Raw genomic sequence first — 141334 nt, 5'->3', positions numbered from 1 at the left:
GTGATCTTTGGACCAACAGCCTTAGCATCGGCTGGAAACTTGTTCAAAATGCAAAATCTTCAGCTCCATCTCAGGACTATTGAATCAGAAACTGGGAGCAGGGCCCAACTGTTGGGGTTTAACAAACCTTCCGGTTGATTCCAATGCACACTGAAGTTTGAGAACCTCTGCTAGTTTAAATCATGACAAAGGATCAGCTGGATCAGATCCTTGCCCTTTTCTTCTTATTGGAAAAGGCGATTTGGCCTAGATGGTGCTATTGTGACAGACCAGTTATTGCACCCATCTCAGTTTGGCTCAACAGCACCAACTAAACCCCATAACTGCACCTTTATTTTCCTTTCCTGGAAATGATTTTCTTCATCCCTAGATGCTTCATTCTTCTCTAAGAGTCTCTAAAGATGGAAACAGCCCTTCTCTCTGGGATGAATCCCGCTGTCATCTCACTGGTACCTCTGATTTTTTTTCTCTTGTGCCTTAAGAATCCTGCCTGCTTTTGGACTTCCTACAGATCCAGGCCTTGGTCTTAAGTTTTTTTTTTTTTTTCAAATTCTTTCTAGGAAAACCACTGGACCTTGAAAATGTCTTTGACAAACCACAGATGTTCATATTCAAAATTGAAAATACATAGTAACATCCTTTAATAATATACATCTCACCCTGGAGAACTCATTTGGGCTGTTAACCCTGTATTTCTTCCAACGTTAGTCTTAATAAGAATACCTCTTGTTTTTGAGTGTTTGTGTCTAAGGAATCATTTTGAACATTTATCATGGATTCTATTATTGAATCCTTACCACAGTCCCATGAAATCCAGGTAACGTCACGATCCCCAGTGTACAGAGGAAGAAACTGAGGTCTAGAAGGGGTGCCCTGGGGCACATGGCCTGACAAGCACAACATTCTGCTCCTCTTTTTTTTCCAGCTACGTTTTTATTGACTGAGGTCAACCTTGATAGGTTGCATTCAGCTATTCCCCAGAATGCCCAGCCTCTAGCCGAAATATCAGGGAGCAGTGAACTGACCCAAAAAAACAGAGTTGAAGATCTATAATGAAGAACAACAACAACATCAGACAGAAAGTCAGGGATCTGGGTTTAACTTCTGGTTCTCCACCAACAGGACGCTGACGTTCCCCAAGTGTCCGCTTTCTCAGACTGTCAACTATGTCGGTGACGCCCACTTCTCAGGGTTGTTATGAGGGTCCTAAGTGAGCCTGCCCAGCTGCGGGCCTCATGGTGCTATTTCCAGGGGATGCGAAGTTAATCATGCATCATTAATATGAACGAGGAGCAGCCTCGGCTCTGGAACCAGATTCCCTTCATTCGTGCTGCAGAGGCATGCGGCAGTTTCTCTGGCTGTGCCTTCTGCAGGGGGTGGTATGAGTGGGCAATCCAGGTAAGTGAGGGGATGGGAACCACCCAGCCAGCTTGTCTCAAGGCTCCCAGCTGCCCACCCTCTGCCTCCAGAGCGCTTTGCTTCGGGCACCGTCTGTTTATACTTGTCCTATGAAATAGCTGGCAAACAACAGGCTTCTTATGTACATTTTGGTACTAGGGGCTAGAACCAGATGGGGGTCTCTGATTGGAATGTTGCAGCACTCGGAAGGGCGCAGGCTACGCCTGCCTGGAAACATTCTCTTGACTGCTCAGACCTCTCTGGTTAGGGGTGGGAGTGGTGCATGGTGGAAACACAGAGAAACATCTAACAGAGAGGCTCTGACTGGGAAATAGGACTGTAGCCATGTGGGCTGGGGCGGGGGAGGGTTGGGAGTGCTGTGAACGCCCACTCAGCCCCCCAAGCCCCCTCTGATTCAATGCTGCAGCTCCTATAGAGCAGAGAGGCGAGGCGGGGGCCAGGCCCTGGAGTTTCAGCCGCACCTCCGTGAACAGGCTGCAACTGCAGGCTACAACTGCCCGCCAGTGCAGGCCTGTGAGATCTGGGTCCTGGAGGAATAGCTGGCGGTGAGTGGAAAGTGACATGAAACAGGAAGCTGGGAGGGAAGGATCCCAGGGGACCACCTTCCTCTAGCAAGCTGTTTGTAGCCGTGGTCGCCCTGCGTCTGCCTGCCTCCTGAATCCGCCACAGTATGCTCCCAACTCAACAAGATTCCAAAGGTCTTCCATTTATTCCAGCACACCTAGTATTTCTTGAGTGCGGGCTGTGTGTGTGTGTATACAAGAGAAAGAGGCAGAGCATCAGGGGTTTGTGTGTTGCAGAGGCCGGGAGGCTGGGAGGGGGGCTTCCCATCCCCCTGGGGCCCCTCCTCTCTCGTCCGTGTAGCCAAAGGACACATTGACTGTGGGGTCCTCCCGTTTGGCCAGCCTAATTACATGCCTCTTTATGAAAGGAAATAGTTTCCCGGCCGAGCTGGGAAACCCAAGTCCCCGGTGCCCCCTCGTCGCGGGTATCATGGGAAGGACAAGAAAGGAGGCAGCTGCTCACAGTCCCCCCTGCCTTCCCCGGCCTCGCCCGCGGCGCCCGACCCGGCCTGGAGACGCGGCGCGCCTCCTCCTCCACGCGGACGCCTCGGAACCCACCTCAGGGCCGGGCTGAGCGACGCGGATGCTGGGAGGAAGCCTGGCGAAGGACGCGAGGAGGTGGGGGACACGGGCTGGGAGTCCGCAGAGACCCTGAGGAAGCGGAGTTGTTTCCGCACAGCCCTTCAGCGGCTGCCCGGGTGGGAGGGCGGTGTGGCTGTCCCGCGCCCGCTGCGCGCAGCTGCCGGGGACGAGCCGCCGCGGGGCTGCAGCCGGGGTCGGACGGGCGGTCAGCGAAGGCCCGGGACGGGGCTGCAGGAGCCTCCTCTCTCCCAGGGCCTCCGCCTCCGCCGCCCAGCCAGTCCCCGGGGGCTGGGCTCAGAAGATCGCGCTCGTGGGATCCTAGGTGAGGACGTGGAGAGGCGGGTGTGGGAGCAGGGAGCAGCTGTGCTGAGCTTCCCGGGAGCGGGCGCGCCTGCGGCGGAGGCCGGGACGCGAGGGTTCGGGCTCCTCTCCTCTGTCCTCTGTCGGTGAGACAGACGGACGGACGCAGAGACACGCAGAGAGAAGGGGGCCCACGGTCCACAGTCGCTGCGAGGCCCGCGGCGCGGGGAGGGAGCCGGCTCTGGAGCCCGGGAGAGGCTGACCCCGACCCCGACCTCGGGCTGCCTACCCCAAATTCCAGCGCCTCTGTCTCCCAATTCTTTGTTTTAAAAAATGCCAAAGCTGGGGAGGCTGGGAATGGGGAATCATGCAGAGGAGTGAGGGTTAGGCTGCACTTGCGGCCTTTTGATGCTGGTTCAGCGATCTCTTTCCTGAGGAAAATCTGCCCACTTGTTTATTACGCCTCTGTCTCAGTCGCTCAGTCGCGTCCGACTCTCTGCGACCCCATGGACTGCAGCACGCCAGGCCGCCCTGTCCCTCGCCAACTCCCGGAGTTTGCTCAGACTCACGTCCATCGAGTCTGTGATGCTATCCAGCCATCCTGTCCTCTGTCGTCCCCGTCTCCATTATTATACCTCAACTGCAGTCAGTGCAGAGCTGGATAAAGAAGCAGAGGACTGGGGACTGTGAACCCCTTGAAGGCAGATCTCTCTGTCTCATATTTGAAATCTTTATGGAGATCATTGCAAATTCACACACAAAAAGCTACTAACAATAATACAGAGACATTCCTTGTACACTTTGCCCATTTTTTCCCCAAAGGTAACATTTGCAAAGCTATAGTATAGTATCACAACCAGGATATTGACCCTGATACAATCTACAAATCTTATTCAGCTTTTCCATTTTACGTGTGCCTGTGTGAGTGTTTAGTTTTATGCAGTTTTATCACCTGTGTATGTCTGAGCTGTCACAATCCAGGTTCTGAAGTTACGACAGGGAACAAGGATCCCTTGTGTTGCCCTTTTATAACCATCCCTGCCCACCGTTCCTGGCAGGCACTAATCTGTGAATCATTTCTAAGGTTTTATTTCAAAAATACTATATAAAAGAAATCACACCACATGTGTCTTTTGGGGACTGGTTTTTCTCTCTGCATAATTCCCTGAAGGTCCATCCAAGGTGTTGTGTGCATCAGTAATTCATCCTTTTCTTCCTTTTTATTCATGAGTAGTAATTTGTGGTATGTTGGTACCAGAGTTTATTTAACCATTCACCTTTTGAAGGACATATGGGTTGTTTCCAGTTTGGGGCTATTACAAATAAGGCTGCTATGGATGTTCAGTTTATGTGAATGTCAAGTGATTTTCTATCCAATGACCACATTGCATGGGCACACAGTGGGTCCTCAGTCAGTACTCCTTGGAGACTGAAGACAATTGACTTTGACACTTCCATCCAAGAGGGAGCAAGGGAGGATGGGAGGATTACAGTAATGAGGGCGTTACCCTCAACAAGGAACCAAAAATCAACGCGCCATCTGAAGAAAGGACTGATCAAAAGACACAGTCATCAGCATTAAGCAGTGGGGACACTGAGGGCAAGATTCTATATAGAGACAAAAGGTGAGGGTCAACACACCACCCAGAGTAATGGAAGCTAAAGCAAAAGTAAACAAGTGGGACCTAATCAAACTTAAAGGCTTTTGCAGAGCAAAGAAAACTATAAACAAAGTGAAAAGACTACCCTCAGGATGGAAGAAAATAATAGGAAATGAAACAACTGACAAAGAATTAATCTCCAAAATATACAAGCAACTCATGCAGCTCAATACCAGAAAAACAAACAACCCAAAGTGGGCAGAAGATCTAAACAGACACTTCTCCAAAGAAAGCATACAGACGGCTAATAAGCACATGAAAAGATGCTCAACATTGCTCCTTATTAGAGAAAGGCAAATCAAAATTACAATAAGGTATCACTTCACACTGGTCAGGATGGCCATCATCAAAAAAATCTAAAAACAATAAATGCTGCAGAGGGTATGGAGAAAAGGGAACCCTCTTTTACCACTGGTGGGAATGTAAATTGATACAGCCACTGTGGAAGATGATATGGAGATTGCTTTAAAAACGAGGAATAAACCCACCATATGACCCAGCAATCCCACTACTGGGCATATACTCTGAGGAAATCATGATTGAAAAAGACACGTATACCTACCCCAGTGTTCACTGCAGCGCTATTTACAACAGCTAGGACATGGAAGCAACCTAGATGTCCATCAGCAGATGAATGGATAAAGAAGCTGTGGTACACATATGCAATAGACTATTACTCAGCCATAAAAAGGAACGTGTATGAGTCAGTTCTAATGAGGTGGATGAACCTACAGCCTGTTATACAGAATGAAGTAAGTCAGAGAAAGACAAATATCATATAGTAACACATAAATCACATAGATATGAAATCCAGAAAGATGATACTGACGAACCCATTTACAGGGAAGCAGTGGAGACACAGAAGAGCCTGCTGGCTTTAGTCCATGAGGTCGAAAAGAGTTGGGCATGACTGACTAACACTTTCTTTCTTCAACAGAGACACAGGACAGATTTGGGGATACAGTGGGGGAAGGAGAGGGTGGTTTGATTTGAGAGAACAGCATTGAAACATACTTTACTGTATGTAAAATAGATAGCTGGTGGGAATTTGCTGTATGACACGAGGAACCCAAAGCCAGTGCTCTGTGACGGGAGAGTGGAGACGGAGGCGGAGTCCCCCTCGGGTGTGCCCAGTCAGAAGGAGCCCTTCCCACCCATTCAGGGCCCCCGGGGGGTTCAGCAGTCAGCAACTGTCCAGTTCTGGTCCAGGTGTCTTTGCACCCATCACCACGTTTTTCACTGGGATTATTGATTCGTCTCCCTGCCAAGCTCAGGCCTCCCAAAGTGAGCTTGAAAAATATCAAGTAGATGATGTCACTCCTCTGCTTGACTCCTTCCGGTGTCCTGCTGCCACGGTAGAGTGAAGTCCACACTCACACTCACCAGCCCAACCCCATCTCTGCCTTCCCCTCTTGCCCTGGCTCTCTGCCCATTCCTGGCCCTCACCTGCCTCAGAGGCTGGTCCTGCCTCGGGGTCTTTGCCTTTGCTCTTCCTCTTTCCTAGTCTTTTCCTCCCAGATCTTCCTGGGAAGGGCTCCTCCTTAATTTCCCAGATCCAGCTCAGTGTCTCCTCAGAGGGTGCCCTCTTCCTTGACCTCCCCGCCATCTCCTCCCTGAAGGCGCCCTAACCCAGCATCTTCTTTTACCTTCTTCATAGCCACGTGCAGGTTCCTCCGGAATGTACACCCCAAGATGTGGAGACTTAGAGTATGTCCCCAGCACCTAGAAGGGCTTAACCAGTGTTTTCTTGGGTGGACAGATGAATCCCCTCAGGTTGCATTCGGGCAGAGAGCGGCCCACAATATGGGCAGAATGCTGGCTGCTGAGACTAGAAAACCAAGTGTAAGTCTGCAACTGCACTTCGCCGTATATTACCTGCGTTGCTCCAGACAAGTTGCTTTACCTCTTTGCATTTAATTTTCCTCATCTGTAACACAGAAGTGCTACCACATGGCTTCATAAGATTGTGGGAAGGATGAGAGAATTATATGAAAGCACAAAATAAGATAAGCACTGGTTTAAAAATAAATCCGCATGGTTATCCAAAGACAGTAAAACAGAGCTTAGGTGCTGTTACCCGCTAACTTCACTTCTTTTACCAACTTTGTCATTTTTATTTAAGGAGGCTGACACACAGGGCAGCTCTGATGGAGAGCTAAACAGAAAGCTAGCGCCTGCAGGTCGGATCCAGGCACTGCCAGTTTCTGTCTGGACCATGAATGAAGGGTTTTTGCATTTTTACATCGTTGAAAAAAAAAAAGACTATTTTCTGACACAAAAATACTGTATGAAAAACTCAAATTTCAGGGTCCATTAATAAAGCTTATCAGAACCCAGCCTCGTCCACTCGGTTACCCACTGCCTGTGGCTGCTTTCATGCCATGAGGGCAAAATGTGACAGAGGCCACCCTAAAATATTTTCTATTTGACCCTTTACAGAAGATGCATGCAGACCCCTAGCTGATTTTCAAAAGTGAAAGGCTGGTGTGAGAGGCCTCCTGGCGACAAGGAGGTCAGCGAGGCCCCGGGGACTGCTCTTCCCTCGGGGCGCCCTGCTGCACTCAGCCCGGCCACGGAGGTGGCACCAGCACCCCCCACCCCAAGTGCAGAGAGATACCGAGGGGGCTGCACACCTGTAAGCCTTGGGGGCAGAGTCCCCAGAACGAAGCCCCCAGAGTCCCTCGCCCTGTTGCCGCTCCTCCGACCTCCCTTTGCTTTCTTTCTAGAAGGTGGTGATGGGGATGTTAAGGGGCTTAACTTCTGGGGTCAGCTTTCAAAGACAAAGGCAGTCTACCCGGTGGAGGAGCCCTAGTCACCCTCTGTCCTCCCAGAAGCTCTTCTGGACTGGGGGTCCCCAAAGACCAGCCTGCTCAGATAGAGTCTTCTTAGGAAAACACAGGAGCGCTAGCTGCTTGGAGGATGTGGGAAGTCTGCTCTTAATGACAGGCCTGTCTCTCTGGGGAACTTATAATCACCTCGGGAGGCTCCCCCTTCGTGGCAGGGACTCAGGGCTGACAGAGCCAGGAGATGCCAGAGGCTGCTGTGTGGCCTCCGGGGCGGGTGGTGGAGGGGAGCACAGAACAAACCCAGAGGTGGGGGGTGAATAGGGAACCAAGGTGCGGGGGCTGCCTCCTAGGGGCGGGGTGGGGGGCTGTGCGGAGGGCGTGGGGGGGTCGGGCTGCCTCCTAGGGGCAGGGTGGGAGGGCACCACCCCGAAGACCCCTTCCCTCTTCTCATCCCTTCTAGTCTCTGGGGATCAGGAGGGCCGGGCGGAGACCGCACCATTGCCCTGCTCACCCCGAGAAAGAAGAGGCTTTTCCTGGAAACTAAAGCCTTCCCCCGAGAGCAGGGCATGGACCTATGTCTGGGCTCCAGTCTCGGCATCCACAGCCTGTGCTCCTGTGGTCACCCCCCTCAGAAGGAGACAGGGGACCAGGGCTCAGGTCAGGCCCCAGCACTCACGGCCCTGCGGCCCTGGGAGGTCCCTTTCTACTCCTCCAAGTTGGCATTTCTGTCCTGTGCTTGCCTGCCAAGGTCTTCATGCGAACCGAGTGACACGGCGCACGTGAACCGGCTTAGAAAACCATGGAGCCCGGGAGGAGCGTTCTCAGGAGCGAGCTGTGGTCGTGGCGCCCACACCGCCTGCCAGACGCCGGGAGCCTGCCGTTACAGCAGCGGCCAGAAGGGCCCCGCGTGGCTGACCGCCTCGGAAAGCCTAGCCATCAGCCACCCTGCGCGGCTGGAGGGGCTGGAGGCCTTGAGAGGAGGGCTCGCTCCCCAGCGGGCAGGCTCCCGGGCGCTATCACGGGCACACATCACATCGGGCCTCCGCCTGCGGTCTGATCTGGGCATCGCCCCGGCGGCCCGGCCTTCCGCTGGCGCCCGGCAGTTAGATGGAGATCGCGGCCTGCTTCCTTCCGCCAGGGCTGGCACAACAGCTTCTCCTGGTCCTCTGCTCTCTCGGGCTGCTCACCCGCTCAGGGCTGGCAGGGTGGTGGTTGAAAATGTGTGGATTTCAGGAGGCGCCCGCCTCTCTCCCCCTTTATTCTGAAAAGGTGTTCGTAAAATTCTAGAACCTTCACTGCCCCCACCCCCGCCCCACGTGGTCGCGCGGAGCTCAGCACCAAGGCTGTGAGCCTTGGGTTCAAGGCCAGTTCTGCCCCTCTGCGGCCACGTCACCCCCGGTGAGCCACCTCTCGGGGCTGGGTCCCCGGTCCCCTGCAAACCACAGACACCTTCCTGTCCACTGCTCCAAGTGTGAGGAGCACAGGGGAGATGTCAGTGTGAGTGCTTTGAAAACTGTGCCGTTTACCTGCAAGGACCCCGACTGTCAGACTGAGGAGGACTGGCAGGGCTACGAGACAGGCCGCAGTCCTGAGTCTGGGCTAGAAGGCAGGGAAGACGGAACAGGGCAGGGACTATTTAGGGCTCTGTGTCAAGCACAGCAGGAAGCCCTCTCTGACTCTCACACAACCCTGGGGATGGGTACCATCCTCCCCGTTTGCAGGGGACCACCTAGCCTCAGCAGAGTTAAGTCACTTTTTGCCCCAAGTTCACTTCTAGGGAGGCCAGCAAGCCCATGTTAGTCTAACTCCAGCGTCTGTGATCTGTGGACCCCTCCAAGGCTCTAGACAGTCTATTCTGGGTGTGGGCATAAGATTAGATAAAATGGGGGTAGGAGGAGAAGAGGGCACTGGAGAGCAGCAGGGAGAGGCCCGAAGGCGTCCCAGTGCTGCGAGTGCCCGGCCTGCCATGGGTGCAGGGGCTGCAGCCAGCCCATAAAGAGCCTTCGCGCAAATTAGGCAAAGGTAGGTGTGACCACCAGCCTTGCCTAGTTGCGCTTACAAAGTGAATAACAGCTACAACTGCACGCGGCAGCCCTGGGAGGCACTCTGCAATTAATTAAAGAGAAGAAAAACCAAACAAATTCCAGGATAGAGATTTTGTGGCTTGTGCCCGCTCCATTTCCTGGCCTGGGAGCCCAGCCAAGGGGCCCCTCCCATGACTTCCTCCTGGCCCCCAGGAGCTGCAGAGTCTGGGGGCTGGCGCCCCAGCCCAGACCCCTGAGCCAGGGGTATCTGCGCCTGTCTTCCCTGCAGGCCTACAGACGGATTGTGCAAAAGTGGTACCACACCTGAGGCAAGAGGCTCGCTCACAATCTAGTTATTAATTACTCTCTCGCTTATTATCTTGAGCATTGCATCAGGAGCAGGACCGTGAGAATGGCTTTATAGGCATTTACATTAGTATCAGTTCCCCCTCCCCGCAGACACACACACAGGTCTGGGTACAGCAGTAAGTCCTGCCAAAAGTCAGTCCAACTCCACCCTGTCGCTCATCACTCCTGGCACATTCAGGTCAGCCCTTCCAGAATGGCCAAAGCTGCCCACCCAGGCAGGCTCCCCAGTGCAGACCCTGAAGGTGGGGCCTGTTGCAGGGAACCTCCCCTCCATCCTTGGGCTGCTGCACTGCCCTGAACTCCGGAACGCTTCGAGAAAGGAGATTCGAGATTCCACACCTTACCTCAGGCGCCCAGGGCAGTCCCTCCTCCAGTCAGACTCCCATCCCTCTTGCTGCATCTCTAGTGTTGTCTCTCTTGTTTGGCACCTCCTTGTCTCTGGTTGAGTAAAGGGTGTGAGAGAACTTACTGGTTGGGATAGCTGTCTCCTCTTTTAGACCTGCCTTGCAGTGGAGAAGTCAGCCCCAGGGGATAATGGGAAGGAGACTTCGAGGTCTCTTCCCTCATGCCCTCCTGCCCCTCGATTGACCCCTCCTCCCCCCCTCTCTGGAGAGTGTAGAGGCACAGCTGGCAACTAAACCCCTCGGAGTGCCTCGGCCTCCTGATCCGGGCTCCTTCCACCTGCTGCTGCTGCGGCTGCTTCTGCAGGAACAAGATGAGTGAGCGAGCTCTGAGCTCTGCCTTCTGCTGCCGGGCAGGGCAACCAGGGCTTGAGTGACCCAGATGAGAGGCCTCGGGCCCGCCCCCGACCGACTTCAGCTCCGCCTCCCCGGGCAGGTGCTTTACCTCAGTTTTCCCATCTGTAAAAGGAAGTGGCGCCTGCCTCAGTTCAGTTCAGTTCAGTCGCTCAGTCGTGTCCGACTCTCCGCGACCCCATGAATCACAGCACGCCAGGCCTCCCTATCCACCACCAACTCCCTGAGTTCACTCAAACTCATGTCCACAGAGTCGGTGATACCATCCAGCCATCTCATTCTCGGTCGTCCCCTTCTCCTCCCGCCCCCAACCTTTCCCAGCATCAGAGTCTTTTCCAGTGAGTCAACTCGTCGCATGAGGTGGCCAAAGTATTGCAGTTTCAGCTTTAGCATCAGTCCTTCCAATGAACACCCAGGATCGATCTCCTTTAGAATGGACTGGTTGGATCTCCTTGCAGTCCAAGGGACTCTCAAGAGTCTTCTCCAACACCACAGTTCAAAAGCATCAATTCTTCGGCAATCAGCTTTCTTCACAGGCCAACTCTCACATCCATACATGACCACGGGAAAGACCATAGCCTTGACTAGACCGACCTTTGTTGGCAAAGTAATGTCTCTGCTTTTTAATATGCTATCTAGGTTGGTCATAACTTTCCTTCCAAGGAGTAAGCGTCTTTTAATTTCATGGCTGCAATCAGCATCTGCAGTGATTTTGGAGCCCCAAAAAATAAAGTCTGACACTGTTTCCACTGTTTCCCCATCTATTTCCCATGAAGTGATGGGACCAGATGCCATGATCTTTGTTTTCTGAATGTTGAGCTTCAAGCCAACCTTTTCACTCTCCTCTTTCACTTTCATCAAGAGGCTTTTGAGTTCCTCTTCACTTTCTGCCATAAGGGTAGTGTCATCTGCATATCTGAGATTATTGATATTTCTCCCAGCAATCTTGATTCCAGCTTGTGCTTCTTCCAGCCCAGCATTCCTCATGATGTACTCTGCATATAAGTTAAATAAGCAAGGTGACAGTATACAGCCTTTTCCTATTTGGAACCAGTCTGTTGTTCCATGTCCAGTTCTGACTGTTGCTTCCTGACCTGCATACAGGTTTCTCAAGAGGCAGGTCAGGTGGTCTGGGATTCCCATCTCTTTAAGAATTTTCCACAGTTTCTTGTGATCCACACAGTCAAAGGCTTTGGCATAGTCAATGAAGCAGAAATAGATGTTTTTCTGGAACTCTCTTGGTTTCTCCATGATCCAGCGGATGTTGGCAATTTGATCTCTGGTTCCTGTGTCTTTTCTAAAACCTGCTTGAACATCTGGGAGTTCACGGTTCACATATTGCTGAAGCCTGGCTTGGAGAATTTTGAGCATGACTTTACTAGCGTGTGAGATGAGTGCAGTTGTGCGGTAGTTTGAGCCTTCTTTGGCATTGCCTTTCTTTGGGATTGGAATGAAGACTGACCTCTTCCAGTCCTGTGGCCACTGCTGAGTTTTCCAAATCTGCTGGCATATTGAGTGCAGCACTTTCACAGCATCATCTTTCAAGATTTGAAATAGTTCAACTGGAATTCCATCACCACCACTAGCTTTGTTCGTAGTGATGCTCTCTAAGGCCCACTTGACCTCACATTCCAAGATGTCTGGCTCTAGGTCAGTGATCACGTTATCGTGACTATCTTGGTCATGAAGATCTTTTTTGTACAGTTCTTCTGTGTATTCTTGCCACCTCTTCTTAATATCTTCGGCGCCTGCCTACCTTAGAGGTATTTGTGAGAATCAAACCTGCTGATCTTGGTGAAAATGTTTGTAAGTCGTTAAGTATAGCACAGAAACGAGTAATTATCTCTAACCATCACCAGTGCGCTGGCCTCAAAACCCCACTCAGAACTTCTCCGCTTCCCTGGAGTTATACCACTGAACTTGGACCATGTTTGACCTCTGGAATGTGGTTCTAGCCTCGACATTTCTGCACTTGCTGATGTGTTGCTGAATCATGTTTTCTCACCACTTTTAGTTCACATAGAAGACTGTAACCTCCACGAGGGCAGAAAGACACCTGGTATGTCCTTCCCCATCTCCTAAATCACATTGAGAAACCTGTACATAAGGCAGAGTGAACAAACACGTGTTGAGATTCTCCTCTAAATGCAGTATTTATGCTGTAGCCTTGCATTCTTCCCAGCAAGCTTTCTGCATAAACACTCTGGGATTAAATGACTTGCTTGCAGGCATAAAGTGACTATGCTCTAGCACTGAGCCTGATTGGTAATTGTTGTTTAATAAATGTTTGCTGAAGGAGAAGTGAATGCCTGGATGCACAGTAGATGGTGCTGGGTCTGCCTGATTCCAGGGCCCACGCATTTTCCACTGGAGCAGCTTCTCACTGACTAGCTGGTGAAAGAGCTCCGAGGGCCATGGCGCGGGCAGGTCTGTAGCCTCTGGCTGTCACTCCCCATTCTCCACCACCTTCCCTGCAGTTAGCCCCTCAGGCGGTCTGAGCTCCAGAGAGTTTTTCACTGTGACAGAATCACCTCCTTGCTCCAGGCATTTTAGAACCCAGCCCAGTTAACTAAGTGTCTTCCCCACTAGAGACTTCTAGGGAAGTGGCTGAGTTCACTTCTGGAACCCTTAGGGGGAAGGAGACAGCATTACCTTTTCTGCCTTTGCTTCACTGCCCTGAACGAGTCCTATCAAGCTTTCCACCCCCAGCTCCAACCCTTCCTGATACTTAGCTTTCTACAACCAAGCCATCGCAGCTCCAGTTCTAGGCTCCTTGACTGGGAGAATTCTGCTGATGCCCTGAAAATCTAAGAGGATACAGGACTCAGTTCTGGCCTTTAAGAGCAACGTGGGATGGGTTTCACTGTCTCTCAGAGCTGGAAGAGACTATGGTGTTCATCCAGGCTCACCCTCACCTGGTGCTTCTGTAGTAAAGTTGCTCAGTTGTGTCCGACTCTTTGTGACCCCGTGGACTATAGCTTACCAGTCTCCTCTGTCCATGGGACTCTCCAGGCAAGAATACTGGAGTGGGTTAACATTTCCTTCTCCAGGGGATCTTCCCAACCCAGGGATCAAACCCGGATCTCCCGCATTGCAGGTGGATTCTTTACTGTCTGAGCCATCAAGGTAAGTTCAGTTGAGTTCAGTTGCTCAGTCATGTCCGAATGTTTGTGACCCCATGAACCGCAGCACGCCAGGCCTCCCTGTCCATCACCAACTCCCGGAGTCCACCCAAACCCCGTGTCCACTGAGTCAGTGATGCCATCTAACCATTTCATCCTCTGTCGTTCCCTTCTCCTCCTGCCCTCAATCTTTCCCAGCATCAGGGTCTTTTCTAATGAGTCAGCTGTTCACATCAGGTGGCCAAAGTACTGGAGTTTCAGCTTCAACATCAGTCCTTCCAATGAACACCCAGGACTGACCTCCTTTAGGATGGACTGGTTGGATCTCCCTGCAGTCCAAGGGACTCTCAAGAGTCTTCTCCAGCACCACAGTTCAAAAGCATCAATTCTTCAGCGATCAGCTTTCTTCACAGTCCAACTCTCACATCCATCCATGACCACTGGAAAAACCATAGCCTTGACTAGACGGACCTTGGTTGGCAAAGTAATGTCTCTGCTTTTTAATATGCTGTCTAGGTTGGTCATAACTTTCCTTCCAAAGAGTAAGCATCTTTTAATTTCATGGCTGCAATCACCATCTGCAGTGATTTTGGAGCTCAGAAAAATGAAGTCTGACACTCTTTCCCCATCTCTTTGCTATGAAGTGATGGGACCGGATGCCATGATCTTAGTTTTCTGAAAGTTGAGCTTCAAGCCAACTTTTTCATTCTCCTCTTTCACTTTCATCAAGAGGCTCTTTAGTTCCTCTTCACTTTCTGCCATAAGGGTGCTTTCATCTGCATATTTTATTTTATATTGATATTTCTCCTGGCAATCTTGATTCCAGCTTGTGCTTCCTCCAGCCCAGCATTTCTCATGATGTACTCTGCATATAAGTTAAATAAGCAGGGTGCCAATATACAGCCTTGACGTACTCCTTTTCCTATTTGGAACCAGTCTGTTGTTCCATGTCCAGTTCTAACTGTTGCTTCCTGACCTGCATACAGGTTTCTCAAGAGGCAGGTCAGGTGTCTGGTATTCCCATCTCTTTCAGAATTTTCCACAGTCAAAGGCTTTGGCATAGTCAATAAAGCAGAAATAGATGTTTTTCTGGAACTCTCTTGTTTTTTCCATGATCCAATGGATGTTGGCAATTTGATTTCTGGTTCCTCTGCCTTTTCTAAAAGCAGCTTGAACATCTGGAAGTTCACGGTTCACGTATTGCTGAAGCCTGGCTTGGAGAATTTTAAGCATTACTTTACTAGTGTGTGAGATGAGTGCAATTGTGCAGTAGTTTGAGCATCCTTTGGCATTGCCTTTCTTTGGGATTGGAATGAAAACTGACTTTTTCCAGTCCTGTGGCCACTGCTGAGTTTTCCAAATTTGCTGACATACTGAGTACAATACTTTCACAGCATCAAGCATCATCTTTCAGGATTTGAAATAGTTCAACTGGAATTCCATCATTTCCAATAGCTTTGTTCGTAGTGATGCTTCCTAAGGCCCACTTGACTTCACATTCCAAGATGTCTGGCTCTAGGTGAGTGATCACACTATCATGATTATCTGGGTCATGAAGATCTTTTTTGTACAGTTCTTTTGTGTATTCTTGCCACCTCTTCTTAATATCTTCTGCTTCTGTTAGATCCATACCATTTCTGTCCTTTATTGAGCCTATCTTTGCATGAAATATTTCCTTGGTATCTCTAATTTTCTTGAAGAGATCTCTAGTCTTTCTTATTCTATTGGTTTCCTCTATTTCTTTTCATTGATCGCTGAGGAAGGCTTTCTTATCTCTCCTTGCTATTCTTTGGAACTCTGAATTCAAATGGGTATATCTTTCCTTTTCTCCTTTGCTTCTGGTTTCTCTTGTTTTCACAGCTATTTGTAAGGCCTCTCAGACAGCCATTTTGCTTTTTTGCATTTCTTTTTCTTGGGGATGGTCTTGATTATTCCTATCTCCTGTACAATGTCATGAACCTCCGTCCATAGTTCATCAGACACTCTGTCTATCAGATCTAGTCCCTTAAATCTATTTCTAACTTCCACTGTATAGTCGTAAGGGATTTGATTTAGGTCATACCTGAATGGTCCAGTGGTTTTCCCTACTTTCTTCAATTTAAGTCTGAATTTGGCAATAAGGAGTTCATGATCTGACACAGCTCCTGGTCTTGTTTCTGCTGACTGTATAGAGCTTCTCCATCTTTGGCTGCAAAGAATATAATCAATCTGATTTCGGTGTTGACCATATGGTGATGTCCATGTGTAGAGTCTTCTCTTGTGTTGTTGGAAGAGGGTGTTTGCTATGACCAGTGCATTCTCTTGGCAGAACTCTATTAGCTTTTGCCCTGCTTCATTCTATACTCCAAGGCCAAATTTGCCTGTTACTCCAGGTGTTTCTTGACTTCCTACTTTTGCATTTCAGTCCCCTATAATGAAAAGGACATCTTTTTCGGGTGTTAGTTCTAGAAGGTCTTTCAACTTCAGCTTCTTCAGTGTTGCTGGGAAATTCTTAGACTTGGATTACTGTGATATTGAATGTTTGCCTTGGAAACGAACAGAGATTATTCTATCGTTTTTGAGATTGCATCCAAGTACTGCATTTCGGACTCTTTTGTTGACCATGATGGCTACTCCATTTCTTCTAAGGGAATCCTGCCCACAGTAGTAGATATAATGGTCATCTGAGTTAAATTCACCCATTCCAGTCCATCTTAGTTCGCTGATTCCTAAAATGTTGATGTTCACTCTTGCCATCTCCTGTTTGACCACTTCCAATTTGTCTTGATTCATGGACCTAACATTCCAGGTTCCTATGCAATATTGCTCTTTAGAGCATCGGACCTTGCTTCTATCACCAGTCCCATCCACAACTGGGTGTTGTTTTTGCTTTGGTTCCATCCCTTCATTCTTTCTGGAGTTATTTCTCCACTGATCTCCTGTAGCATATTGGGCACTTACCAACCTGGGGAGTTCATCTTTCAGTGTCCTATCTTTTTGACTTTTCATACTGTTCATGGGGTTCTCAAGGCAAGAATCCTCAAGTGGTTTGCCATTCCCTTCTCCAGTGGGCCACATTCTGTCAGAACTCTCCACCATGACCTGTCCATCTTGGGTGGCCCCACACGGCATGGCTTAGTTTCATTGAGTTAGACAAGGCTGTGGTCCGTGTGATCAGATTGGCTAGTTGTCTGTGACTGTGGTTTCAGTCTGTCTGTCCTCTGATGCCCTCTTTCATTGCCTACCGTCTTACTTGGGTTTCTCTTACCTTGGATGTGGGGTATCTCTTCAGGGCTGCTCCAGCAAAGCACTCTATCTTACCAAGGTAAAGAGCCCTGCAAATGTTCCCACCATACTGAATCTGCTCAAAGCCACTTGGGTCCTGCCCCTTCGTGAACTCACCTATGGTCTGGCTCCCCAAGACTCTCCTCTGGTCTAGGCTGGCCCTCTGAAGCCGTTCTCTTCTGACACTGACCTTGCCTGCAGAAAAGCCGACATGTTTTCATGGAAGAATGGGCTCAGCATTTGTCTACCTATGATCCCTGTTCAGCCGGATCTCTCTGATTTGAAGGCAATTTTGGTGTCTGCCCTGATTCCCCGGGTGCCTGGGTGGGGCTGGGAGGAGGACTCAGGAGGAAGTTTAACTCCAGAGGAAAGTTCTCTTTGTAGAAGAGTTTGTGTTTCTTCATAGTCAGAGGGAAGTTTCCTGAAGAAAGTACCCTTGAAGATATTGGTGTTGTTTCAGACATTTCCCTGTATGGGTTACCACTCAGACTGGACTGTCCCCAGCTGCACAGTGGGGGACTGCATTTGCCGGTGATTTTAAAGCTCCCCCTTCTAGCAATGACCCTGAGGGCCACCTCAGGACCTAGAAGTCACGGTCGTTCCCAAGCTTGAGGTTTGAGAGGGAAGAGGCGGCTGTCCAGTTCTTCTCTCAGCGCGTTCTGTTTCCTCCCCTCTGTGCCCACGGAGTGTTTGTGACGGTGGAAATACAGCCCAACTGTGGGGGTAGACCCCCCCTTTCAAACTGCTCCATCCTATTTCTTCACCCGAACCACTCTAAACCTCCAGTTAAGGAGGCCCTGGGGCTGGTTTCCCTGCTCTGGCCCCTGATCTCCCAGTCCCTAACCTCTGAGCAGAAATGGGGTGCAAGAGTCCCCACTGGGGAGCAGCCCATGGATGATGGCTCATTCCTCTTTTATTCTTTTCCTTAAAAAAATAATATTTATTGATTCCTTTCCATTTACAAAAGCAATTTACAATCCACTACAGAAAGGTTTCCCTGGTCTCCTGCCACGCTATCAAAATCACCCATCCCATTTCCTGAAGCCCAGATGTCACATTTCGGCTGCTGCTGCTGCTGCTGCTGCTGCTAAGTCACTTCAGTCGTGTCCGACTCTGTGCGACCCCACAGACGGAAGCCCACCAGGCTCCCCCGTCCCTGGGATTAGGTCCGCTTAAAGTCATTGCTCTTCTGTGGATATTCACCTGCTTTTTAAAACTTTTTATTTTGTAATCCTTTTTGATTTACAGAAAAGTTGCAGAAGTAATACAGATTTCCCATATACCCTTCAGCAAGTTTTCCCTGATGTTTTTGTTTAGTCGCTAGTTGTGTCTGATTCTTTATGACGCCATGGACTATAGCCTGCCAGTCTTCCCTGTCTATGGATTCCCCAGGCATGAACACTGGAGTGGGTTGCCATTTCCTTCTCCAGGCGAGCTTCCTGATTTAGGGATCCAACCCGGGTCTTCTGCATTGGCAGAAGAATCCACCTGGATTCTTTACTGCTGAGCCACCAAGGAAGCTCTGATGTTAACATCAGAGTATAATAAACAAAACTGAGAAATTAACACTGGTGGAGTACTATTCAGTAATCTGTACACTTTTTTCAGATTCCACCAGTTTTTTTTTTTTTTACTAATGTTCCTTTTCTGTCCCAAATCCAATCCAGGATATCGGATTGCAGTATGTGGGAGCATTGATCTTCATTGTGGGATCCTTAGTTGCAGCTTGTGAACTCTTAATTGTGGCATGTGGGATCCAGTTCCCCAGCCACGGATTGAACCTGGGCCCCCTGCATTGGGAGCTTGGAGCCACTGGATCACCAGGGAAGTCCCAGTATAAACTTAATTTTTAACAATGTACACCCTACTGTGCATACTATTTTGTACCCAGCTATTTTTATCAGTAATATATCATAAGCATTTTCCTATTCAATTAAATTCTTCTGTTATTATCATTTTTAATGGCAGCATAATGTTCCATTATGTATGACTGTGAGAGTTGGACCATTAAGAAGGCTGAGTGATGAAGAATTGATGCTTCTGAATTATGGTGCTGGAGAGGACTCTTGAGAGTCCCCTGGACTGCAAGGAGATCAAACCAGTCAATCCTAAAGGAAATGAACCCTGAATATTCATTGGAGGGACTGATACTGAAGCTCCAACACTTTGGCCACTTGATTCGAAGAGCCGACTCATTGGAAAAGACCCTGATGCTGGGAAAGATTGAAGGCAAAAGGAGAATAGTCTGGCAGAGGATGAGACAGTTAAATAGCATCACAGACTCAGTGGACATGAATCTGAGCAAACTCTGGGAGATAGTTTGCTCTGGACAGGGAAGTCTGGTGTGCTGCAGTCCTTGGGGTTGCAAAGAGTTGGACACAGTTGAGCGGTTGAACAACAACAATGTTCCATTATGTGGCTTTGCTGTAATTTACCTGCCAACAGCCTACTAGTCTACATTCAAGTTGTTTCTAATTTTTCACTATCATGAAGGATGAGGAGATGAACATCTTGTACATACTTCTGATACACATCAGTTCAGTTCAGCCTCTCAGTCGTGTCTGATTCTGTGACCCCATGGACTGCAGCACGCCAGGCCTCCCTGTCCATCACCAGCTCCAGAGCTTGCTCAAACTCATGTCCATTGAGTCAGTGATGCTACCCAACCGTCTCATCCTCTGTCGTCCCCTTCTCCTCCCACCTTCAATCTTTCCCAGCATCAGGGTCTTTTCCAGTGAGTCAGTTCTTCGCATCAGGTGGCCAAAGTATTGGAGTTTCAGCTTCAGCATCAGTCCTTCCAATGAATATTCTGGATTGAATTCCTTTAGAATGGACTGGTTGGATCTCCTTGGGATACATATCTGTAGTTATTTTGCCACAAGAGAAATTCTAGAAATCGAATTCTTATGTTCAGAATTCTTGTGTTCCATCCCTCCCCCTTCAAATTCCACAGTGAAGATTTGGGCCAGTTGGTGGCCTTTATGCTTAAAGAGACTGCTGACCCATCACCGCAAGGCAAACAGGGAAAGAAGCAACGAGCCCTCTCCACCAGGACCACAGCCTTTGGGTGGTGGAGATGGGAGAGCAGGTGGAAACATCAAGGGAACTCTAGGTTCTTCATGGCTTCTCAGTCTTCGTTTTTCAGGCTAACCAGCCCCAGCTGGGTATCTTATCTCTGCAGAAAAAGGAAGACACTTCTCTGAGCCCAAGGATAATGGGACAGGGTTGTGGGTGGGGGATGGAGCAGAAGTTGCTAATGCATTTTTGCCAGCATCTTTGGTTTCTCCAATATCCAGCCAGACTATTAGCAGTTCCCCAAGGAATGCCTTGCTCCTCACGTCATCCCCCATTTCCTACAAATGGGAAGTGGCTAGGGCGTAGGGTATGTGTGTGTGTGTGTGTGGGGTGGAGGAGGGGGAGCAGAAGGGGAAGGGACATGGTGGTTTTTCCACAGCTGACTTAGTGGGGCTCTGAAACCCAGAGAAACTGTTCCTAATCCAGAACGACCCAGCATCATGGGGAAAGTGTGGATGTTAGGACTTTCATTTAGGCTTGGAAGTTACTGGCCAGGACTGCCTCTGCCTCGTTTCTGGGGCTCAGAAACTGTGTATGTGAGTGTGGGTGTGTAGTAGTACCAGCAGTAATTGGACTGAGTGATTGCCTCAGTTCATCTGAAAATGGTACCCATGTCTTGCATCATCATGAGGATTGGATGAGTTTATACATGAAATGCATTTAGAAAGGTGACTGGCACAGTCAGTAAAAGTTAACTATTATTATATGAGGCTGCTGCTGCTGCTAAGTAACTTCAGTCGTGTCCAACTCTGTGCAACCCCATAGACGGCAGCCCACCAGGCTCCCCTGTCCCTGGGATTCTCCAGGCAAGAACACTGGAGTGGGTTGCCATTTCCTTCTCTAATGCATGAAAGTGAAAAGTGAAAGTGAAGTCACTTAGTCGTGTCTGGCTCTTAGAGACCCCATGGACTGCAGCCCACCAGGCTCCTCCATCCATGGGATTTTCCAAGCAAGAGTACTGGAGTGGGGTGCCATTGCCTTCTCCTACACCAGCAGAAAAAGGGGAGGGAGCATCTTGCCAGCAGAGGGTCCTCCAGTCCCCTGTGCTGGGTGGGGCCTAGACAGTCCGCCCACCTGGCTTGGTAAAGAAGGGTCACCAGCAGTGCAGAGGGGTGAGCCAGCACTCATCCAGGTGGCCAGACCCTCTGGCGGGGCCCAGGATCTCACAGGACACTGTCAGCTCACTCTCCTGAGCCCTCCTCCTCCTTCCTCCTGTCACGGGCTCTCCTAGTTAGTGGGGAGGGTGGGCGCCTGCTCCCTCTTGCACCCCCAGTCCTCCTCCCCCTAGCCTGGAAAATACCACCATCCACGCTCTCCTGGCTCAGTAATTTTCCAGCTGACCTGGCATTCCTCCTGACTGCTGCCCTCTTTTCTGGGGCAAGAGGGACGCCAGCTCAGGGACCCAGGACTCCACCCCATCCTCTCTGCAGGCCACAAATGGGTGTGCCAAAGGCTTTGGAAAGCGACTGCAGCCCTGAAGGGTCACCTGCTAGGAGGCTGGGGGAGGGGTGAGTGTGCCCAGAGAGGCAACTTACTCAGTGATGCAGAAAAGAGAGTAGACTCTTGTTTTTCTCTCTCTCCTGTACCCGCTCTCCTCCCCACCATCACCAGGGCTCCGCTGCTCCTCTCTCCCTTTGCCCTCAATCGGAGGTTCCCTTAGAGACTCTCTGGCCAACTCCTTCTCACCCAGCCTCAGAGTATGGAAGGGACTTGCTCCCACATCATGCCTGGTGGACGTCAGGGCCAGCCTTGGAGCCCTGTGCCCTGGCGCTGGGTCCATGGCTACAGTCAACTAGGTCCTCCGCTTCAAAAGCATCTTCCCCCTGACTTTGTAGTGTTCAGATCAGCAATGTACATAAATCGGAGCGCTCTCCACTCCATGGAGGAAGAAAGACACAACTGGGCCCCCTACCCCAAGGGCAGCCTGGGCCCCCAGTTCTCTCCTACTTGCACAGTTCCCTCTTGTTAAAGGCATCCTGGAAACAGCATCTTCTGGGACCTTGCTCCACAGCTGATAAAGGGAACATTTTACTGTCAACATATCCTATCCCCTCCCCCCCTTTCCCCAAACACACCCTAAACGCAGAAAAAAAAATCTGAAATCTTTTAACTTCAGGAAGAGGGACTGAGCGCGCCATCAGGAAGCTCTTTCTGCTTCCGAGAACGGCAAACAGTGGGAAGAGTAAGTCGGGGAGAATGCGACATCTCCTGCAGGGGCTGGCCCTGGGTGAGCAGGGTGCGGCTCGGCCCGGGGGACCAGGGGCTGGCCGGCGTAGCTCGCGCGGGTCCCGGTGCAGACCGGCCGCGGGGAGCGGAGGCGCCCCGAGAAGCCCGGCAGGTACTACCTAAATGTTTCGGTGGCGGGGGCGAGGGGGCGGCGCACTGCCCGAGGTAATGATAGCCTGGGAGCCACGCGGGGGCCGCCCGCCGCGCTCGCGGCTGCAGAGAGCTCGGGGACCTCCCGCTTTCCTCCCTGGGTACCGGCCCCACCCCGCCCCTCCCCGCAGCCCCCCACCCTCGGCCCGCCTCGCCCCGCCCCCTCCGGGCCGCCCCAGCGCGCATGCTCTCTCCCCCCGCCGAGTAACCTGGAGATTTAAAAGCCGCCGGCCGGCGCGCTGGGGGCGGCGGGGGGACGAGCCCGCGCGCGGCGGCCCCGGGTGACAGGCGCCCGCCTCGGCCAGGTAGGCGCGCGCCCCGCGGGAAGGCTCCCGGCGCGGGGAGGGCGCGGCGCGGCCGGGCTCCGCGGCGGCGCGTGTGTCGCGCCCTCGGGGAGGGGGCGGCGCGGTGGCCGTCCCGCGCCCGCGCGCTGGCCCCGCGAGTCCCGGGGGGGGTGTGACGGGCTGCAGGCTCCCGGGGCGCGCCCCTCGCCCTGCCGCGGGCCGGCTGCGGGGGCCCCCGCGGAGCCGCGCTTTCTCTTGCGCGGGGGCGGGCCAGGCTGGAGGCGCCGGGCCCCCCGCGTCCCGGGCCGGCCCGGCGGCGGGGCGGGCTGAGCGAGGCCCCTCTCCGGAGCCCCGGGTCTGGCCGACTGCGGGCGCACCGGCCGCTCGCTCCGGCGGCCTCCTCCCGCGTCAGAGTTTTCTTTGGAAAGTTGCGTTTATTTTCTTCCCTGGTCTCGGCTTCACCGGAAAGGGTCAGGGTGAGTCACCGGGGCGCGCGCAGTCCTAGACCTGGGAGCCGAGGAAGGGGCCGACGGCCGGAACGCCGCGGGGTCCTCGGGCGCGGGCGGCTCGCCTCGGGGCAGTGAGGGGTTATGAGGGAGGGAAAGGGGGCTGAGCCCTTTCGCACGTCAGTCTTGGGGCTTGGCTGCGGGCAGAGAGCTGGGCTGCAGTGTGCGCGCCGTCCTGAGCCTCTGTTATCCGCCAGAAGAGGAGGAAAAAGAAAGGGCGTCCTTACTTTCGCCTCCCGGGCTCAGACGTGCTGAAAATCCTGAGATCAGCCAACAGGTGTGCTGAGGTGGTCCCCGGGCACCCGCCACAGCGTCGCAGGGCTCTGGGCCAGGCCTACCGGGGAAGGCCCCAGGGGACTGCCTGGTCCCGTGGGTGAGGACCAGCCCTGCCCCTGGTCCCCTGTGGTCCCTGGCGCTGCATCACTGTGCGTTGGCCTTGCCCTTGACCCCTGAATCGGTGTCTGCCTTCCTGACTGGTACTCTTGACCTGCTCCGCTTCCCGCCCGCCGCCCCCAGGGCCACACCTCCCTGTCTTTTTTCCCCAGGGGCCAGACTCGAGGGTACGGAAGGGTTTGGCCCGGTGGGTACCTGGTGCAGACTTGTTCTTCAGCTGTAACACAGACCCCATCCCGGAGAAGCTGCCGTCTGCAGCTGGCCGCAGTCCGTGGATCAGGGCCTCGAGTGACCCTTGCTGGGCTCCCGAAAGCGTTGCTCGGGGGCTTGGTGAGGCCCTGGGGGTCTTCTGACTGCCTTTCCGGGCGCACTTCGGAGTGGGGCAGCCTTGGTGTTGGACGCCCCTGCGCGGAGGCCCCGCCGCAGGCGGGCGTGTGGGGGTGGGGAGGGCAGCGCCAGGAAGTGTAGGCTGCTGATTGCCCCCAGCCTTCCCTATAGAGCAACTTCTTCCAGTGTGAGATTGCAAAGTTATTTGAGATCACAGCCAACAAATGCGGGTCTCATCCTCCCATTCCTCCCTTATCTCCTCTCACCAGGCTTGTCCGAAACCAGGACTCTGTTCTAAAAGTGCTCAAAAAAATGGAACTTGAATCCACAGGATGAATCTGAAGGTAAAAATACAGTTGTGAGTACAGCTGTGGACGTTCAGGCCCCGATTTAGTGCAGGCGTGTTGGGGGTGGGAATTTTCCTGTCTGCTCATAAAGTGTGCCCCTCCTGGCTCTGCGGTGTCCTGCAGGAGGATGAGGAGCTGCACAGTGATCCTCCGTGGCCACTGAGATACCTCCAGGCCGCTGGGTGCTGGAGGGATGGCGTGGACACCTCTCTCTCAGCCTGGGCAGGGCTCTGGAGAGAAAAGGAGAGAGGCCGGCTAGTCTTGAGGACTCTGAAAGGCAGATTAAGCTCTCATCAGGACTCCTGGAGCCTGAAACATAGTATCATGGATAACAAGCCAGACTGTCAGGTGTTTATATCCTCTCTGCTCCACGGGCTAGGGAATGAAGGACAAGTTATGTAACATCTTTTAAGTCTCAGTATCCCTAGCTACAAAATGGGGATGACAGTAATAATGAAAATTCCTACTCTGTAGCTTTGTTATTTATTAAATAATAATGGAGCAAATATAAATATATGTACACATCAGTTCAGTCGCTCAGTCGTGTCCGACTCTGTGACCCCATGAACCGCAGCACGCCAGGCCTCCCTGTCCATCACCAACTCCTATATCTAGAATGTAGAAAGCACTGCAGCTTTATTAAACCATGCATACAGAGCACTGGACTGCGTGCCTGATAGGTAACAAGTGCCAGTTCCAGGTAACTGGTGTTAACTACATCCACTGTATGTACACGTGTGCCCACCCTGGGCCTCTGTTCCTGGGTTCTGCTGTAGACTTTGTTTCTTCGGGATCAAGGCCTTCTGGACTCTGGGGAGTCCGTATGACTAGTTAGGAGACGGGGCTCTAGCACTCAGCTGCCTGGGTTTGAGTTCTTTTTCCTTTCATTTACTTGTTTAGCTGTCCCGGGTCTTGGGTGCGGCATGCAGGATCTTTAGCTGTGGCATGTGGACTCTAGTGCCCTGACCAGGGACCAAACCTGGGCCTCCTGCACTGGGAGTGCAGAGCGTTAGCCTCTGGACCACGAGGGAAGTCCCAGCCTCCTTTACTTTGGCACGAATTACTTCACCTTTCTGTGCCTCAGTTTCCTCCTCTGTAAGATGAGGATAACAGTACCTGCCTCACAGTATGTGAGGATTAAACGAGCTGATGAGCTCAAGCTCTGAGCACAGTCGCTGCAAGGAAGGTCAGCTGCTATTGTTTGATAGCAATGGAGGCAGTCCTTGTGGTTCACGCTCAGGAACCAAAGTTTCTTAGCAAGGGAATTATATCGTATACAACTGTATGTAAGCTGTAAATGACACACTCGCAGTTGAACTTGCCCTGTGCAAAGAACACAGCAGGACTTGGCGTCCTGGTCTCTTCCCTGTGCATGGCTTGTTGTTCGATCAGTCCAGAAACCCCTGCCCTGCCTATTTCCTCAAATTGGAAGAAACTGCCGTGAAATGATGAAGGTACAGTGCCTGAAAGGTTAAATGCCTCCTATGCAGAGAAGACTCTTTTTGTTCTGGTTTTTAGAGAAACTCTGTGAGAGGAGGGCGTGTTCTGAAGATGCAGTTCTGCTCTGTCCTCCGGCCCCAGCCCTTGGAACCCTTTGCTTTCTGGTGTCAGGAAGAAAAACCCAGCCTGGCTTTCTGTGTGTTAACAGTCCGTGGCCCTGTTTGCTGGATAGCAAGGGTGGAGGCGGGACCAGTTGGTACCAGGCCCAGTGTCTTGAACGCTGATGCCACTTGACTCCCAGCAGCAGAGCCGGAGCGTGGAGCTTTGTCCAGTGTATTAGGTGTCCCCGCCTGGGGGCAGGGGCTGGTGACAGAGCCATCACGGGATGGTCCTGATGGCTGACCAGAACTTCCTCTGTAAGCCCTTTTTGTGCTCCATGGTCTGTGTTTCCTCCCCCACGGGAAGAAGTCCACATTTTGCCAATGACCCTGAACGACTTGTGGGCCTTCTTGCTCTGATGTTGGAGACAAGCCTACCTCACCTGTTGGCCTTGGTTTCTGTGTCTTTAATAAATGGAGATGATCGTATCCACCTTACAAGATTACAGTAAGGGTTAAATGAGATCACGCTATTTAGCAAAGAGCCTGCACAGACCAGGTGCTTGGTACGTTTGTTCTTTTCACCTTGTTTGTTAATTCTTGTTTCTAGGAAACTGGGATGACCCAGCCGGAATGGAGTTTGGGGGCCAGCCTCTGGTCTCATAGCCTGCGGTCCCTCGGTCATCAGATTCAGGCTAGATGAATGTCTAGGCAGAGAGGGTACCCCCGGCAGCAGCCAGCCAGAGCCAGCCCCTCTCCCCAGGGCTCTCAGTTATGCCCCCGCCTCTCTCAGCTCAAGCATACCTGAGTTAGCAAATAGTGTTCAAGCTGGGAGTGCCTGACCCATCCCTGGGAGTGTGGCAATCTAGATTCCTGCTCCTGGCTCCTGTGGCTTAGAGCTGAGCACCTTCAGTGTACCTGGACACGCTGGTCGGATCCCATCAGACAGGAATCCTGAATCAGCCTCACCTGTAAGGCCCTTGGTTGAGCACCTCCCTTGGCAGGGCCTGAGCAGGGACTATGCTCCTTGGTTTCTAGGAGCTGAAGGGCTTGTGGGGTGGGAGACAGGGAAGGACTACAAGCCAGAGACCAGGGGTACCAAATCCATCACTCAGTGTCCAGTGAGTGTCGTCAGGGTTTGGGAGAAAGGGTTCCTTGGCAGCTTGAGATTCAGGTAGCCCTGGGGGATGTGGGGACTTTTGCTGGATAAGATTTAGGTGAAAGGGAGGGGAGGGCCAGGGGAGGTAACTGGAACATGATGACTGCTTTGAAAATAAAAACAGGCCCAGTGCTGATGAATATCCCATGTCCCATGATTTGGGGTCTGGTATTCTTCCCGCCACACCTGACTGGGAAGGGGCTAAAAGGAGAGACGGGTGCATATAGCAATCCCAGGCTCCCGCAGCAGTGTTTTGTGGACATTACCCTTTGTGCATAGTTCCTGCCTGCTGACTTTTGCAGCTCACCCTCCTCCAGGAGCCCTGGAGAGCACGGAGGGTGCACGCCTGCCCCACCTCACGGTGCTCTGCCTGCACCGTGGCCCTTCCAAAGGGCTGCGGGGGGTTGTTTCCCAATCCCCAGCCCCTTCACAGTGGGGCTTGCACACAGGGGGAGCTCAGAGGTGATGGCTGGGCAGCCTTCAGTCTCACTGACATTTTTCTGGGGGAGGTGAGGGTGTAATGCATGGAGGCACACTGTCTTCAAGGGTGGGCAAACTCCGCCTCTTTAGCAGCAACAGAAAAAAACGCCTCTTTCTTGGAGCCCCTCACACCCTGCTCACCGCTAAGGGGTCTGTTTTGAAGAACACATCCCTAGGGCTGAGTCCAGCCCAGAGCCCCCTCTGGTAAATGGGGCTGGTCACAGACCCTAGGATCAGTTCCATTCAGTTCAGTCGCGTCCGACTCTTTGCGACCTCATGGACCGCAGTGCGCCAGGCCTCCCTGTCCATCACTAACTCCCGGAGTCCACCCAAACCCATGTCTGTCGAGTCGGTGATGCCATCCAACCATCTCATCCTCTGTCGTCCCCTTCTCCTCCTGCCCTCAATCTTTCCCAGCATCAGGGTCTTTTCCAATGAGTCAGCTCTCCACATCAGGTGGCCAAAGTATTGGAGTTTCAGCTTCAACATCAGGGCTGAAAGGGCCTCAGAGACCATTGAATTTGAGATCCGAGGGGTGGGACCAGCACCGTGGTCTAACTACCGGGCCCAGGGCTCTCTGCTCCTTAGTAGGTCTGCCCAGACCTCCGTGCCCAGGTTTCTTTTCTGTATCTGTCACCTTATGAGGGAGGTCAAGCTCCGGGGGGGTGAGGGTGGGGGGACAAGGATGTGTATGGCTGGGGAGAGCTGCCTGGTCTTGTTGGCTGGCAAAGTGCAAGTTCACTGAGAGAGGCTGTCAGGTTTCCCTTTGCAGGGGCTGTAGGGAGCATGGGGAGGGGACTCCCCAGCGGCCTGAATGTGCCGCGCTCCCCCTTCTCCTGTGTCCCCCGCCACCCTGGGCCGAGGGGTTCTTTGTGTACCACTACCCCCGCCTTGTAGGGAAGTGTTCATTGTGGCCCAAGTAGAGAAAGAATTTCGCTACTCTGCCAGGAACAGAGTCTAGCTCTGGGAGGGAGTAGGGGAGAGGTCAGTTCTGCCCCCAGATGGGTTGGTTACTTGGATCAGTTTCAGGCAACCACTGACCCCTGGCGCTCTATTGTTCTCAAGCGATATGTAGGCAGGTAAAGGATGGGATAAGTGTAGCTGGGGAACCCTTTTCCACCTGGTTCCCCTTGGCTCTCGGTAGAGGGCTAGGACTCCCCCGCCAGTGCCATGCGGCGTTGTCAGTGGGCACCTGTCCATGGTAAGCACCCCACCTGGGGCCAGGGGGCAGGTGTGAGATCATATAGCTGTACAGTTGTAAAGAACTTCAGACAGCATCTAGACTAGCACTCATTTTACAGTGCGGAAACAGTCCCAGAGAGGTATTTCAGGACACACAGCTGTAGAAGTTGCTGAAACTGAACTACTGTCCAGGCTCCTAGTTCAGAGCACTTTCTAGAATTCAGGAACGGTTTGAACTTTCCATTCAACCGTTTTTTACCTGTGCAGCCTTGGGAGTGTGTTTCTCTGAAACTCCCCTTTCATCCTTGTGAAATAGGAATGTTAAATACTTTGTGGGATTGTGCAAATGGTATGAACCGAAGATACATCGGGTACACACAGACAACCTCCTGGACAGTTAGCAAGTGTCGGCCACTGTGATTATTTTCCGTGGCTGGGAACCACCCTGTCCCCTAAACTGGAAATGTTTACCCCAGCCTCCATTTCCCTTCGCAGCCTCTAGTACCAGGCGTGTCTGCCCAGTGACCTCTCCTCACCTGCTGGGGCCAGCACCTGGGGAGGCATTTACATTCTTGGCATTCTTCTTGCCTTTGGGGGCCCCTGCAGGAGCCACGTGGGTGAGAGGGGTGGAAGCCGAGAGGAGATGCAGAGTTGGTCCCCTTGCGACCTCTGCTGCTCCTGTTGGGAACGAGAGACCCCCTCCCATGTTTCTCCACGAGGAAGCCCAGTGCTGCAGGAACTTGCCTGTCCTTGCTCTTACACAGTGCTTTGATGTTGGTGGTATTCATCTAAGTTTCCTCACCTGTCAAATGGGTACACTCATTGTAACTGTCTCATCAAGCCAGTTGGAAGACTCAAACACTTGGAAGGGTCCCTGGCGTGTAGTAGACCTCAGTGTTAGCTGCTGTTGGTCATTGCAGATGAGGAAACTGAGGCTCAGGGAGGGCAGTGAACAAGGCCCCGTAGTTACAGTGAGGTGTGCAGTTGGCAGGCGAACCCAGGTCAGGCTGACTGTCAAACCTTGGCCACCCTGGAGAACCCACTGGATCTGGGGATGTCTGGGTTCAGAGAGCTGCCGGTTGACTGACTTCCTGTGGAGGACGCTGGGTCAAGGTGGTCCTGAGGGACCTTGTGTCGCCCGCAGTTTGCAGGAGGGGCTTCTGATCCGGAGGCCCGGGTGCCTGGCGTTAGGTGTGTGTCCCCATGGGGTTGCCAGGTGACTCTGGGAGGCGCGCTCGGCCTAGGCCCAGGTGACGGTGGGCCTGCCCCGCCTCCCAGTGGCCGCGTCGGCGGGGGAGGTGGGCGGGCTCTGGGCCCCGGGTCCCTTCCCCTCCCTCCGCCCGCCTCCCCCCGGCTCTTGTGTGTCTCAGAACCCGGGCTGGGGCTCTCAGACAGGCAACAAAAGCGGCTTCCCTCCGCAGCGCTGCCACCTGTTGGGTTTTCACACGTCGGGGGGAGTGGGGGCGGGAGCCGCTGCCCTTTTCCCAGTGTCTGCGGCCGCCACCCCCCCACCCCCGCCCGGGGACTGGGGGTCTCTCTGCCGCCCAGCGTGGCGGGGCTCAGGGGCTGGGAGGGGCGGGGGCCGCAGCAGCTGAAGGGGCAGGGGCCGGGGCGGCAGCCGAGGGGGAGTTTGACGGATTACTCTGCGGCCGAGAGGTCTCTCCCTAATCCCCCTTTGTGTCCCGGCCCGCAGCCCCGCGCTTGCTCTGACAAGCTGCTAAGCAGAAGGCTTCCCGTCCGAGCGAAGAAAAGGCGGCGCAGCAGGGCGGACGCTAAATCCCCGGCCCTGGGCCCGGGGGAGGCCGGGGCTGGGCTGCCGGCCGGTGGGGGAGGGCCTTCTCTCTGCCGCGGCCGCAGCCCCGGGCCTCAGCGGCTGCATTCCGAGTGGGGCTCCCGCACGTCCTGGGGAGCCTGGGGGGTCGTGGGCCTCGGCTTCTTATGCAGATCGCTGTTGCCGGTGGTCGGGTGGGGGTGGGGGTGGGGGAGCACACCCTTGCTTCTTTGGTAACACACTTGAGCCCGGAGGATGCAGGCAGAACTCGGGCTGGAAGGCGTGGGAGCTGCGTGGGGCCTCAGGCCGCGTCCCCTTCTCCCTCGCTGCCCATACAGGAGGAATTCCCACAGCCCAGCGCCCAGGCAGGGAGGTCTGTCATGGTGGAGAGCCCACCACCTCTCAAGCATGTTCATCTCCCGTCTCCTGTCTGGTCAGCACAGGATTTCTGGGGTGTCCTAAGGCTCCTGTGGAGAGCTCATTTTGGGGTGCAGGGGGCTGGGTGTTACAAGCCCCCTGGGACTGAGGAAAGGGGCTGGGTGACCCCCTTGAAGAGGTTTTGGTGAGCTTGCATAGCTATTCTCTGCCCCTGACCCTAGAGGATCTGAGTGACCACAACGTGGGGTGTGGCTCTGGGGTCCAGTCTGGTGTGGAGGAAACCGGGGTCCCCCGTCCTGTGTGGTCTCGGGCCTCTACCTGTGGGATCCTCCGCACCTGCAGCCCCGGCCTGGGCTGGGGGCTGTTGAGGAGCTTGGCCCGGAGTGACCCCACCCCCTTCTGCTGCTGAGTCTAACCCTAACCCTACCCCCTGCCAGTTTCCTTCTCTGTGGGGAGGGACTCCCTGGCCTCGTGAGAAAGACGGAGGTCAGTGTGAGCCTGCAGGGGCGCGGGGCGCGGGGCTCCGGGGTCAGGCCGGGGCTGGGGCCCTTTGATGCCCTCACGGTGTGGCGCGCGGCCTGTATAAAGAAGCCACAGAGCTGCTGCTGGCTCAGCCGCCCCCAGCCCACTCGCTCCCTCGCCTCAGTCGTCCCCAGGGGCTGCCTGCTACCCCAGCCCCACCTTGCCGGAGGGGTGGCTTGAGCCCCTTTGAACAGCCTCAAAGGCCTCTTTATGCGTCCCTCACACTCCCTTCCTGGAGGGACCTTTCCCCCCAGCCTCCTCCAGCCCTCTGAGTTTTGGAGAGAAAGTTCAGGCACTTCCCGTACTCCCTGCTGAGGCCTAACCTGAGAGGGGCGAGGGGGACAGGGGTGGGGCCTCCAGCCCAGGAGCTTCTGCTGTCTGCTCAGCACCCCTGGCTGAGCCCTTAGGAGCCGCCTTCTGGGGGTCGGGCTGGAGTCTCCTTGGGGTGTCTGGGCGTGGGGGCAGCACTTAGGTCCTGCCCGTCCCTTCCACCTCCCACCCCAGGCTGCTGTCAGTGAGTTATTCTCTAGTTAAACATTTCCCAGGCCCCTTCTCTGCTAGAGTGGGTGCTGGAAAGCTGCAGTGGCGCCTATAGCCCGCTCTGGGGGTGTTGCACCTGGAGTTTCTGGGTATCTGGAACTGGGCAGGTAAAATGCAGATTCACCCTCCGTCTCTCAGGGCTTGAGCTCTGCTCCCCGAGACGGGAGGGAAGATGGCTGGGGCAGAGCTCCCTAAAGCTTTCCAGAAGTCTTGGGGTTCCTTCAGCTTCCTTGCTGTCCCATCCGTCATTCAGGATCCAGAAAGAGGGGGGAAAATAGTTGGACCTCGAGAGGGACTTGTTCTCCTAGAGGTCTTCCGTTCCTGTCCACAGGGTCAGCCCCCTTTCCCTCGTCTTCCCGCCCCCTCCCCACCAGGTGAGCCCCTCTGGTTGGGCCTCCCTGTGCCAAGGGCTCCAGGAGCTGTGGGGAGGAGGATCTGAGTCAGAAGCCTCTCTGAGTCTGGAGGGTAGAGGCCTGGAGTGGACCCTGCTGCCCTGCCTGTGTCCCTGAGGACGCAGGGGGCTCCGAAATCTGGGGGACCCAGCGGGAGTTGTCACTTTCAAGCTTTAGGGAGAGGTGTTCCCTGGGATGCAGATGGGAGTGGGGGGCAGGAAGGTGGTGACAGACCGCTTCCTGGTCCCCCGCCTGTCCGAGCTTGGGCCCTGGGCTCCTCTGTGTCTAGAAGGCCCCGGAAGGACCACTGGTGACTAGAGTTGGTGCTGTGGGAGTCTTCCTCTAGTTTCCTCCTCCTGAGAGCTCAGGTGGGGGTGAAACAGGGGAAGCGGGGCACTGGGGAACAATAAGGAGAAGAAAGGGGGGCTTTGGAAGGGAGGGTGTTCTCATGGGCTGGACATCTCTCGGGCAGTTCCGGGCTGGGGAGAGTCCGGGGTGGCAGGAGTGCCCGAGGGAGGGAGGCCAGGCTCAGCACCCTGAGAGCAGGGCCCAGCTCCTCCCCAGGAATCCCTCAGCTGGCCCAGGCCCTGATCCTGGGTACAGCGCCTCCGGAGGGTGGAGAGAGGAGCCAGGCATGGGAAGGATTTCGTCCTCCTCAGTCCTGGCTGTGGGGAGCTGGACCGAAGGAGGGAGGGAGGTGGCAGGGGAGGGTGCTTGATGGCTGCTGGAGAGCTGAGATTTATTCTAAACAACCGGGGCAAGCCAGGGTTTGGGAATGGGTGCCGGATGTGGGTGAGGCTGGGTCTGATAAAGTCTCTGTTTGCTCAGGGAGGACCTGGTCCCTTAAAGCCCAGGGCAGGGGAATCCCCAGGGTGGGGAATGGAAGGGGCTGGAAGCCTTTAGACCCAGAACCCTTCCCTTCAGGTCAGACAGCACTGCCCCTGGTCTCCGTGGCCCCCTGCTTTCCTCCTGGGGTTGCCATGGCAGTGCAGGGACTGGGGAGAACTCGAGTGGAACTCACACCCCCAGCTAAGGGTGTTATCTGGTCCCCCCACCCATTCTTGTGACCACGTGGGTCCGCGTTTTACGTTTCTCCCATGCCACCCCTGTAGCAGTCCGTGCCTTTTTCCAGAGTGGGTGGTCTGGGTCTGAGTGGTTGGAGGAGGAGGCTGCTGGTTGTCCAGCCTTGTGTGGAGTCCCTTTCTTCCTGGGCTACAAGTTGCACAACCCCAGCAGGCAGTTACGGGATGGACACTTCTCAGCCAGGTTGACCACGTCTAATTTCTTTGTGGTGCAGCGCAGACAGCACCTGCAGCATGCTTTGTAACGCACAGGCCCTGTGGGGCTTCGTGATGTTAGAAAAGGAAGCAGAAGCACCAAGTTATGAGACGTTGAGATCGGAGGCGGGCACGGACGAGGGCTGAGGGTGCTCCCGGAAGGCTCTTGGGTGGGAACGGGGGCTGGAGCCAGGCTCTCGGCCGTGAACCTTGCGCAGCAGTGGTGCTTTTCAGCAGCGTTTGTGGCATTGAGTCAGTGAGACTGGGAAAGGCACTCCAGGCACGAGTGGCGTGAGGCTCTGTCCACTCACCTACCCACCACGGGATGATGACAGCTTAGGGGACTAGGGCCCCCTCTCTGCCTTCTCTGCGCAGCTGACTTGGTTTTCCCTCTTCTGTGGTCACTTGTAAACAGAGTGGACTGCAGGGGGTGCCGTGGTCAGGAAGCAAGACCTAGAGGCCCACTGCCCTAGGGGTTGGGACCCAGGGTGGGTGCTTCCCTGCTGGGATCTCTGCGCAGAAGGCCCAATGGGAAGGGCTGCAGGGGTTTCTGGGCCAAGAGGGGAACCACCCCGGGGTCACTGGCGTCATCACAGTGGCCTCCAGGTGGTGAGGCTGGGACCTGGGACCAGCCCCCCTGTCCCCTGATGGTTGAGCAGCTCACGTGGGAGTGCTTCTTCCCCGTGGCCACTGAGCATGGAGAGAAACTCAAGAGGGGTTTTCAGGCCGAGGTTCTTCCAGGGGCGTGCTTTTCAAATGGTTTCAATGACAGGCTCAAACCCAACCCGAGAAACCACAGTCGTTTCTCTTCCCCTTGCCCTCCTCCTTGGGTTGGTAGTTAGGTGCAGCTTGGCTTGTGGCCAGGCAATGTGAAATAGGAAGTGTGACTCCTAACAAAGGGGAATTGAACAGCCCAGCTTTGGGAAGTGGAGAGAGAAAAACAAACCAGGCCTCGCAGAGGGTCTCCAGGGGCACCTTGATAACAGTGCCTGGGGACCTGGGAATTCAGCTGGTTAGACTTTTTTTCCCCCCCTCCCTTCTATACTAGGAAACAAGGGCAGTTGCAAAGATATTTCAAAACAGAGAATTACTAACATCTAGTAGCTTCTGGAGTGTACTGAGGTTTAAAAATCATATTTACCTTATTAATTAGGTCAACCTTAGGCTAATAGGAACATGCACTTCCTGCCTGTGCGGTAAGGGGTGGCTCCTGGGTGGCAGGGCCATGCCATCAGCCCAGGAGTGAACCAGATTCAGAGTTCAGAGTGAGTCCTAGAGCTTGGGTTCCCAGAATTTAATGTTCTGTGTGTGTGACTGTCCCTGCCCTTTTAGGATCTGAGTGTTGACATCTGTCCCCGCCGAAGCCCCCCACAATGACAGGCGGTTAGCATGGCTGAGAAGCCAGACCTGCGCAGAGGGCCTGCAGGAGTGGGTTTCTGGCTGAGTCCTTGGCGGTCGGTGGCAGCCAGGAGGAGAGGCCTCGGCGTCCACAGCGAGATAGAGACGGAACCGTTCTGGAGTGCATGAGGGAGCCAGAGCCCCACCCGCCGATCCAGCATGGTCCAGAGGCTGTGGGCAGGTCGCCTGCTACGGCATCGGAAGGCCCAGCTCCTGCTGGTCAACCTGCTGACCTTCGGCCTGGAGGTGTGCCTGGCGGCGGGCATCACCTACGTGCCACCCCTGCTGCTGGAAGTGGGAGTGGAGGAGAAGTTCATGACCATGGTGCTGGGTGAGTCACTGCGTCCTCGTCCCCTCCTGCTCCAGAGACAGGCCTCCCGGGGAAGGAAGGCACCAGTGCCTATGCCCAGAAGGTCCCTGCTGCCCCTGAGCCAGGGGGTCAGTGCTGCTGAGCAGAGGGCTGACCCTGGGCCGAGGTACTCCAAGAGAAAGAAGAGGACTGGGCCATTCCCTGGTTACCTCTGTATCCCAGGCCCCTACACATGTACAGCCCCCTGGAGATGCAGAGAAACTGCCCTTTGCAGTTCAAACCTGTGGCCTCATCCAACTCCTGCAGTAATGCTTTGAGGTTACCCATTTCACAGGGAAGATAGTGGAGGCTAGCAAGAGGTTAGGTGACTTAGCTCAGCTGTACTGCTCACTTAGCTACAGATAAGTTGGGTTGGGGTCACCCCCTACCCCAAGCAAGGGCTCTTTCTGGCCCCCAGGGCAGGGGCTGGGCTCCTGACTGGAGACAAACTCTACGAAAGCCACAGAAGGCCAACGGTCACCACCGTTTAGTGGTGACCAAGCAAACGGTCACTTCCTTCACTCCCAGGAAGAGGGGTCTGTCGGGATGGCAGGGTTGGGGTCAGCCTGCCCGGTGAAACCCTGCCTCCCGCCCTCCCTGGCTCCAGGCCTGTGCAACTTATCACTGACTGGCTGCTTCGTGCCTCAGTTTCCCCGTCTTAACATGGGGCGCTAGTGATCCCAGTCGTGAGCAGTGCGTCGGGGGTCGGGTGAAGTGGTCAGCTCGGCCCCTGCATGCGATGTCGTTGCCGCGTCCCTCCTTCTCGAGGAGGTCGGTCCCCGTCCCCGCCCCTCTGAGCCCCGGCCTTCTCGCCCCCCGCCCTTCCTGCAGGCATCGGTCCGGTGCTGGGTCTGGTTTCAGTCCCACTGCTTGGCTCGGCCAGTGACCACTGGCGCGGGCGCTACGGCCGCCGGAGGCCCTTCATCTGGGCCCTGTCCCTGGGTGTCCTGCTGAGCCTCTTCCTCATCCCACGGGCCAGCCGGCTGGCGGGACTGCTGTGCCCGGACACCAGGCCGCTGGAGCTGGCGCTGCTGATCCTGGGCGTGGGACTGCTGGCCTTCTGCGGCCAGCTGTGCTTCACGCCCCTGGAGGCCCTGCTCTCCGACCTCTTCTGGGACCCGGACCACTGTCGCCAGGCCTTCTCCGTCTATGCCTTCATGATCGGCCTCGGGGGCTGCCTGGGCTACCTCCTGCCTGCCATCGACTGGGACGCCAGCGCCCTGGCACCCTACCTGGGCACCCAGGAGGAGTGCCTCTTTGGCCTGCTCGCTCTCATCTTCCTCACCTGCGTGGCAGCCACGGTGTTTGTGGCCGAGGAGGCGGCCCTGGGCCCCGCCGAGCCTGCAGAAGGGCTCTCCGCCCCCTCGGTGCCGCCCTGCTGCCCGTGCCATGCCCGCCTGGCCCTGCGGAGCCTGGGCGCCCTCTGTCCTCGGCTGCGCCGGCTCTGCTGCCGCATGCCCCGCGCCCTGCGCCGGCTCTTCGTGGCAGAGCTGTGCAGCTGGATGGCGTTCATGACGTTCACATTATTTTACACGGACTTCGTGGGCGAGGGGCTGTACCAGGGCGTGCCCGGGGCTGAGCCAGGCACGGAGGCCCGCAGACACTATGATGAAGGTAAGGCCTGGCTGTCCCAGGGGGCTGCTGTGGGAGCTGCCCTCCTATGGATGTTCCTGCATGGGGAGATGCCCACAGCCTGAGTGTCTGGGCCCTGATTTCCCCATTTGGAAAACGGGCCAGCATGCAGGCTGCGTGTGCAGTTGCTCAGAGAGAAGAGCGGCAGGTTGGCTGCAACCTCAGTGGAGCCTTGGGCTATTTGTAGAGTTTTGATCAGTCATTGCTCCAACCTGGTGGAAGGAGAGGCTGAGCTTATTTCAGGTCCGGAGGCCAGGCCGAGGTCTGCCTGGCCCCATGTTCTGTGTGCCCTCTGCTCTGCCGCTGCCATGGCCAGCCCCTTCCAGCTCAGGCATCCCAAACTCTTCCTTTGGAGCCCCCGGCGGGGCTGTCTCGGCCCCCTCCTGGAAGCTGAGTGCTCCAAGTCCTCAGAACGGCTTCCTTGGCCCTTGGCCAGTGCCTGTGATCACTTTCCCTAACTTAGATTCCCACTGCTCGGGATAGGTGCGGGGTGCTGGGCACGGGTCTGGCAATAGTGGGTCTTGGGCTCAGGGACCAGTGCTCCTGGTTCCGAGTGCCCTGCGCCCCTGTGCTGAGCCCCCTCCCAGCCCTGTCTCATGGCCCCTCACCCTTCACCCCCAGGGGTCCGGATGGGCAGCCTGGGGCTGTTCCTGCAGTGTGCCATCTCCCTGCTCTTCTCCCTGGTCATGGACCGGCTGGTGCAGCGGTTCGGCACCCGGGCAGTCTACCTGGCCAGTGTGATGGCCTTCCCCGTGGCGGCCGGCGCCACGTGCCTGTCGCGCAGCGTGGCGGTGGTGACTGCCTCGGCCGCCCTCACCGGCGTCACCTTCTCCGCCCTGCAGATCCTGCCCTACACACTTGCCTCCCTCTACCACCGCGAGAAGCAGGTACTGGGGTCAGGGGTGGGGTGGCGAGCGGTCCAGAGCCGGGGTCTGGCCAGAGAAGCTAGAGGAGGGATTCTTTGACGGGAGAGGAAGCCTGCTGTGGTCCCAGGGCCAGAGCCCTGGGCTGCGGAAGGAAGGTGTAGATTAGATTCTGGGAATGACTTCCTGATGTCAGGATTATAAAGCCCCTAAAGTGGATGATTGCAGGAAATGTGAAATCCTCTGGAAATCCTGAAGAAGCAGGCTAGCCGAAGTCCTCAGTCTGGGTTACAGTGTTCTGTGCAGAAGCAGGGGGCTGGATCAGATGACCTCTGGGGCACCTAGCTTCCGCAGCCTGTGAATGGGAAAGGCCTGGCGTGGGCCTTGTCCAGGGAGGGACCTGGTGACTGACCTTGCTCTGGTCTCAGACGGGGAAGGCTCTCGACTCCTCCCTCCCGTCTTTCAGTTTATCTTCCTTTTCTTTCTCTGTTCTCTCTTTGCCTGCCTCCCTCCTCTGCCTCGTCCCCTTTCCCCACCCCAACGGCGGATCGCAGCCTGAAACCCCTGCCACCGTTAGCCTGGGCAGTGTGCAAGTTAGGGGGCCTCCTCCCTGCTTAGTCCCCCTCTAAGCAGCCGCTCCTGGCGCCTCGCAGGCAGGGCAGGGGCAGGCCGTGCTTGTCCTCGAGGTGACCCAGGCCTCCACTAGCTTCACTGAGCTGCACCCCTGTTGCAGAGTTCTGTCCGAGGGTGTCTCAAGGAAAAAGAGGCTCAGCCTGCCTTCACAGGGCTTCCAGACTGTAGGGGAGACGCATTCTGCCCCCTGTAGGACACGAGTGAGGAGACAGCTAGCTGGGGTGTGTGTTAACCCAGGCGGTAGCTGCAGCGGTGGGCACTGGGTGGGGACCTGACTCCCGCAGCCCCTGTGGGCGCCCATCCTCCAGTCTCTGCTGCGCTGACTGGGGGCTCAGGCTGGCGTCCGGGGGCCAGGCTTCGACGCGCGCCAGGGAATGTGCTAGGGCTGGCCTTCCCCTCGACTGGGGAGCACATCTGTCCCCAGGGCAGGGCAGCCGGCAGGGGCGGGTCCCGGGCACGGTTGGCCCCCTAATGCCTGCCTGCCTCCTCTGCTTCCTGGCCGCACACGAGCCTTGGCTCAAGCTCTGCCGCTGGCTCCCAGCTCTGATGCAGCTGACCCTGAGAACGCGCTGTTCCAGGCACGCATGGGCCTCAGGATGGAGGTCGGACGGGCCTTGTCCTCAGATGGGAGGCTCTGGGGCATCGCAGGCAGGGCAGGAGCAGGCCGTGCTTGTCCTCGACAGATGGTGAGATGGACAGGACAGCTCCCACAGGAGCACAGCCTGGCTCTGGGAGCCGGGATGGGTGTTTCTCGCTTCTGCAGGCTGAGTCTGAGGACCCTGCCTGCCCCAGGCTGGGGCCACAGACCTCACAGTAGGGCAGCAGCTGCAGCCTGGGCCTGGGTCCCGCGGCGGGCGCATCTCTGTGTGGAGGTTGACGGGTTTCCAGTGGCAGGTGGCAGGGGCCAGGATGAGGGGGCTGGGAGAGTGTGAGTGGTTCGGGGCGGCCAGGGTCCTCACCTGTGTTCCTCCGCTCCGCCATGTCTCTCTGCCCGCCTGTCTTCCTTCTGCTGTCTTTCCTTTTATCTTGGGGCTCTGTTCTCCGAACTGGCAGTACTGAGTTCGTCTGTCATGCTGATTTGAAGAGAGGCTGGAGGAGACCTCGACATGTGGTTTCAGGGGTCCCCTTCTGGGCCGCCGACCCTGACTCCCGAGGAGACTCCTCACCGGAGACACAGACCACGCAGGGGTCTGCCCAGTTTTCTGCCCTGCTCCCGATTTTCATTGAGACCCTTTGCTGACTTCCTCTCGGCCCTGAGATGAAGGCCAGGGCCAGTTCTCACGGCTGGGGGACCCCGTTTCTGGGTGCTGACCTGTCCTGGTGTGTCCCCCTCCCTCCCCCCAGGTGTTCCTGCCCAAGTACCGAGGAGACGATGGAGGCGGTGCCAGCGAGGAGGGCGTGATGACCAACTTCTCGCCGGGCCCCAAGGCTGCATCCCCCTTCCCCCACGGACATGGGGGCCCTAGCAGCCTGCTGGCAGCCCCGCCCGCTCTCTGCGGGGCCTCTGCCTGCGAAGGCTCTGTGCGCGCCACGGTGGCTGAGCCGCCAGAGGCCAGGGTGGTCCCGGGCCGCGGCATCTGCCTGGACCTGGCCATCCTGGACAGCGCCTTCCTGCTGTCTCAGGTGGCCCCGTCTCTCTTTATGGGCTTCATTGTTCAGCTCAGCCAGTCCGTCACTGCCTACATGGTCTCGGCAGCAGGCCTGGGTCTGGTTGCCATTTACTTTGTCACGCAGGTAGTATTTGACAAGAGTGACTTGGCCAAATACTCTGTGTAGGGTGCTCGCCAGGCACGGAGGGCGGAGGACCTGCCTCCCTGGTCCGGCTCTCCCTGCTCAGCCTTCGGGGGCCGGGGCTGGCCTTGCCCTTTGTGCTGCTGCCAAAGTGGTTGGCATGGCTCTCCGCTGCCTCCTGGTGGCAGCGAGGTGCTTCTCCCTCTCACCTCTTTCCCTCCCAGCCCTCAGCCAGTCTTTGGAGTCGGCTGGCTTGGTAGCTCTTCAGAAGGCTTCAGTCTGGACTTCTTCAAGGGGAGAAGGGCAGGGCTTTTAAGTGAGTCCATGCACTGGAATGCAGGACTCTGCCCGGGGATCACCCAGGCTCAGGGTGGACAGCAAGTGTCCTGGTCAAGATATACCCTGTGAAGGGATTGGGGTAAATTCCAAATTTGAGTAAATGCAGCCACCTGTTCTAGCACCAAGGGCCTTTATCCTGTAGGTTCTCCCATCGTCCCTCCTGCATGGGAGTTTCTACTGTGAGACTCTGCAGGATTTGCAAGTATGAAAAGGACTTAGGGACACAATCCTGCGTGGTGAAGGCAAGCTGCCCCGCCCTCTGGCACCCCCTTTCTGCTATTCCCCCTCCCCTACATCTTATTAGGACTTTGCCCGTTGGCCCCTGTGGTGCCATCGCAGGGACCCTGGTCTTTAAATATTTAACTTATTTATTTAAGTAGAAGGGGAATCAAGGTGTTTGGGAGTTGGGGAGGATGAGATCCTCGGCGACGAGGTCCCCTGAGATGGTTGGTTATTGGGCTGAGGTTTGCCAGAATCTCCTTCTCCTGGAGGGATTGGTCTGGCCCCCAAACTGCCTAACCCTGAGCTTACAAGCTCCACTTACCCCAGCTGATACCCCAACTCCTGGTACCTGAGGTGGGGAGGGCCAGGGAATGTGAAAGGTGGGGCTCCAGGTCTCAGCAGCCTCCCTAGCGCCCCCCCACCCCGTGACCCTGCCAGCCCCCAAACCCCCCGCCCCTGCGAGGACTGGGCTGCCCAAGCCCACCTTTCCCCGCCTGTCCACAGCCCCCTCCTTGGGGCTGTTTTGGGACCAGAAGCACAGAGTGTGGGTCCTTGAGCCTCTATCTGTCTCAGCCCCCAGGGCATATCTGTGCTTAAGGACTCTAGCGCAGAAACTCAGGAGCACCCCCTGCCTGGACTAAGGAGGTCTTATCTCTCTGGGGGTTTAAGTGCCGTTTGTAATAATGTCACGTCTTATTTATTTAGCGGAGTAAATATTTTATGCTGTATGTGAGCAATCAGAGTATAATGTTTATGATGATGAAATTAAAGCCTTCTTCTATGTTTCATTGGTCTTTGGGTCTTTTCTGATGGGGAAAGACCAGCCCCTGTCAGGGCCCGGTTTGGGCAGCGGCAGGTCCCAGCACCACCAGCAGGTGGAGCCATAGACCAACACTCGTCTGTCTTGTGCCTGTTGGGTTGTGCCTGTTGGGTTGCCTGTTGGGTTGTGCTGGGGAGACCCTCTGGGGGCTAAAGGGAGTAAGGCACAGGGAGGGGGCGCATTTTCCTTATCACAGGGCTCACAGTGTGGCCAAAAAGACAGAGCAAGCTCCCGTTATCAGCCTCAGCAAGAGGATGCACTTGGCAAACTTAATGGTCTTTGACAGCTTCTTTGCTTTCTGGCATTACCAGATGTCCTGGCTCACCTTGTGTGTTTCTCGCCATAGATCTGAAATGAGCTGTTTTCTCTAAGGGCATCTGATTGATTTTTGTGGAAAAAGGTTTTTTTTCCACAGTGACCATAATATTGGCATTGGGAGTGCTTATTATTAGGTTGATCACTGGTATTAGGCCTTTTCTGTGGACAAAACTAGGAATAAAAATGTTTAATGTCAATCCATGGTGAGTTTCTATTGATACTGCCTTTTTAAATTCAGGATTAGAGACTACATGTGTTTATATATATATATATATATATATATACATATATATTTTACTTCTCTAATTTCTACCACCCTGAGACAGAGCTCAAGGCCTGGCCTAGCATGTATGTATGTGTGTGAGAGAAGCAAAAAGAGCCACCGGTCAGCCATTAACGTCAGCCTTTCTGTGCCACCAGAAATTAGAAGCTGGCCCAGAGGCATGTTCACTGTTTTTCCTGGTCCAAAGGAAATGAACTTTCTGGCTAGCCGCATACACGTCATTTACCTCTGTGGTTAGACTTATTCCTGAGTGATGTACTCTTCTGATGCACTTGTAAATAAGATTGTTGTCTTGGGCTTCCCTTGTGGCTCAGTGGTAAAGAATCTGCCTGCCAGTGCAGGAGACGCAGGTTTGATGCCTGTGGGAAGGGAAGGAAGATCCCACACTCAGAGCGCAGCTGGGCCCGTGCACCACAACTGCTGAGCCTTTGCTCTCACAGCCAAGGAAGCGCACCTGCTGAAGCCTGGAGCCGAGGTAAGGCCCTCTGAGGTTAAGAGAACAACCTCTCTGATATACTGTCACTTATTTATTCATTGGCTGTGCTGGCTCTCGGTTGCTGAGCAGGCTTCTTCTCTAGCTGCAGTGAGCGGGGGCCACTCTCCAGTGGTGGCCTGCAGGCAAAAGATTGTTTTCTTAATTTCAGAGGACCTTACTAGCACAGATGTTCAGTACTGGAGACCCGCCAGGCCAGATCACAGGCTGTGAAGCCTTGTGTTGGTAGTTCTTTAGTTTTTAAACATTTTACTTTATATTGGATTATAGTTGATTCACAACGGCAGTTCCTCAGCTTTAAACCACATTCCTCACAGAAATGCCAGCTCACTAAGAAGTACAGAAAGAGGAGAAAGAAGAATGAAGAAAGGTGACTCTGGAAAGGAGAAGGAAACTTCAAGTAGCCCCAAAGATACCACAGATAGGAGTTACTCCGTCCTTTCCGTGTGGGTCTCGGAGGCGTAAAGGACACAACTTGGCCAGTGTCCTGTAAGAGCGTTAAATTTGGACGGAAAGGAATAAGAGGTATGAATGAGACGTACATAGATGTATCAGGCAGGATGCACGTAGAAAATTTCAGAATGCGAAGCAAAGACGTTAACAGAGTTTAGAGAAAGGAAACTTGTTGTGGAAAGAGGAGACTCAGGCTATCCGCACCTCCCCACCCTCTTCCCCCGGCGCCTGCCATCCCCCGGAGCGAGATGGAGCCCCGCGTGCTGGCTTGTGGACTGATCCGAAGAATTGGAGGGGGGCTGGACTAGTGTTGGATGGGCACTGCCCCATCCTTTGTACCTTCATGGTTCTGTCATTCCGGCCTGGGGTGCTTCTCCCTGCAGAAACGGGAGTGGGAGGAGCAGGGGTAGGGAACATCCCTTCAGTGGGCAGCTTGGTTCTCATGCTGCTGCTTATGCAGCCCGGGGAAAGAGCCCTTGGTTTCCAGGATCAGATTCGATTACAGCAGCCTGGCAGCTTTGTCACCGTTGGCTGGAGGGTTGTACAGAGTTGGAACTCGCTGATACCCAACACTGTCACGAGATCTCCACACACGAGGAGGTAGCGTGGGGTGCCCTGGCAACCCCGTCCCTTGACTTCAGTCTGCCCTTGACTAACATCTGACCTTTGACAAGTCATTCCACTGTGTGTACGGTGAGGGTTAGCCGGCCGTCTCTGCAGACACAGCTCTGGACTCCTGCCCTTCGTGGCTCCGTGCCACGCTCTGCTCCCCAGGCCCAGTCACCCTTCTCTCCTTCTCGTCACACACTGTCTGTCTGGTTTCCCGTGTGCTGGGCCTGACGTGCACCCTGGGGCAATGAAGAGACAGTCACTGAACTCAGATGGAGCCGGGAGGGGGCACCCTGGAGGGCCTCCTGCCCCTTAGGATGGTTTGGCCTCCTGGGAAGCGAGGTGAGGGTCCATCCGTGAAAAGCCGCCGGGACCCCTCGCAGGCGGCCGTGACTTCTCCCAGTGACCTGAAGAGAGCAGAGCACTGGGAGGACCCCAGGATCCTTCTTCGCAGGGACAGCCCCGAGGCCTGCTGAGACGAGGTGACTTGTCCCAGCACACTGACGCGGGGCTGTTTCTGTGCTACTCAGTGGAAGTGAGGGGTGCAGAGGAAGACTCTCCGTCATCTTTGCAGCTTGTATTATTCCAATATAAAATGTTCCTTTCTTCTCAACGTGGAGGACTTTTGATCCATCTCACCACCTTCTAAAGGCACCCAAAAATCGATGAATCAACCATTACTATTCACTGATAGGTGTAAGGTACCATTGTACATATAACTAAGTGGGATATATCAAAGGTGGTCTTTGCTCTCTGTGAGTTCTGAGGTTTCTCCATGGAAAAATAAAACTTTTTCAAATGAAGTTATTTCTAATAGTGCAAGGCAGTTTGACACATGCCAACAATACATAGGAGTACAAGGGGGATGGGGGAGAGACCACTGCCAGGAGGGTGCTTTTTAAATAGGGCCAGAGATTCAGTTCAATTCAGTTCAGTCGCTCATTCGTGTCCGACTCTTTGTCACCCCATGAACCACAGCACATCAGGCCTCCTTGTCCATCACCAACTCCCAGAGTTTACCCAAACCCATGTCCATTGAGTCGGTGATGCCATCCAACCATCTCATCCTCTGTCGGCCCCTTCTCCTCCACCTTCAATCTTTCCCAGCATCAGGGTCTTTTCCAATGAGTCAGTTCGTCCACATCAGGTGGCCAAAGTATTGGAGTTTCAGCTTCAACATCAGTCCTTCCAATGAACACCCAGGACTGATCTCCTTTAGGATGGACTGGTTGGATCTCCTTGCAGTCCAAGGAACTCTCAAGAGTCTTCTCCAACACCACAGTCCAAAAGCATCAATTCTTTGGTGATCAGCTTTCTTCAGAGTCCAACTATCACATCCATCCATGACCACTGTAAAAACCATAGCCTTGACTAGATGGACCTTTGTTGGCAAAGTAATGTCTCTGCTTTTTAATATGCTGTCTAGGTAGGTCATAATTTTCCTCCCAAGGAGTAAGCGTCTTTTAATTTCATGGCTGCAGTCACCATCTGCAGTGATTTTGGAGCCCCCCCAAAATAAAGTCTGCCACTGTTTCCACTGTTTCTCCATCTATTTGCCATGAAGTGATGGGACTGGATACCATGACCCTAGTTTTCTGAATGTTGAACTTTAAGCCAACTTTTTCACTCTCCTCTTTCACTTTCATCAAAAGGTTCTTTAGTCCTTCTTTGCTTTCTGTCATAAAGGTGGTCATCTCACACACTAGTAAAGTAATGCTCAAAATTCTCCAAGCCAGGCTTCAACAATACATGAACCGTGAACTTCCAGATGTTCAAGCTGGTTTTAGAAAAGGCAGAGGAACCAGAGATCAAATTGGCAACATCCACTGGGTCATGGAAAAAGCAAGAGAGTTCCAGAAAAACATCTACTTCTGCTTTGACTATGCTAAAGCCTTTGACTGTGTGGATGACAACAAACTGGAAAATTCTTAAAGAGATGGGAATACCAGACCACCTCACCTGCATCCTGAGAAATCTGCATGCAGGTCAGGAAGCAACAGTTAGAACTGGACATGGAACAACAGACTGGTTCCAAATAGGAAAAGGAGTACGTCAAGGCTGTATATTGTCACCCTGATTATTTAACTTATATGCAGAGTACATCATGAGGAACGCTGGGCTGGATGAAGTGCAAGCTGGGATCAAGATTGCCGGGAGAAATGTCAATAACCTCAGATATGCAGAGGACAAAGATTATTGCCTTCTAAAAAAAAGTTCAGGGGTTTTTGACTTAATGAACACTTTAGAAATACATGAACACTTCAATCAATTATATATACATTTTCTCAGTCTTCTTGTATTGGTCATAAACATCCGTCACCGTGACTGCCTCACTGCTAACCTCACTGCCCCTGTCGTGTCGTCCCTCTCCTGGACTACTTCATTAACCTTAGTCATCTCCCTTTCTCCAGGCTAATCTCCACTTACCCCGACTGCTTGGACTGCAAGCAGTTATAGGCAAGTTAGGTCCATGCTTGCACTGCAGCCTGAGCTAGCTTCACACGCGGCTCCATCCGCCTCTTTATCCCCCTCCTCTCCACCTCCTCATTCTCCCAGCCCCTCAAACACCACTCCAGCCACAGTGGGTTTCTCCCCACTGCTCAACCAAACTTGGCTTGTGTGAGCCTCAGGACTTTTGCCCTTGCTGCACTCTCTTCATGGGAAACCCTCTGCTTCTCTGCCGATAGCAGCTGTAGTTACTCTCCAACCTTCAACTTCAACCTCTCCTGCTCTGGTTCCCTGAAGTTAATCACTTCCTTTTCTGTCTCCCCATAACACACTGCCAACGTGCTATTCATGTATGTTAGACAAAAACTTGGCTTAACCCACAGAATGGGGGGAAATAATGGAACGACTGACAAGGGATTAATCTTCAAAATAGATTAATATGAACAGCCCATACAGCTCAATAACAAAAAACAACCCAATCAAAAAATGGCTGGAAGACCCAAATAGATATTTCTCCAAAGAAGACATACATTGGCCTCCAAAGAAGGCCAAAAAGTACATCAAAAGATGCTCAATATTATTAACTATTAGAGAAATGCAAATCAAAACTACAATGAGGTATCACCTCAAACTGGTCAGAATTGCCATCATCAAAAAATCCACAAACAATAAATGCTGGAGAGGCTGTGGAGAAAGGGGAACTTTTCTATCCTGTTGGTGGGAACGTAAATTGGTACAAACACTATGGAGAACAGTATGAAGATTCCTTAAGAAATCCAAAAACAGAGCTACCATATAGTCCAGCAGTCCCACTCCTGAGCGTTTACCTGGGGAAAACCATAATTTGGAAAGACACATGCCCTCCAATGTTCACTGCAGCATTATTTACAATAGCTAGTGCATGGAAGCAACGTAAATATCCATTGACAGAGGAATGGCTAAAGAAGACGTGCTACACATATACAATGGAATATCACTCAGTGATAAAAAAAGAACAGAATAACACCGTTTGCGGCAGCATGGATGGACCTAGAAATGATCATGCTGAGTGAAGTAAGTCAGGAGGAGAAAGGACAAATATTGTATGATGTTGCTTATAAGTGGAATCTAAAAATGGTACACAGGAACCTATTTACAAAGTAGAAATAGAGTCACAGACGTATAAATCAGTCTTTCGATCACCAAGGGGAAAGGGAGGGAGGGGTAAACTGGGAGACTGGGATTGACATAGACACACTGCTATGGATAAAACAGGTAACTAGTAAGGACCTACTGTGTAGCACAGGGAACTCTACTCAGCACTCTGTAATGACCTACAGGGAAAGAGAACCTAAAAACAGTGGATGTATGTATAACCTTGCTGTAGCGCAGAAGCTAGCACACCATTGCAAAGCAATTATATTCTAATAAAACAAAACTTGGTATATTCATCTATGAACTCTTTCCAGAAACACTTTTTAAGTAGCTACCGTGTACCAGGACTGTGGCAGGGTGAAAAGACAGGAGCCCTCTTGGACGTCCCTGCCCTCTTGGAGGTCCCCAACCAGTGAGGACTTTGGAGACACACAGAAGCAGTTCAAAACGTGTGACGGTGCTGTGACGAGGGGCCCAGGGCTAGGGGAGTACACACGGGGGCCCCTGTCCGGTCTGGGATGAGCTCTGGTGGGGGCGAGGCGGAGAGGGCGCCCCAGAAGTGATGGTAAACGCGATGGGGAGCCCAAGCAGGCACTTGCAGTCAGTTCCCCTACCAGGTTCTCCCAGAGCAAAACCTGCATCTCAGTCATTGTTACGTTGCTCATATCCAGGTGCAACCCACTCCAGTGTTCTTGCCTGGAGAATCCCAGGGATGGCGGAGCCTGGTGGGCTGCCGTCTATGGGGTCGCACAGAGTCGGACACGACTGAAGCGACTTAGCAGCAGCAGCAGCAGCTACACACAGTAGGGGCTCACTAAGTTTGCTTGCTTCATTAAATGACTCGTTGAGCAAACAAAATGAATGGGCAAATAAAAACCATCTTATTTTGAAGCAAACAGACAACCTCAGCTTAACACCCCAGCTTCTAATATCAGGTGGTTGAGCTGAGGATGAAGGCCATGTTTTGCCTTTGCATTTCATATAGTTTATTGTGGTACTTTTTTCTTTTTTTTGACCTTTAGGTTTGGTTTAGTAATACTGTGTGAGTGGTTTCATGTGTTTTTTTTGGAAAGAGTTTGTGGCTTTTGTTTCAGTATGCTATAGAAGTAAGTATTTAATGTCTATGAACTTTATGAATAGATAATATTTTCTTTAAAATACTTGTAAATTTTTCTTAATGTAAAAAAAAAAGGAAAAATTACAGTTGTGAAGTGGGAATGGAAAGAGATGGAGGGGTGATGGGCAGGACAGTAGGGGGAAGATAGACTTGGATGACCTTGCCTTTATATCCAGAAGTTCAAAGCAATTTCCCATCCAATGTCTCTCTTTTTCAAAACCAGGGCCAGGCCTTTTGAGTGACCATCATCTACTTCTATGAGTGTGATGGTTAATTTTATGTGTCAACTTGACTGGGCTCAAAGGTGCCCAACTATTTGGTTAAACATTATGATGAATCTATCTGTGAAGATGTCTGGGGATGAGGGTAACATTTAAATTGGTAGATGGAGTGAAGTCAAAATGGGTGGGCCTTGCCCAATATTGAAGGCCTGCATAGAACAAAAAGGCTGACCTTCCTCTGAGTTAAACAGAGTTTCTTCTTCCCGACTGCCCTCAAATTGGAACATCAAATTTTTCCTGCCTTTGGACTCAAACTGAAACATTGGTGGTTCCCGGGACTTAAGCCTGATGGTCTTCAGATTGGAGATACACCACTATTCTCTGGATTCTCAGGCTTTTGGACTTGGACTGGAACTGTACCACAGGCTTTCTGGGTCTCCAGCTTGCCAACTCACCCTGCAGATCTTGGGGCTTGTCAGTCTTCACAATTTTGTAAGCCAGTTTTTCATAATGAATCTTCCTCTTTACATAAATCCTATTGGTTCTGTTTCTTTGGAGAACTGTGACTAATAGAATGAGGTTTTAGTCAAGGCTATGGTTTTTCCCGTGGTCATGTATGGATGTGAGAGTTGGACTATGAAGAAAGCTGATCACCGAAGAATTGATGCTTTTGAACTGTGGTGCTGGAGAAGACTCTTGAGAGTCCCTTGGACTGCAAGGAGATCCAACCAGTCCATTCTAAAGGAGATCAATCCTGGGTGTTCATTGGAAGGACTGATGCTAAAGCTGAAGCTCCAATACTTTGGCCACCTCATGCGAAGAGTTGACTCTCTGGAAAAGACTCTGATGCTGGGAGGGACTGGGGGCGGGAGGAGACGGGGACGACAGAGAATGAGATGGCTGGATGGCCTCACCGACTCGATGGAGGTGAGTCTGAGTGAACTCCGGGAGTTGGTGATGGACAGGGAGGCCTGGCGTGCTGTGATTCATGGGGTCGCAAAGAGTCGGACACGACTGAGCGACTGAACTGAACTGAACTTACTAACACCAGGTAAATAATCAGCTTGCAGATGCCAGAGCTGGGGATTAAACCCAGTTGATGGATGATGAAATTGCAGCCCAAGAAGGAAGGGTCTTTACCTGGCACTCTACCTACTGTATTCACTACATAGCGGATGCTTGAAATCGCCTTAACTGGAAACCATATTTGCAAAGGATACTTAAAATGCAAATATCCCTAGGAAAATAATATACTGATATGGATTCATAAGAGAATATAAATGACTTGGTGGAATGTTTTCTGAAGAGCAATTTTTGGTGGGGGAAGGCAAGTGTACAGGGTAAAATAGTAGACACCGTTCTTACCCTCTTTGAGTCCTTGATGGATGAGAGTTTCAGAGATGGACAGAAGCAAGCCGTGCACGATGGGCACTTTTGGATTTTGAAAGGAGGAGGCATTTGGGACAGTGGGAAGTGGGTACAGAAGGGGCAGTGCAGGCGCCCCAACCTCACCTCCTTCATCCTCAAGCACTGCCCCAGACCACGGTCATTTGTGTTGTGCTGGGAAGTTGAGACTTCACACATCCCGGGACATGAATGGCTGGAGCTGGCCAATCCTTAATTTCAGTAAGCTTGCAGGAAATTTCTGAAAATACAGACTTCTAGCAGTAACGCTTGCGTCTTTTTAGAAATAAAATTTGTGTGCGTGTGTCTGCCTTCCTGGCTACACTGGGATGTGTCATGGGTAGCGTGGGTGGCGGGTTATGTTGGGATGTGTTGTGGACAGAGTGGGCAGAGGCTGTTTCGAGCCATGAGGTAACCAGAAGCCTATTTTCAAACCTTTTGTGTAACTTTTCTGCTTTTTGCTTGTATGAAGCTTCTGATTGAGTGTTCTGTTTAGGGCAACAGCTTGAAGGAGGAAACTGTGTTATACCCATCTGGCCAGTATCATATTTGTCCTTCCTATTTAGAACGGGGGCAGCAGGCAAGATGGTGAAGATACTTGAAATCCCACCACACGATGGAGGTGAAAGGAGACAGGGATGTGTTTAGTTTGGAGAAGAGACTCCTCAGGAGACTTGAGAGCAGTCTTCAGCTATTTAAAGAGCTGTTCTGTGTTCTCCCGAGGGCAGGGCCTGCCTGGAGCAAGGTCACAGGAACACAGATTTTGACAGTCAAGAGTACACAGGCTGTTTCAGAAGGTATGGCGTCCTCCGCACTGGAGGCACTGGACACGTGCTTGGTGCAGGGTAAGCATTAAGCGCTGACTGGCCTATGCTCTTTTTAAATTTATTCATCTGTTTGGCTTCATCGGGTCTCAGCCACGGTGCGTGGGCTTCTCCCTAGGTGCGGCACGTGGACCTAGATGCCCTGCGGCATGTGGGATCTTAGTTTCCTGACCAGGGATTGAACCCGTGTCCCCTGAGTCGGAAGGCAAATTCTCAACCACTGGACCACCAGGGAAGTCCCTCTGTCATCTTTAATGTAGATCTATTTTTGATGCAGATTCTGAGATTCTCTGGTATGAGGCTACAGACTGGTCAACGGTCATGGCTAGAGGAGTCTGAAGAGATTTAAGTATGACCATTCATCCAACCAAACACGATGGTGTGTTGTGTATGAAGCACTGTTTGGCATGAGAAACTAAAGTCCCCTTCCCAAAGGCACAGATGCCTTTAATACAAAGTAGAATGTTGTGGGTCTTCCCTGGTGGTCCAGTGGTTAAGAATCTGCCTGCCAATGCAGGGCACAGGAGTTTGATCCCTGGTCCGGGAAGATCCCATATGCCATGGAGCAGCTAAGCCTGTGCTCCACAAGTGCGGAAGCCTGCACTCCAGAGCTTGTGCTCTACAGCAAGGGAAGCCACCGCTCCTCAGTGAGGAGCCTGAGCACCACTCCTGGAGAGCAGCCCCTGCTCACCACAGCCAGAGAAAGCGTGTGCCCCGCCACGAGGACCCAGCGCAGCCAAAGGTCAGTAAGGAAAACTTGTAAAGTTTAAAAACATACTTTTAAAAGGTGGACTCTTGTGCAGGCTGTAGCTTCTTCTGTTAGATACAGTGCCTGGTCACTCAGGCAGAGTTAGGCTAGAAGCCAGGAGGTTGTTTTAAGATAGCTAAGGAGAATGGGTCAGTAAGAAACAGCAAGAGGGGACCAGCGGGGGAAGGTGCTGGGGGTGAGGGGTCCCACGCTGTTCAGAAGGGGCGCTCTTGCCTGCAGCCTGTTGTGCCTTTGGCATATCAGGTTACCATGTGCTACGGTCTGAATGTTGCTGTCTTCCCTAGATCTGTGTATTGGATTCCTAACCCCAAAGATGGTAGTATTAGGAGGTGGGGCCTTTGGGGTGTGTTTCAGTCACGAGGGTGGAGTGCTCCTATAAAAGAAAGTCCACAGAGCTCTCTTGCTACTTCCACCCTGTGAGGACAGAGAGAGGTGTTGGTTCTGGCCCAGAACATGATCATGCTGGTGCTTTGATTATGGGCTTCCCAGCCTTCAGAATGGTTTCTGTTTGAAAGCTGAGTGGTCTGTGGCATTTTGTTATAGCAGCCTGAATGGTCTAAGACATGATGAAACATTTGACTCATTCTGCTCACTCCCCCTGCCCACACACCATGCTCACCAGTTAGCAGGACGCTCATGATTTGGCCTTTCACGTTAATTTCTCTTTAGGACACACCGCAGTGCTCTAATCACTGCTTGTCCCTTTATTACCCTTGACTGAGGTTCCTTACGGCCCTCTCTCTTTGCACAGGACCTGGCACTTGGCAGGAACTCATGAAATGTTTATTAAGTCATGAAGGCTGGAGGGAACTATCACATTTAATTGTGGTGGAAGTGGGCAGTGGGCAGGAGAAGAGATGTAACATCTGAGAGCTGGGCTTTCCTGGAAGTGAGAGTTCCTCATTCAGCACTTGCTGAGTCCCTATTATACTAGATACTAAGCTAGGAGACACTGGGTGTGCGGAGGTGACGGATACAGTACTTTTTCAAAGAATTCCATAAGATAGAGGAGACATCCCAGGCTGAGGGAACTACACACACAAAGTCTTGGGAGTGCCTGGAGCCCCCATAGGGGCTCCACTATGTACGGCTGGAGATTAGCCTGAAAAAGGGCTAGACTGAGAAGGGTCACTAATCGATATGCTGTAGGATGATATGGCCTTTAAACCTTACTCTTCACAGGCCTCTTGGGCCAGAGTTTGGACTTTATCCTGAAAGCAGCAGAAAAATCAATCACAGGACACTAAAATGGATGAGTGACAAAATCAAATGTTGGTTTTAGCCATTTTCCTTGCGGTAATGTGGAGGATGGGCTGAAATGCCTGGATACTGGGAGGGAAAGTAGAAGGCTACTGCAGTAGTCCTAGCAAGAGATGGTAAGAGCCTTTGGGATATGTGTGAGGAGGGAACAGATGTGAGATATTCCAGAGATCAGGTACCACAGACCACGGTGACCAGCTGCAGAGGCAGAGGAAGGAGGAATCGTTAGGGATGATTCTGAAATGTCTGTGGAATGCTTTCGACTGACGTTGGGAAGGAGGACTTGGGGAAGGCGTGGCAGGGTGTATGTTCTGAGATGGAGGGGGTCATGAGGACAGTCAGGTGAAAATACTCTGTAAGAAATTGGAAACACGGATCCAGAGTTCAGGGCAGAAGCACGGATCAGAGATAAAAGTTCGAGGTCATTAGCGCTGGGGTGGTGAACAAAGCCATAGAGAGAATAAGGACTCTTGCGGGGAGTATGCTGAGCCCAAAAATAGAACTCTGAGGCAAGGATAGAACCCATTCTTCAGAGCTGGTGGAAGACAAGCCCCCAAAGAGAGAAAAACTGGCCAGAGAGGTAGGAGAATCATGGAAGACAAGAGAGAACTGTGTTTCAGGGAAGGTGCCAGGAAGGGACATCTAAGTTTGCTTTGGAGATCAGGGTATGTTTGCCTAAGGGGGTAATGTCTGAATTAGTCTTAAGGACGGAGAACAGGATAAGGACTGGAAAGGGGAGGTTGGATCTGGCCATTAGGATGACTGTAGGAGGAGCCTGGTAGGCTGCAGTCCATGGGGTCGCTAAGGGTCGGATGCGACTGAGCGACTTCACTTTCACTTTTCACTTTCACACATTGGAGAAGGAAATGGCAACCCACTCCAGCGTTCTTGCCTGGAGAGTCCCAGGGATGGGGAAGCCTGGTGGGCTTCCGTCTATGGGATCGCACAGAGTCAGACACAACTGGAGTGACTTAGCAGCAACCTTCTCTAGGGCAGAGTCAGTGGTGGGGCCAGTAAACACACTGAGTGGATTAAAGATTGAGTATAAGGTGAGAAAGCGTAGGTGGCAAATATAAACTTTATTGTTTGAAGCTCAGTACTAAAGGGCTTCCCTGATAACTCAGTTGGTAAAGAATCCACCTGCACTGCAGGAGACCCTGGTTCTATTCCTGGGTTGGGAAGATCCCCTGGAGAAGCAAAAGGCTACCCACTCCAGTATTCTGGCCTAGAGAATTCCATGGACTGTACAGTCCATGGGGTCGCAAAGAGTCAGACATACTGAGCGATTTTCACTAAAGGGAAGGAAAAAGAGGAAAAGGTAAGCTGAGAGTTGGGGTTTCCTAAGGATGGGTGACTTGTACCCCAGCACACCTCTCTGCGTCATGCATGTCTGCGCTGTTCATCTTGATGATCTAGTCATTCTGTGAGTATTGAATAGCTCCCAGGATAGGGACCATTCTGGGTGCTGGACTGCAACGGGAGACAAGACCTCTCAAGGACCTCATCCAAAGGTTACAGAGACAAATAAGAAATTTCAGGGGCTTCCCTGATAGCTCAGTGGTAAAGAATCCGCCTGCCAATACAGGAGACATGGGTTCGATCCCTGAACTGTGAAGATCGCACATGCCAAGGAACAACCAAGCCCATGTGCCACAACTACTGAGCCTGTGCTCTAGAGCCTGGGACCTGAAATTACTGAGCCCACATGCTGCAACTACTGAAGCCTGTGCACCCTAGAGCCTGTGATCCGAAACGAGAGAAGCCATTGCAATGGGAAGCCTGAGCACCACAACTAGAGCGTCGCCCCCGCTTACCACAACCAGAGACAAAGGCCCACGCAGCCACAAAAATCCAGCACAGCCAAAAATAGATAAAATTATTTTAAGCAAAAAGAAATTTCAGGTCAGTGCCACAGACAGGGTTAGTACTGGATACGATGGGAGATACTGGAGGTCACAGACCCAGCCTGGAGGCTTGGGAGGACTCCCTGGTGTAGGTGACATCTGAGCTGAGGCCTAAAGTAGAAGACAAGCAGTGGGGCAGGGCAGGGGAAAAGGCATTCCAAGCAGAATGTCTTTCCTGCACATCCCCTCCCCAGCTTTCTCTAAACCCTAGACACCCTGGACGTCCACGGAGAACATGAGGAACCTCCTGTCCGTGGTACCCTCACCTACCAGAACTTGTTTTTGCCCCAATTTAGCATGCCTTCCTATGTCATAGTGATTTTTGCCCCTCATCTCTTAGAAACCTCTAAAGAGAAGAGACTTGTCTTAGCCATCTGTCTGTCTCCTGCCACATCTAGAGCAGTTCTCATGGCTAATGCTTAAAAAAATTGTTTTATATGACATCATCTCAGGGCCAAGGACCACTGTCATGGCTAATGCATTTTCAAGGGGGCCACTGGCAGGCTTAGTAAATAGAGGTATAAAGGGAAAAGAAACATAGTCCGGAAGAAAAACAAGGCTTCGAGAAAAGGCTGGGGTGGGAGGTGGGGAGGAAGCAAAGAAGCAAAGAGAAAATGAGCATAGAGTGGGGAGGGGTACAATTCCAAAGAAAATCTAACCCGAACTCCGTACTCCACACAACCTTGCCTTTGGCTTCTTTTCTGTCACGGGCGGGACTCCTTGTTCTCCCTCTTCTTCAGGGTTTTCCTGTTGAAATCTAATTTCTAGACATATTTGATCGGTTATATGCAACACAGCTGCATTTTTTCAGGAATGAGGAGAAGCTGAGGGAGAGAGAGGTGGGGAAAAAGCCCTCCAGACCCGGTAATTTTCCCGTTTCACAGGGCTGAGCCCAAACAGAATTCAAATTTCCTTCCTTTGAGAGAGGGAAGCTGCTGGCCATGTCACACTTCTGAACTGGGCACACAACTCACAAGCTACGTTCTCTAGCACAGCAAAACTAATTTTGTTGTGCAGCTGGATAAATAAAGGAAGGAAGAAAAAAGCAGGCATTACACATTTTTGAATTAGCACCAAGTCTTTCAAACTCCACCTCTTTCAGGAAATGTTCCTTAATGTGGTGGGAGGTGGTAATTTCATTCCTTCTCCCAATCCTGCCTCACCACAAGAAACCCTGTTTAGAGCTGCACTTACTCCTTCATTTGTCAGGCTGACTTTGCTTTGCCCAGTATCTCTGGATCCTTCAGTGAACTCTCTGTCTATGCCAGTGGATCAAAAGAAAAAAATGTGGAAGAACTCTAAAGCCACCAAGGAGGTTGTACGTGGTGATAGTCTCTGAGGGTGTCAGTATCACTGGTCCAAGACTGAAAGTTCCCAGAAAAAAGAACAAAGCCTCTTTGAGTTTCTCCTACAGTAAACAGGTGAGTATTATGCTGAATAATAGTATTAGTGGTTTCTGAATTAATTGTAATTGAAAAAGAAAAATTTTCCAGCCAGTTATCATAATATATGCAAGAGAGGAAACAAAACTTCTAGTTTAAAATGAAGAGCAATACAATCCTACAAGGAGTTGGACAAGCCACCCAGAATCTTGTATGTTACACATGAGGTAGACTTCACGAACTTTTTTGTCAATTGAGCTATTTCTTTTCTAAGGAGCAGTTAGGAATCAAGTTCCCTCCTCTTCTCTAGAACACACTTCATATCAATTTTCATAAGCCTAGGAAAAAGTACATTTATCAAAGACCAATAAAATTACTTTAGATTAAAAATATAGTGGAGGAAGAAAGAAGTAGCCTGGGTGTAGATTCTAAAGAGGAAAACTATATGAAGTTATTCCTGAGGTGTATCTATGATGAGTCATTAAATATATGAGATAGTTGTTATGCCCCAGGCACATAACTGCAGTAACTCATGTCTCATCATGTCCTCTCTGAGAAAAACCATGTTCTGTGTGAAGTTTACAGCTTGGGCTGAAAGACGTTGCCATGAGCTTTCCTCATAGTCTAGAAGCCACAAGTACCTTGTCCAAGGAGCTTTTCATGGATTTCTCTCTGGACCTTGAATATTCTCTGATTATAAGTCTTATTATTGGAGAGGAAGCACTTCCCTGGTGGCTCAGTTGGTAAAGAATGTGCCCGCAATGCGGGAGACCTGCGTTCGATCCCTGGGTTAGGAAGATCCCCTGGAGAAGGGAAAGGCTACCCACGCCAGTATTCTGGCCTAGAGAATTCCATGGAGTGTGTAGTCCATGGGATCGTAAAGAACTGGACACGACTGGGTGACTTTCACTTGCTTACTTACTTACTTGGAGAGAAAACATCTTTGTCAAGAATAATAGTCTTGGTGAAAAGACATTTATATCATTTCATTGATTGCCTTCCGTGAATTTTAGGTCCTTGATAGGTAGTGGGCTTAGCCAATGCTGCCAAATTTGATAGACAGCTAGCATGTATTTTATTTTCAAAGATAACTTTTCCTCTAAGATTTCAGTCTTCACAAATGCAGTAACTATAGGATCACTTAATAGGAGTTCAGGCATTGTTTGATCAGCCATCTTTTTCTTTTCACTCTGTGTGCCACACACTAGAAGTGAAAGGTGTGACTTTAATTTTTAAAATGTTGAAAGTGAGGCCCAGAAAAGATGAGAATGTTATTTCCTTAGGATTTCCGCAAGAGGATTTCCTCAGGAGGATCAAGCCTTGGCTAGAAGCCAGAGACCCCTGATTTTTCTTCTTTCGTATCAGACATGGAGTAATTTGCCTCAGATCCGTCCCTGCCTTGGGTTGTTGGTGCTCCTTTTGATTGAAGGTTATCTCTTCCTTATTTTGTGTGCTGTAACACATTGCCTGGAAGATGCGCAGGTCAACTGGCTGTCTCCATGTTTGCTCAGTGAGTCAGGGTCCATGAAGTATCTCTTCAGGAAAAAGGGATACATTCATCCCTCATGATCTGTGGAGGGCTGGTTCCAGGAACCCTGAGGATACCAAAATCTGAGGATGCTCAAGTCCCATATATGAAGTATTTGAATATAAAGTACATCCTCCCGTATACTTTGAATTATCTCTAGATTACTTATAATACTAATACAATGTAAATGCCATGTAAATAGTTGTGTGCAGCAAATTAAAGTTTTGCTTTTTGGAACCTTCTGGAATTTTTTTTCCCAGAGGGTTAGTTGAATTCATGAATGTGGAACCCCTGGACACAGAGGGCTGCCTGAGCTAACTTAGGGTAACGATGAGGTAGTGAAATAGAAGAGAGGGATAGGAAGTTGCCTTAAGAAGAAATGATCATAACCTACTGTTTCTTAGAAATGTAACTACATTAGGGGAACTGGAGTGGCAGGTCTGGGATAATTGTAAAAGTTAAAACACACACTCTAGCACATGTCAGGCAGAAACACATGTTTAAACACTACATAAAATCTGCAAATTATATGTGAGATAGCCCTGAGTAGTTAAGAATGAAAATCCATCTATCTCTTGGAAAAATGACAAACAAGATAACAAAAAAGCACCGTCTTTTTGGTTGACCAACATAACCACCATGGAGTTTTCAAAAACAGAACCATCTGTTGTGAAAGGAACCATGGAGAGAGATTATGTATTTATAGACTCCTGCATGGGAAAAACAGGCATATTAATAAACTTTTTAAAAAATTCATTACTCTGAAATCCATTTTTCTTCTAGTTTCTCTGCTGTCAGCATATACTGTATTGAAACAAACAAAATATCCAGTCAATTTAAAAGCAGACAGACTTGCTATGACTAATTTAAGAACTCCCAAAGTAGGCTCTTTTCCAAAAATACACAGCAACTGACGATAATGGCAGCTCAGTCTGCAGGGTTATGATACAACTAAGCCCCTGAGGCTGAATGTGCTCGTTCGTTTGGGCATAGCAGGGTCCTCTGTAAAGAAGCTTCTACAGCCCTTAACTGTTCTTGGTATGGGGTTTTAAAATGAAATCTTCCCATACACTAATGTTTCCAATGGGTGTACCTTAAATAGTCTACCTTAATAATTCTTATTTTTCCCTCTTGGTTTCTAAAATGGAAGTTGTTGTAAGGAAAACACTTGTAGGGCCCAGGAGCACTAGTGCTTTTCAGGTGTTGCATGCTCCTTTTAAAACACATTTCTTAGTGGCCTCCTTAGTACAGTAGGCAGTATGTCAGTCTCACAAAACACATATTTTTAAAAATTTTTTATTGAAGCTTAGTTGGATTATCAGATCAGATCAGTCGCTCAGTCGTGTCCGACTCTCTGCGACCCCATGAATCACAGCACGCCAGGCCTCCCTGTCCATCACCAACTCCCGGAGTACACTCAAACTCATGTCCACAGAGTCGGTGATGCCATCCAGCCATCTCATTCTCCGTCGTCCCCTTCTCCTCCCACGATTATAGTGTGTTAATTACTGCTGTGCAGCAAAGTGACTCAGTTACACATATGTTTCCATTCTTTTTCATATTCTTTTCCATTATGGTTTGTCATAGGATATTGAATATCTGCTCTACAGTAGAACCTTGTTGTTTATCCATCCATATACACCAGTTTGCATCTCCCAGTCCCAAACACCCACCCCCAACCCTCTCCCACCTCCTCCCACCCCTTGGCAACCACCATTCTATTCTCTGAGTCCCTGATTTTGTTTGTTTCATAGATAGTTTCATTTGTAGAATACATTTCTTTACCAGCTATGCTAAGAGGGAAGCCCTGCAGAACACATTTCTTTATGAAAATATATGGTAAAATTACTTTTAAAAGCTAATATCTTTAGGTAATGGTGCTTTTCCATGAATACTTTTGTGCATTATAATCACTCTATTATGGTGGAGGAGATTGGAAATCAAAGTAAGTGATGATTCTCTTCCAAAAGGCTTCAAAGGGATAGTAGGATCACATTTCTTCCTTCCTTCCTTCCTTTTAAATCCATTTTATAATTTTTCTAGGAACTTTTTCAACTAAGTTTTCATATATATCTTCAAAAATTTTATTCATATTATTTTTGATAGCATTTTAAAATTAATTTTTATTGGAGTATACTTGATATACAATGTTGTTAGTGCTGTACAGTGAAGTATATCAGTTACACACATATTCACTCTTTTTAAGGGTTTCCCTGATAGCTCCGTTGGTAAAGAATCCGCCCACAATGCAGGAGACCCTGGTTTGATCCTGTGGGTTGGGAAGATCCTCTGGAGAAGGGAAAGGCTACCCACTCCAGTATTCTGGTCTGGAGAATTCCATGGACTGTATAAGTCCATGGGGTCACAAAGAGTCAGACACGACTCAGCGACTTTCACTTCACTGTTTTTTTAACCTTCTCCCATGTAGGTCAATCCAGAGTATTAGTGTTCCCCGAGATGATCACATTTCACTGAGTTCAATTAATTTTACCATGAGGAATTCCCTGGCAGTCCAGTAGTTAGGACTCCTGGTTTCACTGCCATGGCCAGTGTTCAATCCCTGGTTGGGGAGCTAAGATCCTGCAAGCTTCTCTGTACCGCCACAGAGAAATCAACTATGGAGACGAGGAGGCAAAAATAAATGACATCAGGACTTCCCTGGTGGTCCAGGGGCTGAAACTCTGCACTCCCAGTGCAGGAGGCCAGGATGCATCTTGGTCAGGGCACTAGATCCCACAGCCTGCAACTAAAGATTCTGTGTGCTAAGACCTGGCACAGCCTGATACATGCATTTTTAAAAAATGGCATCATCATTTATTCACATTTTATCTTCTCAGCAGTGCTGCACATGATCTTCATCTTATATGAGGGGACTGAAGTTCAGAGGGGTGAAGGGACTCAAAGCTAGTAACTGGAACCTGGACTGGCCTGTTGTTGGTTTCCTGTTAAGTGGGATACACAGTATATTTCTTGGAGGTTTTGTTCAGCAGTCTCTATATACCTTCCGCCTCTATACTGTTCAAGTAGTTTCTAGTACCAAGTGTGACCTGGTTCCTTAAGAATTGCACTTAACGAGCACGTATGGGCTAGACACTCTGCGAGGTGATTATGCTTGGGTTCTCTCCATTTTACATATGATGAAATTGTTTGGGGAGGTAAAGTTCTTAAAGACTGGCGAGCTCGTGAGAGGCAGAGCCACGGCTGGATTCCAGGTCTCTGACTCCAACGCCAGAGCGAGCTCTCCCCACTTGGCCGGTGTTTCCCTTTGTCAGCCCCGGGGCCAAACAGCCACAAGGCTGACTGAACGTGGATCAGCTGTTCACAGCGCCCTGGGGGCTGGCACTTCCCCGAGACAGCTGTGGCGGTCCCGTCCTCTCCGTCCAGCCTGCCAAGAAGGCAGGACGGGCGGCCTGGAGGGAGAAGGCCCTCACACTCAAGCTTCGCGACGACACACGCGGCCCCCTGGAAGCCACTCGGTGAGCGCCACCCCTTCGGGCGGGGCAGACACCGAGGCCCTCCGAAGTTCTGACCCAAGCGGCAGCTCTGGCCTGCGGGCTCGGACCGCGCGCCTCAGGGAGCAGAAACCGCAAGCGACCCGGCGGAGAGAGCACCGCGGGGCAGCCCGGCGCGCGGCTCCCCTCACCCGCGCGGCTCCCCTCACCCGCGCGCCTCATCCGGCACCCCGCGGCCGCGGCAGCGCCCCTCGGCGGCCGGCCGCGCCCTTCCCGCCCCCGGAAGTGACGCGGAGCGGCGGCGGCGTCCGGGAGGGGCCCCCGACGCAGCCGGGGGGGCTCGGGAGAGGCGGCGGCCGCGGAGCGAGCGGCAGGCTCCGCCGCGCGAGGACCGCCCAGAGCGCGCGCGCCCGGCGGGAAGCGGCCCTGACGACCCGCGCCGCCGCCGCGTGCGGGGGCGGGCAGGGCGGGGCGCGACGAGCCGCGGCGGCGGCGGCGGCGGGGGATGCGGACGGCGGCCGGCGCGCGGCGGGCTCGGCTCGGCCGCCGGCGCCTCCTCCGGCTGCGCCGCCAGGGTCGCAGCGGCTGCCGCGCCGTCCTCGAGTTCCCGGCGTGAGGACACGAGCGTCTTGTTGCCGGCGGAGACCCGGAGGGAGCCCCGCGCGCGCCTCGGTGAGCGTCCGCGGCCGGGCGCGGGGCGGGGGGCTGCCGCGGCGCGGGGCCCCGCCGGCTCTGTCGGCCCGGCGCGCGGGCGGCGCGGACTGGCCCGCCCCGCTCCCTGCGCCCCTCGCTTGGCCCCGCGAGGCCCCGGCGCCAGAGGTGGCAGGCTCTGTTTATTCGTTTCTTCTTCGCCGGGGTGGGGGCGGCGGGCCCGAGGGGCGCGTCTCTGGCCGGCTGTGCTGACAGGAAGTCGGAAAGTGAAAGCGCAGCGAGTCGGCGCTCTCCGGGGCCCGGACTTTGATCTCCCCGGGGGCGCGCGGTCTTCCGCGTTTCCTCCTCTCTCCTCGCCCGCACCCCCTCCGGCGTCGACTTTCAGTTCTTTTTCTACTTCTCTCCAGCCAGCCCTCTCCCCTCGTTGCTTTCCGGTTGGTACACAGCTGCCGCGCGGCGTCTTTCCTGGGAAGACCAGTTGGAAACATCTTTTGGGGCTGAAAGTTAACTGACCTGGGCAGGCAGCGAGGGACCCTGTTGACCGAGGTAGTCGAGCCTCATTGGCTCCCCGCCCCGCCCAGGCTGTTGGTATTCGAAGTTCAGGGCGATTAGAGAAGAAGGCTGCAGTTTCATCCCTCATCAGAACGGCTCACCCGTCTCTGGTTGGTGAATACGATCCTTCTTCCTCTCCTTTTTCCATCTTCCACTCAGCGTCCCACTGCGCGGACAACTTGGTGCTTCAGTGTTTAAGACTGTCAGTGGTATTTTCTTTAAAACGTGATTCAGTTTTTCCCCTCAGTAACCCTCCCCTCTTTGGTTTTATTTAAACGTTAAAACTGCCCAAGTGGAATCCATTTAGGGAAATGTTTTAAAGTTTTATTGTAATAGTACACTTTTAGTATTCTGTTGGTATAGAATACTGTATAGTTAGATACACCAGGTTACTTTTTGACAGCTATGAAGATTTTAACTCACAATTCGCCTTAATACGTTTTATAATTTATTTCTGTTTTACTTAAGCAGCACTCTGAATGTGGAGGCATATTTTTTGGGTCTTAGCTACTGTTTCTGAAAAATAGTTGGGCCATGGGTCACCACAGCAACTGGGCTATGTGTATGATAAACATGTTCAGGGTGGAAAAGGTTTCCTTCAGTAGAGACTTCCTTTCCCTAATGAGTAACTTCCAATACACTCCTTTCCTTTTAGCACAGGGATCAATCTACTGTCTTTAAAGTCTGAGTGAGTTAGTGTTAGTCGCTCAGTCCTCTCAGACTCTTTGCGACCCCATGGATTGTGGCCCACCAAGCTCCTCTGCCCATGGAATTCTCCAGGCAAGAACACTGGAGTGGGTTGCCATTTCCTTCTCCATTTTAAGTGTTAGAATCAATTCTGTTTTCCATATTTAACCCCTCAAAAATCAGATTCCTTCATTTGGATCAGTTAAGTATTTCTCTCCCTCATTATACTACTTCTAAAAAATTCTTTAAAACTGAAATTTTTGGGAAAAACTGTAGTTGTGGAAACATTTCATGAAAAGGTTTTCAAGAAAAAAGATTTGGATTTCTTTTTATAAGAATAAAAGTATTAAATATTTGTGTCTCTTTATTTCACCTTCGTAATTTTAAGTAACTTCTGACTTTTTTACTTTAATTCTCTTTTACGGCTGAAGAAATCGTTGAATTTCATATCAATGGCACACTTTTAGGAACTCAAATGAAGAGGTTCAGCTTATGTGCCCAGTGGTTCACCACCTTTTCAATCAAAGAATAAACATATCAAAGTTGAGTGAGTAAAATATTCCTTTAAAGTACCTGCTGAGGATGTCCATTTTACGTCTTCATTAGTTTTTCCTAATAGAAAAAAATTTTTTTCCAGTACTACAGTCCAAAACCACAGTGCCCATTTTCTTTCACAATAATTTTCTATCGTAGACACACTGTAAAGTACTACAGAAGCGTCAGCGTGTTCCCCACAGTCAGGTTCTGCCATGCAGTATCCAACAGCTCCACCAGGATTTGGCTCAGTCCACAGTTGAGTTCAGTTCAGTTGCTCAGTCATGTCTGACTCTTTGCAGAACCCCTGGACTGCAGCACGCCAGGCTTCCCTGTCCATCACCAACTCCTGGAACTTACTCAAGCTCAGTCCACACTCTCCCCTAATAACCAAAGGGAGAGGTGGAAATTAAACCTGCACCACCTTGGGAACACTTCCCATTTGCTCAGGATGACTCTTGTGTGCTTGTTGCGGAAATATTCACGGTTATTTCTGTCATTTTGTACGTATTGCTTAGACATTATAAACCTGTAGGGCTCAAGCATTATCTGCAAGATAGGCATAAAACTCTAGGATTTGGTTTGGGGAATTTTTCCAAAAGTAAATGAAATTATAGGCACCGAATTTGTAATAGTCTTGATATTCCAGTTCTCTACTTGTCTGTCCCTTCCCTCTTTTTTCCCTCCTTCTAGCTTTGACATCACCATCAGCGTCTGTCTCACATACTGCTGTAAGCATTCTTAACGTGAAGATGGTGTCTGGAAATGTGAAGACTTGAGTTCCTCTGTTAAGCGAAATGTACTACAGAATAGTTGTAACAGATTTAGACTAACAAATAATTGTTTAAGTAGGGAACATACATAGTTTAAAAGTAACTTACCGTGACAGTCATCATTAGAAGAAAAGCCTCTCTGGTAAATTAAGAGAAATGACAAGGGACCCCTCCCCCCCAAGTATACTTGATGGATGTAGTATAAAACCACTATTTTAACCCAGCTTAAGTGAGGGTCTGGAAAGCTGTTTTCTAGTGAACATGGTTATTTAGCATTAAAGTAGCACTTCACATTTGTACATTATTGTCAGTTATTATCTAACAATGTAATACTTCTTTACAATCCTAGGTCATGTGAACGCTCTTATCCATCTAGGAAAGTGATTTCCCTCGGGGACAGAGTACATGACTGTGATGAAAGAGGCTTGGATTCATGGCCTCAGTTTCTCTGTTAACTCTCTAACTTTGGGAGGCATCTCTCTTTTTCTGTTCTTAATTATTTTCTCATCTCTACTTTTGGACGACAGTATCTCTGTATAACCAGCTTCAAATTTATGACAGAATAATAGGAGGACATTTTGAATGTCTCAGAAAAATTACTGAGATATTTTCCAATATAGTTCCTCATCTCTGGCCTTTTTGGAAGCAGACATAGTTGACTTAAGGATCTCGTCGTTTGTGAGTTGTACATTGTTAGAGTTAGGTTTCTCAGGCCTAACTTTTGTGTTGTTTGGAGTGTTTGTTTTTAACGTTTTTATTGAGATATATTTCACATACAGTAAAATTCACCTGCAGTGTACAGTTCAGTGGTTTTAGTATATTCCCAGAGTTGTATCGCCACTACCATAATCTAAATTTAGAATGTTTTCATCACCCCATTAACAATCACTCCCCTTTTCTTTTCCACACCCATCCCCCATTCCCAGCCCTAAGCAACCACCAGTCTGCTTTTTCTGCCTATTCAGATTAATGGCTGGCTTCTCTGGCTTGGCCTAATGTTTTCAGGATTCATCCACTGAACTAGCCCATATCAGTACTTCATTCCTTTTTCTGGCTAATATTCCACTCTGTGGTTATATGGAGGGTTCCCTGATAGCTCAGTTGGTAAAGAGTTTGCCTGCAATACAGGAGACCCTGGTTCAATTCCTCGGTTGGGAAGATCTGCTGGAGAAGGGACAGGCTACCCACTGAAGCATTCTTGGGCTTCTCTTGTGGCTCAGCTGGTAAAGAATCCGCCTGCAATGTGGGAGACCTGGGTTCGATCCCTGGGTTGGGAAGATCCCCTGGAGAAGGGAAAGGCTACATTTTGCTTGTCTGCTCATCAGTTAATGGACATCTGGGTAGTTTATACTTTTTTGGACATTATGAATACCACTCTGAACGTTTCTGTGTGGACATATATTTTCATTTCTCTTGGACATATACCTAGGAGTGTAATTACTGGGTCAGGCATCACCGACTCTGTGGACATGAGTTTGAGTGAACTCCGGGAGTTGGTGATGGACAGGGAGGCCTGGCGTGCTGTGATTCATGGGGTTGCGGAGAGTCAGACACAACTGAGCGACTGAACTGAACTGATGCTAACTCTATTTGGGGAACTGCTGCATCTGTTTTCCAAAGTGGCTGTACCAGTTTACATTTCCATTGGCAGTGTATGAGGGTTTCACTTTTCTCCACATTTTAGCCGATACTTATCATCTGTCTTTTTTGTTTGGCTGTGCTGGGTCTTCCTTGCTGTGCTCGGGCTCTCTCTAGCTGTGGTGGGTGGGCTTCTCATTGCGGTGGCTTCTCTTGTGGGGCATGGGCTCAGTGTTGTGGCACACAACTAGTTACTCTGAGGCATGTAGAGTCTTCTGGGTCAAACCCACGTGCCCTGCATTGGCAGGCAGATTCCTAACCACCAGTGAGGTTCATCATCTGCCTTTTTGGTTATAGCCATCCTAGTAGGTGTGAAGCAGTATATTATGTGGTTTTGATCTTTATTCCCCTAATAACTAATCACATTGAGCATCTTTCCATGTGCTTATTGGCTACCTGTATTACTTTTTGGAGAAATGTCTTTTCAAATCCTTTATTTTCAATTTTTTTAAATTGTAAGAATCTTTATATTTTTTTGATGAAGGAGCCTTATTATTTGAAAATGCTTTCTTCCATTCCAAGGATTGTCTTCTCATTTGATGGTATTGTTTGCAGCACAAAAGTTTTAATTTTTGCTGTCGTCCAATTTATCTGTTTTTCTAGTATTTTAACAGAATTGATTTGATTTAATTTCTGTTCTGATCCAGTGAGATCTAATTCATAGACTGAAAACAGGAAGGTTTTGTGTATCTGTGTGTATGTGTATGTGTAAAGTTCCCTTAGAAACAAGATGTTTTAAACTTTTTGTGTGGAAAATAACTTTGAGAGAACATTTCCGTGCTGCTCCATTGCCTGAACCAGTGGTTATTAACTGAGATGATACTGTCCCCCAGAACGTTTGACAATGTATGTAGACATTTTGATTGCCAAATTGGGCAGGACGTGTTAGTGGCATCTGGTGGGTAGAGGCCAGGGACGTTGTTAAACTGCAATGCCAAAACAGCCTCCAAGAACAAAAGAGTTATCTGGCCCAAAATATCAATAGTGCTGAATTTAAGAAATACTGGCCTAAACAGAAAGATCTTAAAACTTGAGATATTGAAAGGTTTTTCAGTTCCAATCTTGATAATCAAATAAAGGTTGCTAATCAAATAAAAGGAGGATCTGTGCAGGTGGACTTCCTGTGGGCAGAATGGTGACAGAACTTGTAAATTAGGGAACATTTTGCTGAGTTTTCAGTGCTGTCAACTTATATGAAAATTACATTTATTGGAAACTATTCCCCCTATCTCTGGGCCACCCTGAGACTCACAGAACATCCTGGCATATAAATCAACTGGGCTAGTATAGATAGATGCTGAATTGGTGGTCACCTCAGAGAGTATGACAATGAGTTTTTTTTTTAATATTTATTTATTAGCTGCACCAGGTTTTAGCTGTGACATGCAGATTCTTAGTTGGGGCATATGTGACCTAGTTCTCTGACCACAGATCCAGCCCAGCCCCCCTGCATTGGGAGTACAGAGTCTTAGCCCTGGGACCCCCAGGAAGTCTGACAGTGAGTTTTTAAGATAAAATTTAATAACAGTGATACTGCACTGGTTGGCATTCATCAGTCTGCTCCTGTAATTTATGAAACTAGCTTTACCTCATAGCAAGACTTTTCTTAAGCACCGTGGCATGCTTAGGAGTTTGGGTCTGTATTCAGATTGCCTGGGTTTAAATCTCAGCTCCACCATTTACTTGTGTGACCTTAGACAAGTTACTTTGTAATGAACCGGTTTTTTCACATATAACATGAGGCTGCAGTAGTATCTGTCTTACAGGATTCCTGTGGGGATGAAATGAACAGTTAATAGTCTGATACATTTAAAGTGCTTAAAACAGTGTGTAACATACAGCGTTGCCTCTTGCAGCTCATTGCTATGGACAGTGCTATCACCCTGTGGCAGTTCCTCCTTCAGCTCCTAAAGGAGCCTCAGAATGATCACATGATCTGCTGGACCTCTAATAATGGGGAGTTCAAGCTTTTGCAGGCGGAAGAGGTGGCTCGTCTCTGGGGCATTCGAAAGAACAAGCCTAATATGAATTATGACAAACTCAGCCGAGCCCTCAGATACTACTATGTGAAGGTAATACACATCCACCTCAAAACAAAAATTGTTCCTTCTCTTCTGTTGAGGTTAGACATACTAATGTCATGGTGTGTTTATTTATTAAAATAACTTTTTAATTGAGGTGTAATTGACATAATTATACTGCTTATATTGGGCTTCCTTGGTGGCTCAGACGGTAAAGCGTCTGCCTGTAATGCGGGAGACCCGGGTTCGATCCCTGGGTCGGGAAGATCCCCTGGAGAAGGAAATGGCACCCCACTCCAGTGCTTTTGCTGGGAAAATCCCATGGACAGAGGAGCCTGGTAGGCGACAGTCCATGGGGTCGCAAAGAGTCGGACATGACTGAGCAACTTCACTTCACTTCACATACTGCTTTTGCATGTACAGCATAATGATGCAATATTTGTATGCATTGTGAAGTGATCACTGTTTTGATTTTAACTCAATTTATTTTATAGCTTTAGCAGCTTGGAATTAGAATAAAAGATGTAAATGTTCTGAGTGTATTTCTGCAAATTCATATTCAGTACCGGACTCCCATGCACATATTTTATTTCTAATTGCAATTGTCTTTAAAGAAAAAATGATTATAGAGTTGGAATAAGGAAAAGGAAACTTGAGATTCTTCAGCATAGATAAATACTCTTGTTTATATCATAATTTACTTTAAAAATTATCTCATACTGTTTTTTAGATGTACTTAATTTTTACTGTTTAGTTTAACCCAGAACACAAATTAATACCTTAAAGAATAACTGTTAATACCTAGATTTGATTTCTTAGTTAAAATTTTTTTGTTTAATTTCTAATTATTTTGAATATATTCTTGGGCACGGAAGTAAAATAAAATGCTCAAATGAAGAGAATTAGGGTGAGAAGCTGGGATCTTAATTTCTTTCACCTTTGAGTGTTGATATTATCAGCCTTCCTGTGTGGAGAGATGAGGTAAGAAATAGCTCGAGTTTCTGAAGGAAGTAGGAACCTTAGAAGTAATGTTCTAAATTCCTTTTGCTTCCTGAGGATGTGAGTGTTTTTGTACCTTTGGAGTTAAGCAGTTAAAATCTTTCAGCTTTTATGCAACGTATTAGTTCAGTTGTTAATAAGACATTTAAATGTTTTTAACTTGTACTGCATAATGGTCGAACTGTGTTTGGTATGGCTGGATAAATTTAGGTGATTTTGAAGTTTTTAAGTAAACTACCTATCAAATAGAGAAGCCCATTCAGTCAGCTTTCTCATGATCTTTGGGGAGGGGTGGGGTAAAGTTTTAACAAATGCTTAAGAAAAGTTTAAGAAAGTCTGAGTGCTCATTTTATTTATCTACAGAATATCATTAAAAAAGTGAATGGTCAGAAGTTTGTGTACAAGTTTGTCTCGTACCCAGAGATTTTGAACATGGACCCAATGACAGTGGGCAGGGTTGAGGGGGAATGTGAAGCTTTAAGCCTCAGTGAGCTCAGCAGCAGCAGTTCCAGAGATGTGGAGAATGGCGGGAAAGAGAAGCCACCACAGCCTGGTGCCAAGACCTCGAGCCGCAATGACTACATACACTCCGGCTTATATTCTTCTTTCACTCTCAACTCTTTGAACTCCTCCAATAGGAAGCTTTTCAAATCTATAAAGGTTGAGAATCCAGCTGAGAAATTGGCGGAGAAAACGTCTCCTCAGGAGCCAACTCCATCTGTTATCAAATTTGTAACAACACCTTCTAAAAAGCCACCAGTTGAACCTCCTGCTGCCTCCATTTCAGCCGGCCCGGGTATTTCTCCATCTTCAGAAGAAACTATGCAAGCATTGGAGACTTTGGCTTCCCCTCGACTTCCTTCCCTGGAAGCACCAACTTCTGCATCAGGAGTGACTGCCCCTTTTACCACCTCCCCTCCTGTTTCATCCGTGTCCCCTCTGCGGGAGCCTCCTAGAACTCCTTCACCACCGCTGAGTTCCAACCCAGACATGGACACGGACATGGAATCAGTGGCTTCTCAGCCAATGCCGCTTCCGGAGAACTTGTCCCTGGAGCCTAAAGACCAGGATTCAGTTTTGCTAGAAAAGGACAAAACAAATAATTCATCGAGGTCCAAGAAACCCAAAGGGTTAGAGCTGGCACCGACCCTTGTGATCACGGGCAGTGATCCAAGCCCACTGGGAATATTAAGCCCATCTCTCCCTACAGCTTCTCTTACGCCAGCGCTTTTTTCACAGGTAACATTCTCTTTCCTTTTAGTGCCACCATTTATTTTGTTTTTTCTCACCTTTTAAAACAAATCCAGAATTTATAACCTCAGTTCTCATTCTGTTACGTAGTAGGTTTGCTTTAGAGAGGTTATATGTGACCCTGTGAAAGTAGCCTGATCTCTCCACTTTCTCCTAAAGAAAATAAGTATATTCTCTCTCTCTTTCTCTTTGGTGGAGGCGGGGTGGTCTTATAAAACAACAGTGACAGTCTCACGTTAGAAAACGACCGATCCTGCGGGCCTTAATAAACATGGTGTGTTGTTCAATAACAAGTTTACTGTTCGCTAACATTAGCTATTTCTTAACTTTTTTGTCTCATAGAACATTTAAACACATTACTCCCAGACCTACTCATTATTAAGGGGAAAGCATGTTTGTGACTCAGTTACCCATTATTTTTGTATACTTGAATTCAGATTGGTTTTGTTTTTCTATTTGACAAAGATTGTAGGAAAAATAGTTTAGAAAATACTTTGACCTTTTTCTTTTCTGGGTTGTAAAAGTAATTTCTGACTGTTTCCTCAGGATAAGATTTCAGACCTGGAGGTATTTGGAATGGAGACTAGGACAATATTTGGGTTCAGGGCTAATTGTGTATTATTACAAGGATAAAACATAATCCTGATAAGCCATTTAGTTATATTTTTGGCTTGTATATTGCAGACGCCCATCTTACTGACTCCCAGCCCCTTGCTCTCCAGTATCCACTTTTGGAGTACTCTCAGCCCCGTTGCTCCCCTGAGTCCAGCCAGACTACAAGGTGCTAACACACTTTTTCAGGTAAATTGCATAGAAGCTTGTCTTTTGTAACTGGGGTGTGGTAAATGAACAGAGAGGTAAAAAGGCAGTATCCACTCTAAAGTTAATCATTGTAAAACTTCTATTTAAAAAGTGTTCCTTAGATTTAGTTTTGAATTTCTAAGTGTTAGTTTTCTGGCCCGCAGACAACTCAGATAAATATTCACAGCAGAGTTTCCTTTTCATTGTTTACTATTCCATACATTTGAATTAGACTAAGAATTGTTTAACACTGTAGTAGCTTTTGAGCGCATCAAAAATGATTTTTAAAATCATTTTAAATGCTGGAAATCCTCTTTTCTTAAAAAATGTGTGTGTGTGTATGTATATTTAGGGCATTTTCTGCATGTAGATTTCCCCTTTTAACTGAGGATTTTTTTTTAAATAGAAAAAACTCTTGAGAATAGTATTATCAAATACTCCCATTTTCCTGTCACTCAGAATTGATATTCATCAGCATTTTAAATATACATGTATATATTTTAAAAATGAGTATTGCATTACCTCTTAACGAAGATCTTATTAGGAAAGATCTCATAGCTGTAAACCATTATTTTGCCTAAACTATCTAGACTTTATAACTTGTCAGCTTTCTTATATTGATTCATTCACTTATTCCAGGGTGACTCCATGGGAGATTTTCTTAGATGTTGTAATTTAAATTTTCATTTGTTCTTTTGAAAATGAAATGGTAAGGGGTGAGGAAAGAAAAAAAGTTTTTTAAGTCTTTCTACTAATGCAGTTAGTTTTGCAAAAACTTCTAAATTGCTGAATAGAAAGAGTATGGAGAATTTTCCGTATTTCCTTTTACATTTTTGTTTGCCTCTCACAAAGAGATAATTGATTTATATAGAGAAAGCCATAGTGCTCATGTAGCTTCAGCCTGGAATCTCCATACTGATTTGGTCTCAGAATACATGATGGGGAGTGGTTTTCTAGGATGAGCACCCTACATCTGTTTGCAGCAGTTATGAGATGGGCATCTCCTCCTGTGACAGTCCGTGATTTGCTATATAATTGAATTATAGTCTATAGAGTGCACGCTGTCATTTACTGAACTTTCTATAACCTTCATTTGAAGTCAAATGTGAACCTGTGTACTTTAGCATCTAGGGGAAAGTATAGATTTGTTCTTTACATTCCATCAAGGTAGGCTGGAGAGTGTTAATATGTAAGACAAACATTTTTTTTGAAGTTTTTGTGACATCATATTGTTCCATGATAAACAGTTAGTGCCTTTGTCCTGTGAGCCACTGCAGGTGCTGTTGTGTTCTGCCTTAGGAAATATAACAGGGACAGAAAGTGAAGTTTAGGATTGCATGATAATGTGTTTTATTTTCTTTCTCAGTTTCCTTCTGTGCTGAACAGCCATGGGCCGTTCACTCTTTCTGGCCTGGATGGACCTTCTACCCCTGGCCCATTTTCCCCTGATCTACAGAAAACATAACCTATGCACTTGTGGAACGAGAGAATCAAGGAATAAGGAAAGAGAAAGACATTCAACATGATTACATTTAAAGTGAGGGATTGATACTTCACAACGCTGATAATAGACTTATGATTTCTGCCGTTCCCCATTAAAATGCTTTTTAGGAATCCCTTGGAATAGGACTCAAGCTAGACTGTATAAAAATGCCTTAATTGGAGTCCAAACTCCGCCTCCCTCTTTCTTTCTTCTTAAAAAATATTTTGAACCTTGTGTTAAGGAAATTTTTCATGGGATTTAGCAGCAAGCTATGCTTTGCAAGAGAATTAAGAACAAAGTTACTCCTCTTGCCTTATTGGGACCCTTTGGCGGTTATGCTTTGAGCATATTATATAAAGAAATACTAGTTAAATGAAATTAGCCATATCTTTAGGACTTACATGCGCTCTGTTGAATACTAAAAGTGAGTTGTGCATAAGCAGTGGAGGAAAAAGAATCATTCCTATTCACACGAAATAAGATCGGAGCAGGACTATTGGGGGTATTGTTTTGCTGTGAAATATAATGCATGTAAGCAACTCCACAAACAGTTACCTTATTTACATTTATTCAGGGTGGTTCCCTTAGCCCTATGTATGATCTTGACTGAATCTGAATAGAGCATGGAGCTAGTTTAATCCCACATAAGGAGATTTTTAAACCTGGGGCTTGAGGCAGTGTTTGGAACAAACAGTGAGAATATGGGGCCTCATATCTGGCACAGAAATGTCATCTGCTGGTATGATTCCACACCCATGGAATACTTATGGTAAATCATGGCTTTTAGGGGGATGAACCTGGGATTTGAGCATCTGAGACATCTCTGAGTCAAGGATTCAATTGAAAAAACTTGAAACATGTAGGCGTTTCCCAGTTAGAAGATACCCAGTGTGAAGGACCTTTTTTTCTATTCATTTTATCCCATTTCCTACTATTTATTTATCTTTTAAATTTAAAGTTGTTAGAGGTTGTGATAGTTTTAATTAGGAAGATGAAAAGCAAAGTGAACTCTTTAAATCTGTAGTGCGGTAAAAATACACTTATTTCTTTGATTTTTTTTCTTTTTTTTAATTAGGAAGTAGCAAAGCTCATCTGGAAGTGCTCATACATAGGGACTGGATTATTCATATTAGCAGTGAAAAATGTAGGCCTTCACCTCTGCCAGATTTGTGAAATGTTAGCATATAGGCGTCACTGCCAGGTACAGACAGATTTGTTGAACCCCTAAGCTGATTTGATGCCAACATCACAGTGGAGTCTTTTGAAAAATTTGGCTTTAAAGTCAGGATTAGATGATATGCTGCTGCCACCACCCCCCACCACCGCCCTGCCCATTAATCTAGTCTTTTAATCCTAGAAATAGCTCCTATAATTGAACGACTTGAACTAAATGGTATATGAAAGTAGTAAAGGACTTGAGGGCTCAAAGTGACACTGCTATAAACCAGCATTTTCCAGTTGTATATGTTTGCTTGAAATTTGTTTTATACAGTATAGAGAAACTCTGGTAAAAGATGTCTGTGCTAGGGAGCTGCCTTTATATTTGTAGTGTTGGAAACCTGTTACTGTTTAATTTGTGGTTATCAGCTGAAAAGTTCTGTTCCTGAGATGTGCAATAGTAGTGTTGAAAGGTACTGTTCAATAGTGATGGGGAACAGACATACTGGATTTTTTTTCCCACATTGAATCATGTAGTTTGCATGCTTTTTTGAAATCAGACTGCTCAGCAGCACTTTGGACTAGTTTTATTAGGTTAATTCATTAGATAAGTAAATACTGATGGCTTGATTTAACTCGTATTTAAAATTTTGAAAGCACAAAAAATATTTTATTTTGAATCAAAGGAGAAAAGCCATTGGTTTGTTTCCACGGATAGTATCTCTGCTAACTAACTGCTTCAGTAAAAGGGTGCCTGGGAACCAACGGCACTATGAAAACTCAGTCAAAGCAGCTTTCTCGGAACCAGTTTTAGTGAGTCCTCTGCCTGTAAACCTCTCCTGGAAGCCTGAGAGGTGTGGGCCTTACGAGGTTGGTGATGATCTGCTTTTTCTTTGCAATCAACTGTTTAGGGGAAGCTGGGGTGTGTGTGTGTGTGTGTGTGTGTGTTCACGTTTTTAAATGAAATAAAACTGCAACCATAGTGAAGTGTATGAGGCAGGTTGTTCTATTTGTAATCTACCTCCTTCCTGGGAAAGTCTCTGATTTTGAAACATCCACAGAGTTCTTCTTAGCATCAAAAGGTGACATACCACTTCAGATCAGTATTCACTGGAGAGACTTATATTTGGTAGCTGTAGCTGGTATCCATCACTAGTCACTTTGCCAGGATGAATGCTGGTAGGCAGAAGTAGCCCAGGTTAAAATAGGGGAGCAGGTTTAGTGAACTTTTGTAACTTCTGCTGTGATTAGCTTAGCTTTTCATTTGCTCTGGCCGGTATCTAAATCAGTTGTATGCTGGGAGGTGTTTAACCACCAGGCTGTATGAAGGGGAAAAGGCCTTAAATTGTAGCATTTGCTGAGTCCATTCCATGATGTAAGTGACTCCCCTGTGGCTGATTTTAGGCCACCACCTTGGAGCTGAGAAGGGATGCCCACAGGGGGCTCAGGGCTACACACTCAGCCAGTGAACCACTGCATTTATTCTACCCTTGGGTGGATTTTCACCTAATTTCTAAAATGATTTTTTTCTTTTGGTTTGTCATAGTGCTTTTGTGATGTAATATTCTTCATGGCTATATTTTTGTATTCAAACAAAGGTGGGAACTTCCATGGATATTTTTTAAAATGTATACATGATGGAAGAATCCAAAAACCCTCACAAGATCAACCTTAAGCTTCTTAGAGTTAAAATATAGGTTTAATTTTTCTATATTTCGGTGGCTAAAATACAGGTAATGTGACTTTTTCTTTAGATTTTGATGGGGAAAATACGCCCATGAGCCTATATAGTAAAATGGAACTGGATTTTTTTTTTTTTAACACTGGATTTTTTTTTTTTTACACTCAAAGAATTCCTTGAAGATTTACATACTCTATTAGAGTTAAAAAAAAAAAGGCTAGAGTGACTGACTGTTTAATCTATTTACATGGCATGATTTCTAGTTTTTTCATCCTATGTGTCACTTAGGTTTGGAGGGACATGTAAATCAGAGGCTTGGAATTCAAGCTAAAACTGCAGGCTATTGATGTTACACTTCAGTGCCATTCACACCTGTAATTGTGTAATGTCCACTCTGATGACAGTATTTCATGCTGATCTCAGAACTTGTGTTATGATTCTAAAGTTCAGTTCTAATGAATTTAGGCCCATTAGAGCCACTCATGGGAGAAGGCAATGGCAAGCCACTCCAGTACTCTTGCCTAGAAAATCCCACGGATGGAGGAGCCTTGTTGGCTGCAGTCCGTGGGGTCGCTAGGGGTCGGACACGACTGAGCGACTTCACTTTCTCTTTTCACTTTCACACATTGGAGAAGGAAATGGCAACCCACTCCAGTGTTCTTGCCTGGAGAATCCCGGGGACGGGGGACCCTGGTGGGCTTCTGTCTATGGGGTCACACAGAGTCGGACACGACTGAAGTGACGCAGCAGCAGCAGCAGAGCCACTCATTGGCATTTCAGAAAAACATTCTCTAAACTTTTTGAACACACACCTTGATCAATAAAAGGCTTTGAACACAATCCCCTATTGCAAATTTGTGTGTATGTTTGTTGGGTTATGTACTGCTAAAGTCGTATGTATACTGTAAGACATACACAAAACCAGAAATTAAGGATGATACAAGAATACATCTTGAATAGAAATTCTAATTTTTCCTGCATCCAGTAGATGGTCTGGTGCACACTCTAGGGACCCCTGACTCAGGGTATTGTTTCTCAGTCTGATCTTGAAAAAAAAAGTTTTGGTTGTGATATGTGGGGAAATCCTTTACATTTGATCTGATTTTTATGTAAAATCTCTACAAGAGATTAGGAACTTTTCAGCAGAGCTTGTCATCAGCTGTCTGAAATTTCCTGTTTCTTTTTCATACGTTGGTAAATAACCCATTACCAAATAGTAAGCTTCATGCTTACTATTTTTGACTGTGTGGTTGCCTCTTTCCTTTTCATATTAGGTGTGACTTTAAAATTTACCGGCCACTCGAAAATTTCTTTTGGCCTTATTATTGTTATATTTTACCAACACTTTCAGAATTACTTCAGGCTTTATTTTAAAATACGTAACAACTTCCATTTTCTTGCTGCATTAGTCAGTTTTTATTATTATTATTTTGGTAACATTTTGGTATCTGAAGAAATACTTTGTTCGGTGTATCACTTCATATACTGTATCTATTTTACTTGCCTATGCCAGAAATCTAGAATTGTGCTGAGACACCATTCTTAGGTATGTAAACAAGTATGGTGACAAGTGCAGAACCCTGGAGTTCTGCCTGAAGGACCACTTTCCAGTGTGAAAGCTAGACTCCTCACAGAGTTTGTGGTCTGTTATCTGAGGGTGTGATAGGATGGAATTGAGAAGTTAATTGTTCAATTCATAGTAGTAAAGTGGAGGCCAGCCATCATTGTTTTGGGCAGGTACTCTGACCAGAGAATAGTTGGGTGGAAAGTGTTTTGTTAATTATCTTCCTGGTTTTGGGTCAGCAGAGTGTTTTGTTACTGTTTTTAATGCTGCTTGCATTGCCTGAAACAAGGTGCCCTGTTATTCTTCTGTGTCAACAGAACTCTGCTTACTGAGGTTGAAGTTTTAATCTTAGAATCTAGAATTCTTGTGGGTGGTGGTGTATTAAGCAAGAAGAGAAGGCGGTTTGATTTCATTTCTCGTACTTGGTGGAACCTGTTAGAAGGAAAGTCATGTTTTTACCTGTAAATGGAGCAGATCTGAAAAGGTGAGTTGTTGATGTAGTGTAAATGTTCCATTTGAAGCTGCCAATTCCTTCAAGCTCCTTTTCTGGAAGAAAAAAAAAAATTGTGATAGATTGACAGCCTGACAGAAAACAGTGATCTCAGGGTGCTGCCATCTGCACTTAGCCATTATGAAAATGGAAATTAGAGAGGTTCATCTGAGAGGGGCAAGGTTAGTTCTAAACTTTCTATAGAAACCAGGAGATTCAGATGGTGGTTAACATTTTAAATGATAACCTTTAACAAGAAAATTTATGAGGGATACAATCAAGCACAGTAAGTCTCTTGAACTCTAATCTTTTGAGTACAATACACATCAAGAAGGTTTATGAGGCTTAAATTTTTATTTTAAAATATTGGGAAACCAGAGCATTTTTTTTCAAGTCATTCTGATTGGCTGAGTGCGTGTGTATGTGTACTGATTATTGACTTGAGTATGTGTTTGTATGTATGTGAATAAATAAATCTATTTTTCAGAGGAAACATATGGTCATCCTAGTCTAGGATGGTTCCTAGGCTATTATTATACTAAAATTTAAGAAGAAAATTGGCTGCACTTTGCAGTTGTCACTTTTAAAAAAATTAATGCCTTGCACGTTTCCATTTTTTAAATGCATAGAATCATAGGCCTTAAAAATTGCTTGTCAGCATTTTAGAAATACTGTGTAGTGCTACCTGTGACATACTTTAAGCAAAGTCTCCATAAACTGTTCTCCTATGTTCATGTATTATTGATCAAATAAGGATGTCCTTCCTAAAAATGTCTACATTTTTATGTAAAATCCTTGCTATATTGCGTTCTATGTTTCTCAGAGAGGATGTTTATACCAGATGTAGTATTTCTAAAATACAGATCTAACCATGATTGAGCTAGTGGGGGAGAAATTCTGGCATTGTAGCCTATTTATCCTTTTTAACTATACGCAGAAAGCATTCACAGAAACCTCAGAGTATCTTGGGCTGAACGTTCTTAGCTTTGCCTTGTTTCCCATCTCATCAGGACCCATTCTGTTTCTTGTCCCCTCCAAGGATTATGAGCCCTGCGAAGACAGGCCTGGGATCTTCTGGACAAGGTTGGGGGGTAGGGGTGCCCTGTGGTTGGGCCTGACTTCTAGCTGGTGGAATCGTTCAAGCCTGCCTAGAGTTCAGGGGTGGGAATGCCGTGTTCCGGTATGACATTGCTTGGCACTTTTGGGGCACCATTGTTAGCACTGTTTTGTTTTTTAATAACTGGAAGCACTTAATGATTATTCTGTTTAACTTCAACTTAAGGATATCGAGGGTCAGGGACGTTAAGGTTTATTGTTTATACTTTCTGGAACTTAAGACTATTTGGAGAAGGGATAAATGGATACCCAGTGAGCCATTCTTGGCCCTGTAAGGTATGCTCTTTTGACTAGGATGCTTTAAAAAATTTACAAGCTTTTAATATTGTGTTTTTGTAAAAATGTATGACTTTTAATAATTTGCAGTTGGTGGATTATACTCAACTTTGTGAACTTGCCAGCTTTCTTTTCTGTTTAATCATTGATGCTTATTGTCTATCATGTAGGGGACATAGTCCCTTCTAAGACATTTCATACTTTTTGTTTTTGATGGCAGTATTACCAAGGGTGTTTATGTGTACATTACAGTCATTGCTTATGTGATAAAGGAACATAATGTATGAACTTCCCTGTTCAGTATTAGTGAAATTAAGATACATATATGTGAAATTAACTAAGATGCATATATGTAAAGACAGAAATGAATACAACTAATTTTTGATTACTTGAGGCCTATTTATTTGGTTTGGCCATTCAGCCAGATTTTCTAGTCACAATCATAGGTATTTTTTTTTCACTTTTACCTTCTAGCAGTTTCAGTTATCTTTGTGGGTAGAGAAGATTAAATATGAAACTCAGTCCAATCATTTTGCTACTGATGGGCTTTGGATTGAGGCAAATACAATTTTCTACTAAAACTAGTTTTTTAGAATGAAAAAACTTTTCACTAGATAATCAAGTCAACTATTTAAAAAAGTGTACAATCTTATGTTTTGAAGAGCAAACTAATAATTTTCTATGAGTCCTACTGGATCTTCAAGTGTGGACATCACTTGAAAATTAAATAATGTTAAACTTTTGAATTTCACCCACTGAATCTGTAAGTCAGGAAAAAAAGCTGTCTGCTGTGGTGTTAACACCGAGAGATGTATCCTTTACATCAGTGTGTCTTCGTTTACCTCTGTGGTAAGAAGAACTTGTCAGGGTGCTTTCCTCAGACTTTGATTAATTCAGCCGGGAAGACAGTTACTGCATTGTTTATTTTTCCCCTTGTTTATTCTGTTGAAATCTGTCTCTCATAATACCTAGTATCCTCTACTTTTGTATAAACAGAATACTTACATAAAATGCCAGTGCCCACCTACCTACCCAAAAGACTGCATTGCTGTTAAAGTGTCATTAATACCTACCTTGTCTTAACTTCAGTGTAACTTACATGAGGGAGACCTTCAAAGTATTAAAACCACATTTCCTTTCTTTTTCCTAAAACAATTCAAATGATGGTAACTGCTCACATTTATTAAAATCAATCAATCGTTGATGCAACTGGAGAGAGACTGCCACCTCTCTAGCTGAGCGGTCTGACTTACCTGTTGGGAAACTAAGGGGTGTTGTCTTAAGATGATTAGGATTAGCCAGAGCCTTAGCTCTACGTTTGTGTGGCAGAGAAATTTTACAGAGTCTAGGTTGGTGAGGAAGAGCCTGCGCTGACACTTTGAGGGCTTCATAATATGCTGCTTCTAAGAGGAAAAAGTGTAGTTAATAGTCAGTGCATCTCCAGACAGAGTAAGGGATTGCTCTGAAAACTAATCAGGTGATCTTTGTTTTCTACTGCTTCAAGTTTTATACAAAAATATTGTTAAATTCTGTAATAATGATATGCATCTTTTTAGAAAGATAATACATTTTTAAAAACTATTTTATGAAAGAACTGACAGAGGAATTTGCTTTGTATAACGGCAAGCTGGCTTTAAGAAAGCACTGTATCAAATTTACTAGTCCAAAATTATATAGATATGTTAATAGATGTATGTGCAACTAGATATGGACAATTGTATTTTTTTAAATAAATATTTTTAATAAAATGACTTCCTGAATTACTTCCCTCCTTTCTCATCTATTGAGGTAGTCTCTGTGTATTAAATTTCCATATGTGCTAAATGTGGATAGGAAAGTTAAGCTTTTCCAAAGGTTATCATTAAAACCTGGCCTTCAACTATTTGATATATATCTATATTAAAATATTTAAAGCCTGTGTTGAGATAGGTAGTGAAAAGGGGAAATTGTAAAATGATTGTTGATATAAAAAGGAATTAAAAGAATACTAACTGGCTAGAAAAATTATTTGCCTTGTGAAATCTTTTTATTTTGCTTTTAAATTTTACTTATATTTTTCAGTTCAGTTCAGTTGCTCAGTCATGTCCGACTCTTTGTGACCCCATGGACTGCAGCATGCCAGGCCTCCCTGTCCATCACCAACTCCCAGAGGTCACCCAAATCCATGTCCATTGAGTTGGTGAGCCCATCCAACCATCTCATCCTCTGTCGTCCCCTTCTCCTCCTGCCTTCAGTCTTTCCAGCATCAGGGTCTTTTCCAACGAGTCAGCTCTTCGCATGAGGTGGCCAGAGTTTTGGAGTTTCAGCTTCAACATCAGTCCTTCCAATGAACACCCAGGACTGATCTCCTTTAGGATGGACTGGTTGGATCTCCTTGCAGTCCAAGGGACTCTCAAGAGTCTTCTCCAACACCACAGTTCAAAAGCATCAATTCTTCGGCGCTCAGCTTTCTTTACAGTCCAACTCTCGCATCCATCCATGACCACTGGAAAAACCATAACCTTGACTAGACAAACCTTTGTTGGCCTTTGAGTAATGTCTCTGCTTTTTAATATGCTGTCTAGGTTGGTCATAACTTTTCTTCCAAGGAGCAAGCGTCTTTTAATTTCATGGCTGCAGTCACCATCTGCAGTGATTTTGGAGCCCCCCAAAATAAAGTCTGCCACTGTTTCCCCATCTATTTGCCATGAAGTGATGGGACCAGATGCCATGATCTTAGTTTTCTGAATGTTGAGCTTTAAGCCAACTTTTTCACTCTCCTTTCATTTTCATCAAGAGTCTCTTTAGTTCTTTGCTTTCTGCCATAAGGGTGGTGTCATCTGGATATCTGAGGTTATTGATATTTCTCCTGGCAGTCTTGATTCCAGCTTGTGCTTCATCCAGCCCAGCGTTTTTCATGATGCATATAAATTAAATAAGCAGGGTGACAAGGCCTTGATGTACTCCTTTCCCTATTTGGAACCAGTCTGTTGTTCCATGTCCAGTTCTAACTGTTGTTTCCTGATCTGCATACAGGTTTCTCAGGAGGCAGGTCAGGTGGTCTGGTATTCCCATCTCTTTCAGAATGTTCCACAGTTTATTGTGATCCACACAGTCAAAGGCTTTGGCATAGTCAATAGAGCAAAAAGAGATGTTTTTCTGGAACTCTCTTGCTTTTTCGATGATCCAGCGGATGTTGGCAATTTGATCTTTGGTTCCTCTGCCTTTTCTAAAACCAGCATGAACGTCTGGAAGTTCACGGTTCATGTATTGTTGAAGCCTGGCTTGGAGAATTTTGAGTATTACTTTGCTAACGTGTGAGATGCGTGCAATTGTGCAGTAGTTTGAGCATTCTTTGGCATTGCCTTTCTTAGGGATTGGAATGAAAACTGACCTTTTCCAGTCCTGTGGCCACTGCTGAGTTTTCCATATTTGCTGACATATTGAGTGCAGCACTTTCACAGCATCATCTTTTAGGGTTTGAAATAGCTCAACTGGAATTCCATCACCTCCACTAGCTTTGTTCGTAGTGATGCTTTCTAAGGCCCACTTGACTTCACATTCCAAGATGTCTGCCTCTAGGTGAGTGATCACTCCTCGTGATTATCTTGGTCGTGAAGATCTTTTTTTTACAGTTCTTCTGTGTATTCTTGCCACCTCTTCTTAATATCTTCTGCTTCTGTTAGGTCCATACCACTTCTGTCCTTTATCGAGCCCATCTTTGCATGAAATGTTCCCTTGGTATCTCTCATTTTCTTGAAGAGATTTCTAAGTCTTTCCCATTCTATAATTTTCCTCTATTTCTTTGCATTGATCATTGAAGAAGGCTTTCTTATCTCTCCTTGCTATTCTTTGGAACTCTGCATTCAGATGCTTATATCTTTCCCTTTCTCCTTTGCTTTTCGCTTCTCTCCTTTTCACAGCTATTTGTAAGGCCTCCTCAGACAGCCATTCTGCTTTTTTGCATTTCTTTTTCTTGGGAATGGTCTTGCTCCCTGTCTCCTGTACAATGTCACGAACCTGCATCCATAGTTCATTTTTCACAGTTACATTTTAAAGAAGTATTTAAATTTTAATCAGACATTTTTGTTTCAGTCCTTTGTAGGTAGCAGCTTTTGCGTATTTCCACTCTAGGCACTGTTTCTTCACATAGTTTTTCAAATTAGAAACTAGAGACTTCAGTTCGTTTAGCAAATGAAATTAGGCCTTTTTAGAACTGGTCTGATAAACATGGTTGCAGGTGGGGTTAATAGGTGTAAAATCACATTGGAGGTCTGTTTGATGTGTCCAGATGAAAGTCATCGAGGAACACACTGCTCCGAGGGGCATGGCGGCCTTGGTGAGACCTCTCTTCAGACGGTGGGCAGCATTCCCTCAGCACAGTGGGTAGTACCTACTTAGTGAGGCCTGCTGGATTCTCCTAGACTAATGTCCCAGTACCTAGAACAGTAGTCCCATGAGGGCAAATGAGTTTGGGAAATTGTGTCTTCACCTCTTAGAGAGTCAGAAAGCCTATTCGAATACTAAAAGCTCTAAGGAGTCCCTCAGGAAAAAAGCCTGCTTAACCCACTTCTAACCTCTCTGACTGCTGACACACCCTCTTGAGAGCCATAATGTCGATTTTGTAATTACTTTGTATTTCACAGATGCATCTAATGGTAAACAAATATCCTAATATTGGGTAATTTTCCAGGGCTGGGATTATTAGGTAGGAGAGAATCATTAACAGTTGTAAGATTTCACTTGTCACTACAAAGCACTGCACTTATTGGAATACACCATATTACTGAAGGGAGTCCATGAAGTTGACTTCATTTGGAATAATTACATAGTAAGAGGGCATTATATAATGAAAAATGAAACAGGAACATTAATTTCTAGTAGCTGCACAAGGTTAGGTGGTGGCAAGCACTGGTGTCAGGGAGGTTCCGGGACATCAGACTTGGTTTCATGATTCCCATATGTTTTGAATACATCATCATTTGATAGAAAACCCTCTCAAGTCCAGGTCACCTTCTGTATTGCCAAATCCAGTGCCTGGTGTTCAGTCCACGTGGGACCTTGTGGCAGCACTGGTTACTTCCTCCTCGAGATGCTTTTCACATGCCTTCCAGGAAACCATATTCTCTCTTGAACCGCCTCCTGCTTCTGTGGCTTCTCTCATTTGCTCTGCTGGATCCTCTTCTTTTTTTCCCCAAACCTCTCCGTGTTACAGAATCCCAGGGCTCAACCTTCGATCTACATTCCTCCCTGGAAGATCTCATTCCGTCCCATGGCTTTAAACCATCCTTATATATATATATATGTGTGTGTGTGTATGTATAGGTGACCGTGAAATTTATACCTTCAGGCTTGACTTTTAAGCTCTAGATTTCATATCTATCAGCATTCTTGACATCCAAGATAGCATTGTAAAATGAACTGTCCTGAGGCAACTCTTGAGCACCCCCATTGTCTTCCAGTGTTAAATGGTGTCATCACATGCCCATTACACAAGTCAAATGCCTCGGGTTATCCGTGATTCCCACCTTTCTCTCATGGCCCCCACCTGATATTATCGGCATATTGTGAGTCTGACTTTCAAAATATACTTTAACCCGATCACTTTCACCACTTCTGATGCTACCGACACTGTCCAAGCCATCACTGTCCCTTACGTAGTTGACTGTGGCTGTACCATTTCTGGTGTCCCCAGTTTCATCCTTGTTCCACAGTCTCTTCCTCACACAGCCACCAGAGTATCACTTTTAAACACGTAAATCAGATCATGAACCTTGCCTACCCAGAACTCTCCCAATAATGGTCACGTGAAAAAAAAAAAAAAACCCACATTCCTATCATGGCTTATATGATCCAGCCCCACCGTCCACCCTGACTTACTTCCTGCCACTCTTCCGCCTTCCTCACTGCACTGGCCTGCTTGCTGGCCCTCAGATTCTTCAAGCATACTCAGTCTAAGGGTCCAAGGCCTTTGCACGCACTCTGTGCCCTGCCTGACAGGACCTTCCCCGGGTGCTTGTGCTTGATCGTGTCTCTCTGGTTTCTTCATAAATGGCACCTCTTTAAAAAGGCCATCTGGGGCCTCTCTTGACATGCCCTCTTCCCATCCCCCTTCCCTGCTTTATTTTTCTCTGTGGCACTTGGTTGTCACTCACCCCGTGGCGTGTTACTTCTCTGTGCACTACCTTTGGAAGGCAGGGACTTCTCATTCTTTGCTAGAATGCACCTAGATCAGTGCCTTAAGCCTTGTAGGTGACCAGCAAATCTTTTTAAAGTGAATGAATGAATGATCTAAAAGACTAGTCAGTCACTGTGCCTTCCTTTGGCGAATCTGGTGCACTGATGGGTTCGATTCCAAGTAGCAGAAGGAAATGTAGGAACAGGATGATTCCACAGCACTCTCAAATGTCAAAACCCATCCAAGAAGATCAGGAAAAAAGCCCTGCTTTCTCTGTACCTGACACGGAAGTGTGGAATAAAAGCCTTCTGCCTCTCTGTATTCTGAGTCTGTGTAAGAGGGAAGAGTGATTTTCAGTCCTCGCTCTGAGCATTTTACTTCTAAACTATCAGTCACGTGTATGGCTGAGAGAGACCTGTCTTCAGGGAGCATTGGATCGTTTGTTTCTGTGTGCACGCTCAGTCGTGTCGAACTCTTTGTGACCCTGTCGACTGGAGCCTGCCAGGCTCCTCTGTCCATTGGATTCTCCAGGCAAGAATACTGGAGTGGTTTGCCATTTCCTCCTCCAGGGGATCTTCCCGACCCAGGGATTGAACGTAACGTCTCCTGCGGCTCCTTCTTTGGCAGGCAGATTCTTTACCACTGAGCCACTTGAGAAGCCCCCATTCGCCTTTGAGTGTATATAAAAGGTTCAATTGTCCATAATGGACAACAGGCTTATTAAATTTAAAATATTTTATTTTAGAAAAGATACTCTTAGATTGGTTTCAATCTTGTTTTTTATATTCACAAATTTAATCATCATCACCTTAGATATAACCATTGATTCTTCTTCTAAATCTGTATGAAAAGGATGTTTTCTTGGAAAAACACAAGGAAAATATAGCTGCTTTCTTCTTCCCCAGGTCAGTCACTCAGTATGGTTAGACTGCACATACCTAAATTTGGCTGTCATAAAATAAGTATTTATGGACATAGTTAAAACTATACCCCTAGGCCACCAGCTTTCAAAAAATTTTGAATCTGTTTGATTTACGGTAAATACATACCAAACATATGAACAGTTTCTAAGCTGCTAATGAGGGGGTTTTCAAAATAAAAATTGCTCACAGTTATTAAGCAAATTTCTGTCAGGCATATAATAATTGCTTTACACAAACTTACTTAATTCTTTTGGAATTCCTTTGAGGTAGGGTAATGTTCTTTTAGAAATATAACTTTACAGGTACAGAAAGCAAGGCTGGAAGGGCGTCAGTGATCTGAGCAGGGCCACGCATCCACAAGGTGAGGCCAGGGCTTGAACCAGGATTCTCTCTCTAGCCAGGTTCTCATCACCACAGTGATGGCAGATGGAGCTGGCTTACATGACCATGCCCGTGGTTCCAGGATAAGCCTTGTAGTGTGAGGCAGGTAAATGCTCCACCTGGACAGGTTACTGAGAGCTGTGACCCGCTTATTCTGTATATTTATACGCATACGTTTGTATTTACACACAGCAAGTGCAGGTAGACTAACAGAGAGCCACTGTGGTGGCCGTGTCACTGCTTCCAGAAGTCGGCGCACTCCCGGCTCCTCCAGGTTGCTGAGTCTGCATTCTGTCTGTGACTGCAAGACTTGATCTGGACAGGAGTTGGTACTCCTTGACTCAACTGCTTTCACTATACTGCACAGCTCAAATTGTTCAGTCGTCCAGGTTTTGTTAAAGAACGCTGACGTGGTATAAATAGTTTTTTCCCCTAAGGAAGATGTACAGTTTAAATTAGATATTTTTTGAGAAATTCTTAGTGCTGTTTCTATACCTTTTCTAAGCTATTCAGTGTCAGTAAGAAAAACAGAAGCTCCATCCCATTCTCTCAGACAGCTTCTGGACCAGTTAGCATTGGTGATTAGCAGTGGTATGCTGGTAAATGTTTATCAGATGATTCTCCAAGGAGACAATCAAGTCATGATTTTGTAGCTTTTGCCAATTTCTCACCATAAATACTCTTGCCATGGCTGATCTCAAGCCACTAACCTGTTACCACTGAAAGTGGAGTTGGAAAGATACACACCAAAGGATACCTTTATATAGCATTCTACCCTGCGGGTACAATAAATAAGCCTCAAGAGCACAGCTATAAAAAATTAGGAAATGATGTCTTTTGAGTGACAGTGTTAGTCGCTCAGTCGTGTCTGACTCTTTGCAACCCCGTGGACTGTAGCCCGCCAGGCTCCTCTGTCCACGGGGTTCTCCAGGCAAGCATGCTGGAGTGGGTTGCCATTCCACTCTCCAGGGATCTTTGACTCAGGGGTTGAACTTGAGCCTCCTGCATTGCAGGCAGATCCTTGACCGTCTGAGTGCGTGCGTGCGAAGTCACTGCAGTTGTGTCCAACTCTGTGCGACCCTGTGGACTGGTCCTCTGTCCATGAGATTCTCCAGGCAAGAATACTAGAGTGGCTTGCCATTTCCTTCTCCATTACCATCTGAGCAGTTATAAATTAACATTAAAACAAAGGCAATAAATTTCTCTAATTTTAAATAATAGCTGTGTTTAACAACTAGCTCTCAAAATGAAAACTTAACAGTTGGCTTTTATAAGCTGGTATGAGCTAGCCCAGCATACCACTGAATTAGTGTCCCAAAGGTAGCAAAATTCAACTTTCCTTTTGATGTTTTAGCCTATAGATGAACTACTGACTGTAGGGGTTGGAGGGATTTTGGACGATTAATAAGTAAAAGCACAGTCCTTTGAGCATGCCAAGGAATAACCTGGGGTTTGATTAATTTAAAATCTGTCTTTATATAGCAGTGATCATTGCTCTTTATAATTTCAACTTATTTTTTCAAACTTCAACCAAGAGTGATCTTCAAACTCAGGGTGTGGTTCATGCAGAAGGTGGCCAATGGATGAAGCATCTAGGTGTCTTCCTTTCCAGCTGGGTATCTTGACTCACTCTCACCAAAAGTCTGAGCCCGGGAAGAGGAGAGCAACTTGAACAGCCAGGTAAACATCTAATGATTTGCCCAGGGAGGTCCATGTACAGAACTCAATTTAATTTCTTTTACCCCACCCAGTATCAGTGAAGATAAGAACCAAAGTGCCAAGAGGTGCCTCCACTGCCACCCTGGCTTCTTCTGCCCTTTGACCTGAGCTGCTCCTCAGGAGGCTGGGCGTCTTCGCCTGCCGCCGCCTCCTAGCTCTACCTCTGGTAGCTCTCCAGGCTCTCCATTCCAAGTGCTTTGTCTCGAGTAGGACCTACCAGAGAGAAGACAGGTAGCATGTTGAAGCAGCTCTGATTAGCCCTTATTTACTCCAAGACCTTACCCAGGCTTTTTGTTTCCCTGCTATTCCCTGGCTCACATCAGGGAGCTGAGTGGAAAGTCAGACCTACTAATTCTGGCAAGCTAGTTGGTGGAGGCAATTTGTTGAGACTAGTGTCTAGGGCTTGGGAAATACGTACTTCTTTTTGTCTTTTGTGAACAGGGAACTCATTAAGTGTTACCCCCTTGAATATTCAGCAAATCTTTCTTGAACAGTGGCTTAACTGAAGGCACCGTGCCTAAGGTTGGACTGGACCACACGGGTACCTACCACCTCGGGCTCGAGGCTGGAAGTGGGTGCTGACTGGGGGCCCCCACACTGATGTTTAAAGTGAGCGTATGTCCACCTACTGAGGAACAGAGCTGAGGCTGTCTGGCCCTTCGGTCTTTGTGAGGGGCACTTTGCTTTCGGTGATGAGGAGGAGGGTTTGTCTAGGTACCTTTTTTTAGGAATTGGCTACATGCACAGCTGGTTCAGTTGCTGGGATTTTGAGAGCTCTGGGTGGAAAGGCAAGTGAGGTTTCAGGGTTGCGAAAATAGCTTTGGGACTTTCCCTGCCTGGGGGCTCCAGGAGCGAGACTGTTCTTAGGGGGTGCCTCTGTCCTGAACAAGCTTTTCTTTGCCACTTGGCCCGGGACTTCTTTTTGAGAAAGAGACTTGGACTGGAGTCAAATCCCAAACTGCAAAGAGATGACCAATTAGGCTGCTGGGCCAAGTTTCAGCCAAAGAGGCAGGCTCTGCTTCTCAGTGCTCAGCACAGGCTGGAAAGCGATTCTTGGCCCATGGTCCCCTGGCCTGGTGGGATGCAGGAAGCCAGTTCACAGCCCATAACCCGCTCCTGATGGAGAAACCATGAGTCAGCCTCTCCCGTTCCCTCCAGCCCTGAGAGCCCAGAGCAGACAATCGCAAGGCAAAGCAGGAAGAGGGGGAAAGGAAGCTGTAGAAAAATAAACATTTCCTTGCATTTTACTTGGAACAGAACATCATTTGTGGCGTGCTAAGATCCACGGCATCTCCCACACACCCCTCCTGGTCTCTTTTCCTCCTCTTGTGTAGAAATAGATTCTTTCCTTACCTGATGAGAGTCCAGGGTGCATCCTGTGGAAAAACAGGAGCAAGATATAGAAGGTAAAAGCCAAGCCACCAAAGATCACGCCACAGACCAGGAAACTATAGCTGCCCTGAGCCTGGAATATCTGCCAAAGGGGAAAACACAGAGAGACAGGCCATCAAAACCTCACATGAAGATGTATTGGAGGAAGTGGCCTTCTTGGGCCGTGGCAGGTTTTTCAGTCAAGTTCAGGCCCACCACACCTATAGAGAGAAACACAGGTAGGAGGGACATCTTGGCCTCGTTTCAGGGTTATGTTTCTGGAGGTAGCAGAAGTCCTGCTGTGCAGCAGCGGTTGGACCCGCTGACCCCTGCAGTCCCTTTCAGCCCTGTGCCCTCTGAAAATCTCCATCTCTTCCTCAAAACTCCAATCATATAGGTGTTTCTGTACCCGCAGACCCTGAGCAGAACTCTGCAGAGAAGGTGTGTATATATGTACATATATATATCCTTTTATTATGGAAAATGTAAAACATATGCCAGTGTGTTTTACGGAGTTCCCATGGACCCACCAGCAGCTTTAGCAATCAGCACGTTTCCTCTGCACCCCTCCTGTCTTCCTGCCCTAGATTCCACTGTGGTGAACCCCAGGAATCACCTCATTTCAACACAGAGGGTGTCATAGGGGGTGTCTTCCCCTGGTCCAGCAGGGCGAAAGGAGAGGAGAATCGAGCAGTGGTTAGAGGGATTTCAGAGACTGAAAGACCTAACTCTGAACATCATCTCTGTTGGTTATTAGAAGTGTGACTGAAGGCAAGTTGCTTAATTGCTGAGTTTCAGTATCCTCTCTGAAAAGAAGCATCACAATATGTACATTATAGTCTACCACAAAAGGCTGATGGATTTTTTTCCCCTGCTGAACAAATGAAACGTGGGTATGTTTGAAGAGAACTGGGCGACTTGGCCCTTGATCAGGCAGGAGTTGGGCAGGAAAGCTGTGTCCTTTGTAGGGTGGCCAGAGGTGAGGAGAGGTGTGGCAGGGAATGGGGGTTAGGGGGATGGAAAGGAACTCCATTCTTGGGCCTGCAGCCCAAGCCCGTCCCGGGCTCTGAGAGCTAAACATTCCCACGGGGCCCCTGGCCCTGCTCCCAGACACGGCTTGTGTTTGCTTTGGACCATGCTTCGTGGCCCTTCACATTTCCAGTCCCGCATTTGGAGGCTCAGCTTCCAGGGGTGGCTCAGGAGCGGAAACAGGTGACACAGAGTGGGGCCCCGCTTGCCGTGCGGGAGGCCCAGGGAAGGGACAACCGGGTTCAGGAGGGGTTGGCCGCATCTTCTCACTGCCTGGAGGGGCATGTCCCTCATTCCCCCACCCCGGGCCTCCCGACATACCGAGCCGACCAGCATCTGGAGGACCATCTCTCCGACACCCGCCCCCGTCACCAGCACTGTGGTCGCACAGCCTGAACAGGAGAGAAGGATCAGGCTTAGTGATGGCGAATTAAGGAGACACACATCGCTGGCATAATCCAGGTGGACTCCTGAGCCTTCTCAGACGTGAGCCCTTAACCTTGTCTGGCTCTGTCACTGTATTATTTCCCTGCTCTGAAACCTTCAGTTCCTCATGATTATCTTCAGCCTTTATTCCAAGTTGCTTAGCCTGGCATTCAGGGTCCTTCCCAATGTGAACACCAACTACTTTTCCAGGAAGATTCCTGCTCTCCTCTGCCAGGCAGGCCTCACTCCCCTGGCATTGCACTAACCAGCTCCTGATTAATGTAGCCACGCAGCACAGACCTTCAGAGCCCAAGCTTCAGAGTCAGACTTTGGTTCTAAGCATGCTCCGCCACCTACTAGCTACGGGACCTCATGCAATTCCTTCCCTGTCTCTTTGGTAAAATGGGCATGGGATCTCCTCGGGGCTGCTGTGTGGATAACCCTGACGCAAACACATGTGAGCGCTCAGCACAGCGCTGCCCACAGTAAAGCCTCAAAACCAGGCGGGTTCTCTGCTTAAACCTTTCACACAGCTGTCAGGGGCAGGGCCAGATGCTTTAATGTGGCTTGCACAGGCCCTCTTATCACCTGCCCCGCTGAGAGCTCAGACTGTCACACTGCCTGCTCACAGTCCACCCTCCAGCCAGGAGAGACTCCTGCGTCTGCTGACCTGCACACATGCTCACTGCCAGCTTCTGACACGTGCCTTCACCCCCTCCTGAACACTCCTCTCCTCCTCTGGGTCTGGAAAATCCATTCGTCATTGGGGATTGCCTTCATTGTCATCTCCCCCAGACCTGAACCTGGGTTAGCTGCTCGTGCTCTGTGCTCCCTCCGTCCCCTGCTCCCTGCTCTAGTGTCGCACCCCCTCTGCCCGCCCTGTCTGCCAGGCAGCCTCCCCCATAGACTGGAAGCCCACGAGAGAGGCCGCGCCTTGGATTTTAGTTCAGCGGCCCGTATCACTGCCTGTCGCCGGCACCAATGTTTGCTGGACACTCAGAGATCAGCGTCGTCTCCTCCAACATTCCAGGCCCCCTGTTTTTCTGACATAAGTGTACACCCGTCTCAACCTTCGCTGTCACACTGCTCACTGCCTTGCCTCTCCCTTCCCCAGCACGCCCTTCCTACCTGGGCCAGCTCAGTGCTCCGTTCCCTCCATGAGCCTATCTCTAGATGGTCCGAAGCACACACTGAGTGTCTACTCTCCTCAGACATTTGAAAACCTCTCAGTACCTTCTATGCGGCAGGTACTGTGCTAAACCCTGAGGGTACTCAGATGACTCATCCGAGCTAACATCTATCCTGAGCACCTTACGCTGTTGAGTCAGGAGCTTTGCATGCCCTCTAACGCACAGAACAGCCCCCAAAGGAAGGTATTGACATTCCAATTCTGCACAGAGGAAAACAGGCTCAGAAGGGGGAAGGAAGATGAATTACACAAGATGACAAAGCCAGAAGGTACAGAGGCGAGGCGGACCTTCAGGTCTGCTGCTGACCTGAAAGCCACGTTCTTGCCTCCGTCCCTTGCTGGTGCACTTAGGGCGCATGTCAAGGAGCGGCAGATAGCGTGCAGACGAAGGTCTCGAGGTGGACGAACAGGAGGGACGGGGACAAGGAGGGGGCTGGCCTTCCCGGGGGTCAGAGAGGCTCCCAGGGTGTGAAAGGGGAAGGGCACGAGCAGGCAGATGAGCAGGCGTTCCGGGCGAGGGTCCACCCTGTGCCCAAGGTGCAGATAGCAGGTTTTGTGCCATCGGGGGACGGCAGGTGATTGAACGAGGCGGACTCAGGGGAAGCAGGCGGGGCGGCTGCAGAAAGGGAGACAGCTCGGGAGGAAGGCGTGAGGACCGTGAGCAGCTCTGCATTTCCAAGTGGTCTCTGCATCTGCAGAGGGTGGCGGCCCAGGAAGTGGCCCTCACCCTGGCGACACGTTACCATCACCCGGCAGCTCAAGTACATCAGACTGTGTGGAGATGAAGGCCAGGCTCTGTCACAAGGGCTCCGGGTGATTTGAATGTGGAACCACATTGAGAACCTCTGATGGAGGCAAATCGGAAGGCCAGGAGACAAGCCAAGAGCCACCACGGCAGAGATGGGGGTGATCAGAAATCATGAAAAGCTGGGCTCCATTAACTATTCCAAGCAGGTGAGAGGCTGATAAAGGCCTGAACCAAGGCAGGGATGGTGAGAAAAGAGGAGGGATTGAGTGATTATCTGCAGCAGAACCAACCAACATAACATTGTTATTATCATTAAACTCTAACATTTGTTGATCTCTTTAACCTCTGTGGGATATACTAGGTGACGGGTGATACCCACATCAGTTCATTCCTTCATTTACTTCTTTGAAGTTTGGGATTTCAAGGATCCTGGTCTCAGGATCAGCTCAGCGGATGGGTGGGCTCTAGCACTAATTGCTCTGATCCCATCTTGCCCCACACCCCAGCCCCCCAGACACCAACTGCCCCCGCTCCTGCTGCAAAGAAATCACTCATCTTTAGTGGTGGTTTTCCAACACTCTAGGGAATCTCTGATTACGTCTGAGGGTAACATTAAATGTTCAAAACATAATTATTTTTAATTAACTTGTTTTTCTGAAAAAGATCTTTGCTATGCACACTCGGGAGGCCACAGAAAGGGAAGGAGATTAGTTGAATCAGAGGTTTTCAAAGAAACTATGTCACAACCCTGAATCAGGTGTGGAGTCATTGTTCCAATCCTCTATGTTTCCAGCAACATCCACAAGAAAACAAAGCAAGGAGGAACTTTTACTGATAAGTTATAAAATCCTTTCCCTGTGCTATAATTCTTCCCGTGCATATTTGCTTTGCCTTGAACTTGCAGTTTCCAGCACATGCGTGTTACACAAAATGCCAGCTGTGGGTTGGTTGGCTCAGTTGGTAAAGAATCTGCCTGCAGTGCAGGAGATTTGGGTTCGATCCCTGGGTCAGGAAGTTCCCCTGGAGCAGGAAATGGCAACCCACTCCAGTATTCTTGCCTGGAGAATCCCGTGGACAGAGGAGCCTGGCGGGCTACAGTCCAGGTCACGCAGAGTCTACTGAGCGACTGAACCACCAAGAACAACAGTACGGGGAAAAAGAAAACGGAAAGAGGCGCTCACTGCTTGTCTGTGGTCTGAGGTCTCACGATCCAGCGTGTGCTGACAGAGGGGGCGACGCGGGTCCACACACAGCCTTTCCCGCAGTCCGGCTGTGAGAAGGCGGGCGGGGGCCTTCTGGCTGGAGGGCCCGGGGCAGGGCGGGCGCGGAGGAGGGGGCTCACCTCTGTACTGCAGCACGTCCTCGGTGTAGGCCAGCATGCTGGGGAAGGTGCTGCTGAGGGACAGGCCCAGGCTGGCCGTCCCCACGAACAGGAAGACCACGTTTCGGGAGAAAACAAGAAGCGCCAGGAACGTCGCCACCACGCCGACCTGTCACAGCAGAGGGGGGCGCTGAGGGGCGGGGGAGCTGCCGGGGGGCCGCCGAGGAAGGAAAGCCCTGTCGGCCTGCAGACGTGAGGAACGCCTCCGGCCCGGGCGGCGGCGTGAGCAGGGCACGGCCCCGTGGAGTGCGCGGGAACTGCACCTCCCCGGCCGGCGGCCCCAGAGACGCGAGGCAGGGCGCGGGCCCGCAGGGCGCGGGCGGCCACCGCCTGCGCCGCTCCGCGCGCCAGGCCTCCGAGAGCCGCCTGGGAGTCGCTAGCTCGGCACGTTTGAACACCTCACTCAGGCCTTCGCTGGCGGCCCGGCGGTTCGGAGCCTGCGCTTCCATCGCCGCGGCGTCTGCTTGACCCCGGGTCGGGGAGCTAAGGGCCCACACGTGGCGAGGTGTGACAACAAGCCCCATCTCGCTCTCATGTTGGCCTGATTGGCAGAAGATGCAGGGTGCCAGGGCGAGCCAGCAACTCCCCCGACTCGGCGGCGTGCAGACTGGCGCTCAGCCCGCTCCCCAGCTGCCTACCAGCCCCTCACTCCCGCCTTGCCTTCCAGCCAGGACAGACTCCCTCTCCCCATCTTCTTCCCTAGCCAACTGGAAGCGCCCTAAAGGCGGAGAGCTCCTCTTCGAGAACGCGGCAGCCCAGCCGTTCCCTGCAGGGCCCCACACGCAGCGTGTGTGCTCGTCAACCCGTGAGTGACTGCTGAGATCCAGGAGAACATTATGAGCAGAATGACCCTTAATTTAAAACGGAGCGGAATCTGGGAAGAAACCTCGGCGAATCTGAAGCTTGGCAGCTGCAGCCTGTTCGGGGCGGTTCAGCTATGGTCCCAGCAGCCTGCCCAAGAAAAGCACCTGAAGAGCTTAAAAACAACTCAGACACCCGGGTTCCACTCCACTCCTCCCCCACTCCCCGGGGCGGGGCCCAGGAATCTGTATATTCCAAAAGCACCTCAGCGGGGGTCGGGGGCTAATCTATTTCGGAATCACTTGCTGTAGGATGGTGTTTTTCCAAACTTCTTGATGACAGGAACACCCCCCCACCTCCGACCCCCACCCCCTGGTGTCTGTGGATTATATAGATTGCTAGCCCCTACCCCTGGACATTCGGATTCACCAAGTCTGAGTTGGACCCAGAAATCTGATTTTCCTCTTTAAACCCAGCACCCTGGGTGACTTTATTGCCAGTGCCTGAGTCCCGTGGAGGCCTCCCACTTCCTGCTTTCTCCCAAACCCAGAGTCACTCTGTCTTTAAGCAGCTGGCCTCATGTGCTGGAGAGCCAGGCCACCCTCTGTACCCTCTGTACCCTCATCTTCTCCCCCGGGGGGACCGGCATCGCATCACCCCTACTCCACAGAACGGGCCCTCTTCCTCCTGAGTTGAGCACGCTGCCCTCCAACCCCTCCCCTCTCCCCGGCCTCCCCATTCCTGTCCCCTCTGACCCGGTGTCCTCACAGGCTCCCTCCCTTTCTCTGCCTGCAAACGCACTCACACCACCCAGCTCTTGTCAAACAAGCCTGTTCAGCTCAGGCTTTGTAGTCCTCACACTTCCTTCTCTCCCTCCCCCTTCCCTTCCCTGCTCTGAGCCCCCATCGAATCCATGCCCCCTGCAGCAGAAGCGATGAGTCCTCACCACTAACGGAGGCACCACCAGGGAATTCCCACCCTCAACTCCTTGAGTTTGGCTTCTACGCCACCCCCACCTCCCAGCTGCATTGAACAAAAAGTTCTTTCTTCTAAGTCATCAGTCAGCACAAGGCCGAATCCAAGGGCCTTTCTTGGGCTCATGATATTTGGCCTCTATGGTGGTTTAGTCACTCAGTCGTGTCCGACTCTTGCGACCCCATGGACTGTAGCCTGCCAGGCTCGTCTGTCCATGGGAATTCTATTATTTCCCAACCCTCTCTCTTCTAGAAACTCAAGAAAGTACATTCTGACAGTGGATTGGACTTCTTGGAGAGGTGGTGAGTTTCCATTCACTGGGGGTGTTTAGACAGACTTTTGGACCCCTCGGAATGGCTCAGAGGTTAAAGCGTCTGCCTCCAATGCGGGAGACCTGGGTTCGATCCCTGGGTCGGGAAGATCCCCTGGAGAAGGAAACGGTAACCCACTCCAGTATTCTTGTCTGGAGAATCCCATGGACGGAGAAGCCTGGTAGGCTACAGTCCACAGGGTCGCATAGAGTCGGACACGACTGAGCGACAGAACGGAACGGAAGTAGTATTATAGAGGTGATTTGAGCCCTGGTCAGAAGTTGGGCTAAACAACCTTACAGGAATCTGTAATCTGGACCTCTTTGTCACAGGTGGTGGTAGGGATATACATCAGGACGAAAAGTTGTAACCACCACTCAGGCCCAGACCTCCAGAGAGACTAGGTCCTTGAAGGTCATCCTCCATGCCAGTCTGGGAGAGCTGCAAAATGCAAATAGCCCAGGCCCCATCCTTGAGATGGTGCCTCTGCCGGCCACGGCACTCTGACCCCCTGGGCACCAGGGTGAACCAGGGAGGATCGAGGTCAGCACTGCTTCCCTCCTCGTCCAGCAGGCTGTCAGTGGGGAGCTGCTCCTGACATAGCACCAGTCACTTCCCATAGCCCTTTTCTTTAGTGGGTACAAAGCCCGAGTCCCAGAGAGAGGAAAGGGCTTTTCCAAGACCATGAAAGTGGGCCGCACGCCTTGGGTTTCCACCCCAGCCTCTCTTTCCTGCCCTTGTACGCCGACATCTCCCCGCACCGCCCCCCCACACCTGGGGCAGGGTCCAGTCTGCGAAGGTGTCCTGGGGCAGGGCTGTGGCACAGGGTGAGTAGTTCTTCTGGGTCTCCAAGCAGCGAAAGGGGGTGCTTACCACATTGATGAAAACCATGGTGGCTGGCTTCACTCTGGAGGAGACAGGAATGGAGATAAGCCGGCCCAGGGTGATGAAGCCCCAGAAGAGGCTGGGGAGGTAACCGGCCACCTTGTGTCCCACGGACAGTGGCTTCTCCACCGCATAGCTGTACACGAAAGCGGAGTATGCGCCCTGTGGGGAGACGGGTCCCACTGAGCACACCTGCAGTGTTCCCAGTCGGGGAGGCGTGGTCTGGACTGGCGGGAACCAGCCCTGCTCCAGAGGCCTGGAGCCGAGCCCACCCGGCACGTGTAATCCTGAGCTGAGGCTGGAACCTGGGCACCACAGCCTGCAGACAGTGCCTGCGGGAGCCGGGGGCTCAGGAAGGCGTGTCTGGGTCCCAGAGGAGCCCCATGGGGTCCAGGCAGGTAGGCAGGCTCTGCCCCCCTCAGCCAGAGCAGAGTTTCACTATATGCCCTATTTAGGAGGATTCCACAGAAGGTTTTTTGCAAAAGGAAGGGTGCTGCAGCTAAAAACGGTGTGTACAGCATCTCATTTTACAGATGAAAGGGCAGAGGGAAGTTACTTGCCCAAGATCACACTGAGCATTGGAAGTCAACCAGTTCTATCACGAGTACTTTCTACCAGGTCATCTAGGCCTTTAGGGCCTTTTCTTTGCAGAGTCCCTCATGTGGCAACCAGTTAGTCAATCAGCCACTGCAAACGGTCCTAATCTAATCCTGCAGAGATTTCTGGAGAAAGGCACTAAATAGAGTAACAGGGGTCACTGGTGGACCGAATAGCTAGCTGGGCCCAGATACTGCCTGTAGCTTGTTACCACGTGGCTTGAGAAGCCGTGGCTTGGAATGTGTTCCAGGAAGCAGAAAGCCCTAGCGTCTATATGGCATGACCTCTACCTGGGGGAACTGCCCCTTTGAAAAAAATGTAACACGTCAGAGTCCCCTATACACAGGGTTCATGAAAATAAAAACTGAACAATACAGAAGACCATAGTTCCAAGAGGCTGTATTCAGTTCTAGAGAGGCTCTTCCCTGGGACTTATGCTGGGTTTAAACACTTGGATCAACTGTAATAGAGGTGCGGTCTCTAGGAAACCTTGATCCACCCCCTTTCTCTCTCCACGCCCGGACTTGAGGCTCAGGCGGTGCCCCATGAGGGGCACCCTCCGAGGGCAGGCTCACCGTCAGCCCGTCGGTCATGAACAGGACCAGGGCAGCTGTGATGTGGATGGCGAAGAAGGAAGAAGGGACCCCTCTGAAGTTTTTCCTCTGGCAGCAGCTGAACAGGTCCTCGTGCCCTGGACGTGACACAGGAAGGTGGGGACAGGTCTCAGTTCTGGCAGAAAAGAGACCACTTCCTGCCTCCCACCTTCTCCACCTTCCGACAGCTCATGAGGACAGCCCCTGTACGTTTCGCAGGGCGCTTGGAAGCAGGGCTCAGAGAGGCCAGGCAGCGTGCCCGAGGTCTCACAGACAGGGTGAGGCAGGGAGGGGGCGGGAGCTGCTCTCCTCTCCTCCTGGCCCGTTTACTCCATCTCTTGCCCCTCCCTGCACCCTGAGACCAGCAGGGCCAAGGGTTTTTTTCCCAGCCATTACCACCTGTGATCCACGTCCGCCCTCTGGGCAGGAGGGCTTAGCAGGGGAGCCTCGGAATGGGGCCTTGAGCCTGAAAGTTCCTTAGAGCCCCCACCTGGGTGGAACTTCGGGGACAGCGAGGACGCGTCTTCCTTCTCAGGAGGCTGTGTCTCCAGAGTGAGCTCGTCCGCGGACAGCAGCAGAGGCCTCCTCTGAGGGCAGCAGGCCAGCAGGCGCTCTTTGGACAGCAGATACAGCACAGCCAAGGGCACCGGGAGCTGGGGGCAGGCAGAGGATCAGAGAGCCCGCTCCCAGTCGGCCCGTTTCCCAGCCCGGCCTGCTGCACACGCCTCCGCCCGGCTGTGTGGCAAAGGTCTGCTCGGTCTTGGGAGACGACAGCTCCTTCCACAGGGCGCCCCCAAGAGCCAGCCCCAGCTAAGGCAGCCAAGCGCCTTGACCCCTGCAGGCTTGCTATAATTGCTGCCAGACTTCAACCGCAGTCATTTTCCTGAACAGACAGGTGCTTCTCACACGCAAAGCTTGGACTCACATGCGGCCTCTGCTGGCACAGGACGTGCAAGAGATAAACTCCTTTCCAACATCCTTGTCCTGAGCAGGGCTGGAAATGGCCCCTCACACTCATTCACGCTGGTAGAGCATGTGATGCTTTAGAAAGAAGTTTGGCTTTTGTTCATCACAGTTCTGTAAAACGTGCTGAGGGAAATCATTAAATCTCCTTTCCAGGCAGGGCAGCTGAGGCTCCAAGCTATCACCTAGTCTAAACCTGCTACAGTGGGAAGGTCCGAGAGCATTAGTGTGGGCCACACAGCTGCCTTGAGGCAGAGTTAGGCTGGCACCCAGGCATCTGATTCTGACCAGGGCTATCTCCATGCCAGGGGCTGCTCTGGGTGACGTCACACCTCACAAAAGCACAGGGGCTGCCCTCAAGGTAAACAGAGGCAGGGACTCCTTTAGATTGAGAAATGCATGCTACGAGCAACACACATACAGAGCCCAGGGTCAGGTTGACTGATATTTGTGTTAAGTCGCCTAGGTTTTACTAACTCCCCAGAGCAATGAGAAATGTCTCCTGCTCCTGGAGTTGCCTCCACCGCCTCCCTCAGGTGTCTTGCCTATGTCTAACCACCCTTGCTCCCAGGAAGTCCTTTGTTGAGTCTTCCTGCTGCAACTGCATCCCGGCTCCTTTTGCTTTAGAAGAAGCAGCCCAGGGAGCTGTGGAAGTGTCCTAGGAGCCAGTGGGCTCCTTGGAGCTCACAGGCAAAGCTGGCGCAGACATCAACTAGCTGCCAGCCTCTGCCTGGCACTGCCCTGGGCAAGCCTCTACCTCGCCTGGAGACAGGCTGGCTCACACAGGCATTTCCCCAAGTCACCTAAACGCCACCTCTGTGCTGGCACCTCCCTGGGGGCACCTTGGGAGCCTCCTTCCACTAATTAATGTCAGCCAGGCACACCCCAGCAGCATTAGAGCCATAAACCAGGCCTGAATGGAAGAGACGGCCCCTGCCTCCGGAGTCCTGGGTCTGATACGAGAGATGAAGCCCTCTCTCCAATCTGATGGGGGAAACAGGAAACCCACATGCAGAGGCCTGTGGCAGCAGAACGCCTGGGTGAAGGCCAAGGGGAAACAGCTGTAAAAGAGGTGTGCTCACTTAGGTTGGGCTTTCCAGAGAGGTGGGTGGTGGGAAGGACTTCACCAGGGTTGGCTGATGTTGCCAGCAGGAACACACTGGATCTTTATTAGGAGTTCAGGAAAAAGAGGCTCCGCATTAAAGGTCAGAGGATGCCAGGTGGGCTGGCCTGTGTGTGCATTTGCCCACATGAATGCTTAGCCCATTCTCTTCTGGCGTGGACTGTTTATCTTCAGACACAAACCAATGGAAAAAGTCCGGAAATCCTGCAGCAAACAAAGTGCCTCCAGTCCGTGCCTCGTGGAGCAAGAGAAAACAGACCTCAGGCTTAAGCTGGCTGGACGTTCCGGCTTCCTGGTCCCAGAGTCTCAGCCTTGACATTGTACTGACAAGGCGCTTTGCCTTCCCAGGTCCCCCTTGGAGGGCAAGGCCCAAAGCAGCATTGTTCCCCAAACAATGATAGGCATGGGAAGAAAAGGGAAGGAGCAGAGGGAGAGGGGTGCACCTTTGAGGCCTTTCCTCAAAGGAAAGTGAGGACTCTGCTACAGGGAAAGTTACAAAAGAGAAGGGGAATGAGCAGTCGATTACGGGGCAGCTGGGAGGGGCTTGTGCCGGAAGTCAGGGTTCCAGCCTGGTCAAGTCTCTCACTGGCCCTGTTGTCAGGCCCTGGAGCCAGTGACGGCCTGACTGTTTAGTGGGGCTGGGTGTCCTCAAGGGCCTCTTCCAATGCTACCTATATGGCCACACTGAGGCCGAGCCTGCCTGCCTTGGGACGGGTAACAAGACTAACAGACTCCGAGTCAGGGTGACAGACTACGCAGCCCCTTCACCCCGTGGCCGCACAGCTGCTCCCAGTGCTCCCAGCCAGCATCCCCAGGCTGGCCAGGGGCTGGCGGGGGTTCCCCAACCTCTCCCTCTGGCCCCAGCCTGGGCTAACCTAGGCTGCGGGGCCCCGGGTTTCCAGCCAGGTACGAGTCAGTCCTGACTTGGCAGAGGACCATGAGAGCTGGGGTGCAAAGGGCCCCAGGATCCGCCCCGGTCACCGTGCGTGGTCTCCCCGTTCTGTCCCCACCAGGGCAGCCACATCACGCGGGCCCCTTGGAGGTCATCTTGTCCATCCTCCAGCCTCCATGGGGGCCCACCTCATAGCAGGAACAGGAGAAGCCCACTAGCAACTGAGGACCCCGGAGGGGAGCCTGGCATGTCCTACCGGGCTCTGTCCCAGGGTCCACTTCACCTGCCCTTGGAGGAGAAGAGCTGGTTGTCTTAGGGGAGCTCTGAGGACTTGGAAGTCAACCCTGATGTCATGGCGCTAAACCTGCTCACTGTTTTACCTCCTTGGAGAATCGCAGTCCCAGGATGTCGCAACCGAAGGGCCTTAGAGGTGACCTCCTGCGACTCCCTGTGGTCAGGATTCATCTCTGGGGTCGGCTCTCCCATTTTCTTGCCTCCTGAAGGCACAGCTCAGCCCCAGTCCATTTCTCAGAAACGGAAGAATCTGTACTGGGAGCTGGCATGGACTGGCAGGGGACTGTCCACTAGCCCTCACCCAACCCTTCCCAGGGACACTCACGTTGATCAGAGCCATAATCCAGAAGGCATAGGACACACGGGTCCCTGCCCCGTCCTGCGAGGGCAGCCCAGGCAGCGTCCGGTTGGACCAAGGCTGGGCCTCAGGGTGCTGGCGGCCCAGGACCCTGGAGGCATGGAATAGGTGGCTGCTGGAGGTGGCATTGGCTGTGCTGTTGGCAGGCAAGCAGTTGGTCTCAGACAGGAAAGGGTCGGCAATGAGAGGGCTCAGCAGTGCACCAAAGCCCACAAAGAAATGGAGAACCTGGCGGGGGGAGAGAATTGGGGGTGGTGAAGGCATGGCTCAGGCTTTGCATGACCCCGCCGTGTGTCCTGTCTGGGGAGCCCCTGCCTGGGAGCAGCAGAGGGTGGGAGGCAGGGGGAGTGAGGAGTGAAGCTCCTGTCCCCACCTCCCTGCCTGAGATGACTTGGTGACAGTGGCCGACCCCTCCCTCACTCCCTTCTTTCCCAAAGCTTAACCCTCAGCTGGGGCTGTCCCCATGCTAGAATCCACCAGGTAACACCCCAAAGGGAAGAAGGCTTGATAAAGGGAAGGGCGGGACTAGAGTCCCGGGCAACAGGAAGGATGGAAGAAGAAACACAGGGGAGACGAGAGAACAGCAGGTCCTTCCATCACGCCCCTTCCCAGTTTACAAAGAGCCTTTCCTCATTAGCACTTAGATTCCTGTGACTCTCTGCGCACAGTGGTCATCACCCCGTTTTAGAGATGAAGACACCCAAGTCCAGAGAGAACAGCCAGCATGGCCCAGCTGGAAGTGGTCACTCTGAACTTGACCCTGCTGCTCTTCCCGGTCACCATCCCGGCCGTGAGGAAGGGACGCCTGGCCGGGGCAGAGGGCTGAGGAAGCTCCTTTGAGCCCCGCCCTGCCCCAGCCCCAGGCCTGCCGGGGGCTCACCTGAAGGAAGACGGCTGAGTCCTTCTGGTAGATCTTCACCAGCTGCATGTTGGCCACAGTGTCAATGCAGCCCATGGCCAGGCCGGCCAGCGCCATGACGGAGGCCAGCACCTTCACGTCCCGGCAGAAGGGGATGGTGGCGAACACCAGGGAGATGGCCAGGGAGGAGGTGAAGAGGGCCCACAGCGACTGGGCCAGGCTGCAGGGTGGGGGCTGAGGTCAGTGGACGGGGCTGCAGCCCTTCGCGTGAAGACCCCCCAGCCCCATCTACTCATCTGCTCGCTGGAGAGACCCCCAGGGAAGCTGAGACATTCCTCTCATCCTCTGGTCCGAGGGTGGAGGGAGCTGTGGCGCTCTGTCACTTATTAGCTATAGGTTGTGGGCAAGATGTCTGAGTCTCCTCCGGTGACAATCCCTGCCGCACAGGGTGGTCGTGAGAACTATGTAAGCGGCGATTCACAAAGCATAATTGCTATTATTGGACTTATAAAAGTGAGTTTGTATCATTTACTTTAAACCGTTTGCTGATAAACAATTATATGCGAAGATACCTCCATCCCTCCCAGGGAAGGTGTGGGGTGAATCGGTTCTGAGCGTCTCCAGGGAGCTGTGCCACGCATGTGAGGCTGGAGGTAGGCCCGGGAGGGCGGCCAGGCCCCCCCTGCACACACAGGTGTAGGGTACACCGGGCCCTCTGCAGGCACCAGGCCCGAGCTGCCCAAACCAAGTCCTCAGCCCAGGTATCTGGCTTATCTGGTGACCCTTCCATGTGCCCGGCAAGTGTCCAGAAGGGAGGTCCTCAGCCTTCCCCACGGAGCGGTGTCTGGGTGAAGAGCTTTCCCCAGAGGAGCCCAGAGCAGCTGCTGAGTGAGTGGACACATGCATGGAAGCCTACGGTTTTGTCGAGGGCTTTCGGGTGCACCCTGCCCAGCAACCAGACTCTCGAGAAAGGAAGGAAGCCTCGTGTTTTCTGGGGTCAGTCTGAAAAGCTAAGGTGGGGGCGAAGGGGAGGAGAGTGGGCAGAAGAAGGTTCTGGAACAGAGGGCTTGTAGAGGAAACACCTCCGATTATGAGAAGTTGGAGAGCCCTAGGCACCTCCCTCTGGCTCTCCAGACCTGGAGGGTCGAGACGGTTGGTGAGAGTCAGTCTTTACACGTCAAGACCTGCATTTCCAGCTCACTGACGACAAGCGAGAGGCCCCAAGAGACCCTTGGACTGTCCTTTCCTAGGAGTTCTTGCCTCTGACCCTGTTGGTGCTCAGGTTTTCATCTCGTTCCATCTGTGATTAAATCCATTATCAGAAGGGCTCTGCTGATAGCAGTGGATCGTTATTTCCTCGTTTTCTTGTTTGCAGGCTGGCCTACCCATCGTGACCCCTGCCGACTCCCAGCTCAGAGCTGTGTGTGAGAAGGCAGGGGAGACTGAGCTGCCAGAAGGCGAGCAAGAGGGGGTCGTGCTGCGAAGAGGCCTGCTCGGGTGCCCCCCCAGCCCCCGTCCTGCTCCCCCCGCACCCCTGGCTTCCAGCACGGACAGCCGGCCTGCTCCCCAAGCTTCACGTGCTTCTGCTTCCTGCTCCCTGGTGGGTCGTCTCCTGGTACTGACACAGAGAAGATGCCCACACCTCGCAGGCTGACAGGCCTCTGAGACAGCTCTCTCGCCTTCCTCTCCCTGCACAAGATTGACTGGGCAGCCTCTGGGGTGGCCTGGCTTCAGGAGTAGCAGAGGGCCCCCGTCTCCTCCTCAAGGTCTCCTCTGAGCTCCTCCATGGGCCTGGCATTGCCACTTTCTCACTCGCCACTTTCTGGTAAAGCACAGATGCCCCAAGTACAAAAAGGTGAAATATTACCCCAAAGTGTTACTCCCAAAGCTCTCTGGAAAAATACCATCATTCCTGTCTTGAAAAACCTGGATGAGAGTGGTTAACCAGCCCTGTAGTACAGTCCTGGGGGAACCAGACCTGGGATCGGCGAACTGAGAAGGGCAGAGTGCGGGAAGGTGTGGGGAAAGAAGGGAGAACTAACGTTACGGTGGACACGAGAACAGCGGACACTTATTCAGTGTCCAAGACGTTCGGTGCACACGACAGAGCCGCGAGCTAGACCTTGCAACTGGGCCTTGCGTGACTCACAAGGAAACAGAGGTCAGAGAGGGATCAGAGACGGTCAGGAGCAGGGCTAAGAAAGCAGTGGACAGATCCTGGACCATCGTCCAGGGCTGCTGACTTGTTCCTACGCCGTGCTGCTTTCCCATGGAGGAGTGTGCACACACACACACGTGTGTGTAAAAAGGCAGGTGCTGGGCCACAGACCCCGCCAGGATGAGCGGGGAGCACGGGGCCAGGTTCTGCAGAGCGTTGGACTTAGGAAGCGCGGCAAACGGCTGTAGTTGCTGGAACCGAGTGGACCCTCTGCTGGTGTTACGGGAGCTCCAAATGCTTCAGATAATGCTGGCTCCATCGCAAGCTGCCTAAGGAAACTGCTGCCTTCTGCTCTTTGCAGGACCCACGGCTGGACTGTGCCTGGACCCCATCCCCTGAGGCGTTTGATCTGGGGTTGCTAAATATTGCCAGTGAGATGGGAATGCTTGAGGAAGGCCTGGACAAAGGGATCAGAGACGGTTAGGAGGCTGATGGTATGGTGGTGACAGACGAAAGGAGACAGAGGTGACGAGATAAAGAGACTAGTGGGCCAGGTGGCCCGAAGGTGCGGAGTGAAACAGCAGGCAGCTCGGGAGACAGGGTTGGGGCTCAGAAGGGCTGGGGGCCAGTGGGCAGCCCTGCCAGGCCTCTTCTCTTCCAGTGGGCACCCTCTCACTTTGCTGTTCTAGAGAGGGACACTCAGTATCCAGAGGGGGCGCTTTTGTTCCCAGGCGCAGGGACAGGCAGGAGGGAGGGACGGAAAGAGAACTCGAGGAAAGGAAAGGCTGGAGGCAGGCTGGCCTGGGAAGTCCCTTCTGTCAATCTCAGGCCAAGCCGGTCCAGCTCCTGCCAACCTCAGGCTGTGGTTTAGGCTTGCAGCCTGCCAGCTGGGTTCCTGGGGGTACTCTGGAGTGGGGTGGGGGCATCCAGAGGGTGGAGACCAGTTCCCAGGAAACAGGGACAGCTGCAACTCAACAAACATCGGGTTTCCATCCCAGGCTGCCCACCCTCCCAAGCTGTTTCTGTGGGGCTGTGCCCGGTCATTCCGAAAATCACCCTGAACAAGTTTCTTTAGGATGGTAATGTTGTTGCCAAGAAAAAAGGAGCCCTAGAGACATCCTAGAGCCAGACTGAAATATACTAATTGGCCTGGTCACAATGATTTGGTCAAGGGTCCCTTCCAAGAACGTGGGTAATTGAAAATTACAGAATAATAATGTCATTCCCTGGTGGCTCAGACAGTAAAGAATCTGCCTGCAATGCATGATACCTGGGTTTGATCCCTCGAGAAGGGAATGGCAACCCACTCCAGGATTCTTGCCTGAAGAATTCCATGGACAGCGGAGCCTGCTGGGCTACAGTCCATGGGGTTGCAAAGAGTAAGACACGACTGAGCGGCTAACACTTTGCACTTTTCTTCAAGGTCACTGCCGCTGTGGCAGCACAGATGTGTTTGTAGTCAGAAGACTGGTCCTAGGCCCACCTTTGCCAGTTCCCAGGGGGTGGCTCGGGGCAAGGCATTTACACTGAGCCCTTCCGAGCCTCAGTTTCTCTGCTGCACGTCGAGGATGGTGAGCGTTGCCTTGCAAGGCCCTTGTGCGGAGGGAGTGAGATGCCTGCTTGTCCCCTCTGCTTAGCTGTCTGCCTCCCTCGCTCAGCCATCTGCAGCTCACCGGCAGGTTCCGGGCTGCCCCAGGGGGACGCGCTGGCCCACTCGGCATTCAGGGTCAGAGACCCGGAGCCAGCTCTTGCCTGACCCCCAGCCCTGCCCCTGGTTCCCGCTGCCAAGCCCTCTGGGGCGATCCTGCGAGGCTGGCCCGGAAACTGCCAGAGTGGCACCAAGGACCGAAGAGCCCTACCCTTATTTTACACAGTGGGAGGCGGGCCCAGACGAGAGATGGCTGTGACACAGGCCCCGCGGGGACCCAGCTTCTGACCGCTGCCCAGGAGAAGGCCAGTGTGGTGTCACCACCTGTCCCTCCCTGGCCTGGGTTCTGAAGTCAGTGCAGGCCAGTGGAAAGAAGGACCCCGGCCCCCCAAGACAGTCTGGGGAGCCCTTCCTCCGGAAGCCAGAGAAATGTCCGAGTTACTTATTAACGGCCCCACACAGGAGGGGCAGACCGGGGCGGGAGCAGAGGCAGGCGCTCTCCGCAGGCAGTGCTGAGCTGCCGCCCACCTTGGCCGCGTGACCTTGAGCACGGCTGACCGCCCAGCCCGGGGCTCGGCCTTGCCCAGAGGGCACCTGTGACCCCCCACGCGCCTGCACTGGCCTTTCTGGTTCTGTGATGAGAGGCGGGGCTGCCTGGCTCCGAAACAGGGGAAGGGCTTGAACAGGCAGATGTCAGCCAGGGTCCCACCCCGACTGCCCGGGTCGGGGAAGAATGCGGCCACATTCCCCTCACAGTTCTACCGCAAGGGAGTCCCTCTGTCCACCTTGGACAAGCTCTTCCCCGAAGGGCAAGGGAAAGGGGCAGAAGGCAGACCCAGGAGGCGTCAGAGGCATCCAGCCCCTCTCCACCCCCACAGGGGCAAGGGCAGGCTACAGACTCCGCTCCAGCCTGGAAGAAAGGGCAGGGCTGACACCCAGAAGGAGGGGCAGGGGAAAGCCCTCCAGTGGGGTCAACCACACCCTCATACCCCAGCCTCTGCTAAGACTGAGGGGACCCTGAAGGAGGAACAAGGGAGCCTGACTTGGAAGGGATCTCAGCCAAAGGCGCTGCCCCATTAGACCCAGATCAGGACAGCGCCCTAGTGGACGACATCCCCTGGCCCAGAGGGTGCTGGGCCCACAGGGAGTGCTCCCTGCACACTGGTTAAACTTGTAGCCCTGTCTGCCTGAAACACCACTCCACACCCTTTGCTTGCACAGCTCTCTCCGACAGTCAGGTGTCAGCGCAGAGAGGTCTTCCCCACAGAGCTAAAGTAACCCCAACTCTGTAACTCCACACCCTTACCTTGCTTTATCTCCTTCATCTCACTAAAATAGTCCTCCAGAATGTAAGCGCCTTAGGAGCAGGGACCTGTGTCATACTCACCCTGAAAACAGGGTCCGGCTCAAGAGATATTTGTTAAATTACTGAATTAAAGGCTAGGATGGGTTTTGAGATTTTTTTAATTAAAAAAATTGAGATATAATTTACATGCCATAAACTATCTATTCAAAACACACAATTAAGTGTTTTTTCAAAAATTTATTCAGAGTTATGAACCCATCACAACGATCTATGAGCATTTATATCACCCCCAAAAGAAACACTTCACCCATTAGCAGTCACTCCCCATTCCTCTCTGCACGAACCCTTAGCCCTAAGAAACTACTCTTTTACTTTCTATCTCTAGAGATTTTCCCAACTCTGGACTTTCATGAAAATGGCACATAAGAGTGTGTGGTTGTCTTTGATGGGCCTCTTTCACTTAGCATAGCGTTGTCAAAGATCACCCATTTATAGGATGAGTCAGGACTTCATGCCTTTTTATGACTGAATCATATTCCATCGTGTGGACAGACCACATTTTGTTTGCCCATCCATCTGCGGATAAACATTTGGCTGTTATGAATAGCTGCTATGATGCTATATAATGCTGCTATGAACATTCATGTACAAGTTTTTGTGTGGACATGTTTTCAGTTCTTTGAAGAATATACCTAGGAGTGAAACTGTTGGACCAGATGCTATCTCCCGTGGAGACAGATTTTTAAAGCCCAGGTCTGCAGCATGCTGGAAGGTGGACAAGCTTCTGGTGGGAGGAGGAGGCTTTCTAGATGGGAGACCAGCCCAGGCCCGGCTCGGGAACTGGCTTTCGTACTGTGTTCCCAGGACCACGGGGAGCCAGCATCCTGGGGAAGTAGGTCAGAGAGTGGCCTGGGGAAATGTCCACAGAGACCAGGTTCCATGCAGTGGGCAGCGGAGAGTCAGAGGTGGATCTTGGGAAGGTGGGACTTGTAAGAAATTTAGGGAAAAAAAAGAAAGGTAGAGAAAAAGACAGTTAACAGAGCAAAGAGAAGACGAACTCAAGCCTTCAGTTAAGAGCGCACAAGCAGAGGAGACACCCAGGTAAGTCCGGGGAAGCTCTGAAAGTCATCTGTCTGCCCTGATATCTTTGAGATAAAGGGGGTCTCTCAAACTGCCCAGGGTTGTAAGACAGGTCCCCGTGAAACCAGGAACAAAACCCCAACCTTTTGTCTAAATACCCAGCCCTTCTTCCTGTCTCACAAAGCACATATCTACACACCCTGCCAACTAGGTGGCTTTGGGTTTTTTCTGAAAAGCTTCCTGCTCTTGATGAGATTTTTCTAAGGAAGGTCGTGTCTAGCTTCTTCGAGCCCTAAACACACCCTTCTCCCGCTCGGCCTACATGGAGTTCCCCCTTCGAGCTCTCCAACTGTGTCAGAAGAGAGAGAGCTAGCCTCCCCGCCCCACCCCGAGCAGAGGGTTCCTGCCCTCCTCTGCACCCACACTGATGTGGAGGCTCTCCACACCCAGTCCCTCCAGAGCCTGTCCCTGGGGAGGCAACCAGAAAGCCGATTCAGCCCCGCTTCTTCGTGCAGGCCAAGGACTGGGCAGGACCCGAGCAGGAGCCACAGAGAAAGGGTGCTGCTCTGACTCTCCCCTCCCTGGTGTGTGCATCCCACACTTTCCCCGCTCCCTCGCAACAGCTGGCCCTGCTGTCCCAGTTTGTGAAACCAACCCCCCACTGCAGAACTAGCGGGCACACTTGCAGTAATCACTTAAGCTGAAAAGCACTAGCAGCGGTGCGGTATTAGCATTTTAGCTCGTGGTGAGGCCCCAAGGAGCCAAGACTGAGAGGCTGGCAGAGGTTCTGTTTGCTTTGAGGATTGTGACTGTGTCCAGCTCTAGGTTGGTGATGACTCCTGTCTGTGCACAGGCCACTCCTGTGACCTCCCTCTACTTCCACTGATGTCTACTTTGCTCTTTACCAAGGGACAGGATTAGGACATGTTGTCTTGCAGTGGGAGGACTGAGGTTCACAATTTAAACCTGAATCACAGATGGGACATACTCCCCCTGCCCTGCCCAGCCCCCACCCATCACGTCCCAGCGGGAAGCCCCAGAAGCCCACAGTTTCCTCCCCAGGGGTGTCCGCTTAAGAATACTTAGCCCATAAGTATGGACCATATGCCTCTGCCTGGAGAGTACACGGTATAACTTGTACCCTGCAGAGCTGAAGCTGACTACTATGAGTCAGCTTGCTTTTATATGAAAAAGCAAGAGGCATTTCCAAACTATCTGGTTCTAGACACAAATGTGTGGGTTCATATCCTGGCCAGCTTAATAGCTCTGTGACCTGGGGCAGGTTTCTTAACCTCCCTGTGATTTGGCCTCCTTCTGCACAAAATGGAGATAATAGCATGACCCTATCTACGGGATTGTCATGAAGGTTAAATGAGCTGATACAAGAACGTTACTAAGAAAGAAGCACTGAGTACAGCGCTTGTGTGTTCAGCCATGAATGACTCTTTGAGACCCCGTCAGGCTCCTCTGTCCAAGGAATATTCCTGGGAAAATACTGGACTGGCTTGCCATTTCCTTCTCCAGGGGATCTTCCCAACCCAAGTATTGAACCTGTGTGTCCTGCGTGCCGTCATTGGCAGGTGGATTCTTTACCACTGCGCCACCTCAGAAGCCCAAGTAAGAACAATGCTCGGCATGGCCTAAATGCTCAAAAAAGCTAGTTATTATTGCTACCATGATTATTCTCCTTCTCCCTGAGCCAGTTTCCTGTGCCAAGACCCTTCCCACTGCCTGTTCAGAGCCCCTCGTTGAGTAAGGAGCCCTGAGGGAGGCACTGAGCAGGTAAGGAAAAGCCGGCCCAGTTGGGTGTGTATCTTTGCTGTTCTCACAAATCCTGGCATGCCAACCTGCCGTTTAGAATCATCCTCATTCCCCTTCCTGTTCTTTGCCCTACACAGGTTTCTAAAAAGTTCCAGGTAAGAGAGCTTTTGTAAGTCAAAATACTTAAAAACAAAAACAGAAAAATACCCTGAATGATTTCTAATGAAACCTGTAGGCAGAATCAGAAAGAATCTTGAGCTTTTTCTTAAGATTTTCTGAGTTCTCCATACATCCACTCTTGTACAAAACCCACAGGAACACTAGTGTCCATCAGGACACCTGCTTCTAAAGAGGAGACTTCTTTGGTTTACAAGAGGATTTTGGTTGTGGGGATAATCACTCCCGAATTGATCATGTTTGGTCAGCTGGGGGGCATAAAGTGGGGTCTCCATGTGCGGACACCTGTGCCCCTCTCCACCAACTCTAGGGGACCCGCGTCACAGACACTTCTGGCAGTGAGCAGAAGGGCAGAGGCTTCGGCCCAGAATCCCACCCCCACATCCCCCCAGAGGCTTCCACTGTGGTTTTGTTCCCAGGCTTCTGCTTGTCTGAGACCATGCAGTCCAGGAAACCACCCACCAGAAGCCAGGACTAGGGAAGCCTCCTGCAGCCTCTGACTCGCAGGCCATCCAGCCCCTGCTTTGGGTCTCCTCTCCCGGGCACACCAGAAGAGTGGACCCTGCTACCTTTCCAAAGGGCTCCATGGAGGTGGCCCTGACAAAGTCAAGCCTGGAGAACGAGGCTCTGCAATGGGAGGCAAAGGGGAACCTCCGGGGGCCATGCCAGACAGAGCCCAGAGCCCTGCCCTGGGGCAGACACCAGGCAGGAGTAACATGGGGTGGGAGAAGCAGAGGGGGACCCCAGGCCAGAGATGGAGGGTCACCTCACTAAGCTGTGGGTGAGTCACTCTGCACCTCCCCTTCGGTGAACTCAGCGCTAAGGTCCTGCTTGTCTCAGAGGCAGAAGGGTGCTGCCTGCAGGGGCCAATGCAGGAACCCCAGCGCCCCCCAGGAGCAAGACCACACAGGACCCACCAGCCCCGTGGTCACCGGGGAAGGGACACCTTTTGTTGGCTGCTCTGGAGCTGAGGATCTAAGTGGAGCCCATCCCAGGGCACTCTGTCCAGCTGCAGCCAGCCACTGGGCACAGCCCCTGAGGTCCACTCCCTCTCCTGCCACCTCACTTCCAATTCCGCCCCCGGTGGCAGGGGCTACGGACAGACCTCAGACGGGTTGTGCCAGAGGCGACCCCGCTGCCTCTGGGAGCTGGCTGCCACTCTCCCTAGGGGGTTGGGGTGGGATAAGCAGGATGAGGGCTGGGTCTATGAGTAAGGGCAAATAAATAATCCAAAAGTCACCTTCAGTCTCCGGAGAGAGTTTTGGGGGGAGAGCTGGGGTGGGGTGGGGGTAGGGAGGCAACCCTCAGGCTAAGGCAGGGCACGGCTGGCGGGGAGCGGGGGTGATCGCGGCCTTCCGGAGGCAGGGACGACCCCCGGCGCGAGCCCCGCGGGGGACAGAACGAGGGCGATGGGAAGGGCCGGGGGGCTGGCACTCACGTCCTCTTGAAGACGCCCCCGAGGGCGCTGCCCAGCAGGAGGCAGAGCTGCTGCGAGAAGAAGACCCAGGAGATCTCGGGCAGCGAGCTGCGCGTCTGGCAGCGCAGGTCCAGCAGCGTGGGCCCCAGGAAGGCGATGCACAGGCCGAAGCTGAAGAAGACGCTCCAGTAGGTGAGCGTGGGCTGCAGGTTGCGGCGGAGCAGCCCCGACACCCGGACGTCGCAGCCCATGGCCCCGGCCGGCGGGCTCGCGGCTGCTGGTGCGGGCGCGCGCGGTGCCCGAGTGCCTCTTCGCCCGCCCGCCGGCGCGAGGGCCAGCGGGGCCGGGGAGCCCGGGGCCGGGGGAGGGGCGGGCGCGGGCAGGGAGGGGCCGCCCGGCGAGGGGCCCCGCCCTCGGGCCCCGGCAGCGCCCCGGCGCCGCGCCAGCCGTGGGCACCGCGTCCGGGCCCGCGCCTTCCCCGCGCGGTGCCAGGCGCGGGTCTCGCCTCCTCCCCCGGCTGCGGGAGACCCTCCGGGAGCCACTTGTCACCCCCACCCCGTCTCCCATCCAGCTCCGTGTCTTTCCAGTCTCCTTATCCGGCCCCCCAGGGTCGGAGGGCCCTGGACGCCCATTGGCGAACTGGGCAAACTGAGAGCCTGAGACGCCCGCCCGGTAAGGGCACCGGAGGCTGGGGAGCTTCCGGCGCTTCTCTGAGGCTGGAGCTGCTAGCCCCCCCAGACAGCGTTCTGGTTTCTGCTTTCATAGTGAAGGGACCCCGAGCCCTCCTCGCTAAACTAGGGGCTTCACTGATGGACTTCGGGCGTCCGACAGCGCCCGGTCTCCCCCTGGAATAGAAGGCAAAATCTCCTGCATACGTTTTTTTTCTTGACAGAGTATTGCTGGCTTTCGCCAGAAAGGTGATCCCTCTAAGCTCAGCAGAAGGGCCCCAGACACAGCTCCTCGGTGCCCTGTCCAGGTGGGATGGAGGAACACGGAGCTGTTCTTCCGGACACATGTCTCTCCTTTCCTCCTTATTGAGAAGGGGGCGAGAGGAGGGTGGGAAGAGCAGGGTAGTGACTTGGAGGAATGCTAAAATCGTCCTCGAGGGAAAGAAAAAAACAGTTTTGGAGAAAATTGCTTAATTTTTTTCTTCACTGGAAGAAGAGCTGGCTGGGGGGTGGAGTGGGAGGGTGTTAAACTCCAGACTGGGAGTCCTTCCAGGAGCCTGCAGTTGACACAGGCTGTTACTCCCCCCAGGTGGCCGTGTGGCTGTTGGGTCCTGTGTGGTCCTGCTCATGAGGGAGCCAGGCACCTGTCCTACACTGACCTCTGGGGCAGAGCAGAAAGGCCCCTCAGGTCACCTCGGCCCAGGAGCTCTAGTAGTGGCAAGAGCCGTGACGTCATGACCAGTCGCCCCCCACGGGGGCACCAAGGCTGAAAGGGCTGAGGAGCTAAGGGAGCGGGCGGCCCCATGATACTTCAACATGTGGTGAAGGCAGCCAGCTTCTCTTGCACGTGCTGGTCCACTCTCACTGGGGCACCCTAGCGTCTGCTCCGTCCTCCCAGGTTGTGGGCACCAGGGTGGGGAGCCCCAGGGTCCTCCTGGCTTGGTTGGTCTATAGTTGATGACAGTTACTTCTCCCGTAGTGATTATGTTGGGCCTGCACAGTACTTGCAATTAAGTAAAATGTTATCCTCTGGGGAGGGGGGAGAAAAACCAAATAATTGAGTCCTCTCCGCCACTCTCAAAGAATTCTAGAAGCTTAGAGTTGGAAGGAGCTCTCTCCAGATGAGTTCCCTGTCCCCACCCCATCACTGCTGATAAATGCTCATCAATACAGTGCTTGATTGATGCCTCTTAGTGATGGGGACCTCACTTATCATTTCTGGGGTCTGCTTCCATTGAGAATCACCTCTGGTTGTAGGAAAGGCTTGTAGGAACTGAAATGCTTCTCCCTGTGGCTCCCCACTGCCACCCACAGGATAAGTCTGCTTGCTTTGTACATGCTAATCCTTCACACACATAATGGCCTCACCCCCACCCTTGGCTTCTCCAGCCCAAATGCTTGAAACTCTTTCATAATTCTCTTAGATGATACTTCCCAGTTATATCATCCTACTGGCTCAGCTCTTGAGAGTGACTCTGGTACAGTGAGGAAGTCCACAGTGTCTGGAATGCTAGAAGCTTTCTATAACTTGATCTGGGGGGTGGTTACATAGTTGTGAACAGACAAATATACCCCACCTTGAATGCAGCATCTCAGTCACCTTACAGTCAAATCTTTCTGCCTTCCTTCTTTCCTTCCTTCCTTCCTTCCTTCCTTCCTTAGGAGTGAGGCCCTTGAGCAGAGACACACAGGTAAGGAAACAAACAATAATGTACATTCTGTAATAGGAGTGCTTTGAGAGCCTGGGGGAGAGGGGCAGACTTCATGAAACAGGTGATTACTAAACTGGACCTGGAAGGGAATGTATATGAAAAAATTTTGCTTATGTGCTCTTTCTTCTCTTTCTTTGTCTTGTCTGTTTTCCAGCATCATCACATTGTCTACCTCCTCCAGGAAGCTTTCTCAGAAAAATATCTATCTAGCTCCCAAGTCCCAGCAAGCCCCCTCCACCCCTTTTGCCCTATAGTCTTTGTAATGTCAACTGTTATATTTCACCAAGTGTTAGCTTCCTGTTCCTGCCACCCTGCCTCTCCTGCGGCCAATTAAACGGTGAGTTATTAAGGACTACAACTATATTTGCCTCTATTTCTGATTCCCCATCTTTGCCTTCTTTGGGATTGGAGTGAAAACTGACCTTTTCCCATTCTGTGGCCACTGCTGAGTTTTACAAATTTGCTGGCATATTGAGTGCAGCACTTTAACAGCATCATCTTTTAGGATTTGAAATAGCTTATCTGGAATTCCATCACCTCCACTAGCTTTGTTTGCAGTGATGCTTCCTAAGGCCCACTTGACTTCGCACTCTAAGATGTATAATCATAAGGGATTTGATTTAGATCATACATGAATGGCCTAGTGGTTTTCCCTACTTTCTTCAATGTAAGTCTGAATTTGGCAATAAGGAGTTCATGATCTGAGCCACATTCAGCTCCTGATCTTGTTTTTGCTGACTGTATAGAGCTTCTCCATCTTTGACTGCAAAAAAATATAATCAATCCAATTTCGGTGTTGACCATCTGGTGATGTCCATGTGTAGAGTCGTGTCTTATGTTGTTGGAAGAGGGTGTTTGCTATGACCAGTGCATTCTCTTGGCAAAACTCTATTAGCTTTTGCCCTGCTTCATTCTGTGCTCCAAGGCCAAACTTGCCTGTTACTCCAGGTATTTCTTGACTTCCTACTTTTGCATTCCAGTTCTCTATGATGAAAAGGACATCTTTTTTGGGTGTTAGTTCTAGAAGGTCTTGTACGTCTTCATAGAACTGTTAAACTTCAGCTTCTTCGGCATTAGTGGTTGGGGCATAGACTTGGATTACTCTGATACTGAATGGTTTGCCTTAGACACAAACAGAGATCATTCTGTCGTTTTTGAGATTGCACCCAAGTGCTGCATTTCGGACTCTTTTGTTAACTATGATGGCTACTCCATTTCTTCTAAGGGGTTCTTGCCCACAGTCGTAGATATAATGGTCATCTGAGTTAAATTCGCCCATTCCAGTCCATTTTAGTTCACTGATTACTAAAATATCGATGTTCACTCTTGCCATTTCCCGTTTGACCACATCCAATTTACCTTGATGCATGGACCTAACATTCCAGGTTCCTATGCAATATTGTTCTTCATAGCATCAGACTTTACTTTCACCACCAGACACATCCACAACTGGGCGTTGTTTCCTTTTTGGCTCAGCCTCTTCATTCCTTCTGGAGCTATTTCTCTGCTTTTCTCCAGTAGTATATTAGGCACCTACTGACTTGGGGAGTTCATCTTTCAGTGTCATATCTTTCTGCCTTTTCATCCTGTCCATGGGGTTCTCAAGGCAAGAAAGCTGAAGTGGTTTGCCATTCCCTTCTCCAGTGGATCATGTTTTGTCAGAACTCTCCACCACTACCCATCTGTCTTGGGTGGCCCTACATGGCATCGTTCATAGTTTGATTGGGTTAGGTGAGGCTGTGGTCCATGTGATCAGATTGGTTAGTTTCCTTTGACTGTAGTTGCCCTCTGATGGATGAGGATAAGAGGCTTGTGGACCCTTCCTGATGGGAGGGACTGGCTGCAGGGAAAACTGGGTCTTGCTCTGGTGGGCAAGGACATGCTCAGTAAATCTTTAATCCAGTTTTCTGCTGATGGGTGGGGCTGTGTTCCCTCCCTGTAGTTTGGTCTGAGGCCAAACTTCGGTGGAGGTAATGGCAATAATGGTGACCTCCTTCCAAAGGATTTATGCCAGCACGCTGAGCCTCCCAGGACTGCTGTAACCAGTGCTCTGACCCCACGGAAGGCCACGGTCAACCCACATCTCCATCAGAGACTCCTGGACACTCACAGGTAAGTCTGGCTCAGTCTCTTGTGGGGTCACTGATCCCCAGAGATCAAATTTCCAACATCCATTGGACCATAGAAAAGCAAGAGAATTCCAGAAAAACATCTACTTCTGCTTCGTTGATTACACTAAAGTCTTTGACTATGTGGATCACAACAAACTGTGGAAAATTCTTAAAGAGATAGGAATACCAAACCACCTTACCTGCCTCCTGCAAAACCTGTATGTAGGTCAAGAAGCAACAGTTAGAATCAGACATGGAACAATGGACTGGTTCAAAATTAGGAAAGGAGTACATCAAGGCTGTATATTGTTACCCTGCCTCAGTTCAGTTCAGTTGCTCAGTCATGTCCGACTCTGCAACCCCATGGACTGCAGCACGCCAGGCTTCCCAGTATATCACCAACTCCCAGAGCTTACTCAAACCATCTCATCCTCTGTCATCCCCTTCTCCTCCTGCCTTCAATCTTTCCCAGCATCAGGATCTTCTCAAATGAGTCAGTTCTTCAAATCAGGTGACCAACGTGTTAGAATTTCAGTTTCAGCATCGGTCCTTCCAAAGAATATTCAGGAATGATTTCCTTTAGGGTTGACTGATTGGATCTCCTTGCAGTCCAAGGGACTCTCAAGAGTCTTCTCTAACACCACAGTTCAAAAACATCAATTCTTTGGCACTCAGCTTTCTTCATGGTTCAACTCTCATATCCATACATGACTACTGGAAAAACCATAGCTTTGACTAGACACACCTTTGTTAGTCACCCTGCTTATTTAACTTATATACAGAGTACATCATTCAAAATGCCAAGCTGGATGAAGCACAAGCTGGAATCAAGATTGCTGGGAGAAATATCAGTAACCTCAGATATGCAGGTGACACCACCCTTATGGCAGAAAGTGAAGAAGAACTAAAGAGCCTCTTGATGAAAATGAAAGAGGAGAGTGAAAAATCTGGCTTAAAACTCAACATTCAGAAAACTGAGATCATGGCATCTGGTCCCATCACTGCATGGTAAATAGATAGGGAAACAATGGAAACAGTAGCAGACTTTATTTTTCTTGGGCTCCAAAATCGCTGCAGATGGTGACTGCAACCATGAAATTAAAAGACTCTTGCTCCTTGGAAGAAAAGCTATGGTCAACCTAGACAACATATTAAAAAGCAGAGACATTACTTTGCCAACAAAGTTCCGTCTAGTCAAATCTTCGGCTCTTTTCCAGTGGTCATGTATGGATATGAGAGTTGGTCCTTGAAGAAGGCAGAGTGCTGAAGAACTGATGCTTTTGAACTGTGATGTTGGAGAAGACTGTTGGACTGCAAGGAGATCAAACCAGTCAGTCCTGAAGGAAATCAAGAAGACTCCTGAGAGTCTCTTGGACTGTAAGGAGATCAAACCAGTCAATCCTAAAAGAAATCAACCCTGAATATTCATTGGAAGGACTGATGCTGACCTGATGCGAAGAGCTGGCTCGTTAGAAAAGATCCTGATGCTGGGAGAGATTGAAGGCAGGAGGAGAAGAGGGCAACAGAGGATGAGATGGTTGTATGGCATCACCAACACAATGGACATGAGTTTGAACAAGCTCTGGGAGATGGTGAAGGACAGGGAAGCCTGGCGTGCTATATCCCGTGGGGTCGCAGAGTAGGACAAGACAGTGATTGAACAATAGCACCCTTGCCTTATGCCTCACAGAACACCTTGCAGATAACAAGCCCTGGATACATAGCTGTGAATTGAATTATTTACATAACACCTTTTTGATTATTTTTTAATTTTCATTTACATATCTTATTTCCTAGTAATACCAAATTTCCCAAGGGCAGAGTCTGTCTTTTGTGCTGTGGATTCAAATGTCTTGCCCTATTTAGTTACCCTGTGGTCATTCTTAAATTTGAAAGAGAACCTTGGATAGTCCCAGAGCCATTCTCTGATTTACCTCCTTGTAAATTGGAAAGAAATTACCCCTGTTTCTCACAAGCTTTGGAAAGCAGTTTGAGACCTCCAAATTCGAAGTGACCTGGCAGAAAGAGTGAAGAGTTCTCAGATTCTTGCTTGAAATCTGCTCTTTCGGTTCAAGCGTCACCCTCTCCAGGAAGCTTTCTCTGACTTTGCTAGGGTCCCTCCTTGGGGCTCCCAACAGAAACCATTGATAATGACCTATTTACTGCTGCTGTTCAAGGCAAGGGTCATGGGGCTTGTACTTCACTGGGTGTGGGGATTGACTCCTGGTGAGAAGTGTTTGCACTGCACTGATTCCTGGTTGCACTTGGAAGTTTACGAGCAATAAGTTGATGGCTTGTCTTGGACTATGGATGGGTGATCTAAATCCTGAGAATACTCAAAGTGAAAGCACACAAGATAACATAACCCAGTGTGGAGTGAGAGCTGGACACCCTCACCATGATTCTTCTACATGCCTCATAGCTCCCGGATTCCTTAGTGGGTAAACCTGCGGTGTACATTCTGTTTTTGTTAGCACTGAAAACCTTAAATATTACAAAATGAACAAAGAGAAAAGGCCTGATTATAGCAACCTAGAGGGGGAATTCCTGGGACTTGGGCTTAATTTCATGCTTGGCAGAATCCTCTACATGACCACGGAGCAGCCCTCGGTCCCCAGGTCTCTCTGTTCTCTGCTTCTCGTAAGGCTAGGCAGGAGCAACAGAGTTAAGTCTCCGTTCAAGATCATCAAGCATATCCTGCAGCTCCTCTGGCGTTTCCAGGGCATGAGGCTGGCCCTCCCCCACATCTGGATTCTGTATACTTGTCCACATCCTCATCTGGCTGGCCAGACTGTGGAAAGTGGATTGGCAGGCTCTGTCTGGGATTGGCATAGAGCGGTTGGCAAATAGCTTGGTGCCAAGGACTGCTCCCAGATGACCCAGCCACCCTACCACACATGTAGCAAAGATGGGAGTGTGTACAAACAGCCTTCTTTACCAAGTATCCAGGTGAACTGATTTTTCATCTTCATGGACAGTGAAGAAGGTGGTTGCTGCAAGGTGCCAAGAGGGATAGGAGGGATAGGAACAGGCGAAATGGCCCAGAAGCATCTTAAAAATTAGACCAGTGGCCACACATATCCTGGAGAGAATGTTGCATAGAACCTGACATTTAGTCGGTGTCTGAAAGTGTTAGTTGAAGCTAATCTAACTTTGGAAGTTGAAAAGACTCTGATATTATCTAGTGCAACCTCCCACTCAGAAACAGAATTTTATTTACAGCATCCCTGAAGGTGGCCACAGCTTCAGTGTGCTCAGCCTTGATGTCAGAAGAATCTAGTCTAAGCTATAAGACCTGTGAAAAAGTGAGCCTCAGTTATTTTCCTCTCTAAAATTGGAGGAATAATTCTTCCCTTACTGAGAGAAAATGTAGACAGTGTATAACACAGGCGCTAGTACACTAAGTTCTCATTAAATGATAATTGTAATTATTATTATTATTATCAACACCAATTCAAACTGATCTCCTAATCTTGTATGCTAAAACAGTGGCTAATGAGACCAAGTCTGCCTAAAATTGAGTCCCCATTCTGAGTCCCCTCTGTCCAAAAGTATTCCCCATCTTATCCCTTCTGACCTCAATCCTGTGCTAACTAAGCACTAATCACCCAGAGTTAGAGGACTAAAATTGCTGTCGACGATAGCATTGTTAATGTACAGACTAAGGTTGTTTCTCCAGCAAGATGAGCTATCAGAGCCCTGGGTCATGGGCCACCAGACCAGAGACTCGTTCAACCTTAGGCATCCTGACCCCTAAAACTATGAACTATGATTAAGAAATGTCATAAGATGATGATTAATCTTTCCCTTCCCCTTTAACAACCCCTAACTTAGAGACTCCCCTGGTGGTCCAGTGGTTAAGACACCATGTTCTCAGTGGAGGGGCCTGAGTTTGATCATCGGTCAGGATCTCACACCCACAACCAAAGACCCTGTGTGCCACAGAGAATGTCGAAGACCCCACGTGCTGCACCTAAGACCCGGTGCAGCCAAATCAATAAATATATTTTTTCAAAATTAAAAAAACAAAACAAAGCTCTAACTCAAAAGACCCAGTGGGAGTGGATCTGAGGCTTGTCTCCCACTCCCTTGTTTGATGCCCTGCAGTAAACTCTTACTTTGCTGCAAATGTTTGCTTTCAGAGTTTGCCTTTCTGAATGGCGGGCACATGAGCCCTTTGGCTAGGCTGTAATTTGGCTGCCATAAAGGGACCTCCCAGGCTCCTCTGAAGTTAGTGCCCGTGGTCTGCAGCCCTCTGCCAGTGTGGAGCTTCCCTTAGCACATCCAGCAGCTGAGGCGCTTTTGGCCAAGAAATCCAATCAGGGAAGTCCCTTTTTGATCAAGCATCAGCAACACTAGACAATATTCCAGGCTTGCAATGAAGGAATGGTTTTTGGATTGGAGACCTCTGTGGTAAAGAACCAGCACAATGGTATGGGCTGAAAACTTTTACATTTGTAAGTTAATGCCCTCCTAGGTCTATTGCTGGGTATCAAAGGATGAATTGGGTTTGATAAAAGTATGAGCCTGGGACTTCTCTGGTGGCACAGTGGATAAAGAATCCTCCTGCCAGTGCAGGGGACATGGGTTCAATCCCTGGTCTGGGACGATTCCACATGCTGTGGAGCAACGAAGCCTGTGTGTCACAGCTACGAAGTGGGCCCTCTTGAGCCCATGTGCTGCAAGTACTGGAGCCTGTGCTCCGCAACAAGAGGAGCCACCTCAATGAGAAGCCGGCACACCGCAGCGAAGCGTGCCCCCCTGCCACAGCGAAGCGTGCCCCCCTGCCACAGCAAAGAAAGCCCACGCACAACACAGAGACCCCGTGCAGCCAAAATAAAAATAAATACCTTGAAAAAAAATTATGTGCCTGGAGTAACTGGCAAATTTGGCCTTGGAACACGGAATGAAGCAGGGCAAAGGCTAATAGAGTTTTGTCAAGAGAATGCACTGGTCATAGCAAACACCCTCTTCCAACAACACAAGAGAAGACTCTACACATGGACATCACCAGATGGTCAACACCGAAATCAGATTGATTATATTCTTTGCAACCAAAGATGGAGAAGCTGTATACAGTTAGCAAAAACAAGACCAGGAGCTGACTGTGGCTCAGATCATGAACTCCTTATTGCGAAGTTCAGACTTAAATTGAAGAAAGTAGGGAAAACCACTAGACCATTCAGATATGACCTCAATCAAATCCCTTATGATTATGCAGTGGAAGTGAGAAATAGATTTAAGGGACTAGATCTGATTGATAGAGTGCCTGATGAACTCTGGACGGAGGTTCGTGACATTGTACAGGAGACAGGGACCAAGACCATCCCCATGGAAAAGAAATGCAAAAGAGGGAAATGGCTGTCTGAGGAGGCCTTACAAATAGCTGTAAAAAGAAGAGAGGCGAAAAGCAAAGGAGAAAAGGAAAGATATAAGCATCTGAATGCAGGGTTCCAAAGAATAGCAAGGAGAGATAAGAAAGCCTTCCTCAGTGATCAATGCAAAGAAATAGAGGAAAACAACAGAATAGGAAAAACAAGAGACCTCTTCAAGAAAATTAGAGATTCCAAGGGAACTTTTCATGCAAAGATGGGCTCGATAAAGGACAGAAATGGTATGGACCTAACAGAAGCAGAAGATATTAAGAAGAGGTGGCAGGAATACACAGAAGAACTGTACAGAAAAGATCTTCACGACCAAGATAGTCACAATAACGTGATCACTGACCTAGAGCCAGACATCTTGGAATGTGAAGTCAAGTGGGCCTTAGAAAGCATCACTAGGAACAAAGCTAGTGGAGGTGATGGAATTCCAGTTGAGCTATTTCAAGTCTTGAAAGATGATGCTGTGAAAGTGCTGCACTCAATATGCCAGCAGATTTGGAAAACTCAGCAGTGGCCACAGGACTGGAAGAGGTCAGTCTTCATTCCAGTCCCAAAGAAAGGGAATGCCAAAGAATGCTCAAACTACCGCACAATTGCACTCATCTCACACGCTAGTAAAGTCATGCTCAAAATTCTCCAAGCCAGGCTTCAGCAGTATGTAAACCGTGAACTCCCAGATGTTCAAGCAGGTTTTAGAAAAGGCAGAGGCACCAGAGATCAAATTGCCAACATCCGCTGGATCATGGAGAAAGCAAGAGAGTTTCAGAAAAATATCTATTTCTGCTTCATTGACTATGCCAAAGCCTTTGACTGTGTGGATCACAATAAACTGTGGAACATTCTGAAAGAGATGGGAATCCCAGACCACCTGACCTGCCTCTTGAGAAACCTGTATGCAGGTCAGGAAGCAACAGTTAGAACCAGTCATGGAACAACAGACTGGTTCCAAATAGGAAAAGGTGTACGTCAAGGTTGTATATTGTCACCTTGCTTATTTAACTTATATGCAGAGTACATCATGAGGAACGCTGGGCTGGAAGAAGCACAAGCTGAAATCAAGATTGCTGGGAGAAATATCAATAACCTCAGATATGCAGATGACACTACCCTTATGGCAGAAAGTGAAGAGAAACTCAAAAGCCTCTTGATGAAAGTGAAAGAGGAGAGTGAAAAGGTTGGCTTGAAGCTCAACATTCAGAAAACAAAGATCATGGCATCTGGTCCCATCACTTCATGGGAAATAGATGGAAAAACAGTGGAAACAGTGTCAGACTTTGTTTTTTTGGGCTCCAAAATCACTGCAGATGCTGATTGCAGCCATGAAATTAAAAGACGCTTGCTCCTTGGAAGGAAAGTTATGACCAACCTTGATAGTATATTAAAAAGCAGAGACATTACTTTGCCGACCAAGGTCCGTCTAGTCAAGGCAATGGTTTTTCCCGTGGTCATGTATGGATGTGAGAGTTGGACTGTGAAGAAAGCTGATCGCCGAAGAATCGATGCTTTTGAACTATGGTGTTGGAGAAGACTCTTGAGAGTCCCTTATACTGCAAGGAGATCCAACCAGTCCATTCTAAAGGAGATCAATCCTGGATGTTCATTGGAGGGACTGATGCTAAAGCTGAAACTGCAATACTTTGGCCACCTCATGAGACGAGTTGACTCACTGGAAAAGACTCTGATGCTGGGAAAGGTTGGGGGCGGGAGGAGAAGGGGACGACGGAGAATGAGATGGCTGGATGGTATCACCGATTCTGTGGACATGAGTTTGAGTGAACTCCGGGAGTTGGTGATGGACAGGGAGGCCTGGCGTGCTGTGATTCATGGGGTCGCGGAGAGTCGGACACGACTGAGCGACTGAACTGAACTGAACTGAACTGAACTGAAGGTTTCTTTTGGAACTGGCTTGGCTTTTGTCTTATGTGTGTGTGTGTGTGTGTATTTGGCAGACATGGGAAACAAAAGTTCAGTTTCTAAACATAGCCTTTTAGGATACTGCAGAATCAGACCACCTTTACTTATGGTTCCCCCAAACTGGGTTGCTGACATAATAAAACATCTTTTCAGTGTTCCAACTCTAAGGGAACAAGCACTTCTAGGAGGAACTTGCTTTTTTCTGCCTATGCCTTCTCTACATGTAAATGTTCTACCAGGGCTCTCAAGAAATTTTATCTTACTCTTATCTAGACCATCTCCAACTCCTGAGACTGAGAGGGGAAAGGGGAAAAGAGACCCTTTTAAACTTAACTTATTCCAACTGTTATTTATAAACAGGTGAGTTTTGTATTATACCTGATTCTTGACTAAGTTTTAAAATGAAGCCATGAGATCTCTGTTTGTGTCTGTCTATAAGTCTGTGTGTGCATCACAAATATATGTCTTTACATTTTGATAGTATTATCAAAGTTAATTTGTAAGTAAACTATTTCATTGGCTTAAAGGAAATTAAGCACTTATTTAAATTCTCAGAAACACAAAAGAAACTAACCTGAATTAAAGTTCACATGATTTGTGAAATATTCAGTATTGATCCCTGATATTAAAGTTAGTTTAAGCTTGTTGGCTTAACTAATATAGACGTGTCTTTATATATATATATATTTATTTTATTTATTTAGCTGAGCTGGGTCTTAGTTCTCGCATGTGGGATCTAGTTCCCTGACCAGGAATTGAGCCCAGGCCTCCTGCATTGGAAGCATGGACTCTTAGCCACTGGACCAACAGGGAAGTCCCTAGACATGTCTTAAGAATCATCAACATTAAATATAATCCTTTTATTGTACCTAGGTTTACTGAAAGTCAAATAAGATCTCATTTCTTCCTTTCTGCTTTCTCTTTATTTAATTAAGGTATTGTTGATTTACAATACAATGCAAGTTTCAGATGTACAATGTGTGCAATTTTAAGGTTATATTCCATTTATAATTTATTATAAATACTCTCCCTGTGCAGTACAATATACCCGTATAGCTTATTTATTTTGTAGCTTGGACCTCTTAATCCCCTGCCTATATATTGCTCCTCCTCCCACCCCCTCCCCACTGGTAACCACGAGTTTGTTGTCTATATCTGTGAGGGATCTCATTATTTCTGTTACAAAAATTTGTCATTAAGAAAAGTAACATGACATAATGAAATTTTATAAGCAAATTAAACGTAAATGAAATGAGAGTTTTTAGGTAAACTCTTTAGAAATAATTGTTTTAGGAATGTCTACTTAAAAGCAGTTTCTCCAGATTTTTAGTAATGTGAAATTTTAGAGTTCTACTAAATTAAGTGAAGGAAGTTTATTAAATATCTAGGTCATTCCCAAATAAAATAAGATACTGGAATATTAATAACTGAATGTAGACTTCTTTTTACAGAAAAGCGAAAGATTTTAGGACTATTAATAAATATTTTGGTGCCATACTGAGACATTTTCTATAAGAAGGGATGTGTTTTTTGAAACCAGGAATAATATTTATAAGTTTGCAGTCTACACAGTGATCATGTGAAAGGCAAAAGGTTTATATGACCTGGAGAGAAACTGAATATGGGTAGAATACTAACATAAAAGACAAAACTGCTTACTTCTAAGTTTTTGCTAGAAACTAGGTTTTTAAAGGTTAAGAATTAGATATAATATCTGTAATTAAAACTACTAAAAAGTAATAAGGAAAATATTTTTGTATGCAAGGAAAAAGGAGGTATAAGGAATGGAAATGCTTTTTGTTAAGAGAAAAGAAAGTGATTTTGTCCTAAAGCTGATCATTTCTAAATGCAAAAGAAAATAAGGGACAAATTAATATGAATATAGAAAGTATACAAGGTTTATAAGAAAAAAAGAATCATTGGAAGGGAATTCTATGTATGGTCAGGACTGACTAAGATTAGAATACATTTAATTGGATAAATGAATTTTAATATTAAAGATAAGATGGTGCACAACTAGAACTGGTTTCCTCTTTATTAAGAAGACAAAATTTTCTTGGAAAATTGAGGTGCTTTTGATAACAGATTGTAAATTTCTTTACATTTTAAATGATCTGTTATGACTTTCTGTATTTGCCTTTGAATTATTTTGCTGTCACATTGGTTAAGTAAGTAAGTACAGTTTCACAGTAAACCATGATTCTATTCTTTAAAGTGTTTTTTTTTTCCAGTTATATATATGAAAGTGAAAGTGACAGTCACTCAGTCGAGTCCGACTCTGCGACCCCATGCACTGTAGTCCATCATGTTCCTCTGTCCATGGGATTTCCCAGGCAAGAATACTGGAGTGGGTTGCCATTAGCTTCTTCAGGGGATCTTCCCGATCGAACCCGGCTCTCCTGCACTTCAGACAGATTCTTGACTATCTGAGCCACCAGGGACTTTTAGTTATATATGTATATATATATACATATATATTAGTTATATATTTATTTATTTTTAATTAAAGGATAATTGCTTTACAATATTGTGTTAGTTTCTGTCATTAATTCAGTTCAGTCACGCAGTCGTGTCCGACTCTTTGTGACCCCATGGACTGCAGCATGCCAGGCTTCCCTGTCCATCACCAACTCCCAGAGTCCACCCAAACTCATGTCCATTGAGTCGGTGATGCCATCCAGCCATCTCATCCTCTGTCGTCCCCTTCTCCTCCACCTTCAGTCTTTCCCAGCATCAGGGTCTTTTGCAAATGAGTCAGTTCTTTGCATCAGGTGGCCAAAGCCTTGGAGTTTCAGCTTCAACATCAGTCCTTCCAGTGAACACTCAGGACTGATCTCCTTTAGGATGAACTGGTTGGATCTCCTTTTAGTCCAAGGGATGCCCAAGAGTCTTCTCCAACACCACAGTTAAAAAGCATCTATTCTTCGGCGCTCAGCTTTCTTTATAGTCCAATTCACACATCCATACATGACCACTGGAAAAACCATAGCTTTGACTAGATGGACCTTTGTTGACAAAGTAATGTCTTTGCTTTTTAATATACTATCTAGGTTGGTCATAACTTTTCTTCCAAGGAGTAAGTGTCTTTTAATTTCATGGTTTCAGTCACCAACTGCATGATTTTGGAGCCCCAAAAAATAAAGTCTGACACTGTTTCCACTGTTTCCCCATTTATTTGCCATGAAGTGATGGGACCAGATGCCATGATCTTAGTTTTCTGAATGCTGAGTTTTAAGCCAACTTTTTCATGCTCCTCTTTCACTTTCATCAAGAGTCTCTTTTGTTCTTCTTTGCTTTCTGCCATAAGGGTGGTGTCATGTGCATATCTGAGGTTATTGATATTTCTCCTGGCAATCTTGACTCCAGCTTGTGTTTCTTCCAGCCCAGCGTTCCTCATGACGTACTCTGCATATAAGTTAAATAAGCAGGGTGACAATATACAGCCTTGATGTACTCTTTTCCCTATTTGGAACCAGTCTGTTGTTCCGTGTCCAGTTCTAACTGTTGCTTCCTGACCTGCATACAGGTTTCTCAAGAGGCAGGTCAGGTGTTCTGGTACTTCCCTCTCTTTAAGAATGTTCCAGAGTTTGTGGTCCACACAGTCAAAGGCTTTGGCATAGTCAATGAAGCAGAAATAGATGTTTTTCTGGAACTCTCTTGCTTTTTTGATGATCCAACGGATGCTGGCAATTTTATCTGTGGTTCCTCTGCCTTATCTAAATCCAACTTGAACATCTGGAAATTCACAGTTCACATACTGTTGAAGCCTGGCTTGGAGAATTTTGAGCATTACTTTACTAGCGTGTGAGATGAGTGCAATTGTATGGTAGTTAGAGCATTCTTTGGCATTGCCTTTCTTTGGGATTGGAATGAAAACTGACCTTTTCCAGTCCTGTGGCCACTGCTGAGTTTTTCAAGTTTGCCAGCATATTGCGTGCAACACTTTCACAGCATCATCTTTTAGGATCTGAAATAGCTCAACTGGAATTCCATCACCGCCACTAGCTTTGTTCATAGTGATGCTTCCTAAGGCCCACTTGACTTCACATTCCAGGATGTCTGGCTCTAGGTGAGTGATCACACCATCGTGATTATGTGGGTTGTGAAGCTCTTTTTTGTACAGTTCTTCTGTGTATTCTTGCCACCTCTTCTTAATATCTTCTGCTTCTGTTAGGTCCATACCACTTCTGTCCTTTATTGTGCCTATCTTTGCATAAAATGGTCCCTTGGTGTCTCTAATTTTCTTGAAGAATTCTCTAGACTTTCCCATTCTATTGTTTTCCTCTTTTTCTTTGCACTGATCGCTGAGGAAGGCTTTCTTTTCTCTCCTTGCTGTTCTTTGGAACTCGGCATTCAGATGCTTATATCTTTCCTTTTCTCCTGTGCCTTTCACTTCTCTTCTATTCACAACTATTTGTAAGCCCTCCTCAGACAATCATTTTGCTTCCTTGGGGATAGTCTTGATCCCCGCCTCCTGTAAAATGTCATGAACTTCCGTCCATAGTTCTTCAGGCACTCTGTCTACCAGATCTAATCCATTAAATCTATTTGTCACTTCTACTGTATAATCATAAGGGATTTGATTTAGGTCATACTTGAATGGCCTAGTGCTTTTCCCTACTTTCTTCAATTTAAGTCCGAATTTGCAAAAAGGATGTCATGGTCTGTGCCATAGTTATCTCCTGGTCTTGTCTTTGCTGACTGTACAGAGCTTCTCCATCTTTGGCAGCAAAGAATGTAATCAGTCTGATTTCAGTATTGACCATCTGGTGATGTCCATGTGTAGAGTCTTCTCTTGTATTGTTGGAAGAGGATGTTTGCTATGACCAGTGCGTTCCCTTGGCAAAACTCTATTAGCCTTTGCCCTGCTTCATTCTGTACTCCAAGGCCAAACTTGCCTGTTACTCCAGGTATTTCTTGACTTCCTACTTTTGCATTCCAGTCCCCTATGATGAAAAGGACATCTTTTTTTGGTATTAGTTCTAGAAGGTCTTGTAGGTCTTCATAGAACTGTTCGACTTCAGCTTATTCAGCATTACTGGTGGGGGCATAGACTTGGATTACTGTCACATTGAAGGGTTTGCCTTGGAAATGAACAGATAACATTCTGTCGTTTTTGAGATTGCACCCAAGTACTGCATTTCAGACTCTTTTGTTTACCATGATGGCTACTCCATTTCTTCTAAGCATCAGTCCTTTCAATGAATATTCAAGACTGATTTTCTTTAGGTTGTCAGCATGAATCTATACCTATATATTAATTATATTTATTTATTTATTTAATTGAAGGATAATTGCTTTACAATATTGTGTTAGTTTCTGTCATATGTCAGCATGAATCAGCCTTTGGTATACATTGTTCCCTCTCTCATGAACCTCCCTCCCACCTCCCGCTCCATCCCACCCCTCTGTGTTGTCGCAGAGCCCCACTTTAAGTTCCGTGAGTCATACAGCAAATTCCCACTGGCTGTCTATTTTACATATTGTGGTGATATGTTTCCATGCTAGGTTCTCCATTCATTCCACTCTCTCCCCAACACCCTACCATATCCACAAGTCTCTTCTCTATGTCTGCATCTCCATCATTGCCCTGCAAATAGGTTCATCAGTACCATCTTTCTAGAGTCCATATATATGTGTTAATAAATTCTCCAGGTCAGGATACTGGAGTGGGTAGCTGTTCCCTTCTCCAGGGGATCTTCCCAACCCAGGGATCAAACCCAAGACTCCCACATCGCAGGTAGATTCCTTACCAGCTGAGCCACCAGGGAAGCCCATATATGTTAATATTTGTTTTCCTTTTTCTGACTTTCTTCACTCTGTATACTAGGCTCTAAATTCATCCACCTCATTAGAACTGACTCAAATGCATTCCTTTTTATGGCTGAGTCTGATGCTAAAGCTAAAACTCCAATACTTTGGCCACCTCATGCAAAGAGTTGACTCACTGGAAAAGACTCTGATGCTGGGAGGGATTGGGGGTGGGAGGAGAAGGGGACGACAGAGAATGAGATGGCTGGATGGCATCACTGACTCGATGGACATGAGTTTGAGTGAACTCCGGGAGTTGGTGATGGACAGGGAGGCCTGGCGTGCTGTGATTCATGGGGTCGCAAAGAGTCGGACACGACTGAGCGACTGAACTGAACTGAACTGAATATTCTATTGTATATATGTACCACAGCTTCTTTATCCAGTCATCTGTCAATGGACATCTAGGTTACTTCCATGTCTTAGCTATTGTGAATCTTGCTGCAAGGAGCATTGGGATACATGTGTCTTTTTCAATTATGGTTTTCTTAGGGTATATGCCCAGTAGTGGGATTGTTGGATCATACAGTAGTTTTATTTCTAGTTTTTTAATGACTCTCCATACTGTTCTCTATAGCAGCTGTATCAATTTAAATTCCCACCAACAATGCACGATGGTTGCATTTTCTTCACACCCTCTCTACTTTTCTTCTTTGTAGGTTTTTGATGATGGCCATTCTGACCAGTGTGAGGTGATATCTCGTAGTTTTGATTTGCATTTCTCTAATAATGAGCGATGTTGAGCATCTTTTCGTGTTGTTGTTGGTCAGTTGCTCAATTGTGTCTGACTCTTTGTGACCCCGTGGACTACAGCATTCCAGGCTTCCCTGTCCTTCACCATCTCCCACAGTTTGCTCAAACTCATGTCCATTAAGTGGGTGATGCAACCCAACCATCTTGTCCTCTGTCATCCCCTTCTTCTCCTGCCTTCTGTCTTTCCCAGCATCAGAGTCTTTTCCAGTGAGTCAGTTCTTTGCATCAGGGGGCCAAAGTATTGGAGCTTCAGCTTCAGCATCAGTCCTTCCAATGAATATTCAGGGTTGATTTCTTTTAGGATTGATTGGTTTGATCTCCTTGCAGTCCAAGGGACTCTCAAGAGTCTTCTCCAACACCACAGTTCAAAAGCATCAATTCTTCGGTGCATGGGTTTATCTCTGGGCTTTCTATCTTGTTCCACTGATCTATGTTTCTGGTTTTGTTCCAGTACCATACTGTCTTGGTGACTGTAGCTTTGTAGTATAGTCTGAAGCCAGGAGGTTGACTTCTCCAGCTCCATTATTCTTTCTCAAGAGTGCCTTGGCTATTCTGGGGTCTTTAGTGTTTCCATACAAACTGTGAAATTTTTTGTTCTAGTTCTGTGAAAAATGCCATTGGTGATTTGACAGGGATTGCACTGACTCTGTAAATTGTTTTTTGTAGTATAGTCATTTTCACAATATGACTTCCAACCCAGGAACATCTGTTTATGTCATCTTTGATTTCTCTCATCAGTGTTATATAGTTTTCTGTATACAGCTCTTTTATCACCTTATGTATCTTTATTCCTAGGTATTTTATTCTTTTCTTGTAGTGGTAAATGGGATTTATTCCTTAATTTATTTTTTTTTTATTTTTTTGTTGTCTGCTGCTGCTGATGCTAAGTCACTTTAGTCGTGTCCGGGAGTGTATAAGAATGCAAGTGATTTCTGTGTATTGATTATATATCCTGTGACTTTACTAAATTCACTGATTAGCTCTAGTAATTTTCTGGTAATATCTTTAGGGTACTAGTATCTTTAGTATCATGTTGTTTGAAAATAGTGAGAGTTTTACTTCTTTTCCAATCTGGATTCCTTTTATTTCTTTTTCTCTCTGATTGCCATAGTTAGGACTCCCAAAGCTACGTTGAATAATAGTGGTGAAAGTGGGCATCCTTGTCTTGTTCCTGATCTTAGAGCAAATGCGTTCCGGTGAAAATATTCTCAAGCAAACACTTGAGAATAGTGTTTGCTGTGGTTTATCGAATACGGCCTTTATTATGTTGAGATTCCTTCTATGCCTACTTTTTGAAGTTTTTATCATAAATAGGTGTTGAATTTTGTTGAAAGCTTTTTCTGCATCTATTGAGATTATCATGTGGTTTTTCTCTTTCAACTTGTTAATATGGTGTGTCACATTGATTGATTTGCATATGTTGTAGAATCCTTGCATCCCTGGAGTAAACCTGACTTGATCATAGTATATGATCTTTTTAATGTGTTGTTGAATTCTGTTTGCTACAATTTTGTTGAGTATTTTTGCATCTATGTTTTGTATGTCCTATGTTTTGCATCTATGGCCTATAATTTTATTTTTTGTTTATCCGGTTTTGGTACCAGGGTGATGGTAGCCTCATAGAATGAGTTTGGAAGTGTTCCTTTCTCTTCAATTTTTTGAAAGAGTTTAAGAAGGACAGTCATTAGCTCTTCTCTAAATGTTTGATGGAATTTACCTGTGAAGTCATCTGGTCCTGGGCATTTATTTAGGGAGATCTTTTCTTAATCATAGTTTTCAGTGCTTGTGATTGGCTTGTTTGTAATTTCTGTTTCTTCCTGGTTCAGTCTTGGAAGGTTGAACTTCTCTAAGAATCTGTCCATTTCTTCAAGGTTGTCCATTTTATTGGCATGTAGTTGCTCATAATACTCTCTTATGGTTCTTTGTATCTCTGCATTGTCTGTTAACCTCCCCTTTTCTAATTTTGTTGATTTGATTCTTCTCCCTTTTTTTCTTGATGAGTCTGGCTAATAGTTTGTCAATTTTGTTTATCTTCTCAAAGAACCAGGTTTTAGTTTTATTATTTTTTTACTATTGTTTCCTTCATGTCTTTTACATTTATTTCTGCTCTGGTATATATGATTTCTTTCCTTTTAACTTCGGGGTTTTTTGTTGCTGCTGTTGTTCTTCTTTTTCTGGTTGTTTTAGGTGTAAAGTTAGGTTGATTATTTGATATCTTTCTTTTTCTTAAGGTAGGATTGTATTTCTATAAACTTCCCTCTTAGAACTGCTTTTGCTCCATCCCATAGGTTTTGGGTCATCATGTTTTCACTATCATTTGTTTATAGGAATTTATTTCCCTTTTTATTTCTTCAGTAACCTGTTCATTATTTAGAAACATATTGTTTAATCTCCACGTGTTTATGTTTTTTAAAGTTTTTTTCCTTAGTTGATATCTAGTCTCACAGCATGACTGTTGTGGTCAGAAAAGATGCTTGATACAATTTCAATTTTCTTAAATTTACCGAGGCTTGATTTGTTTCCCAAGATGTGGTCCATCCTGGAGAACGTTCCCTGTGCACTTGAGAAGAAAGTGTTCCTCTGCATTTGGTTGGACTGTCCTAGAGATATCGATTAGGTCCATGTGGTCTGATGTGTCATTTAAGGCTTGTGTTTTCTTATTAATTTTCTGTTTTGATGATCTGTCCATTTGTGTAAGAGGGGTGTTAAAGTCCCCTACTATTATTGTGTTTCTGTCAATTTCCCCTTTTATGTCTCTTAATGTTTGCCTTATGTATTGACATGTTCCTGTGTTGGGTACATAAATATTTACAATTGTTATGTCTTCTTCTTGGATCGATCCCTTGATCATTATGCAGTGTCCTTCCTTGTCTCTTGTAATGTTCTTTATCTTCAGGTCTGTTTTGATATAAGAATCGCTACTCTGGCTTTCTTTTGATTTCCGTTCCATTTGATGGAATATCTTTTTCCACCCTCTCACTTTCAGTCTGTATGTGTCTCTAGGTCTGAAGTGGGTCCCTTGTAGACAGCGTATAGATATATGGGTCTCATTTTTGGATCCATTCAGCCAGTCTGTGTCTTTTGGTTGGAGTGTTTAATCCATTTACTTTTAAAATAATGATTGATACATATGCTCCTATTGGCATTCTCTTAATTGTTTTGGGTTTGTTTTTATAGGTCTTTTCCTTCTTTTGTGTTCCTGCCTATAAAAGTACCTTTGGCATTTGTTGCAAAGCTGTGTGGTACTAAATTCTCTTAACTTTTGCTTGTCTGTAAAGCTTTTGATTTCTCCATCACCTTTGAATGAGATCCTTGCCAGGTAGAGTAATCTTGTTTGCAGATTTTCCCCTTTCAGTACTTCAAATATATCCACTATTCCCTTCTGGCCCACAGAGTTTCTGCTGAAAGATCAGCTGTTAAACATATGGGTTTTCCCTTGTATGGTACTCGTTGCTTTTCCCTTGCTGCTTTTAATATTCTTTCTTTGTGTTTAATCTTTGTTATTTTGATTAGTATGTATCTCAGTGTGTTTCTTCTTGCCTTTGTCCTGTATGGGACTGTACTTCTTTGACTTTGACTATTTCCTTTCCCATGTTAGGGAAGTTTTTGACTCTAATCTCTTCAAATATTTTCTCAGACTCTTCCTTTTTCTGTTCTTCTGCTGGGAACCCTATAATTTGGATGTTGTTGCATTTAATATTGTCCCAGAAGTCTCTGAGACTATCCTCAATTCTTTTCATTCTTTCTCCTTTATTCTGCTCTTCAGCAGTTATTTCCACCATCCAACCTTCCAGCTCACTTACTCCTTCTCTGCCTCAGTTTATCTGCTATTGATTTCTTCTAGAGTATTTTTTATTTCAGTAATTGTATTGCTTGTTTCTGTTTGTTGATTCCTTGTTTCTTCTAGATACTTGATAAATGTGTTAATTGATGCTTGCATTTTCTCCTCTATATTCGAGGTTTTGGATCATCTTTACAATCATTATTCTGAATTCTTTTTCAGGTGGTTTGCTTATTTCCTCTTCGTTTATTTGGTTTTGTGAGTTTTTACCTTGCTCCTTCGTTTGCTCAGTATTTCTCTGTCTTTTCTTTTTTTTCCTATCTTACTGTGTTTGAGGTCGCCTTTCCCCAGGCTTTAGGGTGGTTTTCCTTCTTTCTTTTGTTTCTGCTCTCATTGGGTTAGTTCGGTCCAGTGGTTTTTGTAGGCTTTGTGTTGGGTGGTACTTGTGCCTGTGTTCTGGTAGAAGGAGATGAGTTTTTTTTTCCCTCTGATGGACAGGGCTGTGTGAGGTGGTATTTGGGGGGTATCTGAGAAGCGTGTCTGCTGATGATTGGGTTTGTGTTTGTCTTGCTTATTATTTGGATGAGGCATCCTGCACTGGGTGCTGCCGGCAGTTGCCAGGTCTTGGATACAGGTGGAGGCCTTTGTGGGAGTTCTCACTAATTAATACTCCCTGGAGTCAGGATTTCTCTGGCAGTCTAGGGTCCTGGACTCAGCTCTCCCACTCCAAAGACTCAGGCTCAGTCTCTGGCCAAGGAACCAAGATTCCACAATCCATTTGTTATGTCATTAAACACACAAAAACAAGCAAACACACAAAAACAACAAGAAATAAATGATGAATCCCAGACAAATGGTAAATACAAAATCAGACAAATAATAACAAAAACAAAGGAACTCACACACACAATACCAAAACAATCCAAAAAGAAAAGAAATGTAAGAAAAGAAAGTACAAGAGCGTGACCTGGTGAGCAAAGAAAACCAAAAATGATATCAACCAATTAAAAACAAAACTAAACAAAACACAAACCTGCAAACAAAACAAAACCAGACTGCCAACTGAGAAACAGAGCAAATAAAGCAAAACAAACTATCAAACATGGTGAAATAAAGAAAGAAAAGAAAACAATAGAAAAGCAACATTAAATAGAAGTATATAAAAAAGATTTATATATATTAAAGTATAACTACAGAAGGAAAAGAACAATAAGAATAACGAAGAAATGAGAACAAAAGCAAAAACAAAAATTTTAAAGAAAAAACCCCACAGAACTGCAGAAAGCCAACATAGAGGTAAAAGTATATAAAAGAAATTTAAAGTATGATTTTTTTAAAAAGTTCTCAGAAGCTTAAAGTTAACAGTAATAATAAAATAAATAACCACAGCAGTAGATAAAAAAAAGAAGAGGCAAATCCAGAACCAACTATAGAACAAGTCAAAATATAAGGATAGAAATAAATGTTTTTCTTGGATCTCAGCTGTCAGCATCCTTCCCTTCACTGTATGTCACAGTCCACCTCCACCTCCCTAAGATGCCTTCTAATACTGGACTGGACTCTGGACCTGCTGTGGGCACAGCTTACTTTATCATGACCCTACTCCTGTGTGTTCTTGCCTCCTGTGTCCACAGCTGAGAGAGCTAACGTGTTTGTGTGTGTGTGTGAACTCTCACTGTTCTTTTATATACTCTATAGATACAGAGTCTGCCTGTGTGGATTTAATTTTCAGCTTGTACAGCTGGTGGGAAGGTTTTCGATTCTTTTTGTTAGCCACATTGCCCTGGCATTCAATTGTGGCTTTATCCCCACCTCTGCATGTGGATCATCCACAGGAGTTTACTCCTGAGGCTCCCTTGGAGGACTTGGGTCTGCCCCCGTGAGTACCTGGTTGGAGGTGGTGCAACTGCTTGGTTTTCAGGGACCCTGGAAGCACCAGGTATGCAGGGGAGCCAGCAGTCATTGGTGCAGGAGATACGGTGCTTTTAGGGTTTTTTCCTAGCCTCTGGCAGCTCTGCCCCAGTAAGGATTGAGTGTGGAGGTGGTGCAGCTGCTGGTGTCTCAGAGACCCTGGTGGTGCCAAGTGTGGAGGGATTCCAGCTGCCTCTGGTGCTGGGGCTATGGCACTATTAGAGTCTTTTTCTAGCCTCTGGCAGCTGACACCCAAAGGGCCTCCCTGGCTGGTCCTTCTCTGCTGCTTGGAGCAGCAGGTGCTCAGAGGCCTCCCTGGCTAGGGTCATTCTCTATTGCATTGTATGTCAGGCACTAAAACAGCCTGACTGACCAGGGTTCTTCTCTATTGCTTTGGCACCAGGCACTTAAAGGACCACCCTCTCTGGGGTCTCTCTATTGGTCAGCTGCCAGTGCTGGTGGGAAAAGCTACAGTGGTGCCTCCACCCCCTGGGCATGACTCAGCAGTATCACCTCATCTCCATGGCTGCCTGGCTTTCCTCCAAAGGCATTCCCCACCATGATCTTCTCCCTCACATCCCCTCAGGCTGTCTCCAAGCAGTCAACAGCAGACCTCCCCCTGGGATTGCTTTCCCATCCCTATGCTCCAGCTCCCAGCTGCTTCACATTCCAGGGGACTTGCGTCCCTGCCCGGGGTACATAGGGCTGCAGCAAGGATTGTCTGTGTGGTTCTCACTCCATTCAGACTGTCACAGATCAGCTGCTGTACTCTCCAACAGTCTCAAATGCTTCTCCTCTGTCCCAAGCAGTTACCCCGATATGGGCACGTGACCCCCGCTTCAGTTTGCGCACAGCTCAGGTGCAGGTTCAATCCTGCTCACCCTCCCTCCTCTTGTTCCCTTCCTCACTTGTTTTACTGAGTTTTGCTTGGATCTATATATTCCTTTCTGATGGTCAGGGTCTCCTGTCTGCTCTCAGCTGGTGTTCTGCAAGATCTTCTGCATCTAAAGGTGTATTCCTGTGCATCCATGGAGAGAGATGCACTCCACATCCACCTACCCCTGCGCCATCTTGTCTTCTCTCGGCCAAGTACTTTAAAATTTTGTTTTCAATATTTTTGATAAACTCCCCAAATATTAAATTATAATTGAATTTCCTTTGACCTCCAGTTAATTTTAGGATGTTTCCAAGGACCTCTGAGGCATCTGAGAGAGAGATTAGCTAATTTAGGATTACTTGAAATGTTAAATTACATGAGAACATTGTCAAATGAGTGGTAATAAACATTCTTAAGTTATATTATATAGACACAACATTAACGGCATTAACATAAATATTCTAGAAATGATATGAAATTTCCAAGATTTGACTATGTCCAGGTATAATGTTAAATTATTTTAATCTTTTACCTTTACAGAAATACATTTCTTTGTCATGGCAATGCAATCAGATTGTTGTGCCGTTTTAAGTCTTTTGTCATTCATGAACAGTTATTGTTCTACTCTAGTGCTCTTACAAAGATGCTTCATCTTCAAGAAGAGTCACAGAAAGGACTTTTTGGCAAGTACAGATTTCTTCTGTTGTTTGTTTGGCCGTGCTGTGTGACTTGTGGCATCTTAGTTCAATGACCAAGGATTGAACCCACACCTACAGCAGTGAGAGCATGGAATCCTAACAACTGGACTGCCATGGAATTCCCAAATACAGATTTTTAATGTTGTTTTTATTTTTTGGTCTGAAATATTGCTGGCTTTTAACCTATGTTTCAAGCTGGATTTAGAAAAGGCAGAGAAACCAGAGATCAAATTGCCAACATCCACTGGATCATTGAAAAAGCAAGACAGTTCCAGAAAAACATCTATTTTTGCTTTATTGACTAAGCCAAAGCCTTTGACTGCATGGATCACAGTAAACTTTGGAACATTCTTCAAGAGATGGGAATACCAGACCACCTGACCTGCCTCTTGAGAAACCTGTATGCCAGTCAGGAAGCAACAGTTAGAACTGGACATAGAACAACAGACTGGTTCCAAATAGGAAAAGGAGTACGTCCAGGCTGTATATTGTCACCCTGCTTATTTAACTTATATGCAGAGTACATCATGAGAAATGCTGGGCTGGAGGAAGCCAGGCTGAAATCAAGATTTCCGGGAGAAATATCAATAACCTCAGATATGCAGATAACACTACCCTTATGGCAGAAAGTAAGGAAGAACTAAAGAGCCTCTTGATGAAAATGAAAGAGGAGAGTGAAAAATCTGGCTTAAAACTGAAAATTCAGAAAACTAAGATCATGGCATCTGGTCCCATCAGTTCAGTTCAGTTCAGTTCAGTCGCTCAGTCGTGTCCGACTCTCCGCGACCCCATGAATCACAGCACGCCAGGCCTCCCTGTCCATCACCAACTCCCGGAGTTCACTCAAACCCATGTCCACAGAGTCGGTGATGCCATCCAGCCATCTCATTCTCTGTCGTCCCCTTCTCCTCCCGCCCCCAACCTTTCCCAGCATCAGAGTCTTTTCCAGTGAGTCAACCCGTCGCATGAGGTGGCCAAAGTATTGCAGTTTCAGCTTTAGCATCAGTCCCTCCAATGATGGGAAATAGATGGAAAAACAGTGGAAACAGTGTCAGACTTTATTTTTTGGGCTCCAAAATCACTGCAGATGCTGATTGCAGCCAGGAAATTAAAAGACGCTTGCTTCTTGGAAGGAAAGTTATGACCAACCTTGATAGTATATTAAAAAGCAGAGACATTACTTTGCCAACAAAGGTCCGTCTAGTCAAGGCAATGGTTTTTCCCGTGGTCATGTATGGATGTGAGAGTTGGACTGTGAAGAAGGCTGATCGCCGAAGAATCGATGCTTTTGAACTGTGGTGTTGGAGAAGACTCTTGAGAGTCCCTTATACTGCAAGGAGATCCAACCAGTCCATCCTAAAGGAGATCAATCCTGGTCCCATCACTTCATGGCAAATAGATGGGTAAACAGTAGAAACAGTGGCTGACTTTATTTTTTTGGGGCTCCAAAATCACTGCAGATGGTGATTGCAGCCATGAAATTAAAAGACACTTACTCCTTGGAAGGAAAGTTATGACCAACCTAGACAGCAATTACGGAGAAGGCAATGGCAAGCCCCTCCGGTACTCTTGCCTAGAAAGTCCTATGGACACAGGAGCCTGGTAGGCTGCAGTCTATGGGGTCGCTACTAGTCGGACACGACTTCACTTTCACTTTTCACTTTCATGCATTGGAGAAGGAAATGGCAACCCACTCCAGTGTTCTTGCCTGGAGAATCCCAGGGACGGGGGAGCCTGGTGGGCTGCCGTCTATGGGGTCGCACAGAGTTGGACACGACTGAAGCGACTTAGCAGCAGCAGCAGCAGACAGCAATTAAAAAGTAGAGACATTACTTTGCCAACAAAGGTCTGTCTAGTCAAGGCTGTGGTTTTTCTAGTAGTCATGTATGGACGTGAAAGTTGGACAATAAAGAAAGCTGAGTGCTGAAGAATTGATGCTTTTGAACTGTGGTGTTGGAGAAGACTCTCGAGAGTCCCTTGGACTAAAAGGAGATCCAAACAGCCCATCCTAAAGGAGATCAGTCCTGAATATTCATTGGAAGGACTGATGTTGAAGCTGAAACTCCAATACTTTGGCCACCTGATGCGAAGAGCTGACTCATTGGAAAAGACCCTGATGCTGGGAAAGATTGAGGGCAGGAGGAGAAGGGGATGACAGAGGCTGAGATGGTTGGATGGCATCACCAACTCAATGGACCTGGGTTTGGGTGGACTCCGGGAGTTGGTGATGGACAGGGAGGCCTGGAGTGCTGCGCTTCATGGGGTCACAAAGAGTCAGACACGACTGAGTGATTGAACCTAACTGAAACTATGTTTTCCAGATATAAGGAAGCCTTTCCCTTTATGCTGATTATGACTTACAGCAATTTAGCAAATTATTCCTTTATAAGCAGATTTGAAACATTTACCTTTTCTGTCTACCTGATCCTTGTAGAAATTGGAAACTCTTAGGTTTCCCATAGTTTTAAAAGATGAATAAGAAGGGCCACCTTCCTACTGGTGCAGGAATCTCAAGATAGTTTAAGGAAATTGAGAAGAGAGGAATTCAGCCAGATCTATAGATATCACAGACAGAATTTGATGGCAAGTCCTTGGTGTAGCTTTTCTAGCCTTGGGAGACTTTTTAAAAGCTCATTCTGAGTCCTTGTTGTTAAGTTGTGTCTGACTCTTTGTGACCCCATGAACTACAGCATACCAGGCTTCCTGTCCATCACCAACTCCCAGAGTTTGCCCAGGTTCTTGTCCATTGAACTGGTGATGCTATCCAACCATCTCATCCTCTGCCACCCTCTTCTCCTGCCTTCAGTCTTTTCTAGCATTAGAGTCTTTTCCAGTGAATCAGCTCTTCCCATCCATTGGCCAAAGTATTGGAGCGTCAGCTTCAGCATCAGTCCTTCTAATGAGTATTCAGAGTTGATTTCCTTTAAGATTGAATGGTTTGATCTCCTTGCTGTTCAAAGGACTCTCAAGAGTCATAGCTTTCCTGCCTAGAAGAAATCATCTTCTAATTTCATGACTGCAGTCACCATCTGCAGTGATTTTAGAGCCCAAGAAGAGGAAATCTGTCACTGTTTCCACCTTTTCCCATTCTATTTGCCATGAAGTTGTGGGACTGGATGCCATGATCTTAGTTTTCTAAGATGTTGAGCTTTAAGCCAACTTTTTCACTCTCCTCTTTCACCCTCATCCAGAGGTTCTTTAGTTCTTCACTTTCTGCCATTAAAGTGGTATCATCTGCTTATCTGAGGTTGCTGGCATTTCTCCCGGCAATCTTGATTCCAACTTGTAATTCCTCCAGCCCAGCGTTTCACATGATGTGCTCTGTGTATGAGTTAAGTAAACAGGGTGACAATAAACAGCCTCTTGAACCAGTCAGTTGTTCCACACAAGGTTCTTACTGTTGCTTCTTAACTTGCATACAGGTTTCTCAGGAGACATGTAAGATGGTCTGGTATTCCCATTTCTTTAAGAATTTTTCACTGTTTGTTATGATCCACGCAGCCATGAAATTAAAAGACGCTTGCTCCTTGGAAGAAAAG

At 48.8% G+C, this 141334-nt stretch overlaps 3 protein-coding genes across 8 annotated transcripts; 2 read left to right on the top strand and 1 right to left on the bottom strand.

Annotated features, from left to right (window-relative positions):
• The first annotated feature begins 22153 nt into the window (after positions 1–22153).
• SLC45A3 (solute carrier family 45 member 3) lies at positions 22154–41347 on the top strand. Of its 4 annotated transcripts, XM_055420026.2 has the most exons (6): positions 22526–22601; positions 24076–24150; positions 34725–35121; positions 35971–36753; positions 37393–37658; positions 39612–41347. In XM_055420026.2, the coding sequence occupies exons 3-6, from the start codon at positions 34950–34952 to the stop codon at positions 40041–40043; spliced, it is 1653 nt and encodes a 550-aa protein (XP_055276001.1). In that variant the 5' UTR covers positions 22526–22601; positions 24076–24150; positions 34725–34949; the 3' UTR covers positions 40044–41347. The 4 variants fall into 4 exon arrangements, with proteins under 4 accessions (XP_055276007.1, XP_055276002.1, XP_055276001.1 ...); XM_055420032.2 differs by lacking the exons at positions 22526–22601; positions 24076–24150 and adding an exon at positions 22154–22258; XM_055420027.2 differs by lacking the exon at positions 24076–24150 and having other exon boundaries at positions 22496–22601.
• Positions 41348–61515: 20168 nt separating this feature from the next.
• ELK4 (ETS transcription factor ELK4) lies at positions 61516–80404 on the top strand. Of its 2 annotated transcripts, none has more exons than XM_055420035.2 (5): positions 61516–61650; positions 67670–67885; positions 69197–70072; positions 70769–70885; positions 72252–80404. In XM_055420035.2, exons 2-5 carry the CDS (start codon positions 67679–67681, stop codon positions 72348–72350), a joined length of 1299 nt encoding a protein of 432 aa, XP_055276010.2. In that variant the 5' UTR covers positions 61516–61650; positions 67670–67678; the 3' UTR covers positions 72351–80404. The 2 variants fall into 2 exon arrangements, with proteins under 2 accessions (XP_055276010.2, XP_088701266.1); XM_088845140.1 differs by lacking the exon at positions 61516–61650 and adding an exon at positions 61736–62291.
• A 5167-nt stretch (positions 80405–85571) lies between these two features.
• Positions 85572–112520, bottom strand: SLC60A1 (solute carrier family 60 member 1). 2 transcript variants are annotated; one of them, XM_055420034.2, is made up of 10 exons: positions 112197–112520; positions 102650–102848; positions 101737–101997; positions 98630–98792; positions 98122–98237; positions 96938–97111; positions 93939–94086; positions 90555–90625; positions 89187–89307; positions 85572–88046 (listed from the first exon to the last, which is right to left on the bottom strand). In XM_055420034.2, the coding sequence occupies exons 1-10, from the start codon at positions 112424–112426 to the stop codon at positions 87991–87993; spliced, it is 1539 nt and encodes a 512-aa protein (XP_055276009.1). In that variant the 5' UTR covers positions 112427–112520; the 3' UTR covers positions 85572–87990. The 2 variants fall into 2 exon arrangements, with proteins under 2 accessions (XP_055276009.1, XP_088701265.1); XM_088845139.1 differs by having other exon boundaries at positions 102650–102827; positions 112329–112520.
• Positions 112521–141334: the final 28814 nt, after the last annotated feature.

This window comes from Moschus berezovskii, chromosome 17, assembly GCF_049115385.1.
Source record: "Moschus berezovskii isolate FMDL1 chromosome 17, NW_MosBer_1.0, whole genome shotgun sequence".
Lineage (NCBI taxonomy): Eukaryota > Metazoa > Chordata > Mammalia > Artiodactyla > Moschidae > Moschus > Moschus berezovskii.
Note: the sequence above shows the minus strand (reverse complement) of the source record. Positions and strands in the feature narration are given on the sequence as shown.

Coding starts and splice junctions, on each gene's coding strand:
- ELK4 (XM_055420035.2), top strand. CDS start 67,679: ATGGACAGTGCTATCACCCTGTGGCAGTTCCTCCTTCAGCTCCTAAAG. Junction 67,886..69,196: donor TCAGATACTACTATGTGAAG/GTAATACACATC, acceptor ATTTATCTACAG/AATATCATTAAAAAAGTGAA. Junction 70,886..72,251: donor GTGCTAACACACTTTTTCAG/GTAAATTGCATA, acceptor TTTCTTTCTCAG/TTTCCTTCTGTGCTGAACAG.
- SLC45A3 (XM_055420032.2), top strand. CDS start 34,950: ATGGTCCAGAGGCTGTGGGCAGGTCGCCTGCTACGGCATCGGAAGGCC. Junction 36,754..37,392: donor CCGCAGACACTATGATGAAG/GTAAGGCCTGGC, acceptor CTTCACCCCCAG/GGGTCCGGATGGGCAGCCTG. Junction 37,659..39,611: donor TCTACCACCGCGAGAAGCAG/GTACTGGGGTCA, acceptor CCCTCCCCCCAG/GTGTTCCTGCCCAAGTACCG.
- SLC60A1 (XM_055420034.2), bottom strand. CDS start 112,426: ATGGGCTGCGACGTCCGGGTGTCGGGGCTGCTCCGCCGCAACCTGCAG. Junction 90,626..93,938: donor GGACGTGCTGCAGTACAGAG/GTGAGCCCCCTC, acceptor TCTCCTGTTCAG/GCTGTGCGACCACAGTGCTG. Junction 88,047..89,186: donor GCACCCTGGACTCTCATCAG/GTAAGGAAAGAA, acceptor TCTCTCTGGTAG/GTCCTACTCGAGACAAAGCA.